At 38.7% G+C, this 144,179-nt stretch overlaps 3 protein-coding genes across 6 annotated transcripts; all 3 read left to right on the top strand.

Moving 5' to 3' along the window:
* The first annotated feature begins 29,399 nt into the window (after positions 1-29,399).
* On the top strand, positions 29,400-46,314 carry LOC104109605 (potassium transporter 7-like). 3 transcript variants are annotated; one of them, XM_009618951.4, is made up of 10 exons: positions 29,400-30,049; positions 36,073-36,301; positions 36,400-36,648; positions 36,801-36,851; positions 39,115-39,375; positions 41,144-41,196; positions 41,355-41,469; positions 41,662-41,916; positions 44,260-44,782; positions 45,259-46,314. In XM_009618951.4, exons 1-10 carry the CDS (start codon positions 29,759-29,761, stop codon positions 45,794-45,796), a joined length of 2,565 nt encoding a protein of 854 aa, XP_009617246.1. In that variant the 5' UTR covers positions 29,400-29,758; the 3' UTR covers positions 45,797-46,314. The 3 variants fall into 3 exon arrangements, with proteins under 3 accessions (XP_009617246.1, XP_033515440.1, XP_018630912.1); XM_018775396.3 differs by lacking the exon at positions 29,400-30,049 and adding an exon at positions 30,335-30,477; XM_033659549.2 differs by lacking the exon at positions 39,115-39,375.
* Positions 46,315-61,561: 15,247 nt separating this feature from the next.
* Positions 61,562-66,431, top strand: LOC104109606 (uncharacterized). Its single transcript, XM_009618953.4, has 8 exons — positions 61,562-61,716; positions 62,099-62,275; positions 62,370-62,611; positions 62,698-62,904; positions 62,982-63,074; positions 63,159-63,260; positions 63,354-63,719; positions 66,206-66,431. The coding sequence occupies exons 2-8, from the start codon at positions 62,101-62,103 to the stop codon at positions 66,293-66,295; spliced, it is 1,275 nt and encodes a 424-aa protein (XP_009617248.1). The 5' UTR covers positions 61,562-61,716; positions 62,099-62,100; the 3' UTR covers positions 66,296-66,431.
* A 1,230-nt stretch (positions 66,432-67,661) lies between these two features.
* Positions 67,662-72,023, top strand: LOC104109607 (probable protein phosphatase 2C 10). 2 transcript variants are annotated; one of them, XM_009618954.4, is made up of 6 exons: positions 67,662-67,897; positions 68,026-68,136; positions 69,144-69,377; positions 69,513-69,789; positions 71,335-71,489; positions 71,589-72,023. In XM_009618954.4, exons 2-6 carry the CDS (start codon positions 68,098-68,100, stop codon positions 71,727-71,729), a joined length of 846 nt encoding a protein of 281 aa, XP_009617249.1. In that variant the 5' UTR covers positions 67,662-67,897; positions 68,026-68,097; the 3' UTR covers positions 71,730-72,023. The 2 variants fall into 2 exon arrangements, with proteins under 2 accessions (XP_009617249.1, XP_009617250.1); XM_009618955.4 differs by having other exon boundaries at positions 71,335-71,512; positions 71,589-71,690.
* The last annotated feature ends 72,156 nt before the right edge of the window (positions 72,024-144,179 follow it).

The following is a 144,179-nucleotide window of genomic DNA, read 5'->3' as shown; positions in this document are numbered from 1 at the left end:
GTCGCTCGTGGGGCCCACGTATCGGAACCCGATAAAAGTTACAAAATCTGAAAGCCCATTCAACCACGAGTCTAACCATACTAATTTTACCAAAATCCGACCTCAACTCGACCTCCAAATATTCAAATCTTATTTTCAAATCCCTAAGTTCAAACCCCCGATTTATACCTCAAAAACATGTAACCTAGTCGGATTATTCGATGATAATTTAATATTATGGAGTAGAAATGATTACAAGTGACTTACCTCAAGTTTTCCTTGAATTCTCTCTCAAAATCGCCCCAAAAACCGTGCTTGAAGGTCCAAAAATGGCAAAACTTGGAACTACTCTATTTTTAACATTCTCTCTAGGATTTTCGCGCCCGCGATGATTTTTTTCGCACATGCGGTCTTCGCACCTGCGGCATAACTCTCACGCCTGTGGTGTCCGCACCTGCGATGGATTTCTTCGCACCTGCAGCTTTGTACCCGCGGCAAAAGTCTCGCGCCTGCGATGGATTTCTTCGCGCCTGTGGCTTTGCACCCGCGGCAAAAATTTTCACATCGTGGTGCCTGGCCAGCCCATGCATTTTTTGCTTCCGCGACTAATTCCTCGCATCCGCGAGCCACACCTGCGGCCCTTTTTAGAGCAGGTGCGATCACACCAGATGCCCAACTACTTCAGCTCCTCCTCCAAATCCAAATTCGATTCGTTAAGCATCCGAAACTCACCTGAGGTCCTCGGGACCCCGTCCGAACATACTAACAAGTTTCATAACATAACACGGACCTACTCAAGGCCTCAAATCATATCAAACAACATCAAAATGATGAATCGCACCTCAAATCAAAATCTATAAACTTTGAACTTTCAAATTCTATATCTTGTGCTGAAACATATCAAATCAATCTGGAATGACTTCAAATTTTGCGCACAAGTCATAAATGCCATAACGAAACTATTTCAATTTCCAGAATCAGATTTCGAGCCCGATATCAAAAATTCAACTCCCCGGTCAAACTTCCAAACTTAACTTTCTATTTTAGCCATTTAAAGCCAAATTCTACTACGGACTTCCAAACAATTTTTCAGACACACTCCTAAGTCCAAAAATACCATACGGAGCTATTGGAATCATCGGAATTCAATTCTGAGGTCGTTTACTCATAAGTTGACATCCGGTTACTATTTTAAATTAAGCTTTAAACCTTGGAACTAAGTGTTCCAATTCATTCCAAAACCTCACCGGACCCGAACTAATTAACCTGGTAAGTCACAAAATAATTGTAAAGCATAAATTGAGCAGTAAATGGGAAAACAGGGTCGTAATACTCAAAACGACCGGCCTGGTCGTTACATTCTCCCCCACTTAAACATACGTTCGTACTTGAACGTGCCAAGAGTTGTTTCCAAGCCACCAAATCCATTATTCTATCTTATCACGCACGTACCCGGGGGTGATCCTACGTCACCCTATTCCACATAGGCATGACAACACAATACAGCTGAAAATCCTTAATTTAACCTTACCCCAAAAACCTTGGAATTCAATTCCCAACCTTCAGAATTTCTTTTCAAGACACAAATCTTACATTTACACACTGTATGAGTCTGAACAAGCTGTATCAGCTATAACTATAATCACGAATATAATCACTTAACATACTACACAACTCGCAACCTTGTACCCAAAAATGAAAAAATATCTCAAAGTAGAGAACCGTATTGTAAGTTCAACAAGCACCACCACAGCTGTAATGCTATAAGCTCATTATATATAGTAGAACCAATACACACAAGTTTAATAACAGTAACCAACTCTTCTAGAGCTCACATTAACATCACTCGCACGGACAACTCACGTGCTACAATATCAATATCTGAACCTGCATGGACAACTCACGTGCCAATAATATCAATAATTTGAATATCAACAGTCTATCAACCAGGAGAGTACCGCAATACCAATGAACATATGTAAATCAAAACAAAATGCCTCTTTCAACCGCACACCCTTCTCATGGATTACCGAGCAACTATAACATTCATCTAAATGTATAACACTGACCATTCCATTCAGAATTTGTGATATTCCATTCAAGAATGAATTGCCATCTCGTACCTATAAATCTAAATCCCTCACAACACACCACATCTATCACGTGAAAAGCACGAGAATCTCATTATAAACTCTGAGTCACTAGCAAATTACCTACCCTATTAGTTGGAAACTTTTCTCTTGCTTCTTCCCAGGAGAAAATCACAATGCACAACACGTTTCCCACACCGGTAAAAAATATCCGGTCCAAACTATGGTAGAAACCATTACGACACTTTGGAATCCATTTACACATAACCAAGTTATCAGAACTGAATTCCTCTAACTCCACCAAACCACGTAGGTCACCAAAATCCAAGAATATTGCCACCAAAACATCTGTAGAGTCTTACCACATCATAATTACCCCTATAAATACCACAACCGAAACACACTCTGAAAATACCTTATTTGAGTCTAAGGCCATTCCATTCACCTTCCTGATACCAAAATATAAAATCCATAATGATATACAAAAATGCCACAAGTCTCGACACCATCCAACTTAAATCTCATATTTTAGCCATAAACAAATTCGCCAAAAATTCTCAATTGTTACATATTAATCTCGAATCCATTAAAATTTTCTCGAGAGTCACCCCCTTTGTTCAGATCCACATTACACCGCCCAAATGGGCCAAAAGACACGTGCCTCATTATAGCACAATAACACTCAAAGAAGTAACTCTACTTTAATACCACGTATCAAATTCATACTCCGTGCGCGCTACATCATTCACAAATAACAACTCACTCATCCCATAATTTTCATATACTCATAAAGTACAATATAACCCGTATCCAGAAATTTCCTTACTCGAGTCATTCTCGAACTCCACCTCTGCAAGTCATCATTGATTTCCAAGTATACTTCAGACCAAAACAAAAATTTGACACATAACCATGAATTGAATTGTCAATAGCAGGCTCCCCCACTTGGCTCAAAGCCATAGATTAAAATACTTGATAACTCACAATACCCATACTTTATTATTGCCTTAATACAGCAGTCAATTCAACGAAAATTCTTCTCAAGCTCAAGACACACCAACCAAAAAATACCTCAATCATCTGCTAGTCTCGCATTCATTCTCTTAACACTCAAGTAAACTTTCTCAACCAGATTCAATTTCAAGTCTCAACACATACACACCGCTGGCAGAAAAGAAACTCTCTATTCACATCATAAGGAACACACTTATATAAATTACTCCGCAGGAGATAACCCACCTGCTTAGTCTCAATTTGGCATCTTGTTATACCCTTTTGCAGCCACAATTACTATGAAATCACTTAATCTTTCTGAGTCCAAACTCATTAACCATACACGAGAATTAATTTGCCCCAAAATTTAACAACGTGAAGGATCTTTCAAAACATTCACACTCGAGATTGTACGTCACATTAAAATAAAAATAAAGCACCCAATGGCCTTTCTTTACATTTCAAGGAAATACTTTTCGTCACATTCAAATCATCTTAACATATCCCGCATTCACATCATATTCATCACAAAGCCATTCCACCGCTCATCGAGCCACAAATTCCACTCGTAGGGACATTACCGGACATAAGGGTCTAAATATATAGATTACAACTGAAGCTACCGAGCCTAAGCTGCGGTCTAAACCTGGCCTCAAGTCATCCAGACTGGCCCAACACTAAAACACAGAATACACATCTTGAACCTCGTTCATAGAATCACAAGCCGATGATGCACAGCTGATACCGAGCGCTCATAGCGCATACGGAATGCGTGGAAGGAATTCAAAGAGTTATGTTTCAAGGTGAATCAATTCCGAACGATAGAATACAGAAAGTGAAATTTTCCTAAGGGTTCTGCAACCTCTCGAAGATAAGTACAGACGTCTCCATACCGATCCACAAGACTCTACTAAACCTGCTCATGACTTGTAACACCTATGTTACCTAGGCTCTGATACCAACTTGTTACGACCCAAAATCTCATCTGTCGTGATGGCGCCTATCTCAATACTAGGAAAGCCGAAAATCTAAATAATCTACCATATCTTTTAAATTTAAAAACAAAATAATTAAATTCAGCGGAAGAAATCTCACAATTTCAAATATAACACTCCCAAAACCCGTGTCACTGAGTACATGAGCATCTAAATGAATACAAAGTCTGACTGATAAATATCACTGTCTAAAGTATAGAACGGTACAATAACTAAACAGGAAGGGAATCAAGTCTGCAGTCATCAAGCAGCTACCTTGATACTCTCCAACAGAAATAACTCTCAATTCTAGCAGTCGTCGTATCCGGGAGCACCTGGATCTGCACACGAGGTGCAGAGTGTAGTATGAGTACAACTAACTCAATAAGTAACAAGACTAACCTCTGGGCTAAAATAAATGATGAGCTCCACAGGTACAGTCCAGTAAAAATAATGGTACAGAAATGTAGGCATGCTTTCAAGTTCAACAGTTAAACTCAATACAAGTGAAATAGATCAATACTGCATGATATGAGGCATATGACATCTCAGTAGAAAGACCTCATATAAATACTGGTCACAAATTATCCGGTCACTTGGTACTGTTTATGGCCAATCCAGCCCAGGGGTGTTCCAACCCGTATATAAATACACATCGACTAACAGTCAGTCACTCAGTACCGTATAAGGCCAATCCAGCCCTGGATAATTTATCCCTAAATATAAATGATACAGACAAGATCCATCTCCAGACAACTCATTACAATACAAATAAGTAAGGCAAGTCCATGCCCTGGGAAAATCCATCCCAAGTGTGTGTGTGTGTGTGTGTATATATATATATATATATATATATATATAAAAGCAGTAAGTAAGGCAAGTCTATGCCCTGGGAAGTCCATCCCGAATATCAATGATCATCTACGCTCACTAGGGGTGTGTACAGACTCCGGAGGGGCTCCTTCAGCCCAAGCGTAATACAAAACCAATATGGCCTACTGCGAGCGCGCAGTCTCGATTTGTATAATTACAAAGCCTATAAGGCATGCTGCAAGCGGGCAACCCCGATCCATAAAATAGTAAAGCCTATAAGGCCTGCTGCAGGCGGGCAACCCCGATCCAGAACAATAATAATGTATAAAGCCATTTTATCCTGCTGCAGGTGGGCAACCCCGATCCATATAATAATAACATATATAAAGCCAAATGACATGTTGTGTTGCGCAGCTCAATCCCATAAATATCCTCACAATGAAAAATTATTACTTAGTGTGAAATGTATATTTTAGAATAATTAATTCAACAACATCACGACCCCATGGGTCCTGAAATATCGGCACATAACCTAAACATGATCTTTATTACTAGCCTCAGCTTAATTCCTCTAACACGTGCCTCATGTTCAGATAATAACATGATTCTTTAATTTTACTACTTCACATGATTTATTCAAGACACACTTTCTGTGGTGCACGTCTACATGTTCGTCACCTATCGTGTGTATCACCTCCAAACAATTCATATCATACCCAATTCGGAGATTCATACCCATAGAACCAAGTTTCGAAGTGTTATTTATCTCAAACCGTGTAATTCTTTACTCCGGTATGCCTTTGCCTCGTGAATTGGTCTCCAAATGCCTCGAATCTAGCCACAAATAATTCATTTCAGTCAATAAAAATGATAGGAATTAATTCCATAAGAAAATATAAATTTTCCATCAAAATCTGAAATTTCTCCCAAAAGTCGCTCGTGGGGTCCACATCTCGGAACCCGACAAAAGTTACAAAATCCAAAAGCCTATTCAACCACGAGTCTGACCATACTAATTTTACCAAAATCCGAGCTCAACTCGACCTCCAAATATTCAAATCTTATTTTCAAATCCCGAAGTTCAAACCCCCGATTTACCCCTCAAAAACATGTAACCTGGTCGGATTATTCGATGATAATTTAATATTATAGAGTAGAAATGATTACAAGTGACTTACCTCAAGTTTCCCTTGAATTCTCTCTCAAAATCGCCCCAAAAACCGTGCTTGAAGGCCCAAAAATGGCAAAACTCGGAACCACTCTATTTTTAACATTCTCTCTAGGATTTTCGCGCCCGCGATGATGTTTTACGCACCTGCGGTCTTCGCACCCGCGGCATAACTCTCGCGCCTGCGGTGTCCGCACCTGCGATGGATTTCTTCGTACCTGCGGCAAAAGTCTCGCGTCTGCGGTGTCCGCACCTGCGATGGATTTCTTCGCGCCTGCGGCTTCGCACCCGCGGCAAATTTTTTCGCACCCGCGGTGCCTGGCCAGCCCATGAATTTTCCGCTTCAACGACTAATTCCTCGCATCCGTGAGCTCGCACCTACTGCCCTTTTTCGCGCAGGTGCGATCACACCAGATGCCCAACTACTTCAGCTCCTCCTCCAAATCCAAATTCGATCCGTTAAGCATCCGAAACTCACTCGAGGTCCTCGGAACCCCGTCCAAACATACTAAAGAGTTCCATAACATAACACGGACCTACTCGAGGCCTCAAATCATATCAAACAATATCAAAACAACGAATCGCACCTCAAATCAAAATATATGGACTTTGAACTTTCAAATTCTATATCTTGTGCCTAAACATATCAAATCAATTTGGAATGACTTTAAATTTTGCACACAAGTCATAAATGACATAACGAAACTATTCCAATTTCCAGAATCAGATTTCGAGCCCGATATCAAAATGTTAACTCCCCGGTCAAACTTTCAAACTTAACTTTCTATTTTAGCCATTTCAAACCAAATTCTACTACGGACTTCCAAATAATTTTTCGGACACGCTCCTAAGTCCAAAATCACCATACGGAGCTATTGGAATCATCAGAATTCAATTTCGAGGTCATTTACTCATTAGTCGATATCCGGTCACTATTTTAAATTAAGCTTTAAACATTTGAACTAAGTGTTCCAATTCATTCCAAAACCTCACCGAACCCGAACCAATTAACCCGGTAAGTCATAAAACAACTGTAAAGCATAAATTTAACAGTAAATGGGGAAACGGGACCGTAATACTCAAAACAACCGGGCGGGTCATTACAGATATCAAATCTACAGATTGACCGAGTATATCTGACATAAGTTCACTATGAAAAGTTCAAAGGGAAACCTACTTATCCAGATGCGATTAATCCTTACATGAGAATTACACAAGTTTTTGCATGTTTTAAACATATTTCCATTCCCCATTCATATGGATAATTGTTGGATTCTTTCTAAAAGGTGTGAATGGAAAATGGAAGAGGCACCTCTGGGGTTGCACCTCTTCATCTCACCCTTTCATTGTCTATTAATTTAGAGGCTTGGCCTCATTTTTAAAATATGAAAAAAATCTGAAAACTTCTCTGATGTTGAGTTCACTGATGTTCTGTGATTTATAGTGCCGCTATCACAGAATAGTTATTTTGTTCTATCCTGGGAGGAATTAATCCATAACCTTGGGCAACAATGAGGGGATTAAATTCCTTAAGGATACACAAGAAACTTGTGCGCTCGGAATTTTCTGTTTTTGTTTTCTTAAACTAACATTTTCTGATCTTTTGGTTTCGAACACAAAATTATTAACAGCCAAATCCCAGTGAAAGTTGAATTCCATAAAAAATTAAATTCTTGGGGTACAAGCAAAATATTAGTTGGAGGAATTCATATTGGAAAATGATTCAATAAATGGAAGTGCTTGCATTAAAGGAAAATGTTTGAAGTGGGAAATAAATAAGAAACCAAATCCTTAAAGAATTCTTTTTCTTAACCGATTTCTTTTAGATTTTGGAGCATAAGTTGAAAAAGGATTTCGTCCAACCTCATGCATATACAAAGCATCAAGTTGTTGCTATTGAAGCTAATGTTATTCTGCACAATACAGAAAATCATCTAAAGAAAATAACATTTATAGGAAGAAGGTGGTTTCAAGGATTCAAACTGCTCAACTGAAGGACTAAGTCATGAAGACAAAACTACTAAAGTTATTTAGTTGTTTAGGGTGAGTCAATTATTCTTAAATTGTAACCTATTTTGCTTTTGAAGAAGTGTAAACATAGGAGAACAATTCTAAAGAGTTATGTTTCGCTTTCTAAGCTAGAGTTATTACAGAAAGGGATAGCTACAATTGTGTTAATTGTATGGGAAGGATACTAGAGTTAGTCTCCTTGGTTATAGAGTTGTAACCTAAAACTTAGCTACAATTGGGTTGATTGTAGGGGTACGGTACTAGAGTTAGTCCCCTTGGTTATTGAGTTGTAACCTAAATTTGCTCTTTGAAGTTAGTGAAGTTTTGAAGGCAAATCCTATGAGGGTAAGTTGTATTTTTTTACTCCCTTGAGCAAGTAGTTTTTCACGTAAAAATTATTGTGTTGTTTATATTTTCGCGTTTCACTTTCAGTTTTGTGTCAAAATAGTCCAGTCAAAGAACCAAGTTCTTTGGCAAGCAAAAATTATATGACACAATGCACCCCCTCCCCTCTTGTGTGTAGGTGCATGTCATGACCCAAAATTCATTAAAGGTCGTAATGGCGCCTAACACCGTTGTCAGGCAAGCCACAGCGATTTATCAATTTAATTACTCCTTTTAGTATTTTGAAATCATAATTTTTCTTAAATGAACAATATAAAACAAGATTTACAGAGTAAATAAAAATATTTATAAAAATCACAGTAATGAATAACCTGAAGGAACCCCCAAAACCCGGTGTCACAAGTGCATGAGCATCAACTAGGAAATATAATAAAATTCAACATTTGTCTGAAATACAAATTAGACAAGAGAATATAAATAACTCTGATAGAGACTCTGTAGACTGCAGATCGTAACATAAAAAGCAGCTCACGGTAAAATCCCTGCAGTAGCCACGCCTCTGCGCCCAAAAGACTACCAGACATATATGTACCTGCACAAAAAGTGCAGCAAGTGTGGCATGAGTATGTATGTCAGCGCGTACCCAGTAAGTATCTAGCCTAACCCCAGAGAAGTAGTGATGAGGGGTCGACATCAACATTACTAGTGGTCCAATAAGACAGATACAGTAGAAGTAAACAGGTGTGAGTCAGAGTAAATAAGAGAAATAACAAGTATAATACGTGCTACAATCCTCCTCTCAGCAATAACTCAAACTCTCAGCTAGTAGCTACCTCCTCTATCGGAGTATATATGTATAATGGACCTTAACAAATAGGCCGTCACAGTTCAATCAGGAAAAGCTCACGGATATGCTGGCTTCTTTCCAATTATTACGCACGATTTCATAAGAGTATTTTATAGAAATGCCGAAGCGTACGACCTGATCCATTATAACATTACCAAACCATAAATACATCTATTTTATGGCCGAGGCAAACAGCCCGCTCCCATGAGAGTGTGGTATATATAATGTGCGCATTGTCGAGGGTTGAACGGCACGAACTATAGATATATCTATCCTGCCAAGGTGAACGGCTCGATCCCATTAGAATAAGAAGCTTTGATGGGTCCTCGGCCCCACTCACGAATAGTTAGGTGGATTATAGATTTTTAAGGAACTTTTCGATGAGAACGCACAACGCGGGAGAATTTCGTAAGGAGAGTACAATTAATCTGCGGCTTATCATGAAGCCATCAAATCCCTACAATAGCAGGTCTATCACTTCACGCAAGCCTAGTCTCAAGTCGTAATGTAAAATAAATGAATTTAATAGGTTAGAGACAACTCAAATAGTATAGTTATAGCATGGCGGGAACCTAAATCTACCCGAACATAACATGAATCTAGCTACGTACGGACCATCATCACCTCGTGCGTACGTAGCCCCCACAACAAGTAGCACATAACAAATACATCACCTAGGGGTAGTTTCCCCCTCACAGAGTTAGACAGGAGACTTACCTCGCTCTGAAGTTCTATAACCGGCTCCAAATCCTCTCTAACACCTCAAATCAATGCCCGTCAATCCAAAACTATTCAAACAAAAGTGCAAACCAATCAAAATATATTCTAATACCCATAATTAATCATTTTAAACAACTCCCAACTCCGCTCGAAAAGTCGATAAAATCAACCCTCGGGCCCACGTGCCCGAATTCCGAAAACTTTCGAAGATAAACTTAACCCATAACACCACGAACTAAAATATATAACTTATTCCAAATTCCATATCCAATTTCGTGGTCAAAATCCAAAAATACCAAATTCTATGTTTTCTACCAAAAATCCCAAATTTCTACTAATTCACATGTTTAAATCAATATACAAACCATGTATTTAACTTGTAATAGGTGGGAATCACTTACCTTGTGTTGCTTGATCAAAATCTCCCCTTGAAGCTCTCCAAAATCGCCCCAACCAAGTGAAAATGGAAGAAAAGGAGCCAAACCCCGTTTTTATAAAACCTCACTGCCCAGCGACATCTCCTATCCGCGGAACCTTAGCCGCTTTTGCAGCTCCCTTCATGCCCCTCAATAATTGCATCCGTGACCCCTCCAGCGCTTCTGCGACTTCTCATGCGCAAGTGTGGTTCCCCTTCGCGGAACTTGACCGTATTTGCGGTCCCAGTCTTCCCTAGCCATTCCACTTCTGCGCTCAAGGACGCCGCATCTGCGTCATCGCAGATGCGGACATGGTCTCGCACCTGCTCCACTGCCCTGCTCGCCCAGGACCGCTTCTGCGACCCTCTTGGCCACTTCTGTGGCTTTGCACCTGCGGCCAAAACCTCGCAAGTGTGGTTATACCAGATATGCTGCCACCATCAATTTCATAAGGCCAAATTCAATCTATTAACCATACGAAATCCACACGAGGCCCTCGGGGCCTTAACCAATTATACCAACACGTCCCAAAATACAATACGAACTTAGTCGAAGCCTTAAACCGCGTCAAACAACATCAAAATCATGAATCGCGCCTCGAATCAAACTTATAAACTTATAAACTTAATCCGAAATGACTTCAAACTTTGCACACGAGTCACAAATGACATAAAAAAGCAATTCAAAGGCTCGGAACCCCGAACGGACATCGATAACCCCAAAACCCACTTCAAACCAAACTTAGAAAATTCTTAAACCTTCAAAATGCCAACCTTCCATAATAAGCGCTAAAATGCTCCCGGGTGATCCGATACTCAACCTGAACATACGCCCAAGTCCAAAATCATCATACGAACCTAATGGAACCTTAAAATCCTGATTCCGAGGTCGTTTACTCAAAAGTCATATCTTAGCCAATTCTTCCAACTTAAAGCTTCCGATATTAGAATTTTCTTTCCAAATCAATCCCGAATTTCCCGAAATTAAATTCCGACCACACGTACAAGTCATAATACCTGAAGTGAAGCTACTTAAGGCGTCAAACTGCCGAATGACATGCTAGATCTCAAAACGACCGGTCAGGTCGTTACATTCTCCTCCACTTTATCATATGTCTGTCCTCGAACGTGCTATGAACTGCTCCGGAGTTGTCCAAAACCACTGTGCAAAACCTTGTGTACCTCCCCGTGCCACCATAACCTAGTTGGGCACATTAGCTCGAGTCGGACTAAAGGTCCTCCCTTTTATTTAGTCAACAAACCTTAGAACCAAATTCCATCCTCTGAATTTCTCTACAAGACCTGATTCTAGCATACGAACACCTTACCGATCACCACACACCGTACCAAAATACGATTGTACACCTTTTGCTGAATTCACACTATGCTTTGCAAAATTCACATGCCCATAATAACATCCTCCGACCAACATAGCTGAAATTTCACAAATTTGATGCCCGCAATACATCTCATGGCATATATAAATCCTGTTCCAACTCTCACAATACTACCACGACGAAAGAGATGTGTAGAAACTAATAACCACCTTCCAAATTAATAATTCATGGAGTCTCTCCTCCTGACAAGAACCATTACCTCATTTAGAACTAAATAACGATATTTTCCCTTTAATGTACCTTGTATAAACCTGATTGCACAAATTTCAGGTCCAATAATCTCATCTGACCCAGTACAAGCTGCTCAGGCAACAAGCTATTTCAAACACTGAATCATATCTCATATGACATCATCAATGTGCTGACAAGATACAACTCGAATATGACTCGTAAGGAGAAACAAACTCTAGAAAAGAATTACCCAACCTGCGTAACGAAATAAATAGTCGAACAGATGTTATAAACCCTTATTAGAGGATGAGAAACAAAATATGCAGGAATAGATATAGGGAACCGTACCCAACATATCATTGTTGTAGCGTACAACCTGATTGAAACATGATATCGTTGCGGCTCGCAACCCGATCGAAACATGATACTGTTACGGCGTGCAACCCGATCCAAATAACGCACCCGTAGCAGCGTGCCACCCAATCCACTCATAACAATAAATAAGGACATACTAATCAAGACATAATGCTTCTACTTACAGAATACCGAATATCGGCCATAAGCACGCTAAGTGCAAAAATACAACTCTGGGGAGATGGATAGCGCAATATGCCACAAACCCAAGCACGTCTAAGGTGCGATAACGGATCAGCATCTCGAGAGCCATGTTGCTCATCTAATACCACAAGCTACACGGGACCACAATACATGTGCATCAAGCCGTCTCAATCCGCCACAACCCTCACAGTTCACAGCCAAAGGAATAGAGTGCCTTCCAGGCATAAACTCTTACATTAACGATAGTACAAAAAATCTCCGTACTTGGTTTTGATCTTTAACAATTAAGTGACTAGCATGTCACACTCATACAATTTCCCCGTATGGTATGCTCTAACAACCTTCCACCCAGGTAGCAAGGTCCGTACATCCATACCACCAACTATACTAATTCTGTAAAGCCGATCAAGAATCCGCAAATCAATACACAATGCTCCTTCCAAAGAACACCATTCCCAGGCGACACAAGGATAATGTCATCTTACTCTGAACATCAAATTCTTCCCGGCTCATCCAAGTTCGTGACATTCTTGTCAACACCGAACTGCAACCTTGGTCCTCAACTTTTAAATTCTCATACCGCTCACTGCACCTATCATGTCGCTACGCGAGATTACATGAATTCATCATAACCCCTGAACTACCAGTAGAATAACACTTCATTGGCTAGAAACCTTTCACTTAGCTCATTGCCGAAGAGCCCATGCAACACGCAACTGAAATCCCAAATCGCAGAAAATACAAACCTCAAGTCATGATCTAAACCGCCATGACTCCTCCGGAGTCCATTTACACCACAAGGCCACTTGAATCAAGTACCTCCTAAATCAATAAAGTTATGGTGGCTATCAAGCCCGCACGTGCAACCATAACCACATGTATAACTTCACACACTAAAGGAACTGATCTTTGTGTCACGCCCCAAACCTGGGGGGTGAGACCGGCACCCGGTGCCTCACCTAACCTTGCATACCCACTTGTGACTAAGGGACTCTGAACATATAATATCATACTTTGGCCATGGGGCCACATTGCAAGACAATTTGCGAAGCAAAATATAAAAGTGAACGGAAACTAACGCTAACTAAACATCAATATAATGCTGGGCCGATAGGGTCGTCATAACTACTACACCTGACAAACAAACAAAATATACATACAAGGCCTACAAGCCCAACATACTGCACTAACTGACAGGATATGTCTACAAGCCTCTACTGATGGATGTATTATGATTGGAACAGGGCCCCGACCTACCCATAACATATATATATATACATACATACAAAAGATGTACATGAAACCCTAGACCTGATAACTCCGAAGGACGTGGAGCTTACCGATCAGCTGAACTCGGGAAACACCTACTGAGGAGGTCTACCCGTCTGTCTATCTGAACCTGCACGCATAAAATGCAGCATCCGTGGTTAAAGGGACGCCAGTACGAAATAATGTACCGAGTATGTAAGGAAATAACATAACTGAAAACTGAAACTGAAATGATAATATAATAACTAAAAGTAACTGGGAGTCAAAGATGATCTGGAGATATATTTACCTGTTGATACTGACTCAACTCCTTCAATATAGTAAGTAAAATAAATGTCCGGCCCTATAAGGCTCGGTACGTGTAACTGCTCGGCCATAGTAGGCTCGCTCATAGGCGCTCGGCCATACTAGGCTCTGTATCTCGGCCATCCTGGGCTCGCTCATAGACACTCGGCCACAGTAGGCTCGGTATACAACTTACCATCTAATCAGAGGTTGCCTAATAGGGCCTGCCCACCGATTATAGCTCGATGGTGGTGAAAATACTGTAATACTGTATATATATATATAAAAAAACCCTCTGCTCTCTTGACTGAATAAAGACAATACTAAACTGAATATAAAGTCCCGATAAGGGAGAATACTGTAACTTATGAGACTAGGATAGTGTATATAAATTCTGGAGTATGAACTTCTCTTTATGCCTCATTATCAAACACATGTAATTACGAGATTATGCCAAAATGGAGGAAAGGCTTAGCCTTAACATACCTTATCACAATCTTTCCAATCACCAAGTCTAACTCGCCTCTTCGTACCTTAATCTATAATAACAATAATAATACTATCATTAAGTTACAAAAGGTACAACTATCGCACAATGAACGACAAGCTTATTTTGTATTAAAATGGGCAGCATCTCCCCTATAATCCTTACTTCCTCCAAATTCAAGATAACACCAACAACACAATAATACAACAATAACATGTATACATTATTTTCCAGCCTTATATACACCATCAAATACTACTAAACAGCCCAACACATCCCAATCTCTTCATACACAAAACGACCACCGTAGTAGTGTCAAACGACCCAGAAATGTTACGACGAACGAGGAGCCCACCACCCTACATTTATATGGTGTTTCTCCACCCCCTTCCTCCTCCAAAATCCCACAAAATAGTGGTAAAACACGCAGCCCAACAGCAACACAAAACAGTCTACAAAACAGTCCGCTATAAGTGAATAACTCGAACTCACGGCTTCCGATCACCGTCCCGTGAGTTCTTACAAGTATAGAATGACTAACCATGAATTTACAGCAGAAACAATAGATGAAAGAGATCAAAAAATGCACCTTATTTGTCGGATAACTCAGCTCCTATCTTGGTTCTTCAAACTCTAGGTTTTACCTCCAATTAGAACTTGAAAGGGAGAGAAAATCAATTAGGGTTTGTGGGAAACTTTTGGGAGGAGTTTTGCAGAGGTTATGTCTGGTTATTATTCCCTATTTTCAGTCTAATATATGAATAAAATAGGACTTTAAAATGCCTCTTTGGACGACCCGAAATGGCCCATTTTTGGGCTCTCATTTAAGCAAGTAGGTGACACACCTACTTGTCACCTAGCAGCCTGCGCAGTTTTGCAAAAGTGCTCATATCTCTCTACTCCAATGTCGTATTGATAAACGGTTTAATGCGTTAGAAAGTAGACTCATAGATATTTAATTTTATGGGTTGAACACCCCATACATCTAAGTATATTGGGAGAAAATTCCAGTTATATTTGACCCAATGTTTCAGTAAATTTTATGAACGTAACTTGTGATGACTTTCATCGAATTTTGTTCCACCACTCGCTTGACTTCAAAACATAACACACGACTACTATACGACTAACATAACTCATAAAATAACCTCATTATCATGTTAAACACCCTGATCTCACCCCAAAAGTACATGCTATAACATTCCCAACTTGTCGACTTTTGACGAAATATTATTTTCTTCAATTCCTTTAGCTTCTGAACCTTCCAACCCTATTTGTACTTGTTGTTCATTATCTTAAATATTTGTAACCTCTAAGGTAACATGATTAACTTACTTTATATATTTTCAAATATGATCTCATTTTTGATCCTACATTAGTATGCTCACAACATAGTTTACGTACGAAAATTTAGGGTGTAACATCATTCCCCCCTTGGGAATATTCGTCCTCGAATGTTTACTCTTAGAGACTTTGGAAATTTTTTGCTAGAGTATCCTCCATATACTAGACTATAACCAACCTGCACGCAACCAGAAAACATACTATGCATGCCACACATGGCCAATGTCTATAAATAGCAACACTTTTCCTCACACAATCGTAAATCATAAATACTAAAAGTCAGGAAATAAGAGCTTACCTGATGACCTACTAGCCTGAATAGAGTTATGATGTAGCATCCCATCTCGAGTCATATCTTCAGTTTGGAATAGGTGGGGGTATTTATACTTCATTTCTTCCACCGCTTTCCATGTCATCTCTTCCACATTCTTGCTTCTCCATAAAACCTTCATGGAGGCTATCTCCTTATTTCGTAGCTTGCGGATTTGTCGGTCTAGGATGGCAACTGGAATTTCCTTATATGACAAGTCCTCTGTAATCTGTACATCATCCGTGGGCACCACTCTGGTAGGATCACCAATGCACTTTCGTAGCATAGATACGTGAAAAACCGGATGGACTGACTCCATTTCTGAGGGCAATTCTAACTCATACGCTACTTAGCCCACTCTCCGAATGATCCTATAAGGCCCAATATACCGTGGGCTAAGCTTGACTTTCTTGCCAAACTTTATCACGCCCTTCATAGGGGATACCTTTAAGAATACCCAGTCATTAACCTCAAACTCTAAGTCTCATCGCCGCACGTCAGAATATGACTTCTGACGACTCTGAGCTGTCAACAGTCGCTCCCGGATAAGCTTTACTTTCTCTACGGCCTGCTGAACTAGGTCTGGCCCATGTAACCCAGATTCTCCAACATCAAACCACCCTATAGGAGATCTGCACTTACGCCCATACAAAGCCTCGTCCGGAGCCATCTGGATACTGGAGTGGTAACTGTTATTATATGCAAACTCGACAAGAGGTAGATGTTTATCCCAAATTCTTTTAAAATCCCACATACATGCTCGTAACATATCCTTGAGCGTCTGAATTGTGCGCTCGGCTTGTCCATCAGTCTGTGGATGAAAAGCTGTGCTGAGATTCACCTGAGTCCCTAGACCTCTCTGAAATGACCTCCAAAAATGTGTTGTAAACTGGGCCACACGGTCATATATAATAGATACTGGTACTCCGTGTAGCCACACTATCTCCTTAATATATAACTTTGCATAATCTTCTGTTGTATATGTAGATCTGACCGGTAGGAAATGAGCTGATTTCATGAGTCTATCAACTATCACTCATATAGAATTGAACTTACGATGAGAATGAGGTAAACCCGTGACAAAGTCCATGTTTGTCGCCTCCCATTTCCATGTCGGGATCTCTATAGTCTGCATTAGCCCTCCGGGCTTCTGATGCTCTATATTCACATGCTGGCAACTAGGACACTGGGCGACAAACTCAGCAATGTTCTTCTTCATATCGTTCTACCAGTACACATCCTTAATGTCATGATACATCTTCGTCGACCTAGGATGAATAGAGTACCACGAATAATGTGCCTTTGACATAATCCTGTCTCGTAGCCCTGCTACATCTGGAACACACAAACGACCCTTGTATCTGAGAACCCCATCTCTTTTGAGCTCTAACAACGACTTCTTCTACTGCGGAACTCGCTCTCTCAACTCGACCAACTCTGGGTCCTCGTACTGCCTTTCCTTGACTTCAGCTATGAGAGATAATTTTGCAGTGTTTTGGAGTACAAATCCACCATCATCGAAATCTACTAACCGAACCCCTAAACAAGCCAAATGATGAATCTCTCTAGTTAATTATCTTTTCTCGGCCTCTACATGTGCTAAGATACCCATCGATCGGCGACTTAAGGCATCTGCTACAACATTAGCTTTCCCTGGATGGTAGAGAATGTTAACATCGTAATCTTTCAATAACTCAAGCCATCGCCTATATACAAATTCAATTCTTTTTGCTTGAAGATATATTGCGGGCTTTTATGATCTGTAAATACATCAACATGAACACCATATAAATAATGTCTCCATATCTTAAGTGCATGGACAACTGCAGCTAACTCAAGGTCGTAGGTTGGATAATTCTTCTCGTGCTTCCTTAACTTCCTTGAAGCATATGCAATTACCTTCCCATGTTGCATCAGGACACATCCTAACCCGACACCTGAGGCATCACAATACACGGCATAACCCTCTGGACCCTCTGGAAGTGTTAGAACTGGCGTTGAGGTCAACCTATTCTTAATCTCTTGGAAACTCCGCTCGCAAGCCTCCGTCCATTGAAACTTAGTTGATTTCTGCGTCAACTTCGTCAATGGTGCGAAAGGGAAGAAAAACCCTCTACGAACCTCCGGTAGTATCTTGCTAAGCCTAGAAAGCTACGAACCTCTGTCGGAGTGGTAGGTCTAGGCCAAGATTTCACAGCCTCGATCTTCTGAGTGTCTACCTTTATACCTTTATTGGATACAATATGCCCTAAGAATGCTACAGACTTCAACCAAAACTCACATTTAGAAAACTTAGCATACAACTTACGATCATAGAGGGTTTGGAGTACCGCCTGCAGGTGGTCCATATGCTCATCCTTTGAATTTGAATAAACCAGAATATCATCAATAAATACTATCACAAACAGATCTAAAAATGGTCGGAATAGGTTATTCATCAAGTCCATAAATACGGCGGGTGCATTCGTCAACCCGAAGGACATGACAAGGAACTCGAAGTGGCCATATCGGGTCCTGAAGGCTGTCTTCAGAATATATTTTTCTCGAACTCTGACCTGGTGGTACCCCGACCTCAAATCTATCTTTGAAAAGCATCTAGCCCCTTGCAACTGATCAAACAAGTCATCGATCCTTGGAAGTGGATACGCATTCTTAATAGTTACCTTGTTCAGCTGCCTATAATCGATACACATCTCAGCGAGCTGTCTTTCTTCTGCACAAACAGTACTGGTGCACCCCAAGGTGAGGTACTAGGCCTGCTGAAACCTTTCTCCGGCAAATCTTTTAACTGCTCCTTCAACTCCTTCAATTCGGCAGGTGCCATTCTATATGTAGGGATGGATATTGGTTGAGTTCCTAGAAGCAAATCGATGCAAAAATTAATCTCTCACTCTGGAGGAATACCTGGAAGCTTATCAGGAAACACATCTACATACTCTTTGACTACAGGAATAGACTGAAGTGTAGGTATCTCAACATCTGTATCTCTAACTCGCACAATATGATAAATGCACCCTTTTGCGATTATTTTCCTTACCCTCAGATAGGAAATAAATCTATCTCTAGGTGTCGCTGTATTACCTACCCATTCAAGGACTGGCTCACCCGAAAAATAAAATTTGGATGCCTTTGCTCGGCAATCAACTGTGGCATGGCAAGCTGCCAATCAGTCCATGCCCATGATAGCATCAAAATCTATCATCTACTACAAACTGTCACCGTACAACTTCGGTAAACCTCTCTAGCAATAATCGATTCTCCGACCGGTGTAGATACCGCAAAAGGATCACTTAGTATTTCAGGCACTATACCAAACTTCCTCGCGACAAATGGGGTAATATATGATAAAGTAGATCCCGGGTCTATCAAGGCATAAGCATCGTGAGAGCAAATGGTCAATATACCTGTCACAATGTCTATAAGAGACTCATGGTCCTGTCAACCCGCTAAAGCATAGATACAGTTCTGATTAACACCTGAACTGGAACCTCTACCTCGACCTCGACCTCTACCAGCCGAAGAGTGAGACTTGCGCCCTGAAGGATGTACGGACATAGATGATCCCGTTGCTGAACTTGCTGGTTGTGCCATACCCCCAGAATCTCTATTTGGGCAATCTCGCTTCATATGCCCCGGACGCCTACATGTATAACAAGCATTAGAACCTGCTCAGCATTGGCCCAAGTGTCCTCTACTACAGATGCCACACCGCGGCGGAAATGACCCTATCTGCCTTTAACCTCGCTGTTAATGCAAACCTGATGCCTGTGAGCTCTCACCTGGTCCATGTATAACAAATATTAGAACCTGCTCGGCATTGGCCCAAGTGTCCTCTACCACAGATGCCACACAGTGGTGGAAATGACCATATCTGCCTTGAACCTTGCTGTTGATGCAAACCTGACGCCTGTGATCTCTCACCTGGTCCTGACTGAGTATAGCGGTCATACCTGTAACCCTCTAACTGAGGTGGCGGAGGCCTAGGTGGCCGTCCGAAGTACTGGGGCCTATAACTACCCTGAGACTGCTCCTGAGACCTGGGAAATCAAATCCGGGAGATATCCATACTATCCTGCAATGCAGCAGTGGCACATGCCTCGGTCAACTCTATGGCTAACCCTGCAATAAACCTGTGGATCCTGTCCCGCATAGTGGCAACTATGGATGGTGCATATCTAGCCAATGAGTCAAAACGGAGACTATACTCTCGAACACTCATATTTCCCTGCTTGAGGGCTAGAAACTGATAGACCCGAGCCTGTCGGATCTCCCGCGGTAAGTACTGGTCAAGGAAGGCATCTGAAAAATTCTCCCAACTAGCTGGAGGTGCATCACGTGCCCTGGACCTCTCCCATCCCTCGTACCAAAGGATGGCTATATCTCGGAGTCAAAAAGTTGCTAGCTCAACTGCCTCTTTCTCTATGGCATGCATAACCCGAAAAATCCTGTGAAGATGATCTATGAAATCCTATGGGTCCTCCCTCTGATTTGTCCCCGTGAACTCTGGGGAACTCAAAGCAATAAATTCTTGGACTCTTGAACTCCTAGACCCCTCAGAAGATCATGCACTAGTTTTGCCATAGCTTGTTACTGGGTAGCTACCAATTGTGTCAATAAATGCACCGCACTCCTCAAGTCCTGATCTGATGGAAGTGGAAGGGGAACTGGATGTGTAGTATCCGTAGGAATCTCCTCAGGTGGTGGAGGAGCCGATAATGGTTAAGTAGGGGTCTCGCCCTGGGCCTCAGACTGGGACCCATCTACTAGGGGTACCTGTTGGCGCCCCCAACTGCTGCTGTATCTCCCCTCTGGCTAGCCGTAATCTTTCTAGTCATCGTCATCTATGTATGCAAATACCAACACATAAGTTTAACTTAAATTTCCTATAACTCAGCTCTACAACACGATTTAGATTTGAAAGTAGGGTAAGCAACTCCTAAATGCCTTGTAGCTCTCTGCTTATATAATGTGGTGCACAACACATCTATAAACAAGACCCTACCAGACACGGCTTGTAGACTCCCTAGGACAGAACTGCTCTAATACCAAGTTTGTCACACCCCGAAACCTGGAGGGCGAGACCGGCACCCGGTGCCTCACCTAACCTTGCGTACCCACTTGCGACTAAGGGACTCTGAACATATAATGTCATACTTTGGCCATGGGGCCATATTGCAAGACAATTTGCGAAGCAAAAATATAAAACTGAACGGAAACTAACGCTGACTAAACATCAATATAATGCTAGGGTGAGAAGGTCGTCATAACAACTACAACCGACAAACCAACAAAATATACATACAAGGCCTACAAGCCCAACATACTGAACTAACTGACAGGATATGTCTACAAGCCTCTACTGATGGATGTATTATGATTGGAATAGGGCCCCGACCTACCCATAACATATATATATATATATATATATATATATATATATATATATATATATATATATATATATATATATATATATATGATTGGAATAGGGCCCCGACCTACCCATAACATATATATATATATATATATACATACAAAAGATGTACATGAAACCCTAGACCTGATAACTCTGAAGGACGTGGAGCTTACCGATCAGCTGAACTCGGGAAACACCTACTGAGGAGGTCTACCCGTCTGTCTATCTGAACCTGCACGCATAAAATGTAGCATCCGCGGTTAAAGGGACGCCAGTACGAAATAATGTACCGAGTATGTAAGGAAATAACATAACTGAAAACTGAAACTGAAATGATAATATAATAACTAAAAGTAACTGGGAGTCAAAGATGATCTGGAGATATATTTACCTGCTGATACTGACTCAACTCCTTCAATATAGTAAGTAAAATAAATGTCCGGCCCTATAAGGCTCGGTACGTGTAACTGCTCGGCCATAGTAGGCTCGCTCATAGGCGCTCGGCCATACTAGGCTCTGTATCTCGGCCATCCTGGGCTCGCTCATAGGCACTCGGCCACAGTAGGCTCGGTATACAACTTACCATCTAATCAGAGGTTGCCTAATAGGGCCTGCCCACCGATTATAGCTCGATGATGGTGAAAATACTGTAATACTCTATATATATATATATATATAAACCCTCTGCTCTCTTGACTGAATAAAGACAATACTAAACTGAATATAAAGTCCCGATAAGGGAGAATACTGTAACTTATGAGAGTAGGATAGTGTATATAAATTCTAGAGTATGAACTTCTCTTTATGCCTCGTTATCAAACACATGTAATTACGAGATTATGCCAAAATGGAGGAAAGGCTTAGCCTTAACATACCTTATCACAATCTTTCCAATCACCAAGTCTAACTCGCCTCTTCGCACCTTAATCTATAATAACAATAATAATACTATCATTAAGTTACAAAAGGTACAACTATCGCATAATGAACGACAAGCTTATTTTGTATTAAAATGGGTAGCATCTCCCCTATAATCCTTACTTCCTCCAAATTCAAGATAACACCAACAACACAATAACACAACAATAACATGTATACATTATTTTCCAACTTTATATACACCATCAAATACTACTAAACAGCCCAACACATCCCAATCTCTTCATACACAAAACGACCACCGTAGTAGTGTCAAACGACCCGGAAATATTATGACGAACGAGGAGCCCACCACCCTACATTTATATGGTGTTTCTCCACCCCCTTCCTCCTCCAAAATCCCACAAAATAGTGGTAAAACATGCAGCCCAACAGCAACACAAAACAGTCTGTTACAAGTGAATAACTCGAACTCACGACTTCCGATCACCGTCCCGTGAGTTCTTACAAGTATAAAATGACTTACCATGAATTTACAGTAGAAAAAATGGATGAAAGATAGCAGTAAACTCACCTTATTTGTTGGATAACTCAGCTCCTATCTTGGTTCTTCAAACTCTAGGTTTTACCTCCAATTAGAACTTAAAAGGGAGAGAAAATCAATTAGGGTTTGTGGGAAATTTTTGGGAGGAGTTTTGCAGAGGTTATGTCTGGTTATTATGCCTTATTTTCAGTCTAATATATGAAGAAAATAGGCCTTTAAAATGCCTCTTTGGATGACACGAAATGGCCTATTTTTGGGCTCTCATTTAAGCAAGTAGGTGACACATCTACTTGTCACGTAGCAGCCTGCGCAGTCTCGCAAAAATGCTCATATCTCTCTACTCCGATGTCGTATTGATAAACGGTTTAATAGTTAGAAAATAGACTCATAGATATTTAATTTTATGGGTGGAACACCCCATAATTCTAAGTATATTAGGAGAAAATCATAGTTACATTTGACCCAATGTTTCAGTAATTATGAACGTAACTTGTGATGACTTTCATCGACTTTTGTTCCACCACTCGCTTGACTTCAAAACATAATACACGACTACCATATGACTAACATAACTCATAACATAACCTCTTTATCATGTTAAACACCCTGATCTCACCCCAAAAGTACATGCTATAATATTCCCAACTTGTTAACTTTCGATGAAATATTATTTTTTTCAATTCCTTTAGCTTCTGAACCTTCCAACCCTCTTTGTACTTCTTGTTCATTATCTTCAATATTTGTAACCTCCGAGGTAACATGATTAACTTATTTATATATTTTCAAAGATGATCTCATTTTTTTCCTACATTAGTATGCTCACGACGCAGTTTACGTACGAAAATATAGGGTGTAACACTTTGCCACAATCATGTTGATTCAGCCATTACTAACTGACCCAACTTCTTTCAATTTACTCTTAACCTGTCTTAGAAATAATAGCTCCATTCATAACATAATCAACTCAATCAGCACTAGTCCCGAGTGACCCTCGTCATGAGACCACATCGTCTCAATACTCATGAACCATCTCATACCCTCTTTATGCGCACAATAGCATCTCCAACTGGTACACCCATTCTGCAAGACCTTCCGCGAATCCGATATTATTTCTTCCTTTCCCCTAATATTGTACCGCATACCCGATGATAACATAGAACATTCAAATCCCACTCATAATCCACTGTGAAAACTCGATCCTTAACCACAACACGGACCCGAAACCTTTAGGCATTGCACTTTAAATTCTTGAACCCACTAGGTCAGTTGTTGAGAGTCACCCACTCTGACTTGATTCCGAATATAACCAAGCTTCAACACTCTGCTATCACATAAACACCCTATCAAAGAAGCAATCGGTTGAATTCCTTTCCTTGTACATCACATCCACAAAGCATAAACTCGGAGTCTTCAAAATTCTGCACCTCAATCGATAAGGCGAGGTATAGCACACATTCATCAAGTTCCTTGCTCGAATTACCCCTGATGTTTTCTTTTCTTAGTCGTAAATAATCTACTAGCCCATTGATAACCAAAAACCGCACAAGCAGACAACCACGCTATCCAATCGTAGACGGTGCGGCTCTCCCACTTAGCTTTAAGCTACATTACATAAACCTGGAACCCACGAGGATTCCTCCTTCTCAGTTACCATGATATCGCACCTCTAACCCGTCAAATTTAACAAAATCTCTTGTTAAACCTTTCATGAACCTTCTGAATCATCAGTCACAATCACATATTCGGCCTCTTAGTGGCTAGTAGGTAACATTCTTCACATAAGCTTTATCAACATCACGCAACCACTTAACTACTCACAGGAGATAACCCACTTGTGGAATTCCTTACCCATATCTTCCAATGACTCCTTCCCTATTGACATCGATTGAAAGTTCAACAACACCTTCCGAACTCAAGTCATATTGCATCTGAAACGATAATCAAATTTTTACACCCTTCTTCATTTCAAGCAAACTCCTTTCTACCATATTCAATCTTTCTTCGTACAGTAACCACCATTCCAATTATAATCTGTGGGCCTAGTCACAATCCACCATGCCTCCCAAATCGCTCTAATCTTCCTCAAGGTACGTGACTATCCTACCACAGAATCCATGTGCTACTCTGCCACTCCAACTTCGGTCAAACCATCTCTTTTAAGCATCTTCTCGACCTCCGCTTCTCATGCTCGACTTGTTAGTAATTCATCTGCCACGATACACCTCTCGCCATGTTCTTCCTCATACTTCGCCGCCGAAATGTTGCCTCAAATCAAATCCATACATGTAGCACCCGAACTAAGGAATTGCTACCAACTCTAAACCTCATAGAAGATCATCTTCCTCGAGTAATCAACATTAGAAATACCAATTCGATTCTGAACCGCTGCACACCGCTATCTCTGACAACTGCCCAGAAGGCACCATTTCACAACACCCTGTCCCGAAGGAAAAATCCAAGAAGACCGTAACATTGGTGAACTGTAATGCATTCAAACAAGGACGGTGACACCGCATCACAATGAAAATCCCACCACGTGCGAAAATATCAAGTCTGGTTACTTCATCAACCAAACGTGGGCACCTATAGTCCGATTGCCTTTCCTCCGCTGGAATTAAATGTTGAACCCAAAATCCGCTAAAGGTCATGATGACGTCTAACACCGCCGTCTAGGAAGCCAACAGTGATTTACCAATTTAATTACTCATTTTAGTATTTTGAAATCATAATTTTCCTTAATTGAACAGTATAAAATATGATTTACAGAGTAAATGAAAATATTTATACAAACCACAGTAATGAATAACATGAAGGAACCCCCCAAACCTGGTGTCACAAGTGCATGAGCATCAACTAGGAAATGTAATAAAATGCATCATCTATTTGGAATATAAATTAGACTGGAAAATATAAATAACTCTGATGGAAACTCTGTAGGCTGCAGATCGTAACATGAAATGCAGCTCACAGTAAAGTCCCTGCAGTAGCCGTGCCTCTGCGCCCAAAAGACCACCAGACATATATGTACCTACACAAAAAGTGTAGCAAGTGTAGCATGAGTACGTAAGTCATCGCGTACCTTGTAAGTATCTAGCCTAACCCCCATAGAAGTAGTAATGAGGGGTCGACATCAACACTTACTAGTGGTCCAATAAGACAGATATAGTAGAAGTAAACAGGTGTGAGTCAGAGTAAATAAGCGAAATAACAAGTATAATACGTGGTACAATCCTCCTCTTAGAAATAACTCAAACTCTCAACTAGTAGCTACCACCTCTATTGGAGTATATATGTATAATGGACATTACCAGATAGATCGTCACAGTTCAATCAGGAAAAGCTCATGGATATGATGGCTTCTTGCCAATTATTACGCACGATTTCATAAGAGTATTTTATAAAAATGCCGAGGCGTACGACCTGATCCATCATAGCATTGTCGAACCATATATACATCTATTTTATTGCTGAGACGAACGCCCCGATCCCATTAGAATAAGAAGCTTTGACGGGCCCTCAACCCCACTCACGAATAGTCGGGTGAGTTATAAATTTTTTAAGGAACTTTTCAATAAGAACGCACAACGCAGGAGAATTTCGTAAGGAGAGTACAGTTAATCCGCGGCTTATCATGAAGCCGTCAAATCTCTACAATAGCAAGTCTATCACTTTACAAAAGCCTAGTCTCAAAACTTAATGAAAAATAAATGAATTTAATAGGCTAGATAAAACTTAAATATACCGTTATAGCATGGCGGGAACCTAAGTCTACCCGGACATAACATGAATCTAGCTACGTACGGACCATCGTCACCTCGTGCGTATGTAGCCCCCGCAACAAGTAGCACATAACAAATACATCACCTAGGGATAGTGTCCCCCTCACAAAGTTAGACAAGAGACTTACCTCGCTCCGAAGTTATAGCATGGCGGGTTTTTGTAAAGTGATAGAATCGCTAGGTAAGACATGAGACTTACCTAGCTCCAAAACCTCTCTAACACCTCAAATCAATGCCCATAGATCCAAAACTATTCAAATAATGGTGCAAACCAATCAAAATATATTCTAATACCCATAATTAATCATTTTAAACAACTCCCAACTCCACTCGAAAAGTCGATAAAATAAACCCTCGGGCCACGTGCCCGGATTCCAAAAACTTTCAAATATAAACTTAACCCATAACACCACGAACTAATATATATAACTTATTCCAAATTCCATGTCCACTTTCGTAGTCAAAATCCAAAAATACCAAATTTTATGTTTTCTACTAAAAATTTCAAATTTCTACTAATTTTCATGTTTAAATCCATATACAAAACATGTATTTAACTTGTAATAGATGGGAATCACTTATCTTGTGTTGCTTGATGAAAATCTCCCCTTGAAGCTCTCCAAAATCGCCCCAACTAAGTGAAAATTGAAGAAAAGGGGCCAAACCCCGTTTTTATAAAACCTCAATGCCCAGTGACATCTCGCATCTGCGGAACCTTAGCCGCTTCTATGGCTCCGAGTCCGCTTCTGCGGCTCCCTTCAGGCCCCTCATTCTCCGCATATGTGGCCCCTCCCGCGCTTCTGCGTCTTCGCTTCTGCGACTTCTCATGCACAGGTGCAGTTCTGCTTCTACGGAACTCGACTGCATCTGCGGTCCTAACCTTCCCTACACATTCTGCTTCTGCGTTCAAGGATGCCGCATCTGCGCAATCGTAGATGCGGAAATGGTCTCACACCTGCGCCACTGCCCCGCTCGCCCAGAACCGCTTCTGCGACCCTCTTGGCCGCTTCTGCGACTCCGCACCTGCGGCCAAAACCTCGTAGGTGCGGTTACACCAGATGTGCTTCCACAAGCAAATTCATAAGGCCAAATTCAATCTGTTAAGCATCTGGAATCCACCCGAGGCCCTCGGGACCTTAACTAGTTATACCAACACGTCCCAAAATACAATACGAACTTATTCGAAGTCTTAAACCACGTCAAACAACATCAAAATCATGAATCGCGCCTCGAATCAAACTTATAAATTTTCAAATTCTATATCTCGTGCCGAGACGTATTAAATTAATCCGGAATGAATTCAAACTTCGCACACGAGTCACAGATGACATAACAAAGCTATTCCAAGGCTCGAAACCCTCAACGGACATTGATAACCCCAAAGCCCACTTCAAACCAAACTTAGGAAATTCTTAAACCTTCAAAATGTCAACCTTCCATAATAAGTGCCGAAATGCTCTCGGGGTGATCCGATACTCAACCCGAACATACGCCTAAGTCCGAAATTATCATACAAACCTATTGAACTTTCAAATCCCGATTCCGAGGCCGTTTACTCAAAAGTCACATCTTAGCTAATTCTTCCAACTTAAAGCTTCCGAAATTAGAATTTTCTTTCCAAATCAATCCCGAACTTCCCGAAATTAAATTTCAACCACAAGTACAAGTCATAATACCTGAAATGAAGCTACTCAAGGCCTCAAACCGCCGAACGATGCGCTAGAGCTCAAAACGACCAGTCGGATCGTTGCCGTGCATCTTAAAATAACAAAAATATTTTAATTAAAACGTACGCACATTTTTGTGCTAACACCCATTTGATGAGTGTATGACATATGTTATTACTATATTATACTCTCTCTATTTTAATTATTTTGGACCTTTTCGGAGTACGAAGGTTAAATAGACTAATTTTCGGTATGAATCAAATGTAGATATTTCAAGATTCTTAATTAAAAAAATTACATATTTAAAATTTATAAAAGGTGTACTATAAGATATAATAGTAATTATTCAAAATATTTAAAAATTATTTGTAAAAAATATGATAAAAGAGAATTTTGTGTGACTCCCCAAATAGAAATACGTTCATTCTTTCTGAAAGGGAATAGTTAATTAATATATATTTACACCTTAATTTGTCATAATTAAATTTACTCACTTACTAAATTAATATTGTTTGAGGTACACATGTTTCACCCCCTGTGCATTGGCGAATATAGTACCAAATTAATAACCTCTTTGGTTAAGCTTCTAAAATTTAATTTTTTTGAGAATTATTTTTTCTTAAAAGTGCTTTTGAAAAATTACTTTTGATGAGAAATAGTTTGTGTTTGACTAATTAATTGAAAAAGTACTTCTGAGCAACAATTAATGTTTGTCCAACCTTTTAAAAAATATTTTTAAGTATATTTTTTTAAAAGTACTTTTTAAAAAAATACTTTTTAAAAAAAGTACTTTTGTAATAAGGTTTTCAAAACTACTTTTACTTCTACTCAACAATACTTTTTTTTTCCCTAAAAATTTGGCCAAACATTTCAACTTTAATTTCTTTTTTGAAAAGATGTGCTTCTCGCCAAACAGGCTATAAGAAAGGTTCATTTTCACTCCAGAAAACGCAGCGTTCGAATGTAAGAAAGGTCGTTGCTACCTCCACCCCTTTACCCCGAACCCCCAACAAACTGCTTGATCCGTTCAAAGCAGCTTATAATTAAACCCAAATCTCTGTTAAATCTCATCCAAATCCTTCACAAATTTATAGGGTTTCGATTTCAATCCACTCTCTCAGTTTTTACGCATTTTGATATACATAAATGCATACCTATACGTATACGTATACCTATACCTATAAGAAGACGCATAGTAAGAATTATTCAGTTGATTGATTTTGAATCGTACGAGGACCTGTGAAGAGGATTTGACTATAGTATCAAATCTACATGTAAATCTCTTGAACATTTATAACATGGTGAATGTGGGATTGGAGAAGGATAGGGAGAATAATGGCGGATTAGCCTCTATGGATTCGATTGAATCTCGGTGGGTGTTTCAGGATGAGTATGATTCGGATATTAATAGTGTTGACCATCATACTGTCAATGGAGATGATGGTTCGACGCCGCGCAATGTCTTGGATTTGGACTCTGAGGATGAGGATGATAATGCCGTGCGTAAGCTGATCCGCACTGGACCTCGGATTGATTCCTTTGATGTTGAAGCTCTTGAAGTCCCTGGTGCTCAGAAGAACGACTTTGATGTGAGTTTCTCTAGTTATGAATTTGCTGAATTGTGTGACCCAACTTTTATTTTCTTAATTATGCATAATTTAATTTGGTAAATTATTATATTTACATTCTAGAACCTCTTCGCCTGTTTCAAACCTCCCATATAAACAATTTTTTTTGGTTGAACTTTCTTGACGAAATTTGTGCATTGATTTCACTTGGTTACGTAATCAACATGTTATAGAATATGTCTACTGTTAGATAATATCTGCACTGTAAGGAAAGAATTGAAATGCAGAGGGTTGTGAAGCTTATTCGACCCCAAGAATGGTAACACTGATGGACAGAAAGGGAGAAAAAACAAAGAGGAGAGAGGGTAGTCAAGGTTAGAAGAAAGGAACAAGAAACTGAAGTATTTTTGAAGCAAAGAAGGAGGGTACAAACGAAGTTGTTTGAACAGGTGCCAAATTAGTGTGAATTTAAGTTTTCTGTAGGTAATGATAGAAGCAAAATACTCAACCAGGTTTTTACTTTTTTTTTTTGACAAGTAAAAGTTACATTAAACTCTATACAATATCTAATATAGGACGTATGTTATCTCTTTTCCTCAGTTCTATTTAGTACCATGTCCTCTGCCCAGTTTGTAAGCTAACATTTTCCTTAGCTTTTGAATTTCTGTTATCCTCCCAATAGTAGTTATTGCATCACTTTTTGATGTTTTAGGTCATCCTTGAATGCTTATGCATCTCCAATTATTGCTAATTGCCTTATCTTTGATGCTTGTAACTCTAACCATCTTAAAGAAAATGTGTTCATTTTCTTGTTTTGTCTTCGCATGTGGTTGTTGTACCAAGAATGAAGAATGAATGCTCTTCTATAGTTTGCCTTAGCCAATAATTTTTTTTCCTGATCAATAGTTCATCCTTGAATGCTTATGCATCTCCAATTATTGCTTATTGCCTCATCTTTGATACTTGTAACTCTAACCATCTTAAAGAAAATGTGTTCATTTTCTTGTTTTGTCTTCGCATGTGGTTGTTGTACCAAGAATGAAGAATGAATGCTCTTCTATAGTTTGCCTTAGCCAATATTTGTTTTTCCTGATCAATAGTTAATAATTTAGTTTTAGCTAACATTTTACTAAGAGGGAATTGCACTTGATAAAACTTAAAATTGGAAGAGAACTATAGCCAAATAGACTTCATCCTTAAAAAAGTGACAGGGTCACATGTAAAGACTGCAAGGTTATAGGTGGAGAAACACTAACCATTCAAGATGGACTGGTAAGCAGATATGAAGCAAAGAGAGGAGCGAAAAGAGAGAAAACTATCATGCAACTGAGATTCTATGGTGAACACTAAATGGCATAAAGCAAATAGCACTTAAGGACAATTTAATGAAGGAGGATCCGAGATTTAGAAGCTAATACAGATATCCAATTGAAGGAAATGACAAGTGCATTTAGAAAGTTGTAAGTGAAGTTCGTGTGTCTATGACTTAGGACCTTGACCACAAGTGTTCTATTGTTGAAATGAGGAGGTGCAAAAAGTTGTTAAAGCAAAAAAGAGTGGTACGGAAATTTGCTCATAACAGAAAATAGAGAAGCCTTTTAAGAGTGTATGAGCACAGTCCCATTATGTTCTTGCACGGGAAAATAACATGGACGTTATGGAATATGTTCCTTTAAATTTTTAAGATCAGCCGGGCCATCTCTGGGAAGTTGTTTCAAGAGTTGCACTGGAATGAAGCTACAGGAGACTCCCAAAAAACAATGGCAAACAATCTCATTATACATATTTTGGGTCATATGGAAGGAGAGGAATAGTGGATGCTTTGAAGGAATTGGTTATCCTGTACATCAATTGAAATATTTGTGTACCTCTTTTCTCGTATTGATCAAAGTACTAATCTATAAATACTCCATCCTTTTCTATTTTATATGAAACTCTTCCGATTGTAGTGTGTTCCAAAAAAGAATGACGCTTTTCTATACTTGAAAACTCTTTAAATTTGAATTTTAGTTACCCTTAATGACATGCTCTTATAGCTATAGAAATGTAATGATATGTTTAGGACCTAAAAGTTCAAAGGGTACTTTGTCAGCAGTCTCTCTTTCTTAAGCTTTGTGTCGAGTCAAGCACTACCTAAGAAAATGAAATGAAGGGAGTATCATAGGTCAAATGATAGATTTACTTAACTTTATGAGTTGCTGGTAGAATAGTATCATCATGATACTATCATGAACAATTTGTATATATTGTGATCACACACCTTTTTGGTGCTATCGTCATCAGTGAAATACCCTTACCTTTTCTCAGTAAAGTGTATAAACTATAAGGAGTGTAGTGAGAAGGTAAAAAGTTACTTAGTAGAGCTCGAGGTAAAGACTCTGATGACTTGTACTATAATGTAGGGACGCCAGGATGGAGAAAGAAATGCAGAAGCTAGCACGACTAAGAGAGAAAGGGGTAAAGACTCTTCTTTATAAGTGAAGAGAGGACTTGAACCAAATTAAGTGTATTAAAATGATTCTCAACCAGGTTTGATCAGGATATTGAGATCAAAGAGAGATGGCATGCTATTTCGATATCTTCATACATTTGTGACAAATAGCCTTAACTACACTTGTACAATCAAATCTACTAAAGTAGAGGATGTCATAAAAAGTAGGAGGGCTAGAAAAGCCTCTGGTTCAGTTCGTATCCATGTAGAAGTTGGGGTAGTATGACTAACCAAGCTATTCAATGTTGTATTTAGGACTGGAAAATGCCAAATGAGTGGAGAAACGATATTTTGTTTTGGAGAAGTGACAAGGTCACATGTAAGAGTTGCATCTTATGCTAGAATGAGCTCTAACTACCTAACATAGTCTGGTTGTCTTGGACATGAAGTGAGAGAGAAGCTAAAAAGGAGAAGAGTTATATATAGTCAAGGATTCGATGGTGGACACTAGAAAGGCACCTAACAACGTTTAAGGATAAATAATTGCAAGAGGAACATGAGAGTTAGAAGCTATTTAGGTATCCAAGGGAAGGAAATGACAAGTTGTATTAAAAAATGGCAATTGAAGTTTTCCTTTTTATAACTGTTGTTTCCAGGGCGGTTGCATGCACCTCGAGTAGTCCACCAGGTGCTTGCTATCTCTTGCCAGTACATGTACCAAGTAATGCTGCACGACAGTGCTCAAACAGATGCAGTGATATCTAAAGTTGTTGATTCGTTACTTAATGCGATAAGAAGCGAAGTGCTGTCACTTTATGGACGAGGCCGTGCACTTTACAAAAGCGTGCAATTCAAACAATGATGCGCAAATTGATCAGTTCTTTAAATCTCAACTTTGAGGAGTGAAATTAATATTGAAGTTTGGATTATAAATTTTTTTATTTTAATTATTCCTTTTTAATGACTATTTTTTTATATTATTATAGTACTAAATTCAATATTTGTTTTTTTTATAATTTTCATAATTTCGCGCTTCACTTCAAATGTTAGTTAGCTTCAAGTCCCATGAAACTTGTCATTTTTTTTGTGATCTTCACTTCTAATAGCTTGTTTGGCCAAGCTTCTTTTTGGCCAAAAGTGCTTTTGAGGGTGTTTGGCTAAGTTTATAAGTTGGTCAAACCAGCTTATAAGCACTTTTTGGCTTATTTACGTGTTTGGTAAAATTAAAAGTGCTTATAAGTTAAGTGCTTATAAGCCAAAAATAAGCTAAAAGCCATAAGTTGGTCGCCCCCAACGTATGATTTTTCAACATATAAGCACTTTTAGTTTGACCAAAATTTTTACTATTATATCCCTAAAATACTTTTATCTTTAAAAGAAAATTCCTAACCCATCAATTGTTCCGTCACCTTCTTACCATTAACAATAATCAAATTTTTCTTGGCATTATCTGGAGTGAGCAAGTTTGCATATTCTCATATAATGAATATTTGTTTCCTAGTAGAAATAAAGAAAATTTGAACACTTCTATTTTCTATATGAATATTTTGTGCACTATTTAAGTATATTTTATCTAGCAAACTTTAGTCAAGTTACAATTATTTATGTTAGTTTATTATCAAATAATTTATATTTATATAAAATAATCTTATCTAATAAAATTTAAACTAAAAAATAAAATGAGACATAAAATAATTTCTATTTGAAACAATGAATTTAAATCTTGCAATAATCAATTTCTAATTAGGGTAAATTGCTTTAAGGACATTTGAGTCATTTTAACAGAAAAAAGAGTTTTACAGCATTTTTTACCTAAAACTTCAGCTGCTTATTATTAGTGTCAGCACTCTTATCCAAACACGTAACTGTTTATTTATTAAATCAACTTCAACACTTAATGCTCATTAACTACTTTAAATCAGCTTAGCCAAACGAGTTCTTTTTTTGGTGTAAAATGCTTTTTTCCAAAGTTAACATGTTAGGCCAAGCTTTTAGAAGGAACAAAAAGTGCTTTTGACTAGAAGAAGAAGCAGAAAAACCAATTTCTTCCAAAAACACTTTTTGAAAAGCACTTTGGAGAAAAATGTAGTTAGAAGCACTTTTTAAAAGCTTGGTCAAGCACTAATTGTTGCTTAAAAGTGCTTTTCAAATTAATTAGCCAAACACAAACTGCTTCTCATAAAAAGTAGTTTTTTCAAAAGCACTTTTCAAAATAAGATGATTTTAGAAGCTTGGCCAAGCAGGCTATAAACATTGGAATGGAAAAGTATTCACCTGGTGTTGCCAATGCTAGGATTAGATCCACCCTTTTGGAGGCAATCTCAATTGACGTTTGGGCATACACAAGGCCTAGGACTTGGATGCAATTGCTTGGTGGTGGAATGAAGAGGTGTAAAGAGCTATTAAAATTAAAAGATTTTTTCATGGAAAGTTACCAATAACAGAAGATGGAGAAACCTTTGAAGAGTATAAGAGGGCAAAGAGAGAAGCTAAGAAGGCAATTAGCAAAGTTGGGGATAAAGCCTTAGACGACTTGTATGGTGTACCAAAAGTTAGGGATGCAGAAAGGGAGGGAAAAAATGCATAAGCTAGCAGGTCTACAAGAAAACATGGATAAAGACTTGAAATAAGTAATAGTAGATGGAAATGCTATTTCGATCAATTGCTCAACACAATTTACGAGGATAACATTTCAGATTTCCATACATCCACGACAAGAAAACTTAGCTAAAAATAACTACTATGCCTCAATCCAAAAAACGTTGGGGTCAATAGAAATGTCTGTGGTCCGTAGTATCCCTAAAAAGGTTTGGAAGTGTCTTCTAGAGGTTGAGCAATATAGATGGTCAAGTTAATCCATATCATATTAATGTATGAATAAATACAAAATGATTGAAGAAAGGGTATCTTAGATTCTTAGTTCTGATATACAAGAACAAAGCAGATATTGCAAAGTTTATATGAATTGTCATAGTATTGAACTTATAAGTCATATAATAAAACTTTTGGAAAGAGTAATAAACAATAGACTTGAGCTAGCTTGGGCTTATTCTTGACAGATCCACTGCAGATTTTGTTAAGAAGATTGAAGACTTTTTTTTGATGTTTCATCAATGGCATCAAGAAGATGCTAAAGGTTACAAAATAGAAGCAAATATAGTCGTGGCTGTTGGCTCCAGTACAGATGATTAGCTTAAGACTAGGGAGCTAACAAAGTTAAAAAACTATCAGGAGAATCTACAGGGATAGAAAATCTTTTAGGGATAGGAAGAAGGATATCCACACGATATTCATTGAGCTAGAGTTTACACAAATCAGAAATGTGCCTTGAGTCCATACTTGTTACACAAGGTATGCATGTGCTAATCAGATGTATAGCCAACTTAAGAAAACTCTGGCTACAATGTGGTTTTAGCTTTCTTGTTTTGCCAACCTTCATTTTATGGTTTCTCTTTTCTTTGACCTCATTTGGTGGAGGTCCTTTCCTGAGGGTGAATACTAAATGAACCTGTGTTCATAAGCTATCCTTAGACTTTTGTTTTGATTTGTTTTAGTAGGCATTCTTTTTAGAATACAGAATGAACTATTGACTAATTTTCAACTGTATTTGCAGGATGTCTCAGCAGGTAGGAAAATCCTATTGGCCTTTCAGACTCTTGGAGTTGTGTTTGGTGATGTGGGGACGAGTCCCTTATATACCTTCAGTGTGATGTTCAGCAAGGCCCCTGTCAATGGCAACGAAGATGTTCTTGGTGCATTATCCTTGGTTTTGTATACCTTAATCCTCATTCCTTTGGTTAAATATGTTCTTATTGTTCTCTGGGCCAATGATGATGGCGAAGGTGAGCTGACGTTTGAAATTTGGCGAGCTGTTTTACATCATTATGTTCTATACTTTGTATTTTCTGATTCCTTCAATGAGTTTGGTTAATAACTGCAGGTGGTACATTTGCTTTGTACTCATTGCTTTGTAGGCATGCAAAGGTTAATCTTCTTCCAAACCAACTTCCATCAGATGCTCGAATATCAGGCTTCAGACTGAAGGTGCCATCTCCAGAACTTGAGAGGTCTTTGAGAATAAAAGAAAGACTTGAAGCATCACTGACATTGAAAAAGCTTCTTCTGATGTTAGTTCTTGCTGGTACTGCTATGGTGATAGCTGATGGAGTCGTTACACCTGCTATGTCAGGTATCTATAGCCTTTCTTTACCTGTTAAATCTGTTGGTTGAGAGAAACAAGTCAGTACTGCCTTTTGGCCCTCTAAGGTCCTTTCTTTTTTTAATGAATAAGCTATTCTTTCCTATTTAAAGTCTTAAGTTCTTTCAACTATGCTGATGCAGTAATGTCTGCTGTTGGTGGTTTAAGAGTTGGAGTTTCTGGGATTAAGCAAGGTAATGTAATCTTACTTCTTCCTTTTCATTTCCTTTTTCTTTTTCTTCTCCTTTCGTTTCCTTGTTCTCCTTCTTCTTTTTATTCTCCCCCTTCTTATTTCTTTCTCTTCTTCACCTTCTATTGAGCCGAGGGTCTACCGAAAACAGCCTTTCTACCTTACTAGATAGGGGTAAGGTCTGCATACACACTACCCTCCCCAGACCCCACTTGTGGGATTAGACTGGGTCTGTTGTTGTTCTTGTTGTTGTAGTAATGTAATCTTACTTATTGGCTGGGGAACCTTTACAGAATTGTTCACTTCTTGGAGTATCTGTCATCTGCAAGTGTGTTGATCACTTAATTCTCTTCAACATGCCTCTCTGTAAACTGAAAACAGTATTCTGGTAACTCTTAATTTCTGTTATACCATTCGTTTGGGACATCCATTACAATTGGAATGACACAAGGATGATTAGTGTGATATGTTCACGGATGACATGCACAAACTGAGGAAATGGTCCGTGTTTTTCTTACGTAAAAGGTCCAAAAATGGCATTATACTATGGGAAATAGAGCAATAATACCCCTCGTTAATAGTAGGGTTAAAAAATGCCATTGCCCTGATTGAGTTGGCCCAAAAATGCCACTCGGGGCTAACGGACTCAGATTTGACTTAATTAAGCCTTTGAAATCTGATTTAAATGTAAAAATTTTACACCTATCATAATTAAATTCCCCTACCCTCTGTTTTCACATATCCCCTCCCCACCCCACCCCACCCCTTTTTTACCAAACCCCCACGTAATTAAGGACCCAAAGTCTCTACTTTTAATCACCCGCTCAAATCTCTTTCCCTTATCCCAATTGTGTCGGCTAGGTTTCCGGTGACCCTAAAAACTTTTTTGGCTTCTTCAATTCTGATTTAGTGTTAGAGTTTATTTTCTGATCATCTTTGTCAATTTCTTCTCTGAATTATTGCTGGTGCAGATTGGAACCACAAAAATGGAATGAAACTATTTGCCCAATTAACTTTTCACTCCTTCTTGTACTTGTCTGTTTTTCCAATGTATCTACTAGTTGTTTTGTATTTACATTTGTTGATTCGCTTGCCTTCAACAAATTAAGGCCAATTGAAAAGTTACTCTACCACGTACAAGAAAAGCAAGAGGAAATTTTTCAGCAAACAAGATAATTTTCATTCAACCAAGAAAATGCCTTTACATTGCATTACATATCCAACATGAACCAACGGTAAGTCCTAAGATAACTAAACAATAGTCTACAATTTGGTTCATTTCATCATAAATGCTACCATGAACACACCAAAGCAACCCAACAACAGAAAAATGATGACCAACTAAAGGAAAAATTTTGTCCTCAACTTTGCTACTCTTCCAGCATTAACAATAGCAACGTACAGTCTTCCTCGAAATATTCCTTCCAATCTGAAGAGCATCGTTTACTTTTTTAATTCAGAGAAGAAATGGAGAAATTGAGAAAGTTGATCGAAAAATAATTGAAACAATCAGATATTTTCTTGTTTAATTCAGAGAAGAAATTGAGAAAGATGATCAGAAAATAAGCTTTGAGTCTTTGAGATTGGGGTAAGGGAAAGAGATTTGAGCGGGTGATTAAAAATAGAGACTTTGGGTCCTTAATTACGTGGGGTTTGGTAAAAAAGGGGTGGGGTGGGGAGGGGGATATGTGAAAACAGAGGGTAGGGGGATTTAATTATGATAGGTGTAAATGTTTTACATTTAAATCAGATTTCAAAGGCTTAATAAGTCAAATCTGAGTCTGTTAGTGCCGAGTGGCATTTTTGGGCCAACTCAATCACGGCAATGACATTTTTGAGCCCTACTATTAACGAGGGGTATTATTGCTCTATTTCCCATAGTATAATGGCATTTTTGGACCTTTTCCGTTTTTCTTAAATGCAGTTTGCTTATGTGCATATGAGGTATAAACCTCATTACATTGCCTAGCTCAGTAATGAAAGGAATTTCTGGTTATATTACATTCTGTATCATTTTGGTCATTGAGAATTCGTACCATTTAATAGTTCTGCTGCTCAAAATTGCTAAGGAAGCTCAGTCGTGTGACCTGATAGTTTTAGCCTGACAAGACTGATTTGTTGATGCACCTTGTATGAGGTGTTAGGTTTAACCTATGAGAATCAGATGATAGGATGGATATGATATGCCCTTTCTACCATATGTGATATCATTATGCACTCGAAGTCCATTTAGTTGTAAGATTCTTATACTCTTATGTCTTTTGCAGATCAAGTTGTGATGATCTCAGTGGCATTTCTTGTAATTCTGTTCAGTGTACAGAAATATGGGACAAGCAAAGTGGGGCTTTTCGTGGGTCCTGCTTTGTTTATATGGTTCTGTTCCCTGGGTGGAATTGGCATCTACAACCTCATTAATTATGATTCCAGGGTTTGGAGGGCATTTAATCCAGTTCATATATACTATTACTTTAAGCGCAATCCAACGAAAGCGTGGTACTCGCTTGGGGGCTGTCTTCTTTGTGCAACAGGTAAACTGTTGACCATGGATGTTTTTGATAGTTGACACTGAGCTTTTAATTGGAATCACACAAAAAAATGCACTGTTATATGTTTCCTTTTTTCTTTTGTTTGTTCTTGGTTACTTGAGTGCACCGGGCTGCCCTTTTTGGTTACTTGCGTGAAACCAGGTGTTTTTTTTCCTTTAGTAAGCAGATTTTGAAACACAGGAAACCTGACTTTTATGTTTGGACTTCTCTATTTATGTGCATGTACTGTTACAACGTCAGATGCTTTTTCAACCTCACTTCACTAACTTCTTTCTACAAATTTATTCTCTTCTGCCGAAAAAAAAATTAAGTTATAGAACTGAATCATACCTATTGTGGCATCATCGGATAATCATTGAGTTGCTATTTATCCCTTGAAAATAGGGCTGTGAGATGAACTTGTTTCAGCTTTAAAAAGTGAACAAAGGACTTGAACTTACCCTGGATACCGCCTAAGTTGCTTCCTCTAAGAAAGATGGTTCTCAGTTGTAACGGCCCAGGTCCAACTGTCACAGTTTGTCCCCTTGGGCTTTGATAGAAAAGGTGCCTCAACAGTTGAATCTTGAACTCGCCCTTTTATGGCCCCTAACTTTTTCCTCCCATTTCGATGTGGGATTTATCTAAGACAAGCTTCATTGCAAACCCCCTTTTGAGTTCGACTACCAACGGTCTGTGGGCTGTACATCTGTTGCACATTTCAATAAAAAGGAAGTAATTGCGGTCTTTGAGTTGCCAATCATAAGGCAATATGGGAATTGATTTTTGTCAAAGAATTGTAGAGGAAAATTACGTTATGTACCATAAATTAAAACTATTCTTGAAAATATACCTTTGAAGCATGAATGTATGGAAACATCATTTGAACTAAATAGTCCTTTTGGATCCTCACTTTTCCAGCCTTTCTGAGTTCTGATCTTGAGCAATCAGGGCTTTTCGCATATACTTATTTTCTTCGTTCTTGTCCTAACCCAAGTTTCAAGTGCGCCTTTTATTTGTCCTCTATCTTTTGGAAGGTTAAATTCCATTAAAAGTCTTGAGTAGTTTTGATTCATTATATGCAACAGAAGGGGATTAAGCTTGTCTCTGAATCAGTGTGTTGTCATGGGTTACACCACAACTGAATGCTACTCTGCGTTTGTTCTTGCATTATCTGTTAGTGATTGTGTCCTGGTAAACTTGTTTATGTTTTAGGATTTTTATGTTTCAAGAACTTAGTTTTGGGGTTTGGTCTAACAAAGTTAGGTGCAGCTCTTCCATTTTCTTGGTTAAAACATGCACTTGAATTTTTTAGGACAAGTACTCAGATGAAATATATGTACAATAGGTTTGACGCTTCTCCTCTCTTTTGAGAGAGAAATATCAATGGCTTAAACATTTCCATTTGGTATAGATATCAGCCCATGGTAATTTCTTGATTGTTTTTTCCCACTTGAATGAAGACATCTTATCCTCACCTTCTATGTCACCTTTTTTTTTTTCTTTTTTTAACCGGATGTCCCCAAGGGGGCACCTGTTTTTCTCCACTGTTGACGTTTTCTTGGCCTTCTAAAGAAATATACTTCAGTGTGTGACTGTGTCTGTAAGCAGTTTTCTCTATTTTCTTATTCTTTTTTCTCCATTAATTCATTTAAGAAACTTATAACTCTTCAATCTTCTTCCTCTTTTTTTGGTAAAGTTTGTTGTTTTATATTTTTTTGTCTCTATTTTCTGGGATGTAGAGCTGATCATCATCATCATTTCTAAAACCCAGGTTCCGAGGCAATGTTTGCTGATCTTTGCTATTTTTCTGTGAGATCAGTCCAGGTATGCAGCAGCAGATCTGATCATAGGATTTGTGGCTAGGGGGGAGTGGGCTGGGGGAAGGTGTATAGATATAATTATACCTACCCCTTTTGTATTTTTGATAATTCTTTTTTCCGATTTCATAGACAATTATTGAGTATCAGCCTTCTTGTTTACAGCTTACCTTTGTGTTCCTTGTGCTGCCATGCCTTCTCTTGGGTTACCTTGGTCAAGCAGCTTATCTTATGGAGAACCATGCTGACACAACACAGGCTTTCTTCTCTTCAGTGCCAAGTAAATTTCTGCATCTGTTCTTTCCCTGATAATCCTTGTTTACTTAGTATGAAAATAAGGATGAGACATTTCAATATACTTTCTACTTGGAACTGATCTATAATCTTCTATGCTTTTGATGATAAAAGTTTATGAATCCAAAAGGAGCAAAAAACCAAGTCTTTTAGTTAAAAATTTCCAATCATGTTGCAGGTGGAGCTTTCTGGCCCGTCTTCTTGATTGCTAATGTAGCTGCATTGATTGCCAGTAGGGCAATGACTACAGCAACTTTCTCTTGCATTAAACAATCCACAGCCCTAGGCTGCTTCCCTCGCCTTAAAATTATTCACACGTCTCGAAAGTTCATGGGTCAGATATATATCCCAGTGATGAACTGGTTTCTTCTCGCATTGTCCTTGGTGATGGTCTGTTCTATCTCAAGCATATATGAGATTGGAAATGCTTATGGTAATGCCTGGTTCCTTGTTCTTTTAGAACTTATTTATGTCTTTGCTACTTCATTTGGTTCTTTTCTTTTGTTTCTTCCTATTACTGCTGGATGTATGCTCTCTGGTGCATATGGCGAATAGGGAAGGTCTTTTTTTTTTGAGAAGGTAACAATTTTGTATTATTAATATAAAGACTTCACTGAATTTGTGAAGTCACCCATAATTACAATGTAAGTGCCCATACAAAACTAAACAAAAAGGACACTATTCACCCTTGTTCTTCTTACAATGAATCTAGGGCATCTAAAATGGATTCATGATCCTCCAAAAGTTTTCCTTTACACCAAAAATAAAAAAGAGCTAAACATTTCATCTTTATCTTATGGATGTTGCTGAACTTTTCTTCAAAGCATCTTTGGTTTCTCTCTTCCCAGACTGTCCACCATATACAAGTTGGGACAATTCTCCATCTCTCTTTGTCTCTCGAAAGTGCACCCTCTTTATTCCAGCTAGCTAGAATATCAAGGATTCTTCCCGGCATTGCCCATGGAATTCCCCTTAGACTGATGAAAATCCTCCATATTTGTGTAGTGAATGTGCAGTGCAAAAAGAGATGGCTAATTGTCTCTGCCTTCTCTCCACATAAGTAACACCTAGAGCACAATTGGAACCCTCTTTTTGTTAGGTTGTCTTGTGTTAAAACTGCTTCTTTTGCCAATAACCATGTAAAGCAAGCAACCTTGTATGGAATTTTTACTTTCCATATCATCTTCCATGGCCAACATCCAATCTGATTGTTGGATAGGTTGTATTCCTTGTAAGCACAATAGGGAAGGTCTTGATATTTATTTTTCAGCAAGTGTTCAAGGTCGTCCAATACAAAATTTAAATTCCCTGTTCATCTAAGATCTTGTTCGACCTTTGATTTGACCAAACTAATGTGAGATATGTCAAATCTCTTGGAAAGCTTAGTTCCCTTACTTTTTGTTCTTCTCAGAGTAGGATTTTGCTCATATCATTTGGATTGACTCAGATCTTTTCATGTAGGAGAGGTTTTCGACGGGTTTTGAATTTGCATTGATCCAGGGGGCCGTCTGCATGCACTTGGGCTTGCTTATTTATAATCTTTTTTGACTTTTGATTAAAACTTAGAAATTATATTATTGATTGGTCTGGTGTTTGAAAATATAAACCCTCAAAATTGCAGCATGTTTTCTAATTATTCATGAATGCTACAGTTTGATCCCTTTAGTGGTTATTTTATTTTATTTTTTTCAGTTATTAATTTTTATCATCACCAAGTTTCAATTAGTTAGGATATCAGTGTTACGTAACTAGAAGCTGCCACGTAGATAAATCATTGGGGATCATTCCAAATCCAAGTAACTAATTGAAAGATTAAAGCTACTGCATCTTTTCAAGAAATAGAATTTTGTAGAGTGCATTTACCAGGACAGAAAGACCAGATGAATAGGTGTATCTTAGAAAAAGAAACATAACTTAACATCCAATTTCTTGTCCTTCATTATTTTTTGTAGTTTGAGTCTTGAAATGATAAAAGTATGCATTTGATCTTGATCAGTTTATGATCCATGTTCAGTCAAATGTTGTTATGTAAAATGGGATGAATTAGTATTCAATTTTGTAGTTCGTGACTCTATACTTTCCATTTTTTGACAGGCATCTAAATATAGCAAAGTGTATTGTACTAATCAGTTCCACAGGATGTAGCACATGTAATGACACTGATTTGTTCGTGATGAAACTGAATATATTTAAGATATTAGGCTTTTGGCCTGTTAGGCAAGATAGCAGAAGAATATTCATATGTTGCTTGGATAGTTGGATTTCAATTTAGAGGTCCTGATCAGTTTGACTAGGAAAACAGTGGGGTGCTTCCAATTTTAATTAACTGATTTCTAGGCTGCATTATTAAATGAAGGCTTATACTGGCTTGTTCCTGTGTTGTCAAAGGCGCGCTTAAGCCCTAAAGTGAGGCTCAAAACATGTTGAGCGTTTTACCTCGCTTAGCAGGCGCTTCAGTGTTGTCATCAAGGCTCTATGCCATACTTTTTCTTGTTAATGAGCGTAATCCTGAAGAGTTAAACCTAAACAATTGATATTTTACATAAGAAAAAATCCAATTTCTTTATCCATATATTTGTTATTAATGCTTATAATTATTAGTCTTGGACTACACATACATATTTGTATTTTTTCTCCATTTGCGCTTTTATTCATTAAAGCCCACGCTTTACTTGCGTTTTGCGCTTAAAGCCCCAATTTACCTTAGAGCTTTTTTGCGCTTTTCGCCGTTGATAACAGTGGTTTGTTCATGTCTGATGCATATCCTGTCTGACAGGAATAGCGGAGCTTGGTGTGATGATGATGACAACAATACTAGTCACTATTGTTATGCTTCTGATATGGCAGATCAACATCATTGTTGTGCTTAGTTTTGTCGTTATCTTCTTGGGGTTGGAATTAATGTTTTTCTCATCAGTTTTATGGAGTGTGGGAGATGGAAGTTGGATTATTCTGGTTTTTGCAGTAGTCTTGTTTTTTGTTATGTACATATGGAATTATGGAAGCAAGCTGAAGTATGAAACTGAAGTCAAGCAAAAGATGTCTATGGACTTGCTACGTGAACTTGGCCCCAACCTTGGAACAATCAGAGCTCCTGGAATTGGCTTGCTTTATAATGAACTGGCAAAGGGCATACCGGCTATATTTGGACATTTCCTCACCACTCTTCCTGCTGTTCATTCAATGATAATTTTTGTTTGTATAAAATACATTCCTGTTCCTGTAGTACCTCAGAATGAAAGGTTCCTGTTTCGGCGAGTCTGCCCGAGAAGCTACCACATATTTCGTTGTGTTGCCAGGTGATCATGCTAGCTTCTTTCATTTTCTGTTGGTACATTCTCTAGACTATCTGGTGTGATTTCTGTGGCCAAGGAGAACCTACTATAAATTTTACACTTGCATAGCTTTTGAATGACCTAATAAAGACTGCTGCATGACAGTTGAACTTGTAAAAGAATGACTGCTGAATGACAGGTGATATCTGTAAATAGTTGTGGCATTTGGACAGTAATTTCTGTGATAAACCGGGAACAGTTATGTCTTCAAGTGAACACCTACATTGTGATTCCTAATTCTTGTTTGCAAACAAAATTTGCTAAATTGCCTAACTCTATGGGTAGTTCTTCAGTCATGATTCTGTTGGACCCATGCTTTGGATACAGATGAATTTCGACAGTTTTTCTTGGATAGATGCTTTTTCTTTTCTGCATTTGCTATGTCTTTTTATGTGGAACCTGGCTACTAATATTTCAGCCCGAACTCTTTGAACTGACAGATATGGTTACAAGGATGTTCGCAAAGAAAACCACCAGATGTTCGAGCAGCTACTGATTGAAAGTCTCGAGAAGTTCATTCGCAGAGATGCTCAGGAGCGGTCACTTGAAAGTGATGGCAATGGTGAATCAGATTCTGAAGAAGAGCATGCCTTTTCAAGAGTCCTTGTTGCTCCCAATGGGAGTGTTTACTCACTTGGTGTTCCTCTCTTAGCTGATTTTAGGGACACTGGAAAGGCAGTTATGGAGGAAAGCACTTCAGAAGAGCTGAAGGCTGGCCCTTCCTCTGAGTCGCTCTTGTCCAATGCTGATCAGTCCTTTGAGAAGGAGCTCTCGTTCTTACGCAAGGCCAAAGAATCCGGTGTGGTTTACCTCCTCGGTCATGGAAATATTAGGGCAAGGAAAAGTTCCTGGTTCATCAAGAAGCTATTCATAAATTACTTCTATGCTTTCCTTAGAAAGAATTGCAGGAGGGAAATTGCCAGTCTGAGTGTACCGCACTCGCATTTAATGCAGGTTGGCATGACATATATGGTGTGAGAATTAGCTTTCTGGAAAAAGCCATACTGATATATTTTGGCAGAAAAAGGCAGTTTTAGTGTCAAATTGCTGTTATGTCCCCCATATCAACTTGATGAGTGCAGACAAGTGTCCATATGTCTTCCTTGCACACACCACAGCTGAATTTGAAGTCCCTCGTCTTATAGCTTGGAAGTCTTTGCGCTGATCCAGTTATAGTAACGAATTTCTCTCCATAGTCGTTTGGGTTTCATTCTAACACTGTCTCGACCCCTTGCCTTATTCAGTGCTTCTCCATCAATTGAAGCTAGAAGAGCAGGGAATAAGGGAAGAATGGACAGGCAGTGATCGCCAAGATAGATACAAACTCATAATATTGTACTCATTCTTTTCAGTTACCCCTTGCCTTTATAGTAACTATCCCCATAGTCGTTTGGGTTTCATTCTGACATTGTCATTCTTGTAATTTTCATGTCGAAACACCTTTTAAATATTGATGAAGTTTTCACTACATTGATAAGTTAATTCATCTTGTGGAATTGTTGCCTTGCTCTTTATTGCTCTCTTTTGTTTTGTTTTGTTTTGTTCTTTTATCTGTATGGATGGAATGTTAGCGTTTTTGATCATGCAACTAATGTGTCTGTATTGTCCTGGATGGACATGTGGGACTGGAAGTTAGATTTGAACAATCAGCCACAAATGGTTGAAATATTTGTGCCAAATGATACTTTGTATATATACTTCGTTTTCAAATATCCTTGTTGAGATTGCAAGCACGTTACAATATTATGCTTATAAAAAAAAGTACGTTACAATATTATCTGTGATTCTACGATGCAGAATGGTAATGCATACGCATAGCATAGGGCATGATTCTTAAGTTACAGAATGGTAATGCACACGCATATTCGTTTCAGGGAAAGCAAAGGAATACTAGGTTGATAATCCAACAAGCTGTGTGTAAAGGAAGCATGAAGACTAGTATCCAGTTTTTTTCACCTATATATGCATAACTCCCAGTTGGTATATAAAATTGTTTTTATTACCACCACACAAAAAAAAATGTCAAATAAGCTTAGATTAACTAGGAAGATAATTGACTCACCCAAATGCAAACGATGTGATGATGATGTGGAGGCCTCTTCACATATTATTAGGACATGTTCAAAGTCTAAACAAATCTGGAATTATTTCCTCACAAAATGAGATTGATGCCATGAACGCTAAGCCTATGCTTGAATGGATTGATGATATTATTAATGATGCCCCCCAACTCCTTGTAGTGTTACACTTGTATTTTCAATTATGTGGTATGTATATACGAAAAGAAGAAAATCGAATTTTGATTGAAAAGAAATGTCTACCTACGGAACTTATAAGCAAACATATTAGAGATTGTGCAAGGAAAGATTAAATTGAATAGTGATGGCAGTGTAAAGACCCTAACCGAAGATGCTACTTTTGGAGGATTTTTTGAGATGATCAAGAAAAGTGGTTATTGTGATATTTAGCTAAGTTGAGACCCACCTCAATCCTCACCACGTAACTGTAGGGCATCTAACAAGGACTATAATTAGCACCCAAAAAAGAAATTGTAAAGAGATATGTGAGAAGGCACGGAAAAAAATATGTTATTGATATTGGATGTTCAATATAATATAAGAGGTCCATATTTATTGCTATACTATACAAGGACATACTACTCCTATTCCAATGTGGGACAAGACTACACTATATACATAGCTGTAAACTAACGCTCCCCCTCAAGTCGGTGCATACAAATCATATGTACCGAGCTTGTTACATATATAACCAATACGAGGACCAGTGAGAGACTTGGTGAAAATATCTACAAGTTGATCATTTGACCTCACAAACTTTGTAGCAATCTCTCCTGAAAGTATCTTTTCTTTGACGAAGTAACAATCAATCTCAATGTGTTTAGTTCTCTCATGGAACTCCGGATTTGATGCAATATGAAGGGCAGCTTGATTATCGCACACAAGTTCCATCCGACTGATTTCACCAAATTTCAACTCCTTGAGCAATTATTTGGTCTAGACTAGCTCACATGTTGCCATAGCCATTGCTCGATATTCTGCTTCTACACTAGACCGAGCAACTACATTCTGTTTCTTGCTCTTCCAGGACACCAAATTGCCTCCTACTAAAATACAATATCCAGACGTAGAACGTCTATCAGAAGGTGATCCTGCCTAATCAGCATCTGAGTATCCAACGATCTGCTCATGACCTCGATCCTCAAACAGTAACCCTTTGCTTGGAGCCGATTTCATATACCGAATAATGCGGACAACTGCATCCCAATGACTATCACATGGAGAATTCATAAACTGACTTACAACACTCACAGGATAAGAAATATCGGGTCTAGTCACTGTGAGATAATTTAATTTTCCAACCAGTCGCTTATAGCTTGCAGGATCGCTAAGCGGCTCCCCCTGTCCTGGCAGAACTTTAGAATTCGGATCCATCGGAGTGTCAACAGGTCTGCAACCTATCATCCATGTCTCCTCAAGAATGTCTAAAGCATATTTTCTTTGAGAAATAATAATACCCGAGCTAGACTGGGCAACCTCAATGCCTAGAAAGTACTTCAATCTGCCTAGATCCTTAGTTTGGAAGTGCTGGAAAAATTGCTGCTTCAGATTGGTAATACCATCCTGATCATTACCAGTAATAACAATATCATCAACATAGACTACCAGATAAATACAGAGACTTGAAGCAGAGTGCCTATAAAACACAGAGTGATCAGCTTCACTACGAGTCATGCCAAACTCCTGGATAACCGTGCTGAACTTACCAAACTAGGCTCGAAGAGACTACTTTAGACTATAAAGTGACCGACGCAAGCGACATACAAGGCCACGAGACTCCCCCTAAGCAACAAAACCAGGTGGTTGCTCCATATAAACTTCATCCTTAAGATCACCGTGAAGAAAGGCATTCTTAATGTCCAGTTGATAGAGGGGCCAATGACGAACCGCAACCATGGATAGAAAAAGGTAGACTGAAGCCACTTTAGCCATGGGAGAGAAGGTATCACTGTAATCGAGCCCAAATATCTAAGTATATCCTTTGGCAACAAGACGGGCCTTAAGTCGATCAATATGGCCATCGGGACCAACTTTGACTACATAAATCCAATGATAACCAACAGTAACCCGAGGGAAGAGGAACAAGCTCCCAAGTACCACTTGTATGTAAAGCAGACATCTCGTCACTCATATCCTGTCGCCATCCTGGATGAGACAACGCTTTACCTGTAGACTTAGGGATGGAAACCGAGGACAAAGAACATATAAAAGCATAATGGGGAGATGACAGACGATGATAACTCAAACTGACATAATGAGAATTAGGGTTAAGTGTGGTCCGTATACCTTTCCAAAGTGCAATCGGTGTACTAGGAGCAGGGTCCGCAGCAGGAGCAGGGTCAGGTGCAGGATGAGAACCAGTTGGGCCTGATGTAGGGCGCGAATGACGATGATAAGTCAAGAGTGGTGTTCATGTGGTTGGGGAACTAGGAGGAACAACACTAGACTCCTCAACGGTTGGTATGGATGAAACCTCTGTGGTCGAAGGCAGAGGAGGAGCTATAGTAAACTCATCAAAGGTCGGCATAGGTAAGACCTCAGATATATCATGGTGGTCAGCAGAAGTAAAGAAAGGTTTAGTGTTAGAAGATGTGGCGTCAGCTGACATAAGGTACCTACGAAGATTTGGAGAATAACAACGATATCTCTTCTGAACACGAGAATAACCAAGGAAGACGCACTTGAGAGCACGGGGAGCTAACTTATTTTTCCCAGGGGTTAAGTTGTGAACAAAACACGTGCTCCCAAAAATACAGGGTGGAAGAGAGTATAAGGATGACTGGGGAAATAATACTGAATACGAAATCTGATCCTTGATGGGAGAAGAAGGCATTTGATTAATCAAATAACAAGCTGTGAGAACTGCATCACCCCAAAAATATAACGGAACACGAGATTCAATTAGAAGTGTGCGAGCAGTCTCAATAAGGTGCCCATTCTTTCTCTCAGCAACCCCATTTTGCTGAGGGGTATAAGGATAAGATGTATGATGAATAATTTCTTGAGAAGTCATAAACTGCTGAAACTGAGAAGATAAATATTCTAAGGCATTATCACTGCGAAAAATGCGAATAGAAACACCAAATTGGTTTTGATTTCAGCACAGAAACTCTAGAATATAGAAAATAACTTAGAACGATCTTTCATTAAGAAAAGCCAAGTACATCTTGAATAATCATCAATGAAACTAACAAAATAATGAAATCTCAAGGTTGAACTAACTCTACTAGGACCCCATATATCAGAATGAACTAAGGAGAAGACAGATTCTGCATGACTCTCAACATTACGTGAAAAGGAGGCTCGAGTATGTTTCCCAAGCTGACACGACTCATAATCTAATGTAGACAAACTAGATTAAGTAGGCACCATCTTCTGAAGTTTGGATAAACTCGGATGTCCTAAACGTCTGTGGATTAGATCTGGAGGATTTGTAACTAGACATGTTGTGGAAGGATTGAGTGAGTTAAGATAGTAAAGGCCTTCTGATTCACGTCATGTACCAATTATTTGTCCCGTACTGCGGTCCTGCATAATAAAAGAATCATCAATAAAATATATACCATAATGGAGGCCACGGGTCAAACGACTAACAGATACAAAACTAAAAGGACAGCCAGGGACATAAAGAACAGAATCTAGGGTGATAGAAAATAAGAGATTAGCTTGTCCAGCTTATTTTGCCTTAGTTTGACATCCATTAGCTAAAGTAACAGTGGTAAGAGACTGTGAATATACAATATTTAACAAAAGTGATATATTATCGGAGATGTAATCAGAAGCGCCTGAGTCCATGACCCATGGGCCAAGAATGCTAGACTGGGAAACACAAGCAAAAGAATTACCAGTAACAGAAGTATCAGTCTGAGCAACTGAGGCTACTTGTGGAGATGTCTGCTTACTTGCTCGATACTGAAGGAGCTCATTATATTCTTCTTTAGATAAAGAAAATCCCTGGTTACCTGTAGTCTCGGTCTGAGAAATGTAAGCATTTTTGGGTAGACGATCATGTAAGGAATAGCACATTTTATGAGTGTGTCCAAGTTTGTGACAATAAGAACACTTGGGTCTAGATCTTCCAAAATGACCTCCTCCTCGTCTATGCTCCATAGTTTGAGATTCCCGAACATCCACTGTATGGGATGCAAGAACAAAGGAATCAAGTATCTGTGATGAGATCACTGGGTGACTTGGTGCTGCAGCAAGGCGGAGTAATCGAGAGAATAATTCATCAACTGTCGGGACAGTCGGACTAGCCAAAATCTGGTCGCGTACTGAATCAAGATCATTAGGAAGTCCAGCAAGGGTAAGAACGAGAAACATCTTCTGTCACTGCTCTTGTTGTTTTTCAACACTAGCAGAAACTGGCATCAACTTCTCAAATTCCTCCATGACTGCCTGTACTTGACCCAAGTAAGTAGACATATCTAATTCCTGCTTCTTTAAGTTTGTCATCCGCGATATCACATCATAGAAGCGAGATATGTCATTAGTGTATAAGGTGCGTGCCTTTGCCCAAACCAAATAATATGTCTGGAATGGACGAAACAAGGGCATCAACTTGGAATCAATAGATTGCCACAAGATGCTACATAACTGAGCATCGATTTTTGCCCAAAGTGCTATTGCCTTTTCATCTCCTTCGCTAGGCTGTTTGATTAGATGATCTTGAACACCTTGGCCTCTACACCACAGCTCGACAGATGAAGCCCAAGCTAAGTAGTTTGAACCTCCCATTAAAGGTTCCGAGGTAATAATAGCACTAGAGCTTCCAGAACTCTTGTTTCTAGACCCAAAAGCATCAAATCCCAAAGACATTGTTGCAAATTATTACCAAATAAGAGAAAGAATCAACTATTATCCACTTAAATAGAGTAAGGAAACACAGAAATAGAATAATGAAATACTGTAGTTGCCGGAAAAAACTCAAAGTGGTCGGAATTAAATGAAAACAGTAGGGGTAGGATCGGAATTACCAGACGACCCAACTGTTCTGAAGGAAATTTTTCAAAAAATGGCCGGAAGTGGTCATACGCGCAGGCGCGTGGAGGCGCGTGAGGAGGCTGCTGCCAGAGATTTTCACTGGGGTTTGGTCGCCGGACAATGACGATTCTTGTGGTAGTGTTGGATTTTGCACAACACTGACGGAGACGAAGCAGACGCAAAACAACCTTAAAAAAGAGTCGCCGGAAAAAGACTTTTGCTGACTGATTTCTCTTCCCGGAATTGCTGAAATTTATGCACAGCGATAAATCTCTCACAATTGCTCTGATACCATATGAGAAGGCGCGGGAGAAAATATGTTATTGATATTGGATGTTCAATACAATACAAGAGGTCTTTATTTATAGCTATACTATACAAGGACATACTACTCCTATTCCATTGTGGGACAAGACTACACTATATACATAGTTGTAAACTAACAAGTTAGAAGTGGAAACAGACTGCTTACTTGTTGTCAAGCTCATCAAAGAAGACGACATACAATTTCATCTTTAAAGGTTATTATTGAATGTTGGAATACTAATTAAGTTGTAGTATGATACCAAAATTATTTAGGAATTGGTATTTGCTAGTTTATTTCATGTCTAAATAGGATTTGTAGTTAGAATTAATATAGGAATAGGCTTTCCTATTTTTAGTTTTAATATATTTCGTACTATTATATAGGGATATTAATAGCTTATTTTATTGTGTGGAGATTTGTGATAGTTGTAGAGAGCTTTTAGAGATTAATAATAAAATATTTTCCTTCATATTGGTATCAGAGCTTCTACGATCTTGGGAGAGAATCAAGTAGCTTCCGCTGCCGACGGACGGCGCTAGCCAATGTGTGCCACCTGTCAGGCCAAAAAATATGTTGTCAAAATCATAGTAGTTGTCAACAAAATTATATTATTCGATGAAAAGTTTCAAGACAGATTCAAGAAAAAAATAAGTTTAAAGAGGTACGAACAAATATAGCACAAGATGAAGAAACTCTTCTCTAAAAGTTGGAGAGAGGTTTAAAAAAGTTGGAAGTTGATTATGTGTTTCAACAAAATTGGATATTGGTGACAAAGTGCATCAACGGGAGTTGAAGACATGTGCTTCAACAAAAATAGGGTGTTGGTGACAAAGTACATCAGCGAGAGTTGAAGACATGTGCTTCAACAAAATTGAGTGTTGGTGACAAAGTACATTAACGAGAGTTAAAGACAAGTGCTTCAACAAAATTGGTTGTTGGTGGCACATCAACAAGGGAGTTGGAGACATGCGCTTCAATAAAAGTAGAAGTTGGAGAGAAGTGCCCCAACAAAACAACACAACGAACAAGAGAGACGGATACAACTTTGAATTATGGGAGAATGTTAGAAAACTAATTCAAAGTTGTAGTATGATACCAAAATTATTTAGGATTTGGTATTTGCTAGTTTATTTCATGTCTAAATAGAATTTGTAGTTAGAATTAATATAGGAATAGACTTTCCTGTTTCTAGTTGAAATATATTTCGTACTATTATAAATATGGATATTAATAACTTATTTTATTGTGTGGAGATTTTGTGATAGGTGTAGAGAGCTTTTAGAGATTAACAATAAAATATTTTCCTTCATATTGGAGGCTGTTGGAAATTAAATCAAGATTAATTAGTATTCCTACGTCGTCTAGAATTTGATATTTACTAGTTTATTTTATTTATGTCTAATTAGGATTCACAACCAAAATCATGTAGGAATAAGTTTTCTAGATAACAGATTCCTTATATGTGAGTTTTGTTAGATATGGTTGTTAGTATCTGTATTCAAAAATATATTCAAATATAAAATTAAAATAAAATTAGAAATATAGAAGAATAGAAATTAATCCGAGCCCACTAAATTCACAGTGTTTTCTTAAGGAATTTAATCCTCTCCTAGTACCCGAGGTTTAGGATTATTTTCTCCTAGGATAGAACGAATTACCCTCACTGGTGTAGCGGTACTTCAAACCCCAGTGACCAACGAACTCAAAGAACAGTAGCAAATCACACATACTGCTTTCTTTCTCTTAAAACAATGCAGAAGGAAGAAGGAGAAATAATTTTTTTATCAATCAATCAGATCATTTGACCGAATCTGAATTCGTCGTAGCCAAAGACGAAGCCAAGCGAACGACGACGACGACGGCGCGAGACTTGCCTTCTTCTCAACTCTTTAAGAGTTAGAAGAAGTGTAATCATATATATACTCAATAAATGAGCTTTCCTCCTCCAATATGGGACAATGTTTCTTTGTAGATGAGGGAAAATCAAATTATTATTTTTTCCTCCATTTCTCATTCACCCTCTTTTAAGCTAAACCAAGCTTAAAACCCCAACAATCTCCCATATGAATGGGGAATGTTTATATCACGGAAATATATACTTGGTCAATTGGTAGATTTGATTTCTTTGAACCGTCGAACTTTGGTGTATACCTAGACAACCATACATTATACAATCAACCCTTAACCATCTTTGGTTCTATTGTTGTGTTCGTTTCAGCCATGAATACCACTTGATTTCATAAGTGCGTAGAGAACTGGCCTTACAAAATTCTCCTTGAAGCGGCTAACACTTCACACTTACATAGGTGATTCCTAAACGTGTCATCCCGTAGATACACAATTTGATATACCCCGTATCAAATTTAGAAACCATTTAAAAGCTTTAATGCTTTATCCTTGGTATTGAACATTGTCTCATCACGAGAATGGACCAAAATATTGTAGTTGACAATGTTGAACCGTTATTAATGACTTTGTTTGATCTCCTTGAACCTAGATGTTGGGATCTCCAGTCTTCTAGGTAGAGTTACCGCCACAATGACTTGTTCACGGCCATAGTTCCATTCCCTTCGATGATTTCTCAACTACCTCTCTAGTTAGGCCTTTCGTAAGTGGATCCGACATATTATCGCTTGACTTTACGTAGTCAATCGTAATAATTCCTTTAGAGAGTAATTGCCTAACGGTTTTATGTCTTCGTCGTATATGAGGAGATTTACCGTTATACATAACGTTCCCAGCCTTTCTAATTGTCGCTTGACTATTGCAATGTATACATATTGGGGCCAATAGTTTGGGCCAAAATGGAATATCTTCCAAGAAATTTCGGAGCAATTTAACTTCTTCACGAGCTTTATCTAAGGCTATAAACTCAGCCTCCATTGTAGAGCGGGCAATACAAGTTTATTTGGACGACTTCCAAGATACCGCTCCTCTACCAATAGTGAATACATATCCACTTTTGGATTTAGAATCAGTTGAACCGGTAATCCAATTTGCATCACAGTACCCCTCAATCACCGTAGGGTAATTACTGTAGTGCAAATCAAAGTCTTGGGTATGTTTTAAATATCCCAAAACTTATTTCATCGCCATCCAATGAGATTGACCTGGATTACTCGTGTATCGACTCAATTTACTTATAACGCACGATATATCTGGTCGAGTACAATTCATGATATACATTAAATATCCCAACACATGAGCATAATCCAATTGTGATATGCTTTGGCCTTTGTTCTTTGCAAGTGCAAGATTCACGTCAATTGGAGTCTTTGCAACATTAAAATCTAAGTGCTTGAATTTTTCAAGTATTGTTTTAATGTAATGAGATGGCGACAATGCCAGACCTTGAGGAGTCTTATGGATCTTAATACCCAGAATTAAATCGGCAACTCCAAGTCTTTCATATCAAACTTGGTGGTTAGCATACGCTTAGTTGCATTTATGTTGGCAATGTCATTACTCATTTTCAGCATATCATCCACATATAAGCAAACAATGACTATGTGATTTAGAATATTTTTATTGTACACACATTTATCACATTCATTTATCTTAAAACTATTTGACAACATTATTTGGTCAAATTTCGCATGCCATTATTTGGGTGCTTGTGTTTAGTCCGTAAAGGGACTTAATAAGTCTACATACCTTCTTTTCTTTACTTGGAACAACAAACCCTTCGGGCTGTTCCATGTAGATTTCTTCCTCAAATCTCCATTTAAGAAGGCCGTCTTAACGTCCATTTGATGAATTTCAAGACCATATACCGTATCTAATGCTACTAAAGTTTATATGGACATAATTCTTGTAACTGGAGTGTATGTATCAAAATAGACAAGACCTTCTCGTTGTCTATACCATTTGACCACAAGTCTTGCCTTATATTTATCAATAGTGCCATCATCTTTCATTTTCCTCTTAAAAATCCATTTAGAACCCAACGATTTATTTTCAGGAGGAAGATCAACCAATTCTCATGTATGGTTGTTCAATATGGATTATATTTCACTATTGACTGCCTCTTTCCAAAATAATAATTCCGAAGAAGACATAGTTTCTTTAAATATCCGAGGCTCATTTTCCAATAAAAAAGTCACAAACTTTGGTCCAAATGAAGTAGACGTTCTTTGACGTTTACTACGTTTTGGATCCTCCTGATTAAACGTACTTTCTTTTGTTTCTTCCCGAGGTCGTTTAGATCCTTCACCAATCGACTCGCATTCCTTTTATACGGATATATATTTTCGAAGAATTCAGCATTATCTGATTCTATAACCGTATTATTATGAATGTCCGAATTTTCTGATTTATGAACCAGAAATCGATATGCTTTACTATTGGTCGCATATCCTATGAAAATACAATCAACAGTTTTCAATCCTATCTTTACCTTTTTGGGTTTAGGAACTTACACTTTTACCAAACACCCCCACACTTTAAAATAATTCAAGTTGGGCTTCCTTACTTTCTATTTTTCATATAGAATGGATTACGTTTTGCTATGGGGTACTCTATTTAGTATCCGATTAGTCGTAAGAATGGCTCCCCTCCCCCCCATAAGTTTTGTGGCAACCCAGAACTTATCAATAAAGCGTTCATCATCTCCTTTAATGAACAGTTCTTTCTTTCCGCAATCCCATTGGATTGGGTGTGTAAGGGGGCCGTTGTTTGATGAATAATTCCATATTCTAAACATATTTCTTCAAAAGGAGATTCGTATTCACTACCCCTATCACTTCTTATAATTTTGATTTTCTTGTTAAGTTACGTTTCAACTTCATTTTTGTATTGCTTGAATGCATCTATTGCTTCATCTTTACTATTAAGTAAGTAAACATAGTAATATCGAGTATTGTCATTAATAAAAGTTATGAAATACTTCTTTCCACCGCGAAATGGTATTGACTTCATGTCGCAAATATCTGTGTGAATTAAGTTTAAAGGATTTGAATTTCTTTCAACTGACTTATAAGGATGTTTAACATACTTAGAGCCTGTTTGGCCAAGTTTCTGGGAGGCCAAAAGTATTTTTTAGTTTAAAAAGTACTTTTCGAAAAATTTGAGGTGTTTGGCGAAGACGAAAAAAATACTTTTGAGCAACAGTAGAAGCAATTTTTCTGCTTTTGGAGAGAAGCTACAAATTTTAGCTTCTTCCAAAAAGCAGAAGCAGAAGTAGAAAATTAATTTGTCATAGACAAAAATAACTTTACAATAAATTGATATTTTTTAAATTATTCCTCATTAATTTAACATTTTTATTCCTTTTCCTTTTTATTTCTACCATACATTTCTTCTCTTTTTTATTTCAATCACATTTTTATTCTCTTTATCCTATTTCTAAGAGTAAATTTTTAATTTATATTAAATAATATATTTTGATATATTTAAATTATCATATAAATAATAATTAATACTAGATACTCAATGTTATTACTTTGGAATAACTATATTTTATATTGATTAGAGTTTCTAATTTAAAATTTTAATTTACGTTTTATATTTTAATTAATTATTTTATAAAAAATATTTAAATCATTTTAAAAAAAATAATACTAATTGCAAACCGAACATTTACTGTCCTTTTCATAATTTGATACTTAAAAGTACTTTTTAAAAATTGGCCAAACACAATGAGCTTGCAAAAAATACTACTCAAATGAATTGGCCAAATACAAAATGCTATTTTGTAAAAAGCACTTTTGAGCAAAAGCGTTTTTCAAAAGAAGTAGTTTTTGGTAGCTTGGCCAAACAGGCTCTTAGATTCCACACATATTTGACATTTTGATTGTCGCATTCAAACTTAGGTAATACTTTTAAATTAATCATTATTCGCAAGGTTTTATAATTGACATGTCCCAAACATATATGCCATAAATCATTTGACTCAAGTAAGTAAGAAGAAGCTGAGATTTTATTATTGTCAACAACCATTATATTAAGTTTGAAAAGGCCCTCAGTAAGGTAATATTTTCCTACGTACATCTCATTCTTACTTATTACAACTTTATTTGAAACAAACACACACTTAAACCCGTTCTTAACGAGAAGTGAAATAGAAACTAAGTTTTTCCTTATTTCAGGAACATGACAAACGTTGTTCAGAGTCACCACCTTGCCAGAGGTCATCTTTAGGAATATCTTTCCATAACTTTCAATTTTGGTCGTTGCAGAATTTTTCATAAAAATGGTCTCGTCGGGTCTAGCGGGAGCATATGAAGCAAATGCTTCTTTAACATCACAAACATGGCGGGTGGCTCCAGAATCAATTCACCACTCCTTAGGATTTTTCATTAAGTTGCATTCAGACAACATAACGCACAAGCCATCAATATCATCATTTGTTTCAACCATATTTGCTTGACCCTTTTTCTTCTCTTTCTTTGGAGCACGACATTCTACAACTTTGTGTCCAAGCTTGCCACAGTTGTGGCAGTTTTTCTTGAATTACTTCTTCCTAGGATAGTTCTTTGGTCCAGAAGACTTCTTCCTCTTTTTCGAATTAGTTGGATCAGTCTCAACAATATTTGCTCCCATAATTGTTGAGTTTCCACGTGTCTTCTTTTCTGCAGCTTTATTGTCCTCTTCGATCCTCAATTGAACGATGAGATTTTCGAGTTTCATCTCTATGCGCTTGTGTTTCAAGTAGTTCTTAAAGTCCCTCCATAAAGGAGGCAACTTCTCAATTATTGCTGTAACTTGAAATGCCTTATTGATAACCTAACCTTCAATAAAAAATTCATAATTAATAACAAAATTAATACTTTCAACAGAAGCATTAATTCAGATTATACCTTTAGCGAGAAGATCATGAATTATAACTTGCAACTCTTGAACTTGGGTAATGACATGCTTGCTGTCTACCATCTTATAGTCCAAAAATTTGGCTGCAACAAACTTCTTCAAACTGGCATCCTCAATTTTATTCTTCTTTTCTAACGCATCCCATAGTTCTTTCGAAATTTTCACATTACTATAGACATTGTAAAGATCATCCTCCAGTCCGCTAAGAATGTAATTCTTGCATAAGAAATTTGAGTGCTTCCATGCCTCAGTCACAATAAAACGTTCATTTCCAGGAGTTGATTCCGGCGGTACCGGAACGTCCTCCTTGAAGAACTTCTATAGACTCAAAGTAGGCAAATAGAAGAGCATCTTTTGTTTTCAAAGTTTGAAATCAATCCAGAAAATTTTTCCTAGCTTTTCCGCCGGAGCCGGTGGTGACACAGAACAACTGGAAGTAACAACATTACTCGTAGAACCAACCACGGGGGGATGGGGGGGAGGGGTTCTGTTTCTGTCATTTCTGTTAGTCATACAACATAAACAAAATTAATTAACGACGAAGTATTTAAAATCTTCGAACCGAATAAACTTTAACAGAAACAGATTAAATACTACAGTGAAGATTTTATATTTTCAAACCGAATACACAACAAGTAGAAAATCACAAAGATTTTAATCTCGTAATTGAGTAGAAAGTCCCAAGGACTTTAATCTCAACCAAGGAGTAGAAATTCCGAAGATTTTATTCTTCAAAATGAGAGTAGAAATCACTAGGATTTAGTCTCTCACAAACAGAGTATAAGATGAATACAGAAAAAAAAAACATTAAGTTCCTTAAGCTTGTTAGTATTCTATATTCAAAAAACATAAATGAATTCATAGTGTTTTCTTAAGGAACTTAATTACCTCCTAGTACCCGAGGTTTAGGATTATTTTCTCCCAGGATAGAATGGATTACCCTCACTGGTGTAGTGGTACTTCAAACCCCAGTGGCTAACGAACTCAAAGAACAGTAGCAAATCATACTTACTGTTTTCTTTTATGTTAAAAAAAATTATGCAGAAGGAAGAAGGAGAAATAAGAATTTTCATAAGGAAAATCTGAGGGAAAGTTCGTGTATTTATAGCCAAAACATTGGGTAATACCGAAGAGTTGCAACTCTTCATGTAAGGCTGCAACTCAAAATTAACATTACAGAAACAGTTAATTTGGATAAAGTAATATTGTGTTAATATCTTGATATTAACAAATGAATTTAGTCCAAAAAATTAATCAATCAATTGGCCGAACCCGAAGCCAAGCGACAACAACGGCGCAAGGCTTGCCTTCTTCTCAACTCTTTAAGAACTAGAAGAAGTGCAATTCTATATATACTCATCAAAACTCTTTTCCTCCTCCAATATGGGACAATGTCCCTTTGTCAAAGAGAAAAATTAAAAAAAAATTTATTTTTCCTTCCATTTCCCATTCGGTCTATTTTAAGGTATAACAAGCTTAAACCCAACACGATTGAGCCCAGCATGCTTGTATGCTAGAGTATAATTTGTACTAATTGTATCCTACACCATATGACAACGTTTTTGCCGTCCATAATGAGATTCTAGCTATATTTTTTGTTTATTAGGTGCTCAGACTGCAACAAGATGAGTTCTTTTGTAGATAGATATATACCAGTGTATTTGAAAGAAAGTTCACCACAAGAAAAATCCAAGTGTTGTAAGATCTTCTGTCTTTCACATTGTAGCATCCCACCAAAATACTGAACTCTTGCCTAAAATAGTATGCACAATTGAAGCATCTGAAAATTGGATGAAACAGTTGTGTTAGACAATTACTGCAGCTAAATCTCATTTGGCAAAGAGTAACAAATCATCTTCAAAGCTCAAATGAGTGATCTCAAATGTTGCAAATCTAGGATGAAACTTTAACTCTTTATCTGACTCAAGTTCATTCAAAAGTTTACCTAAATACTCCATGGCTAGTGCAAATAAAAAGGAAGACATTGGATCTTCTTGCCTAAAATAAAACGGCTTTTCATGAATGTCTCTTGTGATCGATATTTAAAAGTCAAAATTAGGTGAAATACAAAAAAAATTTAAGTGAGAAAGATAAAATACAAGAAAAAAGTGATAAAATCTTTTAGCCGTTATAGATATCAATTGGGGATCAAATAGTTGGAAAGTGAAATCAATATATGATATTATTATTATTTTTTTAAAATTTTTATTAAGCCATTCGCTTAAAAAAACCGAGTCGAAGTTTTAAATATTACTCCCTCCGTCCTAATTTATATAAAATTTATGTAAATGTGTTTGATTCGCCATAGAGTTTAAGAAAATTTTTTTTTTTGAAACTTACGGTCTAAAACAAGCAATATATATTTGTATGTTATAAATTATCTCATTAAAAAATAAGAAATTTAATATTAAATTATTTTTAAATGTGAAAGTATGATATTTTTCTAATATCGACTAAAAAGAATATGACACATAAATTGGGGCAGGGTAAGTTCAAAATAAAACGCATAAGAAAAACTTTGATTGATAAATACATTCATTTTTAGGACCTTTGATAATGTTTTTATTTAAAAATAATATTTTTTCTTCTCCATTTATGTCTCTCAACTAAAAAAAAAAAAAAAAAAAAGGAGAGAAAGAGAGGAACTCCCATCGATTCAAAAGCTGAAGCTGTGAAAAGGCACCAAGTCCACCGAAACTCTCCAATTTATTGTTCCATTCAAGGTAATTTCATGCCTCAAATCATAGATAATTTGTAGAATTTGTGATGAGTAAGATTTTGACCTAGGTATTGAAATTGGGGATTTAAAAAATTGCAGCAGTTTCTTATGTGTTTATTGACAGATTTTCCTTTGGGTTAGTGATTTTCAAGTTATTTTCTCTTCAGCGAACTTCCATTTGTTTGTTACATGCGAAGAAAATTTGTAAAAGGAAAATTTTAACGGAAATGCCGAATTCTTCCTACCTAAAATTTTATTCTCTCTACAGTCTCAAAAAAGTTTAGGCTGAAATCCTTTTACTGGACATACAGAAAACATCGAAAACATGTACTTAGAGAAATAAGACATTTGTTTGTAACAGCATTACTAAACTTGTGGTTTTACAGGTATGCCTAAGAGAAAGAGGTATCCTCCTAAGAGTCGATCTAGGCCAACTCAAATTCAACGTGATACTCAAAATCAATCTGAAGGACAAAGTCTTTCACAAACTCAGGATGAAGCCGAAAATCCTCTGTCCACTTACAAGAGAAAGTCCAATAAGTATTGGATAGTTGATGTGATTGGTATATAGTTTTAAATTTTAAAGTTTTGGTGTAATTGGTTTCATTGACTAATATATTGGATACTAATAATAGATTGATTGACTTTGCATGTTAGATGAGGAGGGAGTTGTAAAGGAAACAAATTTGCGGGTGCAAGACATGTTTGTACTTCCTATGGGAAAGAAGGTTGTCTTGGAGTGGAATAATCGCAACCAACCAGTTGGAGAGTCAGCTGGCCTTTTGGGAGGATTTCTAGGTTCAATTGCAAGCAACTTTGAATATTTTCCCATTGGTTTTGAGAAATGGCCTAAGATTCCAAAACCATACAAGGAACACGTTTGGACTAACACTATAAAGGTAGTATGAGATATAGTTAACTAACTAGATATGATTTATTATTTGTTTTATTTACTAACCTTTAATTTATTATGTTTGTCTTGAAGCCAAAATTTCAAGTAAATGATGAGATGAACAAGAAGTATATACTCGGAAATATTGGGAGGAAATGGAGGGACAAGCGGATTAAGTTATTTGATGAAAATTATGACCCATCACTTGGTAAGGATGCCAATATTGACTTGCCACCGGCTGGGATCAGTAAAGACCAATGGGCACTTTTCTTGAACTATAGATTGAATGAGAAAACTATGGTAATAAGCATACATTGAAAATGTTCTAGTAATAGGTACAACTTTTTTAAACTTTCTTGTTTTTGTTAATAATGCAGGAGATTTCTTGTAAAAATCGTGTAAATCGACAAAAACAAACTGTTCCTCATATTCTTGGGTCGAGGTCAATAGCTAGAACGATGCATGAACTGGTATAGTTAATCTATTCGTTGACCTTTGATAATTTTATAAAAAAAGTTATTTCATGATGTTACTAATTCGATACAAAATGCTAGGAAATTAAAGCCGGGAGACCTTATACTAGAGGGCAAATGTATTCTATTGCTCACAAGAAAAAAGATGGGTCTTTTGTTAATGATGAGGCTAGGCAAAGGAGTGTAAGTACAACATCTTATTTATGGGTTTGTATAGTCATTGGAATAATATTAGTTAATTTGCAAGGACGATTACATTATTAATGATATATGCAGGAACAATTAAATATGCAGGCAGATGGGACTTCTTCTGAAGCAGATACCTATATAAATGTCTTTGGGAAAGAACACCCAGGACGGGCTCGAGGTATGGGATTTGGTGTATGCCCATCTCAGCTCTTCAGATCCACTTGTAGTTCTGGAGGATCGCCAGTGTCTCCATCCAGTGGTGTCCCATCAAATACTGAATGGCAAGCAATGAAATTAGAGTTACAAGAGAGTAAATCAAAGGTTAAAGCGTTGGAGTCAGAATTGCAAAAGAGTAAATCAAGATTTAAAGTTTTGGAGGATCAAATGTCTTATCTTTATCAAAACTTTGCGGGTCAAAGGCCGCTTGGTTTTCCTAACTCTACTGCCAATCAGGTAAACTCATGTTTTGACTTGGTGGATGATTAAACTCTTTAAGTTATTCCTTATAAATGTTCACTACTTCTGCTTTACACTTTTGAGTTATGTGAACTTATGCTGTGTTGAAGTTTGTATTACAATGAACCCATTGGAAGAAGACTCTCAATTAATTGATCTTGAGAAATTATCAGCTCCAGTGAAACTACTAACTTAATTTCATCATCTTACAGAGTAAGACTAAGAAGATTTACTTCAGTATAAAAGAAGTTACTAGAGCAGATTAGTTATTGGCTATTCTCTCTTTTCTTTTTTTTCTTTTTTCTTTTTGTGTGTGTGGGGGGGAGGGCACACAACAATGGTGTCCGGACTAATTTTTGCACACTTCGACTATTCCACCGGGCACATTGTACTTCCCAACCAGCACAAGTACTAGGTAGGTCTGCCCACTAAGAGTTAGGTAGATGGGGAAAAAAATCACCTAACGTATTTTTTTTTCCTTTGTTGGGATTTGAATTACGATCTCCAAAGTTTGCAATCACTTCATTGACCACTAGGTCATACCCTTGGCTGCTTAGTTCTCGGCTGTTCTTCTTGAGTAATGAACAATTGATCAGTCTGGCTGCATTCGTGATTTACTGGATGCTATTAACTTTCTGCCGAAACTCCTTGTATATTTGTTCTGTCATGGGTTGATGAGATATGGAGTTTCCAGCCCTATGCGTACTGTAGCAGTGATTTTTGCTGATAGATACCAAATTGGTCTCTGACGAACAGGATTCTTGCTAAAGTTTAAATTTAATCTGAACCTTTTTTCTTTCAAACTCTTCTGTTTTATCTTTTCATAGCGGGGGAGGATTACCAAACTAGATTGAATATCCAGCAGAATGATGTTCTTTAGGTCTTGAGTACAATTTTCTTCCTCTTTTAAACGTCAACCTGAAGTTCCTGTCAACTGAATTGTCTTCTACCATTTTCAATCACATGAAACTCCAAAGGTGGCCGTCAAAATAGCATAGAGGTAAAATAACTTGAATAGAGCAATACGGGAATAAATTTTTGCTTAGTGTTTTCAAGGCATCTCTGGAAGAATTGTAGAAATTAGTCTGATCCTTATTTCTCTTGACATTGCTGAGAAGAGAAATAAGGTTGTGCATGGTTGTTTGTTGGCATCTTGGATTATGTACTAAATACTTTTATTCTTGTTGACAGTCTACAGACTGAGCTTACTTTTGATATTATTGATAGCTATAGAGATTTGATGCACTTGCTTTTTCAGTTTCAGTTTGCATTTGTGTTATTTTGAGATCTATTCGTTTTTTTGTGGGAGTGCATTAAGATTTAAGGGCATGTTCAATATCTGGTGCTTACATGATAAAATACATGTTTTGATCTGTGGAAGAAGTAATAGGAGAAAACAGAGGCGGATCCACAGTGTAAAATATGGTTCACGTGAACCCGTGGTCCTCGGGTTAAAGTATAGATATGATGTACATAATTTGGCAAAAATATATATATATATTGGAACCCATGGTCAAAAGAGACAAAGTAGTGCACTGGTTTTGGTCTCTTATTTCCAATAGCCTAAGGTCGGGATCAAATCCCCTACAAACCTTTTTGTTTAATTTTAAAAAAAAAAAGTTACGGTGCACCCATCCTCCGAAAATCCTAGATCCGCCTCTGGGAGAAAAGGTCTAGGCACCAAAGCGCACAGTGTTTACGTTAATAGAGACTTCATTTGATCTATTAAAGTTCCTTTGTGTAAACTGATCGAGGCTAGCTGCCTGAAATATTATCAGTGCCTCTTGTAAATGTAACTCGAATGAACAAAGGGGAAAGCTTCCAGGTTTGCGGGTAGCCCAATTTTATTTGATTGTCTCCCTTTCATGGTTTGTTCTTTCCCGTTTCTTCTGGCAGGTTATGCAATCTCGGTTTACGCAAGGTTTTCTTTTTACAAAAGTCAAAACATACTTGCTAAACTATTATGAAAGTTATTCAGGATGATGGGAATGACATTATTCTACGTGAATATTTAGTTATTCTATACATCAATTCTTTTGAACGCCGCCTTCATAGTTTTGCATCTTGCTTTGCTTGTGCATAGAGGACTCTCTTGAGGAGAATGTCGCTTGAGTGCGGAGCAGGGTATGCCAAATGATTCATTATATTAGCTAATTGGATAGTATATGTGCTCATCTTTCTTCATTTGGTAAGCGCATATATTTATTACCATTGGTCTCCATCATTGCTTTGTGTAAAGTTAAATCACTAGTCTTAAAACACTGTACCGTACATGGTTTAATTTGCTAGACACCTTCTCTGCTTAATTTCTCTGCAGAGCAAATTTGGCATGTCACAGTGACAGATTTTTTTGAACAAAAATCCAATTCCTTCCCATCATCTTTTTGTAGGGTCTAACTTGCCTAAGATTAAGGTACAATGTGTTGCTAATCATGATTAGTTCTTGCTGTGAATTTACTAGCTTTATTATTGTTTAATTTCAGGTTGCTGACTTAAGGTCACCAGTAGAAATACAACATTCATCATCTGCTAGTCACGAACCACAAGGTCGAGGCACTTCAGCTGCTGCCTAGTTCTCTGTTCAGGAACAAATGAATTGATACCTTAGTACTTTCTGGCAGGATTAGAATTACACTTTCTGTAATGATATTCGATAATGAATTTATGTTTGAACAAGATTTACATTTTAAAATTTAGAGTATTGATTGATCTGACTTTCAACAACAACAATATACCTAGTATATTCTCACAAGTGGGGTCCGGGGAGGGTAGTATGTAGGCAGACCTTACCCCTACCTTGTACAGATAGAGAGGCTGTTTCGGAAAGACCCTGGCTCAGGTAAGCACAATAATCATCGGTAACCAAAAGCAATATATGAAAAATAAAAAGGTTATGGGGGAAGGAAACAAAAGTAAAAGCGATAGTCAAACAAAACGAACCTAAAGCAAATTGATCTGACTTTGTTATTAATTATTATTAATGTTTGTGAATGTGTTGATGGATTAAAAAAAATTATATATGCTATTTCAATCAGGTATAAACTAGTCGTAATTATAAAATATTAAAAATAATTAAGAAATAGTAATAATTAGATTTTTTCAGCGGTTTGAAACAAATACAAGCAAAATAATAGAAAAAACTGAATATATTGCGGCGTTGGCATGATCAATGGGTGCCTTGTAATAACTCTTTAAAAGCTCGTGGCTGGAGGGGTTAGTTGAAATGATTGTCTTTAATTCTTCTATGTTGAGTGAAGCTGAGATTGTTAGAAGAGCGCTGTATATTTGTGTGAATGCTGTCTCATGGTTTGACACATTCGAGGCCTCTAAGTTGCTTTGTATATTTAACTGAATCTCTACTTTAATACTATAAGCTATGTTCGCTGTAAACAAATGTAATATATTTTAGCAGCAGTTGGTAATTGCCGCGACTTCGATGTATAAATTGCTTGCGGTGGTTATTCCGGCGATCAGTTGGAATCCTCGCCCAAATGATCTCTCAACTATTCTAATTGTCAAATTACCTTTTTTATAGCGATTTTAATTATCACTAAACTCTTTTTAAACAGTCACTAATCACCAAACTTTTATAGTGGATGTAGGGTTGGATGAGATTGTTTCATTATTGACCATAGGTAAATTTTTTTTAATAAAGCGCATTTGCTTATATTCTGTAAAGGGGTGGTGGGAGAGGTAGGAGACTAGAAGGTACAGTTAGGGTATGTCCAATTGTAAGGTTTTTTTTTTTTCATGTAAATATTTTTTCAAGGTAAATAAAATTTTTAATTATAAAAAAGAAAAGGATGCTAGGGATTAGTCGGGTTTTTTGGTTCTGAAATTTAAAAAGAAATTGATTATACCTATGTGAATTAGAGAAACAGTGATGTACGACCAAAAAAAAGTATATAGGACAAACATTAATAAAGAAACATACTCCACAAGACAAAGTCAAATTTGGGAAAGCCAAACCCAAACCCAAACCCAAACACAAAGCCTGTCGTCAGCCATTCTTGCCTGCACGGGGAATCCAATCCAGACATAAAAACACAACCTTACAAACTCCATAAATCCCCACAACAATTCATTTCTTTCTCTGTATAATCATAAAAGTTGGTCAACGCAAAAGTCAACTGGTAGGCATACCAACATTTATTATCATAATCCTTGGGCTCTTGGTAAGTACCATAAGTCGAAGTTTCTCCTAATTTTTTTATGATTCTTTGAAAAAAGACTGATTCTTTGGTATGTTTTGATTATTGGGTTTGCCTCTTTGATGATCAAGATTCTGTCTCTGATGCTGTAGGTTGTCAATTTCAAGAATTTAAAAGTAGATGTTTATTACTATAGGAGGCCTCTGAAGAGGGATAACTTTTATATGGATAGTTTATGCTGCTTCAATTCTGGAAACTCTCAGGTCAGGCTTTAAAAGCAGCTTCTTTTACCTTTTGTTTTTTATATACTTATCTTTTCTCCTATTGACTTTCATGCTTACTTTTCAGCTATATTTCAGGTTAGGCTGATGATCCTGTAGTTTTTTTTTAGATTGACTTCTTTTTATGTGCAAAATAATAATAGTTTTAGTACTAAATTTTGGGGCTTGTGCATTTCTATGATATTGTTTTATGGTTTTAGCTGAATTATGTGGGTTGAATGTTGTCGTTGACGAATAAGAAGATTTGTCAAAGGTTATATATGTGTATTCCTAGGATGGGGGGACAGTAGAAGTGATGATTATGTCACATACTCGGAGAAAGCCACTGCTTTCCTTTGGTTTCTATAGTTTTATTCAACTATGTTGCTTGGACTCGGGTGCGTGTGTCCGACACGGGTGCGGATCTAGAGGTTGGATCCTTCGTGATCTAAATTTTAAGATTCGATTACGAATACAGGTGTGGGGATTCGGCTTAAAAATGATTCAAATATCAAAGGGATGTTATAGGTTCGCCCAACTTTTGACATATACTTCCTTTAAACATTTGAATTGTAAGCGGCTGGATTTTCTAAATTTGTTGGACACCATTTGATTTTTTGAGGTAAATTATATGATTTTGATCATGCTGGTTAACATTGTTTAATAAACAATTAATAAAATAACCATTATAACTAAAATTATTAATATAATCTTTAGTTCAAATTATTTTTCAAATATTGAGTTAACTGAAATTAGTTTCAATCAAAAAGTCAGCAATTTTAACATCAAAAGGTCAATTTTGGTAGAGGGGAGGAAATCATTTTTAGTCAAGATGGTGAATATTTTTTGCTATTACCTCCCCTCCCTTGTAGGGATTACTGCTGATGTTTCTATACTGGCGTATTTTATAGTATAAGATTCTGTCGGTTCTTTCTAGGAATTTGAATGCACGATTTCTACAATTGTTGACTTCATATCAATAGGAGATTGAAGTTTCCTTTTGCCTTTAGCTTGCAGGAGGACGGTCATCATGTGGCAAAGGAAGAAGCCATCACGGGCCTGCAAAGTATGGGTTCAGCCTCCTTAAGGGGAAAGCAAATCATCCGATGGAGGATTATCATGTTGCTAAATTCACTCAGTTGCGCGGAGGGGAACTTGGACTTTTTGCTATTTATGATGGGCATTCTGGAGATAATGTGGCTTCCTATTTACAGAAGCATTTGTTTTCCAATATCATAAATGAGGTGATTTGTGGATTCAGAAAAGCTTTCTCAGCATATTTAACTGCTTATGACAGATGCTCGTGTTTTCTGTTTCTTCCATCGAACCTTTATTTGTTGCTTTTAGTTACTCTTACCACATATTTTTGAATTTTCCAGGAGGAATTTTGGACCGACCCTCATAGCTCAATCTTAAAAGCTTATGAGAGAACAGATGAGGCTATTCTTTCACATAATCCTGATCTTGGACAAGGAGGGTCAACTGCAGTGACTGCAATACTTATAAATGGACGAAAGCTATGGATAGCAAATGTTGGTGATTCCAGAGCAGTGCTTTCGAGGAGGGGGCAGGCGATGCAGATGAGTGTTGATCATGAACCACACACTGAGCGGAGCAGCATCGAAAACAAAGGTGGCTTTGTCACAAAAATGCCAGGTGCTTATCCCACATTTAATGACTTATTACTATTAATGTAGTACTTCTCTTTTTAGTTCGTTTTGTAACCGAATTGTGAATGGAAGACATGAATAGTTTCTTCAAGTCCTATATTTGGTTCATTCCATCATTTTCCCATCTCGTCTCATCTAACATCACAGGCCTGTATGTCCCCTCTTCAATCATTCTTAATATTGTCTGTTGACAAGACCCTTTGTTAGGGATATTATGTGCTCTGATTCTAATTAAATCTTGTGAGAATTACTTTAACTTCTCTCACCTGGCTAAATTATGCGATAGATTTGTCCCATGTCTCTTGGGGGCAACGAGGAGTCCAACGTGTCTTCATTGTTGTATTTATTTTGTGTAATTGTATCTTATGGAAAATATTTTTTTTTTAACTTTGTAGAACTTGTAAAGCTTTTTAGTTGGGATGGTGCTTTAGTCATTTACTTAGATCCTATATCTTTTAGAAGTCTTTTAGTCATGTCAGAGATTTATATGTTAGTAGAAAATATAGAGAACTTCTATTACTTTTTGTCTTGTATACTATTAGTTTGAGATGAGTTTAAATGGAGCAACATAGTCAATGAGGATTCATATAGCCTACCCCAACTTGTTTGAGATTGAGGCATAGTAGTATTATTGTTGTAAGTAAAGCTTTTTATGATCACAAACACCGGAAAAGCTTAACAGAGAAGAGTTCAACATTTCTGTTTGAAAAGCTAGGATCCATGTGTTGCGACCATCTTTTCCATTAACGATGAGATTGATTTTGGGCATGAACAAGTTGGAGGTTTGTTTATAACCAGCTTGGTTGGCTTACAACTGATACTACAGTTACGAGCCCATTAATGATATCTCTAGTTAGGTCAAGATATCCTGTTGGCAAGGACTCCACTTGTGGTATCTTGAAGCAGTCCTCAGCAGTAGGAAGTACTAGTTTATTGGGGAATTTGGAAAACAGTTGTGTTAATTATAGAAATGATTGATGAGTTTAACCAAGGTAAATTTAATTTTATGCGTCAAATCCTCACAAGCACATGTTTTCATGTCATTTTTCATTTAATAAGAGTTGTCAGTCTTACTAACAGCATGCTGCAAAGATGTGCTTCTTCTTGATATATAGTTTTACCTCCATTGCTACTGTGGTCTACCATACATTAAGCTAATTATACACACCATTTTTAGATAGTTGTTGACCGGCAATTCGACATTTAATATATAAGGTGTCTGAATGTGTTGTTGACTATTAGTACCTTACCATGAAATTAACCTTCATTTATCTCGGCAAGAATTTTATATTTGGTGGGGAAAAATTTATATAGAAAAATCTTTTTCCATGCAAGAAGTTGAGGGTCTTGTTGCAAATTTTACTTCCAGAAACAGTGAACTATTTTCATTCCAAAAAACCTATTATCTAGATTTAGAAGTTACATACCTGTCCTTGGGGTGCTAGATTATGCAGATGTGATGTAGACGTGGAGTGTGTCTTACCATTACCGTATGTTGGAGACATGCTCATTAAAATGCATATTATCTCAGGAGATGTTGCTAGAGTGAATGGTCAACTGGCTGTTTCTCGTGCTTTTGGAGACAAGAACCTGAAATCACACCTGCGTTCTGATCCTGATGTAAAAAACATCGATGTTGATGGAAATACAGATCTTCTCATCCTTGCAAGCGATGGTTTATGGAAGGTGTCATTTTGCTCCAACATTCAGTTTGGTCCCTTTTCCTTCTTGCACTCTGTACAGTGCACTTCGCCTTTTTCCTTTCTTTAATTGATGATTCTCCAGGTAATGTCTAATCAAGAGGCAGTTGACATCGCGAAGAAGGTTAAGGATCCACAGAAAGCGGCCAAGCAATTAGTCATCGAAGCGTTGACCAGAGAAAGTAAAGATGATATCTCATGCATTGTTGTCCGATTTAAGGCGTGAATCCACGACAAGTTATCGCAGTGTGCAGTATATACTGTCCGTGTACAAAAGTAAAACTCTATAGTAAATAGAGTGATATTTGTAAGATGAGATGCAACTCCTAGATTCACAGAAGCTTGAAATCTTAAGAATCCAGCATAACTATGTATACATGCCCTCTCCCCTGCCCCTTCTTTCTTTGTAATAGTTCTTTACTCGGGTTGTGTGATACTTCTGTTTAATTCTTTCCTACTTATAGATTCTCAGAGTGGATTTTTCTATAATTTGCATAAAGACTTGCTTTTGTTGGCAAAACATTGCTTCGTGTAATCATGCAAATGTCCAAGGGCTTGATTTAAGACAATTTGATTTTGAAGAGAGCCAAGTTTCTGAACCCAAGCTTTGTCCAAAGTCCAAACATACATAAGCTTGATGACTTCTTTTGCCGCAACTTTGGGAAAACCTGAACATTATTTTTAAATCAAACCAAATAATTTAACCTTGAGAGTTACAAGCTAAAGCACATATGTCTTTATTTATTGGTTTAATTGTAAACACCAGATGGTGAATATCTTCTGGTACTATGTTGAACTTCAGCGCAAAATTGTATTTGGGCATGAATTATATCTAAAATTTTGGAAAAATTGACATTCACAGTCAATAAATAAAAGAAAGGTTATGAAGGTAAATGAAACGTCTAAGAATTCTGCGTGGTTTACTTTTTCTCTAGTTTTAATTAAACGCATGATACCTAAAAGCAGTAAAATAAATTTCGAAAAGAAAAAGATAAACCAAAAAAATAAGGGAAAAGGAGACAGAAATAACAAGAACGGAAGTTTTGGACATAAGACTTTGTTGGAGTGGTAAGATAAGGTGCTAAATCATTGTTGGTTTTTTTGGTTTTATTTCTCTAAAAATTAAAGTGATTTGTTTATAAAATTTAATTGTCAAAAAGATGTGGCGGGGTAACTTTATCATTTGACAATTTGAACTTAAATCATCCATTATAGGAATAATTTCGTAAACTATGTAATTTATACGATTTTAAAAGTATCTTACCAAAAATCATATTTTGCCACATACATTGTAACAATCCGATCGGTCGTTTTATTTTTTAGAATCCCATTCTCCTATTTAAGACTTTTTGTATGTGTTTTTCTATTTTATGACTTGCGGGATGGTTGGTTCGGTATTAGAAGGGTTCGAGTTGCATTCAGAACACTTAATTCCATAAAAGTAGCCTTAGGTGGCAAAGTTTAACTTAAGTCAACACTTTGAGTAAATGACCTCGGAATCAGAATTTGAAGGTTCCAATAGGTTCGTATGGTAATTTTGGACTTGAGCGTATGTTCGGACCAAGTTTCGAGTGATCCGGAAGCGATTAAGTGCTTATTGTTGGAAGTTGGCATTTTGAAGATTTTATAGTTTGCTAAGTTTGACTGGAAGTGGACTTTGGTGATATTGGATCCCGTTGGGTATTCTATTCCGAGGTTCGTATTGTCATATTGGATTTGTATGTGAAATTTGGTTCCATTCCTAGTTGTCTAACTATGATTCGCCGCATTCAGAGTTAGTTGAAAGAAGACAGAAGTTCGGAAGATTGATTAGTTTGGTTTGGGGTGCAATTCTTGGTTGTGATGTTATTTTATGTATTTTGAGGCCTCGAGTAGGTCAGGATTATGTTTATGGACTTGTTGGTATGTTCGGACGGGGTCCCGGGTGACTCGGGTGAGTTTCGGACCACCCGAAGCATGTTCGAAATTGGCAGATTTTACTGGTGCTGGTGTGTTTCGCGAAGGAGGTCCCGCGATAGCGAAGAAGGAATTTTGTAAGGGCAACTGTTGCTCTTCACGAACGCGAAGGAGGCCCCACGAACGCGATTGGGGACTTGGCTCCTCTTCGCGAACGCGAGCGAGCCTACGCAAACGCGAAAGAGGAAAGGAGGGATGTTGGCAAGACTTGGCCTTCACGAACGTGGCAGGTGGGACCGAGAACGCAAAGGGTTGGGTAGCAGTGGACTTCAAAAACGTGGCTTGTGTCCGCGAGCGCGAAGAGGCAGGACTAGGCAGGGGCAGTGTGGCCTTCGCGATCGTGAGGGTGCTTCCGCGATCGCGATGAAGGAGGACTGAGCAGATTATAAGTTTTATTTCGGGACTTAGGCTCATTTTATCTCATTCTCTCTTGATTTGGGCGATATGGGGACTTCTTGAAGAGACATTTTCATCGAATATCACTAGGTAAGTGATTCCTACTTATTGTGAGCTAAGTACATAAATTATATGTGGATTTCAACATGGAAATTAGTACAAATCGTGGGGTATTGGTTGGAAACCTAGAATTAGTAAAAATGGGATTTGACCATGAAATTAGGCATGAAATTGAAAACAAATTATATATTTGAGTTCATAATGCTATTGGGTAATATTTATCTTAGAAAATTTCCGAAATCCAGGCGTGTGGGCCTAGGGTTGAGTTTTGTTGATTTTCCTAGTGGGGTTGAGAATTGATTCTAATAGTTAAATTGTGAGTTTTTGAGTATATTTTGATTAGTTTGCACATTCTTTTGGATAGTTTTGTGTTGCTCGACATCGATTTGAGGTGTTAGTGAGGTGTTGGGGCCGATTATTGAACCTGAAAGCAATGTTAGTCTCTTGTCTAATCTTGCAAGAGCAAATTTATCCCCGTAGATACTCCATTCTCTATGTGCTTCCGTGCGTAAGCTAGATTCTTGATGATGTCCCGGTAGACTTAGACTTACATCATGCCTCAACTGTACTACTTGAATTAAATCTTGCCTGTTTAAATACTTGGCTTCATGATTGAGACTGGAACTTACGTAGTTGACCGAGCCTTATTTCTCTAAGTTCTGGCGGGATACTTGATTATGGTAGAGTTATGCTTTCTCTTGCCTCCATATCCTCGTGTTGTGCTTATTTGATTGGTAGTTTCGTGATTACTTAAACTCACACGTATCTTCGCGAGTTGGGCTAGTGACCCGTTGAAACTTATTATATTCTTATGGGATCGGGCCGTTCGCCTCGATAGTATTATGAAATATTCTTATGGGAACGGGTCATTCACCTCTGTAGTATTATGAGATACACTTATGGATCGGGCAGCATGACCTCGACAATATCATGTAGTACTATTCTTATGGGATTGGGTTGTTCGCCTCGACAGAATCATGCATATTATTCGTTAGGGAGTCAGTACATATATGAATTTCCTGACTTGAGCTTTGACATTCGCACCTGATATTGGTCACACATATTCCATTTGAGGCACTGATTGGTATTTGATGATTTCATATTTATTATTTTGTTGAGAAACACATATTCCATTTGAGGCACTATTTTTATTCGTATTTATCTGTTTTGTTGCTACTTGCTATGATTCATACCTGTATACTTTTATGTACACTATTATTTGGACCACTAGTAAGTGTCGATGTCGATCCCTCGTCACTACTTCTTCGAGGTTAGACTAGATACTTACTAGGTACGCATTGATTTATGTACACATACTACACTTTTTCACTAATGGTGTAGGTACTAAGACAGGTACATCTGGTGGTCACTCAGACGCGTAGGCGTACTAGCTCGGAGACTTGGTGGTAAGATGCTTTCTATGGTTCGACCCCCAACACCCGTAGTCTCATTCCCCTATATTTATTGTATTCTGTCTACTTTCATTCCAGACAGTAGTTGTAGTAGTTTTGTATTTTTTATTATATGTTCGTGCACTTGTGACCCCGGGTTTTAAGAATTTTTAGCAGATTTTCATAGTTGTATTTGTTGTTATATCATTCAGCTTTATGTTTTGTTCATATTTCGTAACTCGGTGAAGATGATGGTATTTTACCATGGTTTCTAAATCTTTTTCCGCTTATTTATTTCCATTACTTGATTTAAAAAGTGTTATGAACAATCGATTATGATGATGATTTGTTGTTGGCTTGCCTAATAACAACATTGGACGCCATCACGGCCTAAGGTGGAAATTAAGCCGTGACAGCTTGGTATCAGAGCACTAGGTTCACATAGATTTCACGAGTCATGAGCAGACCTAATAGAGCCTTGCAGATCATTGCGGAGACGTCTGTACTTATCTTTGAGAAGCTATAGGATATTAGGAAACTTCTCTTTCTTCATTTTCTATTGTGTTGTCGATGTTGTTATAAGTCTAAATCTTTCTCTTATTCTCTCACAGATGGTGAGAATGCATGTGATGGCGTCAGCCAGTGGCAAAGGGGATGCACCCCCGGTCGTCAGAGGTAGAGGAAGAGGCCGAGGGAGGGCTAGAGCCCAAGTTGGGGGACGAGGGCATCCCAGAGTAGCCCCAGAATCACCACCAATGGATCCGGTGGTGGATCCTATTATTGAGGAGCAGTATGAGATACCTATAGTTGAGCAGGCCCCGACAGAGTTCATGACCACGTCAGGGTTCTAGGAGGTCATGGGCTGCATGTTGCACCTTATGGAATCTATGACTTGGACCAGACTATTTCCAGTAGACCTGACCATATCTCAGTATGGATGGGGAAATCAGACCCATACTGCTCATGCACCAAGGCATGCTGCTGCTACTTATCAGACCCCAAAGGTACTACCTGCAGGCGGAGTTCAGCCGATTGTAGTGGCTAGAGCAGAGACCAGACCGACTGCAACCATCGAGGAGCAGAAGCGACTGGACATGTTTACTAGGCTTCGTCCTCCCTACTTTAGTGGTGATTCGTCAGAGGACCCACATGATTTTATTGACCATTGCAAGCAAAGGGTGCATAATTTGGAACTAGTAGAGTCCAATGGGATAGACTTCACCACTTTTCAGCTAGAGGGGAAATCCCGTAGATGGTGGCGGTCTTATCTTCTGGGTAGGCCAGTAGGTTCACCTCCCTTGACTTGGGATCAGTTCACGCACCGCTTCTTGGAGAAGTATATTCCATTACCCCAAAGAATGGCATTATGGGATCAGTTCGAGCGACTCCAGCAGGGTCAAATGTCTGTGATCGATTATGAGGCTAGGTTCACTGAACTATCTTGTCATGTAGTCATATTACTTCTTACAGAGGCAACGAGGGTGCATAGGTTTATTGCGGGCCTATACTATGGGATATATGTTACTATGTCCCGAGTGGCAGAGTCGGGGACATATTTCCATCAGGTTGTGGAGATAGCTCGGAGGATCGAGCATATTCGAGGTCAGATTAGAGAGGCCACATCGAGGGACAAACGAACTCGGGATTTTGGAGGGTTCAGTGGCACCCATTATGGGGGTAGAGATCAATTCGGGAGGGGCCATCCTAGCAGGCCCATGTATTCAGCACCACAATCTGTTCGGGGTGCTCCAACACGACCTTACTTTAACGCCCTTTCAGAGAGTACCTATCGTTGACCTGTCATTAAGGGTTCCTCTAGTGGGCACTCAGGCTATCAAGACTAGATACAGAGTCACCACTTTACCATACCTAGAGGTTATTTCGAGTGTGGGGAGCTTGGTCACGTGAAGAGGTTTTGTCCCAGACTTCAGGGCAAAGCAATGCAGTAGGGCCATGATCCCATGATTACCGCACCAGGTGCTGCACCGCCTATCTGGCCGATCAAAGGCAGAGGGAAGGTGGGTATGGGTTTCCCTAGAGGTGGAGGTCGGTCAGGTGGCGCTCCAGTTAGATTCTATGCCTTTCCATCTAGGCTAGAGGCAGTAGCCTCTGATGCCGTGATCGTATGTATTATTTTCGTCTGTCGTAGAGATGCATTAGTGATATTTGATCTAGGGTCTAACTATTCCTATGTATCTTCTATTTTTTATCCTTATCTGGATGTATCTCAATGAGTCTTTGGGTGTTCCTGTGTATGTGTCCATGCCGATAGTTGATTATGTTATTGTGGATCAGGTTTACCGGTCTTGTGTGGTGACTTTCTATGTGTATGAGACTAGAGTTAATATTCTATTGCTCTATATGATTTACTTCGAGGTTATCCTTGGCATGGATTAGTTGTATCCACATCATGCCATACCAAGACTATTACCTTGGCGATGCCAAAGTTGTCTAGGTTGGAGTGGAGAAGTTCATCTAGTAGTGCATCCAGTCATGTTATTTCTTTTTTGAAGGCTCAACATATGATTGAGAAGGGTTTTTTGGCCTATTGTCCTTTGTTCGAGATAGTGGTGTGGAGACTCCCATGATTGATTCAGTGCCTGTGGTGTGGGAGTTTTTGGATGTATTTTCTGCTGACTAACCAGGTATGCAACCGGATCGTGATATTAATTTTGGCATTGATTTTGCGCAGACACCCAGCTTATATCTATTCCGCCTTATCATACGGCTCATGTGGAGTTAAGAGAGTTGAAGGAGCAGCTTCAAGAGTTTCTCGAGAAGGGATTTATCAGGCAAAGTGTGTTGCCTTGGGGCGCACCAGTGTTATTTAAGAAGAAGAATGATGAAGTATGAGGGTGTGCATTTATTACCGCCAGCTGAACAAGGTCACCATCAAGAACAAGTATCCATTGCCATATATTGATGACTTATTTGTTCATCTTGGGGGTGCTAGAGTGTTCTGGAAGATTGACTTGAGATCTGGATATCATCAGTTGAGGGTTTATGCTTCAGATGTTCAAAAGATGGCTTTTCGAACTAGGTATGAGCACTATGAGTTTCTAGTGATGTCATTCGGCTTGACTAATACCCTGGCAACATTTATGGATTTGATGAATTGGGTGTTCAGGACATAAATAGGATTATTTGTTATTATCTTCATTGATGACATATTATCTACTCGCGTAGCGTGGAGTAGCACAAGCAACATTTGAGGGTAGTGCGAGTTCTGATTAGATTATGTGGCTTTCTTGGGGCATATTGTATCAGGTGAGGGCATTAAGGTGGATCCTAGGAAGATTGAGGCAGTCCAGAGTTGGCCTCGTCCTACCACAACTACTGAGATCAGGAGTTTCTTGGGGCTAACAAGTTATTATCGACAGTTTGTTGAGGGCTTCTCATCTATTTCAGCTCATTTGACTAGATTGATCAGAAAGGTATTCATTTCAAGTGATCCGATGTTTGCGAGGCGAGCTTTTAGAAGCTCAAGACTGCATTAACTAAAACACCAGTATTGGTTTTGCCTTTTGGTTCAGCGATGTACACTGTGTATTATGACACTTCATGCATTGGGTTGGGTTGTGTATTAATGAAGGAGGGGTAAGTGATTGCTTATGCTTCTCATCGATTAAAGCCCCACAGGAAGAATTACCCTGTGCACAACTTGGAGTTGGCTGCGATAGTTTATGCTCTTAAGATTTGGAGGCATTATCTTTATGTAGTGTCGTGTGAGGTCTACACCGATCACCGCAGTTTGCAATATCTGTTATAGCATAAGGATCTTAATCTGAGGCAGCGCATGTGGCTTGATTTACTGAAGGACTATGATATCATTATTCTTTATCATCCGGGTAAGGTGAATATGGTCGCGGATTCCTTGAGTAGAAAGGCTGAAAGTATGGGTAGTTTGGCATTTATTCTAGTAAAGGAGAGGCCATTGACTTTGGACATTCAATCCTTAGCTAACCGACTTGTGAGGTTGGATGTTTTAGAGCCCAGCCTCGTTCTAGCATATGTTATGGCTCAATATTCTTTATTAGAGTGGATTAAGGCACATCAGTATGATGCGACTCTGGGGTTGCTTATGTTTTCCTAATGCTGATGTCTTGAGGGAGTTGATTCTAGAGGAGGAATACATTTCACATTATTCCATTCATCCAGGTGCCATGAAGATGTATTGTAAGCTGGGGCTGCATTACTAGTAGCGACAGATGAAGAAGGGCATAGTTGAGTATGTATCGAGGTGTATGAATTGCCAGCAGGTTAAGTATGAGCACCAGAGGACAGGTGATTTACTTCAGCAGATGGTTATACCAGAGTGAAAATGTGAGCGCGACACTATGGATTTCGTGGTTGGTTTGCCGCGGACGTTGAGGAAATTTGATGTTATTTGGGTCATTGCTGATAGACTAACCGAGTCTGCACACTTTATTCCGGTAATGACTGCATAAACTTTGGAGAGGTTGGCCCAGATTTATATTCAGGAGATCGTCTGGTTGCACATCGTGCCTATTTTTGTTATTTCATATCGATGCACTCAGCTCACTTCGCATTTTTGGAGAGTAGTACATAGTGAGTTGGGTACCTGGGTAGAGCTTAGTACAACCTTTCATCCGCAGACCGAAGGACAGTTGGAGCGGACAGTTCAAATTCTGAAGGATATGCTCAGGGCATGTATGATTAACTTCGGAGGGTAGTGGGACCAATTCTTGTCGTTGGCCGAGTTTGTATATAACAACAACTATCAGTCTAGTATTGAGATGGCTCTATTTGAGGCCTTGTACGACCAACGATATCGTTCCCTCATTGGTTGGTTTGATCCCGTTGAGGTTAGGTTGTATGGTACTGATATGGTAAAAGATACCTTGGATAAGGTAAAGCTGATTCAGGAGTGTCATTGCACAACAGAATCCAAACAGAGGAGTTATACGGATAAAAAAACACGTGATTTGTCATTAATGGTGGGCGATAAGGTACTTTTGAAGGTCCCGCCGATGAAAAGTATCATGAGATTCGGGAAGAGAATCAAGTTGAGTCCTAGGTTCCTCAGTCCTTTTGAGGTTTTGGAGCAAGTTGGTGAGGTTGCATATAGGCTTGCTTTGCCTCCTAGACTATCGGGAGTTCATGTAGTATTCCACATGTCTATGCTCCGAAAGTACCATATTGTCAGGTCCCAATTGTTAGATTATAGCACAGTTCAGATAGATGAGAGCTTGAGTTATGAGGAAGAGCATTTACCATTGTTGAGAGTCAGGTTCACAAGTTGAGGTCTATAGAGATTTTAGCATTGAAGGTTAAGTGGAGAGGTTAGCCAGTCGAGGAGACAACTTGGGAGACCGAGGAAGACATGCAGAGCAGATATCCACACTTATTCAGCATTTCATGTATGATTCTAAACCCGTTTGAGGACGAACATTTATTTAAAAGGTGGAGAATGTTACGATCCGATCGGTTGTTTTATTTTCTAGAACTCCATCCCCCTATTTAAGACATTCCTTATGTGCTTTTCTATTTTATGACTTGCAGGGTCGGTTGGTTCGATTTTAGAAGAGTTCGGGTTGCATTCGGAACACTTAGTTCCATAGAAGCGGCCTAAGGTGGCCAAGTTTGACTTAACTCAACCAAGTTTGACTTAAGTCAACACTTTGAGTAAGCAATCTTAGAATCAGAATTTGAAGGTTCCAACAGGTTCGTATGATGATTTTGGACTAGGGCGTTTGTTCAGATCAAATTTCGGGTAATCTGGGAGCGATTCAATGCTTATTGTTGGAAGTTGGCATTTTGAAGGTTTTAATTTTTGCTAAGTTTGACTAGGAGTGAAATATGGTGATATCGGATCCCGCTGGGTATTTCGAGCTAGAGTATAGGGTTGTATTGTCATATTGGACGTGTAAGTGAAATTTAGTTCCATTCCGAGTTGTCTAAGTATGATTCATCTCGTTCGGAGTTACTTGAAAGAACACAAAAGTTAGAAAGATTGATTAGTTTGGTTTGGGGTGCGATTCTTGGTTATAATGTTATTATATGCATTTCGAGGCCACAAGTAGGTACAGATTATGTCTATGGAATTGTTGGTATATTCGGACAGGGTACCGGGTGGCTCGGGTGAGTTTCAGATCACCCGAAGCATGTTCGAAATTGGCAGATTTTGCGGGTGCTGGTATGCTTCACGATCGCATAGGAGGTCCCGTGATTCCGAAGAAGACATTTTAGAATGGCAACTGTTGCTCTTCGCAAATACGAAGGAGTCCATGCAAAAGCGATGGAGGACATGATTCCTCTTTGCGAATGCGAGGGAGCCTACGCAATCGCGAAGGAGGAAAGGAGGAAGGTTAACAGGACTTGGCCTTTGCGAACGCGGTAGGTAGGACCGCGAACACGAAGGGTTTGGGGGTAGTGGACTTCGCGAACGCGGCTCGGTGTCCGCGAACGCGAAGAGGCAGGACATGGCAGTGGCAGTGTGGCCTTCACGATTGCGATGGTGCTTCCGCGATCACGATGAAGGTGGCCTGGGCAGATTATAGGTTTCATTTCGGAACTTAGGCTCATTTTATCTCATTCTCTCTTGGTTTGGGCGATTTGGGGGCTTCTTGAAGAGCCTTTCACCAAGTATCACAAGGTAAGTGATTCATACTTATTGTGAGCTAAATATATAGACTATATGTAGATGTTAATATGAAAATTAATAAAAATTGTAGGTTTTTGGTTGGAAAATCTAGAATTGGTAAAAATGCGAATTGGCCACAAAATTGGGCATGAAATTAAAAATAAATTATATATTTGAGTTCATGATGCTATGTGTAATATTTATCTTCAAAAATTTTCGGAATCCGAGTGTGTGGGCCCGGGGTTGAATTTTGTTGGCCTTCCGAGTGGGGTTGAGAATTGATTCTAATAGTTAAATTATCAGTTCTGGAGTATATTTTAATTAGTTTGAACGTTCTTTTGGCTAGTTTTGAGTTGTTCGGTATCGATTTGAAGTGTTAATGAGGTGTTGGGGCCGATTATTGGACTTAAAAGTAACATAAGTCTCTTTCCTAATCTTGTAAGAGGGAATTTATCCCCGTAGGTACTCTATTCACTATGTGTTGCTAGCTATGGGATCTAAGTACATACGAGGTGACAAGCGTCTGTGCGTAAGCTAGATTATTGATTATGTCCAGGTAGACTTAGACTTACATCATGACTTAACTATACTACTTGAATTAAATCTTGCCTGTTTAAATAATTGAATTCATGATTGAGCTTGAGACTAGAACTTACGTAGTCGATCGAGCCTTATTACTCGAAGTTCTGGCGGGATACTTGATTATCGGTATAGTTATGCTTTCTCTTGCTGCCATATTCTCGTGTTGTGTTTATTTGATTGGTAGTTTCGTGATTAATTAAACTCGTACATAGCTTTGCGAGTTGGGCTAGTAACCCGTTAAAAGTCTCATTATTCTTATAGGATCAGGTCGTTCACCTTAGAAGTATTATGAAATATTCTTATGGGAGCGGGTCGTTCCCCTCGGAAGCATTATGAGATACACTTATGGATCGGACCGTAAAACCTCGGCAGTATTATGTAGCACTATTCTTATGGGATCGGGTCATTCGCCTTGGTAGAATCGTGCTTAATATTCATTAGGGAGTCAATGCATATATGCATTTCGTGATTTGAACTTTGACATTCACACCTGATATTGGTCACATATATTCTATTTGAGGTAGTAATTAGTATTTCATGATTTCGTATTTATTCTTTGTCACGACCCAAAATCCAACTAGTCGCGATGACACCTAATCCAACCCGCTAGGTAAGCCAAGTAACATTTAACACAACTCATATGAGAATAGTAAGATTAAATGAGTAAAATAACTGAATTTCTATACAACTCCCAAGGAGTGGTAGTACAAGTCGTGAGCTTCTTAGACTTAGAATTTACAAAGTTGGTACGAAATAAATACATCATCTATTCAAAATATACATAAACATATTTGCAAATCTAAAGCTACCAAGGACAAGTGACAGCTATATCCGGAACGCAGGTACATCTTTAATGCCATCTCCTGCCATACACAGCAACATCAGCTCCAGCATCTGCACGCAAGGTGCAGAAGTGTAGTATGAGTACAACCGACCCAATGTACTCAATAAGTAATAAACCTAACCTTAGGTTGAAAGTAGTGACGAGAACGAAAGAAGGCCAGTGACCAATATCAATAGCCAATAACAGTTTATAAGAGTATACTGAAGACAATAAAGGTATATATAACTTAGGAGATGCAATGCTTAGCTCGTTCACAGATACGGGAAAGTAGACATGCTTTTCAAGTATAACAGTCCAAGTCTAAATCTTATCGCTGAAGTCAATTAAATATGAGTTTATCAAAAGAACTATGTTTTTCCCAATTTACAATATCAGATAAGACTTTTTATTTACCAGTTAGCATGAGAAAAATGCATCTCTATGCCTACATGTCAAATATACATGTCAAGTGATCAGATGTCATGTCACTGTCTAGCATGAGGAAGGCAAGTCTATATGCCTACATGTCAGATATGCATGTCAAGTAATCAATTGTCATGCCACTGTCTAGCATGAGGGAGGTACATATCTATGACTACATGTCAAGAACTCAGTTTCACAGAAAAATCATCAAGTACACACAATCTTAGCACACTCCAGGTGCCTGGCTCAAATTCCTCGCTTCATCACCATGGTTCCATAAAAAAAAATACACTTAGCACTGTACGGGTGCCTGACATAACTACCTATCATAGAGCACATGTATATAACACTGCGTCTGCACCCAAAGCTGGCATGTCAGACCCCGTAGGGGCGGATCCTACTCAAGCTCTAATCATAATCACATAGCCCAAATAGTGGGGCCTAGTGCATGCGTAACCTCAAATCAGTGCAGCTTAGCCCAATGTGGGGCCTGGCATACACGTCACCTTAATATCAATATAAATGTTGCGACGTGCAATCCGATATAAGTATCCATGTCAATGTGGCTCTATGACCCACATCAATCATCAATACGCTCAAGTCTCAAATATGCAGACATCTCACTGATCCACGTCCAATCCGTACTCAATAATGAGTGGAAACGGTCGTTAGAAGAATAATACCCAACAAGAGTCGGGGTCGATTTCCACACGGAGTTTAATATGGGTGTTTTGGGTATACACTTGACGAGATAAAATGGAACAACTAGATTGCACTTCCAAACAAAGGGTTTTGATTTCTACTTCTAAATTAACTCTAACAATTATATGCTAACGAGAAGAAACTAGAAAGCTAATGATTGTTTTTGTTGTTTTTCTAATTGATTAAAAAGCCTAGGGATGTGACCTTAACCTAGGTGTTTGCCTAATGAGTTAAGTACTTTAATACTTATTTTATTGATCGGGGTGTATTATAGCTCTCAACTCTAAGTTACCCACTAAATACCTCTTGATCATAGAGTGATTTTGCCCAATTTGGCTTTCTCGAGCCCAAATGGGTATCAAGCTAAATAGTTGATATGAGTTTATATGAGATCAACTCGGGTTCTTACTATCTCTAGTTCAAACCCTTTAATTAGGCTAATCAAACCCCTTAATTAGCCCAATTTCTTGTTAGTCAAGTTATTCTAGACTAGGTCCCTCTTTCTCAAGTAAAGACCAAGTCAAAAAGGCATGAATCAACGTTTGAAACCATTAATTCTAAAATTAAAGCATAAACAAGGCTAAATAATCAACACCCAATCATAAAAAAGTATTAAATTAAATGCCCATAAGGTTTACACACTAGGGTTGGGTTGCAACCCTAGTAAGAGTCTAGCTACTCATAGTGAAAAATGAAGAAAACAATGAAGAAATACGAATTAAACTCATAATCTAAGATTAAAATGATAAAATATGATGTTTAAATCCCAAAATAGTCAAAAACTTCCTAAAATAGCAAAATACAACGGCTACAACAACTCAAACTTCGAAACTTGACCTAAAAATGTGATTCTCATCTATTTATAGTGGCCCAAATTCGCTGACAAAAATGCTCCTCGGGAGGTTCTGCGGCTACACAATTTTATGTGCGGTCCGCAGATTGCTTCAGCTTGCAGGGACTAGGATTCTACAGCTGCATAATTTGATTTGCGGCTGCAATGCATCCTCTATGGCCGCACAATTCTTGTGCAGTCCGCTCTTCAGGCAAGGCTTCAAGTCTTGGTCAATTGCATACTCTCTGAACTTTGAATTCTTTGTCAGTGCAGACCTTGTTTTGTAGCCGTACAATTCATGTGCCGTCCCCACATCAGCTTAAAGTTTGCTGGCTTTTCCACTTGTTTTACGGCTGTAGAGGGAATTCTGCGGTCTGCACTTTCTTCTGCGGCCGCAGAAATACCTCTACGGACCACACTTCTTATGTCCTGTGCTCCTTCTTGCCTTGTGAGTCGGAACACTCCTTTTTGAGTCAAATTTCATCACGGGAGCCCAAATTTCCAACATTCCTGCAATTTGCACACTTTCATTAGTGTTGGGAACGTAAATCAATACTTTTGGACTAAAATAGAAGCAAAAACGTGCTAATAAGTGGTCAAAATCCATACTTATCAACTCCCCCAAACTTAAGATTTTTCTTGTCCTCAAGCAAATAAATTAGTTCCCACCTCCTCAAAGCTAAAGGTCATTTAAGCAAGTGAATGGTGAGCCATTTATACATCAGTTGGGGACCAATAATTACCCACACTACTGATGCATTATCAACAAGGTGATAAGTCAAATATTCATGCACATATAGTTTTAATGTGACATTTGAGCTTCAAGAATTGTCTTTACTCGTCATGGACTCTTGTTCTATCGTATAGGTCATGGTGGACGCCAAACTCTTCCTCCTCAACCTTCCATTTTCCAATCTCACTTAAAAAATAAGCACTCAATCTTAGGATTCATGAAAGGTTCACTCTTCTCTCACAAGAAAATGTCACAAGTACCGCTTCAAGTACCATAAGCTTTCCCCTCACGTAGATCACCACTAATGTAAGCTCACTCGGTTCGAAATCATGTAGGACTTCTTTCGGGTTGTAATGAAGGCTTTTGGATTAGGGTAGGATACCATATGAGTAAGTGGTTACCCCTTTCCTTAAGTACTCTACAATTTCATTTCTCAGCTCATAATTACCAACTCTTAGAGGCATTTTCTTTTCATTGAGGGCTAGAGAAACTTGACATCACTCTTTCTTGTTCATTTCATTCTTTTTCTCCCTTTTGATGCACATGTTAGGGATCATTACCTCTTTTTTAATCCATCAACCCTTCCACTTATTCTCTTTTTGCATTTTTCTTTTTGTTCTTTTCTTTTCTTGCCTTCTCTTTTTACAAAGATCATTTATTTTCTCTTTTTGTTCCTTGATACCTTTTTCAAATTCCTCATCTCTCCCCCAAATTCATGCTTTAAGCCATTTCTTTCACAAGAGTGTTAAGGAAAGTCCGGGTGCTAAGAGAGGGACACAACAAAATAGGTAAAGGCTTATAACATGGTTATCAAATGAGAAAATTTAGAGGCTCAAATGGGATGACTAGGGATAACGACATTGGTTGGCAATAAAAAGCTTAAACGGGCCAAGGAAAGCCTACAATCACTTCTCAAACCAAGCAAAACTTAGGAGTTCGCCTTGAAGCACATTCGGGGCAAGTTCTAGACCATTCGTATGGATACTTGGACTAGCAAAAATTTATGTCACCCCTCACGCAACTAGATTGTAAAGGAAGACAGAGTCAAGAGCCTACAACAACCACATTCAAGTTTAAAGATGACTGTGGTCCAATAAATCACTCGATGATCACCAAAGTCAACTCAAGAGTCACAAAATCACTAACTAGAGTTATTTCTTTCAGAAACCCTGTCTCTAACTATAAGCACGTAGTTAAGTGTGTTGGTACCAAATAAAGCATGATTAACTCTTCGAGAATGACTTGATTAGGCCTTTTTATTCATTACTACTACTACTACTACTACTACTACTACTACTACTACTACTACTACTACTACTACTACTACTACTACTACTACTACTGCTGCTGCTGCTACTGCTGCTACTACTACTTCTACTGCATTTATTACCTAAATACAAAAAACTGACTCATTCCCTTAAGAAGGTTGTCATGCCATCCATCATTGGGATGAGTCACCTGGTTCACACAAAAACTACCTTTGGAAAGAACTATGGTTTTAAGAAAACCAAAGGCTTATTATCTACGAAAGCATAAAAAAAAGAAGCTACTTAACAAAACAAGAACTAATATGGAAAAAATAAAGAAGCTAATGAGCAATAACTACTAAAGATAGATAAATATACATAAGAAAAGAGAGAGAAGATAGATAAATATAAATAAGAAAAGAGAGAGAATCATCAAATTATTACAGACCAAATGTATCCCAAGTGTGTCAATGTATCCAACGTGACTCCACCCCTCCCCCCTCCCCCCACCCCAAATAAAAGTAACCATTGTCCCTAATGCTTAGCAAAATAAGAGTAAAAGAAGAGAGGGTGAAGAAAACTCCCTAAGGATCCTTGGACATCTCAGTGTCCCCAGCAATATCATCTCCCTCAGGATCAGCCAAATGTATCTCATCATCATCAAATCTAGGCGTGGCTGGGTTGTCAAACATCGCACGTACTACCTCAGTAGTGTCATCAGCAAGGTCTGGCTCCTCAGACTAGCCAGCTGGTGTTACCGGTACAGATGGTACTGAAGGATCTGGGGTGGACTGGTGCGGGTCAAGCAACATATCAAAAGGCAGGTCTCCAGCTGTGGCAAGTCTAGTCACCTCCTTTCGGAGCTTGTCCACTGATTTATTGCTTGCTTGGGACTTTCTCATAATCTTCACTTCCTTTCCCAGCTCCTCAATAACTGACCTATGCTGTACTAAGATGTCCATGATCGTCTTCTGGTTCTCTAGAATCTTCTTCAGCATCTCATCAATGTCAGAAGGAGCATATGGTTCCTGAGTAGTGGACTACTCTACAACAGTACTAGACAAGTCGGATAGCTTAGAAGTAGCTATCTGCATCCAGTTGTTGAGATTCGCCAATGTCTAGTAGACTCGCAGAGCAGATAGTGGAATTGTGGGCACGGGCACTGGCTTTAGAGCTGCTCTAAGGGCTGTGGTAGGAGCTGAGGATGATGGCGGAGGCATAGAAGTGAGATTGGTAGAAGGCTCAACAGAGGTGGATGGAAGATCAGCTGTCTCAGAGGCTACCACTGTTGGCTCATCAGACTGGCATGTAGTGGTCGAAGGCTGGACTTTCTTCTTTAGGTTGCTCGCATCCATCAGTGAATACCAGTCGGATGGCTTCTTCGACTTCACCTTGGTGTCAAAATCTCTTAGCTCTACCTTTGCATTAGTGAGGTACTCTATGATAGTGTTGGGATAAGGGTATGCCGAGCTATCCTGCCGTGCAATCACGAAAATGTTGGCCGACATCACAGCACCCAAATTGATTGGGTACCCGGCCATGATGGAAGCCACAAGAACTTCCTGAGGAATAGGAAGGTGAGTCTCGCCCTGACATGGATCCAATCTGCTATAAACAAAAGTCTGTCACCCATTTGCCTCAAAACTCAAAGTGCTCCGCTGAATGGGAACCCTATCGATAATCCATGGTGGTGGTGGCTCTGGTGTTGCTAAGATCTCAGCCAGCCATGGTCAGACTTCTTCCTTTATTGTGCATTTTTCCAGATACTCCTTTGGCTCAACATCCTCGAAGCCCAAATATGCGTTTAGCGTATGCTGATCAAACCTCACCTTGAGGTTGCTCACTTTGGTCACCTTCGTCCCTTTATTTATATGGGCAACATTGGCATAGAACTCTCAGATGAGGTATTCTTTGGCATCCTCCACTCTCTCAGTGGAACACATCCAACCCTTTTGTGCTCTGAATTGCCTTAAGATCGCCAGGTTGTATGTCTCCAAATCTATCAAAAAAAACTGTCTCTCAAGGGTCAACGATCTCACTGGCCACCACATACGAAAACTAGTGAAGGCGGCCAAGCTAACAAATCTATCCTCTCAGACCTCCTTCTTCTTTGATCTCTCCAGACCTGTAGCTTTACCATCTCCATATCTACCATCATCAGGAATCTCATGTATAGGCTGTGCCTCTGGGACTGGTATAGCTTATGGTTCAGAAGCCTGGCTAGCACTCTCTGAGCCCTCGGAGGTGTTGTGAGATGAAGAAGGCTCACCCCTGAACTGGTATCTCCCATGTTGCCTCGACTATGTGGCTGTGTGCTCCTCCTGAACAGAGGCCGAGTTGCCCTCTGACACCTCCCTAGACGGGACATAAGAGCTAGACTCGGAGAGGTCTGCACCTCTCCCTGTATCGGCTGTGGTTTTCTTCCTGATTATCTTAGGCTGGCCAAGGGGTAAGGTATTTCTACCTCGACCCCGTTAAGATTCACCTCTTCCTTTTGAAGTGTCGTCTCGACCTCTTGATCGAACCATTATTTGTATCAAAGAAAAGAAGATTGTTAGTTGCAATCCATTGTTCAACACATTCAAGACTATTGTAGGCAAGGGAGCGACAATTAGACACAGTGGGGTTATGCATGCAATACATGTCTGCAGGTAAATGGATCTGCAGTACCACATTTTTGATGTGCGACCGCAGAAGAGAGTCGCGGTCCGCATAATTCTATTGTGCGGCCACAAAAAGGAAGTGCGGTTCGCATATTTTACCTTGCGGCCGCACTTTTGACTCTAAAATATGTTGACTCTCTGATGACAGAGAAGTGGCTAATCTTCGGCCATAGAGGGAAATCTGCGATCCAGACATTTTAACTTGCGACCGCAGATTCCTTCTTCACTGAGCTGCCAAAATTCAACATCTGCGGACCACACAAATTCAAGTGCGGACACAGATTTCAAAAGTTGTGAATAGACCAATCTTTTCTACTTAGGGTACAGATGGCCTAAATAGAACTAAAAATAAAAAAAATTATACTAACACAAAAATTTAACATGAAATTGAAGCATACCAGATAGAGTGAGTACAATGAGTGGATGATCAAGGTGGTTATGGGTGAGGCTAGTTAAAATCTTCCAAGAAAATCAACAGAGCAACAATATTTTTTTCAGAGAAGGAAACGTGTAAAATGAGGTCTACTATTCTATTTATACCAACTATTTGAGAAGGGGGAAAAAAGGCGAGTGCGGTCACACTCTTTCACCTGGGTGGCCTCGTCTCAAAACTCAATATGTGGTTCGCACATTTTCAGGTGCAGCAGCAGATTACACGTGCGGTCGCAGATCGACCTCCACATTGACAAGCTCAGACTTCAGAGAGTTGGTATTTTGACATTTCAAATCTGTGGTCCGCAAAATAAATGTGCGGCCGCAATGCTCTTCTGCTATGGCACATAGAAATGTGCGATCCGCACAAATAAAGTGTGGTCCGCACTATCTTGAACACTTAGCCATACTTTTGTCCACCTTTCTTGTAAGTCACACTCATTCCTATAGCACACTTCAAATCAAGTTAGAACACAAATAACACCTAACTACAAAAGAAAAAGGAAAAGAACATGGGTTGCCTCCCCAGAAGCGCCTGATTTAACGTCGCGGCACGATGCAAAATACCCTCAAGTGATATGAATGACTACCACCACGTGGCAATCTCTAACCTTACCCAAATAATTCTTGACCCGGTGATCATTGACTCAGAATACTTCATTGTTTTTGTTCTTTAAGTCTAATGCACCAAAAGGTGTCACACCAACAATTTCAAAAGGACCACTCCACTTGGATTTTAGCTTCCCGGGAAACATCCTCAACCTTGAGTTGAACAACAATACAAGATCACCCACCTTGAATTCTTTGTTCCAAATGTATTTGTCATGAGGATATTTCATCTTTTCTTTTTACAAGGACGAACTTGCATAAGCATGGTATCGGAACTCATCCAATTCATTCAAATGTGCAACCTTCAAGTTTGCGGCTACATCCCAATCAAAGTTCAAGTTCTTTAGAGCCCATATTACCTTGTTCTCTAGTTCCACCAGAAGATGAAAAGCTTTTCCGAACACTAACCATTATGGCGACATTCCGAAAGGTATTTTGTAACACGTCCGATAAGCCCATAATGCATCATCAAGCTTCTTGGACCAATCCATCCGATTAACATTCATTGTTTTGGACAAGATACTCTTTATCTCCCGGTTGGAGACTTCCACTTGCCCACTAGCTTGTGGGTGATAGGGAGTCGTGACTTTGTGAGTAACACTATACTTGCTAAGTAAAGTGTTAAAAGCCTTGTTGCAAAAATGTGACCCCTATCGCTTATAATTGCACGTGGAGTACCAAACCTTGTGAAAATATTCTTCTTCATGAAAGCCACTGCACTTCTCGCCTCATTGTTGGGTAAAGCGATAGCCTCAACCCATTTGGACACATAATCCACCGCGACCAAGATGTAGGTATTTCCATAGAACTCACAAAAGGGCCCATGATGTCAATGCCCACACATCAAAAATATCAATCTCCAAAATAGTCGTGAGAGGCATTTAATTTTTCTTTGAAATTCCACCGGCCCGTTGACATTCATCACATCTTTTGACTAACTCACTAGCATCCTAGTAAAGAGTGGGCTAATAGAAATCATAAATAAGCACTTTGGCCGCCGTTCTTGCTCCACTATGATGACCACCATATGGTGAAGAATGACAAGCTTCAAGAATATCACCTTACTCTTTTTCCGGTACACACCTCCTAATCACCCCATCCGTACAAATCCAGAAAAGGTATGGTTTATCCTAATAATAATCTTAACAATCCCTTTTGAGCTTCTTCTTTTGTCTTGAAGAGAACTCATCCGGAATGATCCCACACACAAGAAAATTTTCTAAGTCCGTGAATCATGGAACCTCTTTCATTAAAATTGCCTAGAGTTGCTCATCGGAGAAGGAGTCATTGATGTCAAGGCCATCATGCAGCCTCCCCTACTCCTCCAAACAAGATAAGTGGTCTGCCACTTGGGTTTCACTTCCTTTTCTATCTTGGATGTCAATATCAAATTCTTGTAACAAGAGCACCCATCTCATCAACCAAGCTTTGGAGTCCTTTTTTCTCATAAGATAACGAAGCGCCGCATGATCCGTGTGGACAATAACTTTTGTACCCATCAAGTACGGGCGAAACTTCTCAATTGCAAACACAATATCAGTGAGCTCTTTCTCCGTAATGGTATAGTTGACTTGGGAATTATTCATGGTCTTACTAGCATAGTAGACCGGATGGAAAATCTTGTTGATACGATTCCCCAAAATAGCCCCAACTGCTATGTCACTTGCATCTCTCATGCAATCATCATTGAAATTAATCTTTGCATCTTTATCAAGAAGCTTTCACAATGGGTTCACCACCTTAGAGAAATCTTTGATGAAGCGCCGGTAAAATCCCGCGTGGCCTAAGAAACTCCGCACACCCTCCACCGAAAATGGGGGTGGAAGCTTAGAAATTACCTCAATCTTTGCTTTGTCAACTTCAATTCCATTCCTTGAGATTTTATGGCCAAGGACAATACCTTCCTCGACCATGAAATGGAATTTCTCCCAATTGAGCACCAAATTTGTTTCTTCACATCTAGCCAACACTTTGTCCAAATTTGCAAAACAATCATCAAAAGAATCTCTAACCACCGAGAAGTCATCTATGAAAACTTCAAGGTAGTCCTCCATCGTGTCCATGGAAATAGCCATCATACACCTTTGAAAAGTTGCCGGTGCATCGCACAGACCAAATGGCATCCGTTTGAAAGCAAAAGTGCCATAGGGACATGTAAAGGTTATTTTCTCTTGATCTTCCGGAGCAATGAGAATTTAGTTGTAAACCGAGTACCCATCAAGAAAACAATACAAAGCACGATCGGCCAATCTATCGAGCATTTGATCTAAGAAAGGAAGTGGAAAATGTTCTTTCCTTGTGACTTTATTGAGTTTGCGATAGTCCATACACACCTTCCAACCGGTCACCGTTCTTGTAGGAATCAATTCTTTCTTGTCATTGGTGACCATCATCATGGCCTCTTCTTTGGGACACATTGAACCAGAGAAGTCCATGACTATCGGAGATGGGGTAGACAACCCCGATATCCAATCACTTGATAATCTCCTTCTTAACAACCTCTTGCATAGCCTCATTGAGTCTACTTTGATGTTTAATAGATGGCTTTACGCCATACTCCAACTTGATCTTATGCATGCAAACTGCGGGGCTTATACTCCGAATATTCTCCAAGGTCTACCCAATAACCTTCTTCATCTTTTGTAGCACTGCCAATGTGGAATCTACCTGCACGTTAATCAAACAAGAGAAAAGAATAACCGGTAAGGTAGAACAAGGGCCAAAAAATTCATACCGAAGATGTGGAGGTAATAGATAGTTGACTCTTCAATAGAAGGCTTTGTAGGAGGAGTCTTCCTATTTTCAAGATCCAAGGATAATTTCCGATTACAACCCCATTCCTTGCAAAGAGTTCACACATTCCATGAAGCCATCCATCTCGTCTTCATCAAAGTTGAGCAAAACGGCCTCCAACATTGATTGTAGCATTTGTATCATCAACAATGACATCGGTCACCAAATCCACAGAAGAACACATCTCATTGTTATTTGGTCGCCTCATGGACTTACACACATAGAATACCACTTTTTCATCACCAACCCAAAAATTGAGTTTTCCGGCTTCAACATCACAAAGAACCTTAGCCGTAGAAAGGAAAGGTCTCCCAAAAATATTTGGCACTTCATATTCAACCTCACAATCTAGAATGACAAAATCTGCCGGAAGAATGAATTTATCAACCCAGACCAAAACATCTTCAATCACACCTAACGGCCTTTTCATGGTACGATCGGCCAATTGTAATCTCATAGAGGTGGGTCTTGGTTCTCTAATTCCCAAAGTCTTGAAAACCGAATAGGGCATAAAATTTATACTTGCCCCAAGATCACAAAGAGCTTTAGCAAACTTAGCACTTCCAATTGTATAAGGAATCGTGAAAGCACCGGGATCCTCCAACTTAGGAGCCATTGAATGAACAATTTCACTCACTTGATGGGTGACTTTAATGGTCTCAAAATTCATTGACCGCTTCTTTGGCACAAGATCCATCATAAACTTTTCATAACCAGGCATCTTTTCCAAAGTTTTGACCAATGGCACATTTATTGAGAGACTCTTCATTATTTGAATGAACTTCTTGAATTGATTGTTACCATTTTGCTTGGCAAATCTTTGACGGTATGGAGGTGGAGGCTTAGGCAATGGTGCCTTAGCCTTTTTCACTACCGGCTTCGGTATGTAAATAATGTGTTCCCTAGACAGGTTCACCTTCTCTTGAGTCTCTTCCACACTATCATCAATATTAATCAGAACTTCCTCATTATGTTGCACAACATTGTTCGGGATCTCTTCTTCTTGCATCACTTGATCATCATCAACAAGTTGCCTTCCACTTGAGGTGGGTGCATTCCCGCCTCTTCCACTTCTTGTGATAACCGCCATGGAATACCCTGTATTGTTAACACCCTTTGGGTTTACCACTATGTCGCTTGGTAGTGCCCCCTTAGGATGAGAATTTAGAGCTTGAGAGATTTTTCCTATTTGAACTTCTAAGTTGCGGATTGATGTGTTGTGTGAGGCAAGTTGGGCATCTGGATCGGCATTCTTTTCCATCATTTTCTTGAACATACTTTCAATACATCCCATCTCATTGTTTGAAGAAGCTGAACCATGGAAAGGATAAAGAGGTGGGTTTCTCGGTTGTTGGTACATCGGGGGCCTTTGAAAACCCGACCCCAGTTGCCTTGATTGTTACTCCATCCACCTTAGTTGTTGCCTCCCCAATTTCCTTGATTTTTTCCACTCCAATTCCCTTGATTGTTGTTGTTATGCCAATTCCCTTGATTGTTAGAATTCCAATTGCCATGATTGTTTTATGGTCGCCATTGTTGTTGGTTTGGGCCTTGGAAATTATTTCTTTTCCCTTGAAAATTGTTCACATATTGCACCTCCTCGTCTTGTTCATTATAGGAATCATCTTGCTCAAAACTACCATCATCTTGCATATAATTCTCCACTCGAGTTTGTACTTGTGGACCCTTGGTCCTCCTCTTGTTCACCATTATGTTCACTCCCTATAAAACATTGACTTGCTTAGGAGCTTGCACTTGATTTAGTTGGGCCTTTGCTAGTTGAGTCATGGTAGTGGTCAATTTGGCAATGGCTTGCCCATGGTCTTGCAATTCTTTGTGAATGTGGATCATATTCGGATCACCTTGTGGAACATTGACCCGGGATTTCCAAGTCGACGACATTTCCGCCATCTCATCAAAGATTTCACACGCCTCTGCATAAGGCGTAGTCATAAAGTTCCCACTGGCTAGTTGATTCACTACACATTGGTTGGTTGTGTTTATCCCACGATAAAAGGTTTTTTGAATAATGTTTTCTGTCATATCGTTGTTGGCACATTCCTTAACCATTGTTCTATAGTGCTTCCATATTTCGTGTAGTGGTTCATTCGGCTCTTGCTTGAATGCCAAGATCTCATCTCGAAGTGTAGCCATTTGCCTAGGAGAGAAAAACTTAGCAATGAACTTTTCCACCAACTCATCCCAAGTGTGAATTGAATGGTTCAGTAATCGTTCCAACCAATATAAAGCTTTCCCCCGTAGAGAGACGGGGAAAAGCCTTATCCTCAATGCATCCTCAAAAACATTAGTTTGCTTGCTCCCCCAACATATATCCACGAAGCCCTTCAAATGCTTATAAGCATTTTGAGTTGGAGCACCAGTAAAGAAACCTCGTTTCTCAAGCAAAGTGAGCATCATATTGGTTATTTGGAAGTTGCCCGCCCTAATACGGGGAGGGACTATTGCACTAGCATAACCTTCATTTGGAAATATTTGGTGTGGAGCCGCTCGTGGTGGAGGTGGGGGTGGAACAGACACGTTGTCATGAGGTACTCGGCCTCTCTGGTTGGCTTGAGGCTCAAGAGGTACCTCTTCTACTTGCTCCTTCTTGCCATCCAATTCCACCAAAGGCAAATTTTCGAGATCATTGTTCGCCATGTTTGTACCTATAATTTCTCACACAAGTTAGTAACATGGAAGGGAAAGAAGATATTCCAAAAATAAACTCAAATATATAGCTAACACCATTTTGACTCCCCGACAACGGCGCCAAAAGTTGATCCACATCCAATCCGCACTCAATAGTGAGTGAAAAGTCGTTGGAAGAATAGTACCCAACAAGAATTGGGGTCGATTTTCACTGGGAGTTTAATATGGGTGTTAGGGGTATACACTTGACGAGAGCAAATGGAACAACTAGATTGCACTTCCAAACAAAGGGTTTTGATTTCTACTTCTAAATTAACTCTAACAATTATAAACTAAAGAGAAGAAACTGGAAAGCTAATGATTATTTTTGTTGTTTTTCCAATTGGTTAAAAATCCTAGGGATGTGACCTTAACCTAGGTGTTTTCCTAATGAGTTAAATACTTTAACACTTGTTTTATTGATCGGGGTGTACTATAGCTCTCAACTCTAAGTTACCAACTCAATACCTCTCGATCATAGAGTGATTTTGCCCAATTGGCTTTCGCAAGCCTTAATGGGTATCAAGCTAAATAGTTGATATGAGCTCAAGTCGGGTTCTCACTATCTCTAGTTTAAACCCTTTAATTAGGCTAATCAAACTCTTAATTAGCCTAATTTATTATTAGTCAAGTTATCCTAGACTAGGTCCCTCTTTCTCAAGTAAAGACCAAGTCAAAAAGGCATGAGTCAATGTTTGCAACCATTAATTGTAAAATTAAAGCATAAACAAGGCTAAATAATCAACACCCAATCATAAAAAAGCATTAAATTAAATATCCATAAGATTTACACACTAGGGTTAGGTCATAACCCTAGTAAGAGTCTAGCTACTCATAATGAAAAATGAAGAAAACAAAGAAGAAATACTAATTAAACTCATAATCTAAGATTAAAATAATAAAATATGATGTTTAAATCCCAAAATAGTCACAAACTTCCTAAAATAACAAAAAATCAACGTCTACAGCAGCTCAAACTTTGAAACTTGACCTAAAAATGTGATTCTCGTCTATTTATAATGGCCTAAAATTCGCTAACAAAATGCCCCGCGAGAGGTTCTACGGCCGCACAATTCCATATGCGGTCCGCAGATTGCTTCAGCTTGCAGGGACTAGGATTCTATAGCCGCATAATTTGATCTGTGGTTGCAATGCATCTTCTGCGGCCGCACATTCTTGTGCAGTCCGCACTTCAGGCAAGGCTTCATGTTTTGTTCATTTGTACACTCTCTGAACTTTGAATTCTTTGTCAGTGCGGACCTTGTTCTACGGCCGCACAATTCATGTGCGGTCCGCACATCAGCTTAAAGTCTGCTGGGCTTCTCCACTTGTTTTGCGGCCGCAGAGGGAATCTGTGGTCTGTACTTTCTTCACGGCCGCAGAAATACCTCTACGGGCCGCACTTCTTATGTCCTGCGCCCTTTCTTGCCTTGTGAGTTGGAACACTCTTTTTTGAGTCGAATTTCATCACGGGAGCCTTAATTTCCAACATTCTTGCAATTTGCATACTTTCATTAGTGTTGGGAATGCAAATCAGTCTTTTTGGACTAAAACAGAAGCAAAATGGTGCTAATAAGTGGTTAAAATCCACACTTATCACTCATAGGAACACAATCCAATTGTATAACACAGAATATCACAATATGTCTCAATTAGAGTTCAAACTCGTGTTACGTACAAGGACACCAATATCACATGAGACAACATATCAAAAGTGTATAGAGACAGAGATATAACATGCGGATATAACTATCATGAATGTACAATATGACTACAGCTAAGGCAAATAGCCCAACATGGCAAAAATAGCTCTATCATGTCTTATACAATTGAGCAGGTAGCCTAGGCATGGTTTCTAAAATGAATAATATCTCACGTAGTCACATAAATGGAGAACACATGATATCAAAGAAGTATGATAGCAAAACAAGGTATATAATAGCCTAACAAATGCCCGGATTATGAATACCTCGGTGCATGCACCCACGCCCGTCACCTAGCACGTGCATCACCCCCACCCCATCTCAACTATCATAGCTCTCAGGGATATTTACCCTCAAATCCAAGTTCAGATATGTTACATACCTCGAAACAAGCCAAATCGAATACCGAGCAAGCCAAACAATACTCTAGAAATGCGATCCCGCATAAATTAACCTCCGAACGACTCAAAAATATCAAATAATTCTATAGGAAATAAATCCAAGCGATAAAGGTCAAATCTTTAGTCAAATATCCAAAGTCAACCAAAAAGTCAAATCCGGGCTCACAGCTCGGAACCTGACAAAACACACAAATTCTGCAAGTCATTCAATTACGAGTCCAACCATACTAATTTCATTGAAATTCGATAACGAGTTAATGTTCAAAACTCAAGAATTCACTTTGGGAAAGTTTAGACAAAACCCCCCAATTTATTCTCTTCAAATCCTTAATTTAGGTGTAATAGTCCATGAAAAAATAAAATAAATAATCAAAACAAAGATAAAATTACTTACCCTCAAGATTTGGGTGTTTATCTCCTCCAAAATCGCCTTGTGCTCCAAAAACTCAAAAAGTGAAGAAAATGAACTCAAAATCTCAAAATTTGATATTTTAATGTACTGCCAGTGGTCCTTTGCGATTGCGGTTGCCAACCTCGCAATCGCGATTCAAAAAAATTCCAGCACAGTTTTTACCCTTCGCAATCGCGCCCATGTCCCCGCGATCGTGAACAAATTCAATTAATCCTTCCTAATTATTTCCAGATAGCCTATAGTATAATAACCATAAATATTTGTACAAAACTCTAAATAACAAATGGTTTGCTTTTCTCAAAACTAGACACAAAGAGCTACAACTTTTACTTTTGGATTATCTCAAAATTCCTTATGGATTGCAAGATATAAGCTCCCGAAGTTAGCTTAGTGAGCAGAAATTTCTTCTTTGCGAACGCGATCCTTCCTCCGCGAACGTGAAGCTTCCTCCGCGAACATGATTCACAGGTCCAATTTTCCATTTTACGCTTCCCGATCGTGGCCCATAGAACCTCGATCATGATGTGCACCCCTGTAGCCAAAAACCAACAGTTGAAAAGGGCTTAAAAATGGTCTAAAACCACTCCGAAACTCAATCGAACTCCTCGGGACCCCAGTCCGAATATACCAAGTCCCAAAACATAACACGGGCCTACTCGAGGCCTCAAATCACACATAATAACATCAAAACTACGAGTCGCACCTCAAATCAAACTTAATGAACTTTTGAATTTTCAACTTCCAAAACTAGTGTCGAACCATATTAAATCAACTCGGAATGACCTCAAATTTTGCACACAAGTTCCAAATGACATAACGAGCCTATTCCAACTCCTTGAACAACAATTCGAATCCGATATCATCAAAGTCAACTCCCGGTCAAACCTATAAACTTTTCAAACTTTCAAATTGCCAACTTTTGCCAATTAGCGCCAAAACCTTCTAGAAACATCCAAATGAAAATCCGGGCATACGCCCAAGTCAAAAATCACCATCTGGACCTAACGGAACCATCAAAACTCCAATCCGGATCAAATATACAAAAGTCAAACTTAGTCAACTCTTCTAACTTAAAACTTCTAAGATGAGAATCATTCTTTCAAATCAATCCCGAATCACCCAAAAATGAAGTTACATACAAGTCATAATACGTCACATGAAGCAACTCATGATCTCGAACCATGGAACAGAATGCAAATGCTCAAAACAAATAACATTCTGCCCCACTTAAACATACATTCATCCTCGAACATGCCAAGAGTCGCTACAAGGCCATTAAATCATTGTATAAAATCACCATGCACATACTCATGGGTGATCCCACGTTACCCTAATCCATATAAGTTCGTTATCACAACATAACTAAAGATTCTTCCTTCACCCTTAGTCCATAAATCTTGGAACCTTATTTCTAGCTTCCAAAATCCATTACAAGACCCGATTCTCATATATATACACTATATAAGTCTGAACAAACTTGTATCAAAGCCATAACCATAACCCAAGATGTAATCACATGATATACCACATAAAAAATACTCATAGCAATAACTTCCGACCACAATAGTTGTTCAACAACGAATCCAGTACTGGTAACAAACCTCATATCAAGCAAACCTTGTTCTAACCCTTCGGACACTGCCAATGATGAAGGAAACACACTGAGACTCATAACCACCCATCTTTTCAACAAGTCGTGGAGATCTCTTGCCCAACAAGAACCATAGACCAAATTCTAAGTTGACTTCCGATATTATTCTTCCAAACATACCGTAATTAAATCCGATAGCACATACTACAGGTCCAATGACCTCATCTCATCAAATACAGACTGCTCTACTAACATGACACACCAATACTATCTAGAGCCACAAATCGTGCAATCTGTGCACCAATAAGCAACCACTCAAATGTACCTAAAAATAGAAAGTGAAACAAATGAGAGAACCTTCTCGCAAGCTCAACATGTACCACCACAAGCGCAATGCTATGAACCCATCACTCATAGTAGAACCAAGACACACGAATCCAACACAAAGGATCATATCCCAACATAACTCCACCACAGTGTGTGACCCAATCCAAACACCGGTCCACATAAAATACCTCGAGCCCTAATGCTCAAAATTAACAACCATACGCAAATCAACACCAAACGCAAGAAGTGTGTGACCATAACCATGAAGAAATGGATATCACAATATACTTCAAATGGTAAAGACCATAACCAAGGCACAATCAACCATTCACACACCCAAGAACCATCTCGTTCGAATTTCTCCATAAGGCCCAAACATAAACGCATCTTGTGAGCAAATAACCAACAGATCACAACCCATTGTAACATAGCCGAATAGCACATGGAACCTATCAGAACAAGAACGAGATCACTCTAACCGAATGACACACTGCTCAACAATAGCAGTATTGAGTAAACAAATCCGACCCGATGTAGACTACATATCCTCAATAGGCCTACCTGTGGCTTCCAATCAATTCCGATCCTCCCGAAATAGATAGATAACCTTCCCAAAGATCTGCTGAAACCTATCCATAAAACATTCCATCAGCTGTCTAACTTTGGTCATATCTTTATAGTCCGCAACTAAGGAATAGTCCCCCTCTGAGACTCCAGTCTCCAAATCACGAGAATACAAAAATCACCATATCTGATCCCAAATCCATAACTTGATTGACTAACACCCCCTCACACACAATCATCTCATGAGAAATACTTCTATCATTCTCCGTGCCACATAGCAAAATATGAACATCAATAGTCGATCAACCAGGCGAGTACCATAATACCAATGAAGCATCCGTAAGTCAAAACACAAGGCGCCTTCTGAAAAGCGAACTCTTCTCAGGTGATACCAGATAGTGCAAGCATTCTTCTAAACATCATAAATCGTCCAGACTATTGAAGACTCATGACCTTCCCTTCAAAACTGCACCTCAACCTTGTACATAAAATTCTCAATTCCACATGTCGCACTACATCTATCATGCCATCATATCAAAACACGAGAATCCCATTATCAACTCCGAGTCACAAGCAAAATACACACTCAATCAGCCAGAAAAACTTGATCCCATCCAAGAGAAAATCACAATGCACAACAAACTCCCCATGCCAGTAAAAAATATCCATCTCAAGCTGTGACAGAAATCATCGAGAACTCTTCGAAACCCATTTGCACTTAACCAAGACATCAGAACTAAATCTCTCTAACTCAACCAAATCGCGTAGGTCACCATACCCAAGAGTATTGCCACAAAACACCGGTAAAGCCTCACCACATCATAAGAACGAAAAAAACCAATCATACCATTATAATACTGATCCAACCTACTACGAAGCTGCTCTATTTCTCCGATTTCCTTCAGGATTACCTTTAGGTTAACACTTCTACTTGCTAGTAGACTACGACTCTTAACCCAATGCTCACCACAAAAGATCCTAGCATGAAACCACATTTCCCTAAAGCCCATAAGCCGCTATATTCCCTCTTAAGCACCCCAAAGTGCCACAACCGAGATACCCACTATGAGGAGACGTTCTGTGAATCTAAAGATGTTTCTTAACCTCTTTAATACTAAAATGTAAAATTCATATTGATATAGAAATACCGCGAGTCCCGACACTATCCAATGCAAATCTCAGATTTTTTCCATTTACAAATACAGAAATTGCTCATATACCACATATGAATCTTGAACCCATTAGAACCTCCTCGAGAGTCATCCAACCTACTCTAATCTCGAATGCACCGCCCAAACAAGCCGAACGACATGTGCTCTATTAGCACACCAACACCAAAAGAAGTAACCCCACCTTAACGCAACCGAGTGACTCCTTTCTCTTAGCATATCACATCCATAACAAATAACAACCCAAATCATTCCAAGATTTCTTTATATCCATAGTTTAATACATCATGCATCCAAAAATCTCCTTGCTCAAGTCACCCTCAAAACCAACCTCTTCAAATCATAATTGATCCACAAACAAGCCTCAGGACAAATCTAACGTAACATGTAACCATGCAACCTGATCGTCAATAGCAGATTCCCCCACTTGGCTCAAAGCCATAGAACACAACATCCGATAACCCACGATATTACTCCATAACTGCCATGATCTTGCACCGTAATTCAGACAAATCCTTCATGAACTCATGTAGAACTAATCATAACATATCTCATATCATCTGCTAAACTCACATTCACCCTCGTGTCAGTCAAGCCAACTTACTTAAGCGATCCAAACTCTAATCGCAACACATATAACCCATTGGTAGAAAGAAACTCTCCACAAAACACCACAAGAATCGCACATAACATACCTCACATCATCTGCTAAACTCATATTCACCCTCGTGTCAGTCAAGCCAATTTACTCAAGAGATCCAAACTCTAATCACAACACATATAACCTATTGGTAGAAAGAAACTATCCACAAAACACCACAAGAATCACACATCCGTAGACTACCCCGCAGGTGATAACCCACCTACTTATCCTTAACTGCATTCTCTACGACCTCATCCTAGTCGCAACTACCATGCAATTGCTAAATCCTCCCGAGTCTGAACTCTTCATCAAGACATCAGAATCTACTTCACTCCACAATGAACAACATGAAATACCCCTAACAAACTCATAACTCAAGACTGTACAACACATCAAGTTAGAAATCAAGCACTCCATAGTCTTGCTCACATCCCAATCAAATTCTTCTCATCATATCCAAGCCATCTGGACACATCCTGCAGCCACATCATACTCATCATATAGCTATCCCACTACTCACCAAGCCATAAATCCCACTCCCAATGACACTACCAGACATATAAGTCCAAAAGCACATGCTTACATAACTGAAACTATCGAGCCCAAGTTGTAGTCTAAAACTTGGCCTCAAGTCCTCCAAACTTGCCCATCACGCAAACACAGTAAACACATCTTGCACCTTATCCATGGAATCACAAGTCGTCGATGCACAACTCATACTGAATGCTCAACATGACATACAAGTGAGTGGAAGGAATTCAATGAGATGCGCTTCAAGCTGAATTAATGTCACACGATAAGGAAAGAAAGAGGGGAAGTTTATCCTAGATGCCATGTAACCTCTCGAAGATAGGTATGGATGTCATCATACCGATCCGCAAGACTCTACTAGGAACTTTCTCATGACTCGTAGAACCTATGTACCTAGAGCTCTGATACCAACTAGTAACGACCCAAAATCCAACTAGTCGTGATGACACCTAACCCAACCCGCTAGGTAAGCCAAGTAACATTTAACACCACTCATATGAGAATAATAAGAGTAAATGAGTAAAATAATTGAATTTCTATACAACTCCAAAGGATTGGTAGTACAATTCATGAGCTTCTAAGACTTAAGATTTACAAAGCTAGTACAAAATAAATACATCATCTGTTCGAAATATACATGAACAAATTTGAAAATCTAAAGCTACCAAGGATAAGGGACAACTATATCTAGAACGCATGTGCATTTTTAATGCCAGCTCCCTCCATACACAACAATATCAACTCCAATATCTGCACGCAAGGTGTAGAAGTGTAGTATGAGTACAACCGACCCAATGTACTCAATAAGTAACAAATCTAACCTCAATTTGAAAGCAGTGACGAGCTCGAAAGAAGGTCAGTGACAAACATCAATAGCCAATAACAGTCCATAATAGTATAGGGAAGACAATAAAGGTATATATAACTCAAGAGATGCAATGCTCAGCTCGTTCACAGATACAAGAAAGTAGACATGCTTTTCAAGTATAACAGTCCAAGTCTAAATCTTACCACTGAAATTAATTAAACATGAGTTTATCAAAAGAATTGTGTTTTTTCCAATTTACAACATTAGATAAGACTTTTTATTTACCAGTTAACATGAGGAAAATGCATCTATATGCCTACATGTCAAATATACATGTCAAGTAATCAGATGTCATGTCACTGTCTAGCATGAGAAAGCTACTTCTCTATGCCTACATGTCAGATATGCATGTCAAGTAATCAAATGCCATGTCACTGTCTAGCATGATGGAGGTACATATCTATGCCTACATGTCAAATATAAATGTCAAGAACTCAATTTCACAGAGAACTCATCAAGTACACACAATCTTAGCACACTCCAGGTGCCTGGCTCAAATGCCCCGCTTCATCACTGTGGATCTATCAAAATAATCACACTTAAAAATATATGGGTTCCTGGCATAACTACCCATCATCGAGCACGTGTATATAACACTGTGCCTGCGCGCACTGCTGGCATGTCAGACTCTGGAGGGGTGGATCCTACCCAAGCGCTAATCATAATCACATAGCCCAAATAGTGGGGTCTGGTGCACGCATAGCCTCAAATCAGTGCAGCTTAGCCCAATGTGGGGCCTGGAATATGTGTCACCTCAATATCAATATAACCATTACGGTGTGCAACCCGATCCAAGTATCCATGTCAATACGACTCTATGACCCACATCAGTCATCAATCTGCTCAAGTATCAAATATGCAGACATCTCATAGAAACACAATCTAATTGTATAACACAGAATATCACAATATGTCTCAATTACAATTCAAACTCGTGTCACGTACAAGGACACAAATATCATAGGAGACAGCATATCAAAAGTGCATAGAGATTGAGATATAACACGCGGATGTAACTATCATGACCGTATAGTATGACTACGGCTAAGGCAAATAGCTCAACATGGCAAAAATAACTCTACCATGTCTCAAACAATTGAGCAGGTGGACTAGGCATGGTTTCTAGCATGAATAATATCCCACATAATCACATAAATGGAGAAGACATGATATCAAAGAAGCATGATAGCAAAAAAGGCATATAATAGCCTAAGAACTGATCGGATCATGAATACCTCGGTGCACGCACCCATGCCCATCACGTATCACGTGCGTCACCCCCAACCCATCTTAACTATCATAGTTCTCAAGGATATTTACTCTCAAATCCAAGTTTAGATATGTTACTTACCTCAAAACAAGCCAAATCAAATACCAAGAAAGCCAAACAATACTCTAAAAATGCCATCCCACGAAAAATCAACCTCCGAACGGCTCGAAACTAGCCAAAAGCAACTCAAAAATATCAAATAATGCTATAGAAAACAACCCCAAGCGATAAAGGTCGAATCTTTAGTCAAATACCCAAAGTCAACCAAAACGTTAAACCCGGGCCCGCACCTCAGAACCCAACAAAATTCATAAATTCTGACAACCCATTCAATTATGAGTTCAATAATACTAATTTCACTCAAATCCGGCTCTGAATAGATATTCAAAACTCAATAATTCACTTTGGAAAAGTTTAGACAAAACCCCCCAAATTTCTTCTCTTCAAATCCTTAATTTAGGTGTAATAATCCATGGAAAAATATATATATAATCAAAACAAAGATAAAATTACTTATTGTCATGCCCCGACCTTGGGGAGTGCGACCGGCGCTCAACCGAGATACCCCGGTCAAGAAAGCCTTTACAATACCTTCTACCCCACTCGCCCATGAATAAAGAGAAGATACATTTATATCATTAATTAAACATTGAGTGGATTCCATGAATAATGTCAATTCCATTACCATTAGTCACTTCATCTTATAGTCTCAAAATACATACACAATCATCGTTAAAGTGCAACAAGTGATTCAAATACTACAAGGCTAGTTTGACTTTCCCAACACCCATATACAACCCATACTGTATCTACGGAGCCTCTACGGATACAAAATACTATGATAACGCCGGCAACAAGGCCCCGGCTATACCTCAAAATATAATACACGTGGGACTAAAGTTACACGATCCTGAATGAAGTGGGGCTCACCAAATCTGCTGAGAAAAGGGTGTACTGCTATCAATGATCAATGCCACCTGCTGCGGAACCACCTGAATCCATTAAAGATGCAGCGCCCCCAGCAAAAGGAACGTTAGTATATATAGAATAGTACTAGTATGTAAGACTAAACACCCTCTCGTTAGAACAAATGATAACACAAGGAAGGACAATCATAAATCAATGGAAGCCTCAGACAATACTAAAACATCAAATTAGGAGCAAGATAAGTGTCAAGTAAATTTTCATTATTTTAGGTTGGGAGATCTTATCACCGATAAACAATCGTGATTTTAGCATGGAGTCGGATCTCGGTCCGATTGTCTAGGCCGTCTTACTCGAAGACTTCAACCACAATCACAATCACTATCACAATTCTAATCATTATCTTGATCATAATTTTCAACACAATCACCACCATGTGTGCGGCAGGGAGTCCGATCACGATCCGACCGGCTAGGCCGTCTCACCACAATGCCGTGTGGATTGACATCACTCTTTTCTAGCAATCATCTCATCCCAATAAAGGGGAATATTTTATCACATCAATCTCGCCTCAAATGAGGGGAATAATTACAATCCATTCCTACACCGGCATGTGTAGTTTCGGGGTTAGGCTATTTCTAGTTTTTCTAGTAATAACTTTCGCTTGAATCACGACTTGAAGTTATAGCATTTAGACATGCAACCCGTACTTTGAACACATTCAAATAGAATATAACATAACAAGAACATTGGAATACATATTGAACATATATCTTTCGACACAAAGTTTATTTGTAATAATCAATTCATAATGAACAACTCGGGACTTACAAGGATATTATGGGGTTCAATTCTAAGAGATGAGTTTAGCCAACGACCTCACTTTGAGCTTTTCTTAACTGATTACACGGTTCCAGAAATCCTAGCAATTTTGATCTATTTAGCGATATAGCAAAATTGAACATAAATTAGGAATGAGTTCATGTTTACAACTCATGTGAGCATTTTAGCAAACACTAGGCGTGCATTATGATTTCAAGGTCCTCCTATGGTTGATTTCTCCATTTCACTGCCCAAAGTCTACCCAATTGAGCTCAACAATCTTCCCACAACCCTAGATAGTACATGCATGCAAAATGATCAACTCCCACACCCAAGAATTGCTTGGCTTATTAATATTTTCAATTAAATCTCGAAATTGAAGGTTAGGGGATAGAATCTTACCTTTTTGGTTGAAGACCATGTGAGTTACCCTTGTGAAATCTTCAAGGCTTGAGCAAAGATTCATGAACAAATGACTTAGAAATTCCTTTCCTCACTCTAGACCACCTTTCTTTCTCTAAAATATAAGTTTGAACCTTCTAAAATGATCCCTAAGATAATTTTATAAGAATGGGGTTAGGTTTATAAAACCAGAAGAATGAAGCCCGATGCAGATCTGCAGTCACATATGCGACCGCATAACGCTTCTGCGGTTCGCAAAATGGGCCGCATAATGGCCCTCCGGAACTGGGCATTTCTACCTCACTCGGTGACTGGTCTGCAGTTCACAGACCTATTTTGCGGTCACATAATACAACGCAGAACTTTCCTCCGGAAATTTTCATGTTGGGTCTGCGATAGGTTGTGCGGCCCGCAAAATGATTATGTTGTCGCATAATGGACCGCATAATGGTCCAAAAATTTGCCCAGATTTCTGCTTCAATCTGCGACAGATCTGCGGTCCGCAGATCAGTTCTGCGACCGCAGAAACGCCCTGCACTTCCAAAAAATTTTCTTCAACTCCCCAATACACTGTTCAACCCATAAGTCTACTTCGGCACCATGAAACCCCGGGTTTTTAAGTAAATATTTACGGGGCCTTGAACTCAAAAAGGGAATAAAATGAACTCAAAATCCCAAAATTTGAAGTTTTAATGCACTGCTAGTGGTCCTTCTTCGCGATCGCAATTGCCAACCTCACGATCGCGATTGTAAACAATTACAGCATAATATTTACGCTTTGTGATCGCGCCCATGTCCCCGCGATCGCGATGAACAAATTCCATTAACCCTTCCAACTCCTTCCCGATAGCCTTTAGTGTAACGGCCATAACGTTTCGTACAAAACTCTAAATAATAAGCGGTTTGCTTTTCTCAAAACTAGACACAATGGGCTACAACTTTAATTTTGCATCACCTAAAAATTTCTTATAGATTGCAAGATATAAGCTCCCGAATTCAGCTTAGTAACAATAGAAATTTCTTTCTCACAAACACGAAGATTCCTCCGCGAACGTGATTCACAAGTCTAATTTTTCATTTTACTATTCGCGATCGCATCCCAGAGCTCTGCGATAGCGATGTACACCCCTGTAGCAAAAAACCAGTAGTTGAAAAGGGCCTAAAAATGGTCTGAAACTCACCCGAGCCCTCCCGGACGTCATTCGAACATACCAACAAGTACCAAAATATAAAACGGACCTACTCGAGGCCTCAAATCACACATAATAATATCAAAACCATGAGTCACACCTTAAATCAAACTTAATGAGCTTTTGAATTTTCAACTTCCAAAACTCGTAGCGAACTATATCAAATCAATTCTGAATGACCTCAAATTTTGCACACAAGTTATAAATAACATAACGATCCTATTCCAGTTCCCGGAACAACAATTCAAATCCGATATCATCAAAGTCAACTCCCAGTCAAACCTATAAACTTTCCAAACCTTCAAATTGCCAACTTTCACCAATTAGCGCCAAAACCTTCTAGAAATATCCAAATGCAAATCCGGGCATACATCCAAGTCCAAAATCACTATCCGGACTAACGAAACCATCAAAACTCCGATCTGGGGTCAAATACACAAAAGTCAAACTTGGTTAGGTCTTCTAACTTAAGGCTTGTAAGATGAGAATTATTCTTCCAAATCAATCCCGAATCACCCAAAAACTAAAGTCGACATTATACACAAGTCATAATATATCATATGAAGCTACTCATGACCTCGAACCATCAAACGGAATGGAAATACTCAAAACGACCAGTCGGGTCGTTACATTCTTCTGTTGAGAAACATGTTATTCGTATTTATCTTTTTGGTTTCTACTTACTATGCTTCACACCTATCTACTTTTATGTATATTGTTATTTGGAGCACTAGTAAGTGTCGATGTCGACCCCTTGCTACTACTTCTTCAAGGTTAGACTAGATACTTACTGGATACATATTGATTTACATACTCATACTACACTTCTGCACTAGTGGTACACGTACTGAGACAGGTACATCTAGTTGTCACTCAGGCGCGTAAGCGTATCAGTTGGGAGACTTGGTGGTGAGTTGTTTTCTATGCGTCGACTCGAAGAAACCAAAGTCTCATTCCCCTATATTTATTGTATTTGTCTACTTTTATCTAGACAGAAGTTGTAGTGGTGTTGTATATTCCATTAGATGCTCATGCACTTGTGACACTAAATTTTTGGAATTTTTAGTAGGTGTTTCATGGTTGTAATTGTTGTTATATCATTCAGGTTTATGTTTTGTTTATATTTTGTATATTGGTTAAGATGATAGTATTTTACCATGGTTTCTAAATCTACTTCCACTTATTTATTTTCATTAATTAATTTTAAAAGTGTTATGAGCGGTCGATTGTGGTGATGATCTATTATTGTCTTTCCTAACGGCAGTGTTGGGCGCTATCACAGCCTAAGGTGGGAATTGGGACGTGACATGCATAAGTGTAAAGGATTGCAGTTTGGTCTTTATACTTGAACCTTGACTTTGTATCCTTATGGATGAATTTGATTTTATAGAGCTAATTATGATTAAAAGAGCAAAATTACTCACTTAATTGATGCTTCAAAATATAAATGAATAACATGTGTCATCCTTTTAATTTAAACCTTTGTCACATAACTGTCATTCAATTAAATAAACGTACAAAAGATCTTAATATACAACACATTACAATTAAAATGTATAGATATAATTTGTAATCAAAGGAAGAAATTAAAAATAAAATAATTAATAAATCATAACTCATTTACATTTTAAATTATTTAAAATTATCCATAATATAATTTTCTTACATTATAATACTAACTTCTAGCATTAATTGGAAAAGAAAGTCAACAATCTTATGGTTGCTACAATCATTAGATGCGGAAAATGTTAGTAATCTGTATTCGAAAAATAAATTCTAGAAACCAAAACAACATAAGACAGAAATGTGGAAAAAGCAGAATTATATGTGAGCCCACTACAGTGTTTTCTTAAGGAACTTAATCCCCTCCTAGTACTCGAGGTTTAGGATTATTTCCTCATATGATAGACGGACAAACTCACTGGCGTAGCGGTTCTTCAAACCCTAATGACCAACAAATGCAAATATCGGGAGCAAATCATATCTAGAAGAACTTACTGTTTAATGCAGAAAGTCATGCAGAGAGAGAGAGAGAGAGAGAGAGAGAGAGAGAGAGAGAGAGAGAGAGAGAGAGAGAGAGAGAGAGAGAGAGAGAGAGAGAGAGAGAGAGAGAGAGAGCGCTTTCACATGAAACAAATTAGCACAAACGACTCATATCCTAAGGGGGAGTTCCCCCACACAAAGTTAGGCTAGATACTTACCTCAAAGAAGCCAAATCAATACACTAATATGACCCTCTCATTTGAAACAAATCTCTGGATGACTCAAATCTAACCATAATAACTTAATATCATAAATAAAACCCATAAGAAATAATTTTGGATAATAAAGCTTCGATCTTTAATGAAAACTAAAAAGGCAATCCAAAAAGTCAACCTCGGTCCTGCACCTCGGAACCCGACAAAATTCACAAAATTCGAACACCCATTATGATACGAGTCCAACCATACCAAAATTATCCTATCCCGACATTAAACCGGCCTTCAAATCCTCATTTTACATTTTTGAATGTTTTCACAAAAATTCTTATTTTCTCCAATTCAAATCACTAATTTAATGATAAAAACAAAGATGGAATCATAAAATATAATCAAATCCGGGTAAAGAACACTTACCCCAATCTAACGTGTGAAAATCCTCTCCAAAATGGCCCAAATCTGAGCTCTCTAACCCAAAAAGTGATAAAATATCAAAAGCCCTCGAAATAGAGTACTTTATATTCTGCCCAGTGATTTACTCATTGTGATCACAGAACATCACTCGCGATCGCGGAGACAAAATGATAACAGCTGACCAAACCTTCTTTGCAAACGCAACACACAAACTCCATCTCACTACGCGAACGTGGTTTCAACCACGCGAACGCGGTTTCAACCACGCGATCGCGGTTTCAACCATGCGATCGCGGATGACAAAGGCCTGATGCCCCTTCCAGCTCCCCTATACGTGATCGCATAACCCAGATCGCGAATACGACAACATAAGTCCCTCAAGCTTCGTGAACGCGGTCGCCTCTTCGCGAACACAGTCGCCTCTTCGCGACCGTGAAGAACAAGATACCTGAGTCCACCATAACACTACGCGAACGCGAAAGAACAGGCATGAACGCGGTGAAGAACACCGGGTAACAGAAATCAGCAGTCCAAAAATAGAAGGAAATGGCCCGTAGCCTATCCGGAATACACCAGAGGCCCCCAGGACCTAATGCAATCATACCAACCAGTTCTATAACACAACGCGAACCTGCTCTAGGCCTCAAATCATATCGAACAACATTAAAACTATGAATCGCACCTCAAATCGAACTTAATGAACTTATGAACTTTCAACTTCTACAACTCGCGCCGAATCATATCAAATCAACCCGAAATGACGTCAAATTTTGCATGCAAGTCCCAAATGACACAACAGAGATATACTAACTCCCAGAATCAAAACCCGAACCGATATTAACAAAGTCAACTCCCGGTCAAACCTCTTAACCTTCCAAACCTTCAACTTTCCAACTTTCGCCAAAATGCATCAAATCAACCTACAGGCCTCCAAATCTAAATCCAGGCGTACACTGAAGTCCAAAATCACCATACGAAGCTATTGGAATCATCAAAACACTATTCTGGAGTCGTCTTCACAAAAGTCAAACTCCAGTTAACTCTTTTTACTTAAGCTTCTAAAATAAGAATTATTCTTCCAAATCAATTCCGAATCATCCGAAAACCAAACTCGACCACACACGTAAGTCATAATACACAATACGAAGCTACTCGAGACCTTAAGCCACCAAACGGGATGCTAATTCTCAAAATGACCGGTTGGGTTGTTACAAAAATTAATCAATCAATCTGATCATTTGACCGAATTTGAATCTGAAACCGAAACCGAGCAAGCGACGACTATGGCGGAATGAGGCTTGACTTCTTCTCAAATCCTTTAGATATAGAAGTAGCGCATTCGTATATATACCCAACAAATGTCTTTTCCTCCTAAAAATGGAACAATATTCCTTTGCAGAGGAGAAAATTTCAATTTTTTTCATTCCCTCCATTTCCCTTTCAACCATTTTGAGCTACTTTTAAGCTTAAACCCCAACAATCCCCTACATGAATGGGAAATGTCTATATAATAGAAATAGGCATGAAAAGCTGTGTCATTCACAAGTAATGATTAATTACATCTGGATAAGTAGGTTTTTCTTTGAACATTTCATAGTGAACTTATATCGGTAGATTTGATATTTTTTGAACCGTCAAACTTTGATGTATATCTAGAAAATCGTAGGTCACTGATCCACATCCAATCCGCACTCAATAGTGAATGAAAACAGTCATTGGAAGAATAGTATCCAACAAAAGTCGAGATCAATTTCCACAGGGAATTTAATTACACTTGATGAGAGAAAATGAAATAACTAAATTGCGCTTCCAAACAAGGGATTTTGTTTTCTACTTCTAAATTAACACTAACAATTATAAACTAATGATAAGAAACTAGAAAGTGAGTGATTGTTTTTGTTGTTTTTACCAAATGGTTAAAAGGCCTAGGGATGTGACCTTCACCTAGGTGTTCGCCAAATGGGTCAAGTACATTAACACTTATTTTATTGATCGGGGTGTATTATAGCTCTCAACTCTAAGTCACCCACTTAATACCTCTCGATCATAGAGTGATTTCGCCCAAGTTGGCTTTCTCAAGCCCAAATGGGTATCAAGCTAAATAGTTGATATGAGCTCAAATCGGATTTTTCCTATCTCTAGTTCAAACCCTTTAATTAGGCTAATCAGATCCTTAATTATCCCAATTTCTTGTTAGCCATGTTTTTTCTAGACTAGATCCCACTTTCTCAAGTAAAGACCATGTCAAAAAGGCATGAATCAATGTTTGCAACCACTAATTCTAAAACTAAAGCATAAATAAAGCTAAATAATCAATACCCAATCATAAACAAGAGTTAAATTAAATACCCATAAGGTTTACACACTAGGGTATGGTCACAACCCTAGTAGAAATCTAGCTACTCATAGTAAAAAATAAAGAAAACAAAGAAGAAATACTAATTAAACTCATAATATAAAATTAAAATGATAAACTATGTTGTTTTTATCCTAAAATGATCACAAATTTCCCAAAATAGAAAATTACAACAGCTACAACTACTTGAACTTCAAAACTCCTAAAAATGTGATTCTCGTCTATTTATAGTGGCCCAAAATTCACTAACAAAAATGCCCCTCGGGAGGTTCTGCAGCCGCACAATTCTATGTACGGTCCGCACATTTCTTGGTCTTGCAAGGAACTGGATTCTACAGCTGCACAATTTAGCCTGCGGCTGCAATGCAGCTTCTGCGACGGCACAATTCTTGTGCGGTCCTCACTTCAGGCAAGGCTTCAGTCTTGGTCATTTGCACACTCTTTGAACTTTTTGTCAGTGCGGACCATGTTCCGTGGCTGCACAATTCATGTGCGATCTGTAGATCTGCTTAAAGTCTACTAGGATTCTTCACCAGTTCTGCGGCCGTAGAGGGGATTCTGCGGTCCGCACTTGCTTCTGCAGCCGCAGAAATACCTCTGCGGACCGCACTTCTTGTGTGTTGCGCCCCCTCTTGCCTTGTTAGTCAGAACACTCCTCTTTGAGTAGGATTTCTTCGTAAGAGCCCAAATTTCCAACATTCCTGCAATTTGCAGACTTTCATTAGTTTTGGGAGCATAAATCAATACTTTCGGACTAAAACAAAAGTAAAAAGGTACTAATAAGTGGTCAAAATCCACACTTATCAACTCCCCCAAACTTAAGTCTTTGCTTGTCCTCAAGCAAATAGATTAGTTCCCACCTCCTCAAAGGTAAAGGTCATTTCAGAGATTCAATGGCTATCCATTCATACTCAGTTAGGACCAACAATTACCCACACTACTCATGCATTATCAACAAGGTGACAAGTCAAATATTCGTACACATATAGTTCTAATGTGACATTTGAGCTTCAAGAATTGACTTTATTCATCAAGGACTCTTGTGGTATCATGTAGGTCATGGTGGACTCCAAATTTCCTCCTCTACCTTCCATTTGCCAAGCTCACTTAAAAATTTAGCACTCAATCTTAAGATTCATGAAAGGTTCACTCTTATCTCACAAGAGAATGTCACCAGTACGGCTTCAAGTACCATAGGCTTGCCCCTTATGTTGATCACCACTAATGTAAGCTCACTCGATTCGAAATCAAGTAGCACTTCTTTCGGTTTGTAATGAAGGCTTTTGGATTAGGGTAGGATACCGTATGGGTAAGTAGTTATACCTTTCCTTAAGCACTCCAAATTTTCATTTCACGGCTCACAATTACCAACTCTTAGAGGCATTTTCCTTTTTTGGGGGGCTAGAGAGACTTGACATCACTCTTTCTTGTTCATTTCATGATTTTTCTCCCTTTGATGGTCATGTTAGGGATAATTACCTCTTTTTGAATCCATCAACCCTTCCACTTTTTCTCTTTTTTGCATTTTTCTTTTTGTTCTTTTTCTTTTCTTGCCTTCTCTTTTCATAGAGATCATTTCTTTTCTCTTTTTGTGCCTTGATACCTTTTTCAAATTCCTCATCTCTCCCCAAACTTATTCTTTATACCACTTATTTCACAAGAGTGTTAAGGAAAGTCCAGGTGCCAAGAGAGGATCACAACAAAATAGGTAAAGGCTTATAACATGGTTATCAAATCAGAAAGCCTAGAGGCTCAAAGGGGGTTGACTAGGGATAATGACATTGGTTGGCAATAGAAATCTCAAACGGGCCAAGAAAAGCTTACATCATTTCTCAAACCAAGCAAAACTTAGAATTTCGCCTTGAAGTACATTCGGGGCAAGTTCTAAACCATTTGCATGGATACCTGGACTAGCAACAATTCACCTCACCCCTCACGCAACTAAGTCATAAAAGAGGAAAGACTCGAGATCCTACAATCACCACATTCAAGTTTAAAGACCACTATGGTCCAATAAACCACTTGATGATTGCCAAAGTCAACTCAAGAGTTTCAAAGTCACTAACTAGATCTATTTCTTTCAAAAACCTTGTCTCTAACCATAAGCACGTAGTTAAATATGTTGGTACCAAATGAAACATGATTAACTCTTCGAGAATGACTTGATTAGGCCTTTTTATTCATTACTACTACTATTGTTATTACCTAAACACAAAAAACGAACTCATTCCCTTAAGAAGGTTGTCACGCCATCCATCCTTGGGACGAGTCACCCGGTTCACACAAAAACTATCTTTGGAATGAATTGTGGCGTTAAGAAAACCAAAGGCTTATTATATACGAAAGCATAAAAAGAGGCTACTTAACAAAATAATAACTAAAGTGGAAAAACAAAGAAGCTAATGAATAATAACTACTAAAGATAGATAACTACAAATAAGAAAAGAAATAGAATCATCAAATTATTACTGTCCAAATGTATCCAAAATCAATGTATCAAATTAACTTCACCCACCCCCACCCCCACCCCCCGAATAAAAGTAAACATCGTCCCCAATGCTTAGCAAAATAAGAGTGAAAGAATAGAGGGTGAAGAAAACTCCCTAAGGATCCTTGGGCATCGCAGTGTCCCCAGCAATATCATCTCCCTCAGGATCAGCCTACTGTATCTCATCATCGTCAAATCTAGGCGTGGCGGGAGTGGTGAACATCTCACGCACTGCCTCAACAGTATCGGCAGCAAGGTCCGGCTCCTCAGACTGGCCAGTTGGTGCTATCGGAGTAGATGGTGCTGATAGATCTGGGGCGGACTGGTGCGGGTCAAGTAGCATATCAGAAGGTAGGTCACCGGCTGTAGCAAGTCTCACCACCTCCTCTTTGAGCTTGTCAACTGATTTATTTCTTGCCTGGGACATCCTCATCTTCTTCACTTCCTTTCCCAACTCCTCAATAACTGACCCGTGCTGCACCAAAGTGTCCATGATCGTCTTCTGGTTGTCCAGAATCTTCTTGAGCATCTCATCAATGTTAGAGGGGGGCTGTGGTGCCTGTGTAATGGATTGCGCTGCAACATTACTAGATAAGTTAGACAACTTTGAAGTAGCTATCTGCATCCAGTTATTGAGACTCGCCAATGTTTGGGAGACTCGCAGCGCAGATAATGGAGTTGTGGGCATGGGCACTGGCCTCAGAGCTAGAGCAAGGGCTGCCCTAGGGATTGTGGTAGGAGTTGAGGATGATGGAGGAGGCATAGCAGCAACACTGGAAGAGGGCTCAGCAGAGGTGGATGGAAGGTTCTCTGTCTCAGTAACTACCACTGCTGGCTTATCAGACTGGCATGTGGTGGTAGAAGGCTGAATTTTCTTCTTTCGATTGGTCTCATCCATCAGTGAATACCAGACAAATGGCTTCTTCGGCTTCACCTTGGTGTCAAAAGATCTCGACTCTACCTTTGCATCGGTGAGGTACTCTATGATAGTGTTGGGATAAGGGTAGGCCGAGCTAGCCTACCGTGCTATCAAGGAAATGTTGGCCGACATCACAACACCCATATTAATTGGGTACCTGGCCATGATGGAAGTCACAAGAACAACCTGAGGAATAGAAAGATGAGTCTCATTCTGGCTTGGATCCAGTCTGCTACAAATAAAGGTCTACCACCCCTTCGCCTCGAAGCTCAATGTGTTCCTATGAATGGGAACCCCAGTAGTAATCCATGGTGGTGGTGGCCCTGGTGGTGCTAATATCTCAGCCAGCCAAGTTCGGACTTCTTCCTTCATTCATATTTCTCCAGATACTCCTTTGGCTCCACGTCCTCAAATCCCAAGTACGTTTTTAGCGTATGCTGATCAAACCTCGCCCTGAGGTTGCGTACTTTGGTCACCTTCGTCCCCTTCTTTATGTGAGCAACATTAGCATAGAACTCTCGGATGAGGTATTCCTTGGCATCCTCAACTCTCTCAGTGAACCACATCCAACCCTTTCGTGCTCTGAACTGCCTCAAGATCGTCGAGTTGTATTTCTCCAAATCTTTCAATAGGAACTGTCTCTCAACAGTCAAAGACCCCACTGGCCACCACATACAAAAATCAGTGAAGGCCACCAAGCTGACAAACTGATCCTCCCAAACCTCCTTCTTCTTTGATCTCTCCACACATGTGGCTGTACCATCTCCCCCTCTACCATTATCGGGGATCTCTTATATAGTCTGTGCCTCTGTGTGTGGTGTAGCTGATGGCTCAGAGGCCTGGCTAGCACTCTCCAACCCCTCGGAGGAGCTGTGTGATGAAGAAGGCTCATCCCTGAGCTGGTATCTCCCATGTGGTCTCGACTGTGTTGATGTCTGCTCCTCCTGTACAGAGACTGAGTTTCCCTCTGACACTTCCCTAGACAAGACATAGGAACTAGACTCGGAGAGGTCTGCACCTCTCCCTCTGCTAGATGTGGCTTTCTTTCTGATGGTCTTAGACTGGCCAAGGGGCAAGGTACCTCAACCTTGACCCCTAGAAGATTCACCCCTTCCCTTTGTAGTGTCGCCTCGGCCTCTCGATCGAACCATTGTTTGTATCAAAGCAAAGGAAATTCTTAGTTCCAATTCATTATTCAACATATTCAGGACTTATACAGGAATGGGAGGAACAATTGGACACAGTGCGGTTGTGAGTATAACACAGGACTGCAGGTAATGGGTTCTGCGGTCCGCACATTTTTTATGTGCGGCCGCAGAAAGGTACTGCGGTCCGCAAAATTTGCAATTGTGGCCGCACTTCAGACTCTTAAGTTGCAGAGTCTTTGAAGACAATACGATGGTCGATCTGCGGATGCAAGAGAAATTTGCGATCCGCACATTTTAAACTGTGGCCGCAGATCACTGCTTCACTGAGTTGCCAAAATTCCTAATCTGCAGACCGCACAAATTCAAGTGCGGCCGCAGATTTCAAAAGTCACGTACAATCACTTTTTTTTTCTACTTAGATTTTTTAATTTTTTGCACAAATAGACATGGTAGCATGGTAAAAACATGAAATTTCACTAACCCAAACCCATTAGAGCATGTATTATGATTACCTAGTTCAGATCTACCCCACATGGACATATAGTTGAACTCTAATAGCATATGGCTTAAAAAGAACTAAAAATCTAAAATTAAACTAACACAAACATTTAACATGAAATTGAAGCATACCAGATAGAGTGAGTGCAATAGGTGAATAATCACAGGTGGTTATGCGTGAGGACAGTTAAAATCTCTCAAGAAAATCAATAGAGCAACAGTGTTTGTTCAGAGAGGGAAAAGTGTAAAATGATCTCTATTCCTCTATTTATACCAATTGTTTGAGAAGAGGGAAAAGGCAAGTGCGACCGTACATTTTCATGTGCAGTCCGCACTCTGTCACCTGAGTTGAAAGTTTTAGATCTCAATATGTGGTCTGCATAAGGTGCGGTCGTAGATCAGCCTCCGCATTGACAAGCTCAAATTTCAGAGAGTTAGCATTTTGACACTTTTTCAATATTCCAACTGTGCGGTCTGCATGAGAAATGTGCGGCCGCAATGCTCTTCTTCCGTGGCACATAGAAATATGCGACCCGCACAATTTTGAACACTTAGCCATATTTTTGTCCACCTTTCTTGTAAATCGCACTATCCCTGTAGCACACTTCAAATCAAGTTAGAACACAAATAACACCTAACTACAAAAGGAAAAGGAAAAGAACATGGGTTGTCTCCCAAGAAGCGCATGATTTAATGTCTCGGCACGACACAAAATATCCTCAAGTGAAGTGAATGACCGCCACCACATGGTTGTCTCCAACCTTGCCCAAGTAGTGCTTCATTTGGTGACCATTGACTCGGAATACTTCATTGTTATTGTTCTTCAAGTCCAATACACCAAACGGTGTCACACCAACAATTTCAAATGGACCACTCCACTTGGATTTTAGCTTCCCGGGAAACATTCTCAACCATGAGTTAAACAACAATACAAGATCGCCCACCTTGAACTCTTTGTTCCAAATGTATTTATCATGAAGATATTTCATATTTTCTTTGTACAAGGACAAACTCGCATAAGCATGGTACTGGAACTCATCCAATTCATTCGAATTTGCAACCCTGAGGTTAGCGGCTACATCCCAATCAAGGTTCAACTTCTTTAGAGCCCACATTGCCTTGTGCTCTAGTTCCACCGGAAGATGACAAGCTTTTATTAACACCAACCGGTATGGTGACATTCTAATAGGTGTTTTGTAAGCCGTCCGATAAGCCCATAATGCATCATCAAGCTTCTTGGACCAATCCGTCCGATTAGCATTCACCGTTTTAGACAAGATATTCTTTATCTCCCAGTTGGAGACTTCCACTTGCCCACTAGCTTGTGGGTGATAGGCAATCATGACTTTGTGAGTAACACCATACTTGCTAAGTAAAGTGTCAAAAGCCTTGTTGCAAAAGTTTGACCCCCATCGCTTATAATTGTACGTGGAGTACCAAACCTTGTGAAAATATTCTTCTTCAAGAAAGCCACTACACTTCTTGCCTCATTGTTGGGTAAAGTGATGGCCTTAACCCATTTGGACACATAATCCACTGCGACCAAGATGTAGGTGTTTCCATGAAAATAGCCATCATACACCTTTGAAAAGTCATCGGTGCATTGCACAAACCAAATGGCATCAGCTTGAAAGCAAAAGTACCATAGGGACATGTAAAGGTTGTTTTCTCTTGATCTTCCGGAGCAATGAGAATTTTGTTGTAGCCTGAGTACCCATCAAGAAAACAATAGAAAGAACGACCGGCCAATCTATTGAGCATTTGGTCTAAGAAAGGAAGTGGAAAGCAATACTTCCTTGTGACTTTGTTGAGCTTGCGATAATCCATACACACCCTCCAACCGGTCACTGTTCTTGTAGGAATTAGTTCATTCTTGTCATTGGTGACCACCGTCATGCCCCCCCCCCCTTCTTTGGGACACATTGAACCGGAGAAGACCATGAACTATTGAAGATAGGGTAGACAACCCCGGCATCCAACCACTTGATAATCTCTTTCTTGACAATTTCTTGCATAGCCTCAATGAGTCTTCTTTGATGTTCAATAGATGGTTTAGCGACATCCTCCAACTTGATCTTATGCATGAAAAAAGTGGGGCTTATACCCCGAATATCTGCCAAGGTCCACCCAATAGCCTTCTTGCTCTTTTGTAGCACCGCCAATGTGGAATCTACCTGCAAGTTAGTCAAACAACAACAACAACAACAACAACCCAGTATAATCCCACTAGTGGGGTCTGGGGAGAGTAGTGTGTACGCAGACCTTACCCCTACCCCGGGGTAGAGAGGCTATTTCTGATAGACCCTCAGCTCCCTCCCTCCAAGAACTCCCCCTTGCTCTTGGGGTGACTCGAACTCGCAACCTCTTGGTTGAAAGTGGAGGGTGCTCACCACTAGAGCAACTCACTCTTGTAAAGTTAGTCAAATCAGAGGAAAGAATAATCGGTAAAGTAGAACAAGGGCCAAGAAATTCATACCGAAGATGTGGAGGTAATGGCTTCAACTCCAAGGTAGGTAGATCTTCAATAGAAGGCTTTGTAGGAGGAGTCTTCCTATATTCAAGATCCAAGGACAATTTCCGGGGTATATAGTTGTACGACCCCATTCCATTCAAAGAGTTCACACACTGCATGAAGCCATCCATCTCGTCATCATCGAAATTGAGCAAGACGGCCTCCAACATATCATCAACATTAATTGTAGCACTTGTATCATCAACAATGACATCAGTTATCAAATCCACAAAAGAACACACCTCATTGCTATTTGGTTTCTGCATGGACTTACACACATGGAATACCACTTTTACATCACCTGCCCGGAAAGTGAGTTCTCTGGCTTCAGCATCACAAAGAGCCTTACCCGTAGTAAGGAATGGTCTCCCAAGAATAATTGGAACCTCATAATTAGCCTCACAGTCTAGAATGACAAAATTCACTAGAAGAATGAATTTATCAACCTGAACCAAAACATCTTCAATCATACCCATTGACCTTTTCATGGTACGATCGGCCATTTGCAATATCATAGAGGTGGGTCTTGGTTTCCCAATCCCCAAAGTCTTGAAAATTAAATAGGGTATCAAATTTATACTTTCCCCAAGGTCATAAAGAGCTTTTGCAAACTCGGCACTTCCAATTGTACAAGCAATCGTGAAAGAACCGGGATCCTCCAACTTTAGAGACATTTAATGAACAATTGCACTCACTTGATGAGTGACTTTGATGGTCTCACAATTCATTTACCACTTCTTTGTCACAAGATCTTTCATAAACTTTGCATAACCGGGCATTTGTTCCAAAGCTTCGACCAATGGCACATTGATTGAAAGACTCTTCGTCATTTAAATGAATTTCTTGAATTGATTCTCACTATTTTGCTTGGCAAGTCTTTGAGGGTATGGAGGTGGAGGCTTAGGCAATGGTGCCTTATACTTTTGCACTATCGGATCCAGTATGTCAATAATGTGTTCCCTAGATGAGTTCACCTCCTATTGAGTCTCTTCCACACCATCATCACTATCAATCCGAACTTCCCCATTAGGTTGAACAACATTGTTCGGGATCTCTTCTTCTTGCATCACTTGATCATCATTAATAAGTCTTCTTCCACTTGAGGTGGGTGCATTCTCCCCTCTTCCACTTCTTGTGATAACCAACATGGCATGCCCCATATTATTACCAGCCTTCGGGTTTACCACCGTATCACTTGGTAATGCCCCCTTAGGACCAGAATTTAAAGCTTGATAGATTTGCCCATTTGAACTTCTAGGTTACGGATTGATGTGTTGTGTGAGGCAAGTTGGGCATTCGAATCGGTATTCTTTTCCATTATTTGCTTGAACATACTTTCAATATGTCCCATCTCATTGTTTGAAGAACTTGAACCTTGGAAAGGATAAGGAGGTGGGTTGCTCGGTTGTTGATACATTGGGGGCCTTTGAAAGGCCGACCCCCGGTTGCCTTGATTGTTACTCCATCCACCTTGATTGTTGCCTCCCCAATTTCATTGGGTGTTTCCACTTCAATTTTTTTGATTGTTGTTGTTATTCCAATTCCCTTGATTGTTTAGAATTCCAATTGCCATGATTGTTTTGTGGTCTCCATTGTTGTTGGTTTGGGCCTTGGAGGTTGCTTATTTGCCCTTAAAAATTGTTCACATATTGCACTTCCTCCTCTTGTTCATTATAAGAATCTTCTTGCTCAAAACCACCATCATCTTCCACATAGTTCTCCACTTGAGTTTACACTTATGGACCCTTGGTCCTCCTCTTGTTCACCAACACATTCACTCCCTCCATAGAATTAACTTGCTTAGGAGCTTGCACTTGATTTAGTTGGGCCTTTGCTAGTTGAGTCATGGTAGTGGTCAATTCGGAAATGACTTGCCCATGGTCTTGCAATTATTTATGAAGGTGGATCATATTCCGATCATCTTGTGGAACATTGGCCCGGGACTGCCAAGCTGACGACGTTTCTGCCATCTCATCCAAGATTTCACACGCCTTCGCATAAGGCGTAGTCATAAAATTCTCACCGGCTAGTTGATTCACTACACATTGGTTGGTTGTGTTAATCCCAAGATAAAAGATTTGTTGAATCATGTTTTCCATCATATCGTTGTTGGGACATTCCTTAACCATTATTCTATAGTGCTACCATATCTCATGTAGAGGTTAATTCGGCTCTTGCTTGAATGCCAAGATCTCATCTCGAAGTGTAGCCATGTGCCCAAGATAGAAAACCTTAGCAATGAAATTTTCACCCAACTCATCCCAAGTGTGAATTTAATGGTTCGGCTATCGGTACAACCAATCTAAAGCTTTCCCCCATAGAGAGAACGGAAAAAGCCTTAGCATCATTGCATCCCCGGAAACATTAGTTTGCTTGCTCCCCAACATGTATCCACAAAGCCCTTAAAATGTTTATAAGCATTTTGAGTTGGAGCACCGATAAAGAAACCATGTTGTTTAAGCAAAGTGAGCATCACATTGGTGATTTGGAAGTTGCCCGCCCTAATACGGGGAGGGACTATTGCACTAGCATAACCTTTGTTGGGCAATATCCGGTGTGGAGACGCTCGTGGTGGAGGTGGTGATGGAACAGGCACGTTGTCATATGGTACTCGGCCTCTTCGATTAGCTTGAGGCTCAAGAGTTACCTCCTCTACTTGTTCCTCCTCGCCGTCCAATTTCCCTTAAGGCAAATTTTTGAGATCGTTATTCGTCATGTTTGTAACTAGAATTTCTTAAACAAGTTAGTAACACATAAGGAAAAGAAGATATTCCAAAAATACACTCAAATATATAGCTAACACCATTTTAACTCCCCATCAATTGTGCCAAAATTGTATCCACGTCCAATCCACACTAGTGAGTGGAAACGGTCGTTGGAAGAATAGTACCCAACAAGAGTCGGGGTCGATTTTCACAGGGAGTTTAATATGGGTGTTAGCGTATATACTTGATGAGAGCAAATAAAATAACTAAATTACGCTTCCAAACAAGGGATTTTGTTTTCTACTTCTAAATTAACACTAACAATTATAAACAAATGATAAGAAACTAGAAAGCGAGTGATTGTTTTTGTTATTTTTACCAAATGGTTAAAAGGCCTAGGGATGTGACCTTCACCTAGGTGTTCGCCTAATGGGTTAAGTACGTTAACACTTGTTTTATTGATCGGGGTGTATTATAGCTCTCAAATCTAAGTTACCTACTCAATACCTCTCGGTCATAAAGTGATTTTGTCCAATTTGGCTTTCTCAAGCCCAAATGGGTATCAAGCTAAATAGTTGATATGAGCTCAAGTCAGATTTCTCCTATCTCTAGTTCAAACCCTTTAGTTAGGCTAATCAAATCCTTAATTAGCCCAATTTCTTGTTAGCCAAGTTTTCCTAGGCTAGGTCCCTCTTTCTCAAGTAAAGACCAAGTCAAAAAGGCATGAATCAATGTTTGTAACCATTAATTCTAAAATTAAAGCATAAACAAGGCTAAATAATCAAACCCAATCATAAACAAGCATTAAATTAAATACCCATAAGGTTTACATACTAGGGTTGGGTCACAACCCTAGTAGAAATCTAGCTACTCGTAGTAGAAAATGAAGAAAACAAAGAAGAAATACTAATTAAACTCATAATATAAAATTAAAATGATAAACTATGATGTTTTTATCCCAAATTGATCAAAAATTTCCTAAAATGGAAAATTACAATGGCTATAGCTGCTTGAACTTGAAAACTTGACCTAAAAGTGTGATTATCGTCTATTTATAGTCACCCAAAATTTGCTGACTAAAATGCCCCTCGGGAGGTTCTGCAGCCGAACAATTCCTTGTGCGGTCCGCACATTTCTTGATCTTGCAAGGAACTTGATTCTGCAGCCGCATAATTTGGTCTGCGGCTGCACAATTCTTTTGCAGTCTGCACTTCAGGCAAGGCTTCAGTCTTGGTCATTTGCACACTCTCTGAACTTTTTGAATTCTTGTCAATGCAGACCATGTTCTGCGGCCGCACAATTCATGTGCGGTCCGCACATCTTCTTAAAGTTTGCTAGGCTTCCTCACTTGTTCTAACAAGGCTTAAAGTTTGTCGTCCGCACTTGCTTATGCGGCCGCAGAAATACCTCTGTGGACCACACTTCTTGTGTGATGTGCCCCTTCTTGCCTTGTGAGTCTGAATACTCCTTTTTGAGTCGGATTTCTTCATAAGAGCCCAAATTTCTAACATTCCTGCAATTTGCACACTTGCATTTGTTTTGGGAAAATAAATCAATACTTTCGGAATAAAACAAAAGTAAAAAGGTACCAATAAGTGGTCAAAATCTACACTTATCAGTCACATAATCAACTCTTAACTGTATTTGATTTTCATTGTTGTGTTCGTTTCAGCCATAAACACTACTTGGTTTCATAAGTGTATAGAAAACTGACCTTAAAAAATTCTCCTTGAAGTGGCTAACTTCACACTTGCATAGGTGATTCCAAAATATGCCATCCCATAGATACACTATTTGATATTCCTATATCAAACATAGAAACCATTAAAAATCCTTAACGCATTATCCTTAGTACTGAGCATTGTCTTAGCACGACAATAGACTAAATTATTGTATTCTATAATTTTAAAACATCATTAACGAATTTGTTTCATCTCCTTGAACCTAGATCTTGGGATCTCCAGTCTTCTAGACAGAGTTACCGCCACAATGACTTGTCCTCGGCCATAGCTCCATTCCCATCGATGATATTTCAACTACCTCTCTAGTTATGCCTTTTGTAAGTGAATCTGATATATTATCGCTTGACCTCATGTAGCTAATCGTGATAATTTCCCTAGAGAGTAGTTTTCTAACCGTTTTATGTCTTCATACTATAGGATGAGATTTTTTGTTATACATAACACTCCCAGCCCTTCTAATTACCACTTGAGTATCAGAATATATGCATATTGGTGCCAACGGTTTGGGCCTAAATGGAATATCTTCCAAAATATTTCTGAGCCATTCAGCTTCTTCACCGACTTTATCTAAGGCTATAAACTCAGCCTCCATTGTAGAGGGGGAAATACAAGTTTGTTTGGATGATTTTCAAGATACCACTCCTCCACCAATAGTGAATATATATATCCAATTGTGAATGTAGAATCAGTTGAACCGGTGATCCAATTTCCATCACAATATCCCTCAATCACCACGGAATACTTACTGTAGTTCAAAAGAAAGTCTTGGATATTGTTTTGAATATCTCAAAACTCGTTTCATTGCCATCCAATGAGATTGGCCTGGATTATTCTTGTATCGATTCAATTTAATTATAGCACAAGCTATATCTAGTCGTGTACAATTCATGATACACGTTAAACATCCCAACACATGAGCATAATGTAATTGCGGTATGCTTTGACCTTTATTCTTTGCCGTGCAAGATTCACATTAGTTGGAGTCTTTGCAACTTTAAAATCTAAGTGTTTGAACTTATCCAGTACCATTTTAATATAATGATATTGTGATAATGCCAAATGTTGAAGAGTCTTGTGGATCTTAATATCTAAAATTAAATCAGCAACTCCCAAGTTTTTCATATCAAACTTCCTAGTTAACATTCGCTTAGTCACATTTATGTTGGAAATGTCATTACTCATTATCCGCATATTATTCACTTATAAACAAACAATGACTATGTGATTTGGAGCATGCTTAGTATAGAAATTTATCACATTCATTAATCTTAAAATCATTTGGCAACATTGTATGGTCAAATTTCGTATGCCATTATTTGGGTGCTTATTTTAGTCCGCAAAGTGACTTAACAAGTCTACGTACCTTCTTCTCTTTGCCTGAAATCACAAACCCTTCGGACTGTTCCATATAAATTTCTTCCTCAAAATATTCATTTAAGAAGGTCGTCTTAATATTCATTTAATGGATTTTAACACGATATACTGCAGCTAATACTACTAACGTCAGTATGGATGTAATTTTTGTAACATGTGAGAATGTGTCAAAATAGTTAAGGCCTTCTCGATGTCTATAACTTTTGACAATAAGTCTTGTTTTATACTTGTCAATAGTGCCATAATCATTCATTTTCCTTTTAAAAATCTATTTAGAACCTAATGGTTTATTCTCGAGAGGAAGATCAACCAACTCTCATGTATGGTTGTTCAATTTGGATTTTATTTTACTATTGATTGCCTCTTTCAGAAAAGGTAATTCCGAATAAGATATATAGCATGTTTGGCCAAGCTTCTAAAATTTGCTTATTTGGAGAAGTGCTTTTTTCAAAAGTGCTTTTCAAAAAAGTATTTTTGGTGAGAATCGGTTTGTGTTTGGCTAATTAATTTGAAAAGCATTTTTGAGCAGTAATTAGTGTTTGGCCAAGCTTTTGAAAACTTCTTCTAAGTGTATTTTTCTCAAAAGTGCTTCTCAGAAAAGTGCTTTTGGAGAGAAGCTATATTTTTCTGCTTCTCAAAAATTGTTTCTGCTTCTCCTCAAAAATATTTTTTTTCCTTCTAAAAGCTTGGCCAAACACCTCAAATTTTGGCCAAAATCACTTTTGGCCCAAAACAAAAAGCACTTTTGGACCAAAAATAAGCTTGGCCAAACAGGTTAATAGCTTCTTTAAAATTTTCAGGCTCATTTTCCCATAAAAAAGTCACAAAATATGGTCCAAATAAAATAGACGCTATTTGTTGTTTACCGCGTCTTGGATCCTCCTCATTATATTTACTTTCTTTTGTTCCTTCCCGGTGTCGTTTGGATTCTTCACCAATCAACTCACATTCCTTTTTATAGGGACATATATTTTTAAATAATTCAGTATTATCTGATTCTGTCACCGTATTATTATGAATATCGAGATTTTCTGATTTATGAACAAGAAATTGATATGCTTTACTATTGGTTGCATATCCTATGAAAACAAAATCAACGACTTTCGATCCTACCTTTACCCTTTTGGGTTTAGGAATTTGTACTTTTGCCAAACGTTGTGATGACCCGATATGTTGTTTTGAACACTAGCTCCTTTTTCTATGTTTCGAGACCTCCCGTAGCTCTATTTGATGAGTTATGACTTGTGTGAATGGTCTGTGTCGCTTTTCAGAAAGTTGTTATGTGAAATTTTAAAGAAAATGTGATTTTTGACTTAAAATGAGGCTAGAGTTGACCACAGTCAATATTTTTGGTAAACGACCCCGGATCGGTATTTTGACGATTCCAGTAAGTTTGTAGGATATTTTTGGTCTTGTATGCATGTTCGGTAGGGACGCTTTTGCGATGTGACTGTCGCAAATGCGAGTATGTTTGGGCTGGGAAACCTACACAAATGCGAAGGAGGTATCGCTTTTGCGAGTTGGGGGCCTTTCGCAAATATGATGTTTTTGTCTCAAATGCGACTTCTACATGCTAGGACACTGATCGCATTGTGATCAGTGGTTCGCTTTTGTGATGGTCGCAATTGTGAACAAGACTGTAGCTGGGTAAACGTGGAGAATTTTGGGACTTAGCTCATTTTACATCATTTTCAACCCTAATCTCTCTAGAGACAAATTTTGAAGAGGATTTTCTTCCCAAATTTATTGGTACGAAACTTTAACTAGTTTTCAATCAATTTCAATTACTTTTCTAGGAATTTAATCCTCAAATTAATGAACTTCAAAGTAAAAATTAGGGATTTTAGGTAGAATTTAGGAATTTTATAAAATTGAGATTTAAACCTCGAACTGAGGTCGGATTTCGAAATAATCACATAGCCAGGCTCGGGGTGAATGGATAATCGGGATTTGGTTCAAATATCGAATTTCGACCACCTAGGCTAGGGGTTGAATTTTGTTGACCTTTTGAATATAGTTAAAGATTGAACCTTTTTTCATTCCTGGGTAGTTTCTAAAGCTTGTTTTGAATTATTTGAACGATAATTGGCTAGATTTGGTTTGTTTGGAGGCTTTTTTTAAAGGAAAAGTCATGGTTGATTGTTGATTTGATTCCAAAAAGAGGTAAGTATCGTGGTTAACCTTGACTTGAGGGAATTAAGACTTGATTGGTCTATGTGCTACACGATTTATGTGTAGGGACGATGTATATACAAGGTGACGAGTGTATATGTGTTGTCATAGGTATAAGCATGCGCGGTGGACTATTAATTATGTATTTCAATTATATGCAGTCCCTTCAGTTATTCTGTGTTATTATTCATGTCATGCCTTAATTGTTACATGCTTTTACTTGCTAAATTGTAATGATCTGGCCGGTTATTTTGAGCATTTGCATTTTGTTCGATGGTTAGAGGTCATGAGTAACTTCATATAATATATTATGACTTGCGTGTGTCATGAATTTTGGTTTTCGAGTGATTCGTGATTGATTTGGAAGAATAATTCTCATCTTAGAAGCTTTAAGTTGGAAGAGTTGACCAAGTTTGACTTTTATGTATTTGACCTCGGATCGGAGTTTTGATGGTTCTGTTAGGTCTGGATGGTGAGAATAATTCTCACATTCTAGCCATTTTTGTTTAGTTTTCCGAAAAACAAATTGTTTGTTATTTGGAGTTTTTTTACAAAATGTTATGGCCTCTATACTACAGGTTGTTTGGGAAGGGTTAATGGAATTAGTTCATCACGATTGCGGGTACATGGCCGTGATCGCGAAGAGTAAAAAACTGTGCTGGAGTTTTTTTGAATTGCGATCGTGAGATTGGTGACCGCGATCGCGAAGAAGGACCACTGGCAGTGCTTTAAAACATCAACTTTCGGGATTTTGATTTCATTTTCTTCACTTTTTGAGTTCTTATAGCACAAGTAACGCAAGTTTGGAGGAGATAAACACCCAAATCTTGAGGGTAAGTAATTTTATCTTTGTTTTGATTGTATATTTTGTTTTTCCATGGATTACTACACCTAAATTAAGGATTTGAAGAGAAGAAATTGGGGGGGGGGGGGGGGTTGTCAAAACTTTCCTAAAGTAAATTATTGAGTTTTGAACGACGATTTGGAGTCGAATTTGAGTGAAATTAGTATGGTTGGAGTCATAGTTGAGGGGTTGTCTGAATTTGTGAGTTTTGTCGGTTTCTGAGGTACGGGCTCGGGTTGACTTTTTAGTTGTCTTTGGGTATTTGATTAAAGATTCGACTTTTTCCGTTTGGGTTTGTTTCCCTTGACATTATTTGATGATTTTGAGTTGTTTTTGGCTAGTTTCGAGCCGTTCTGAGCTCGATTCATGCGAGATGGCATTTCTAGAGTATTGTTTGGCTTGCTCGATATTTGATTTGGCTTGTTCGAGGTAAGTAATATTTCTAAACTTGGAAATTGAGGGTGTTATCCCCGGGAACCATGTTATTTGTGATGTGTTGAGGTGACCCACATGCTAGGTGACGGGCGTGTGGGCGTGCACCATGGTAATCATGATTCAAGTTGACTTTTAGACTAGTACTAGACTTGTTTTGCTATCATATCCTGTTATATTCGTGTTTTTCCCTACTCGTTGATTTATTTTAGCTGTGATTCATGTTAGACATCATGTTTAGGCTATGTACTTATTTGGTTGAGACCTAATAAGGCTATCTGTTCTTTTGAGTTATCTAATTTAACTGTAATTATACACTCAGTCATGGTTCTTCATTTGCATATCATATCTCAGTCTCTGTTCATCATTCATTGTTACATCGCATGTTATCATTGTTTTTCCATATGTGGAGTTGTTGGGCTGAGTGTTATAACATTGTGATCCCTTGATACTTGAGAGGTTGATGACTGAGGTAGGCCTTAGAGTCGTGTTGAATGTGTTGTTGTAGATCGGGCTGCACGCATACCATGCCATATTGGCTTTATTATTAATATTACTGTGGATCGGACTGAATGCAACAGGCCTTATTGACTTTATTATTATTGTGAATCGGGTTGCAAGTCGTAGCAGGCCATACTGGATTTTGATTAGCGCTTGGGCAGGATCCGCCCCTCTAGAGTCTGACATGCCAGCAGTGAGCACAGGTACAACAATATATATACACGTGCTGTGGTGAGGGGCATTAATGCCAGGCACCCGTACAGTGCTGAGTGATTCTGTGTGTGTGACGAAGTGGGCAATAGAGACGGATAGCTTGATTATGTTGATAGTGAGTGTACCTGGGGATATCACCATGAAACCATTCATTTGACATGCATACTTGACATGTAGGCATAGAGATGCATTTTCCTAATGCTAGACGGTAATGTGACATTGATGATTTGACATGTATTTGACATGTAGGCATAGAGATGTATATTTCTCATTCTAGATGGTATGTGATAATTGATGACTTGACATGTAGGCATAGAGATGTACTTTCCTCATGCTAATTAGTAAACGAAAATTCTTATCTGGTGTTGTGAATTGGGAATACAGTTCTTTTGATAAACTCATGTTTAGTTGTTTTTCAATAGTGAGATTTGGAATTGACTATAATACTTGAAAAGCATGCCTACATTCCCGTAACTGTGAATGAGTTGAGCATATATATCTTGAGTTATTTACCTTTACTGTTATCATTATACTACTATGAATTGTTATTGGCTATTAGTGTTAGACAGTGACCTTTTTCCCGAGCTCGTCATTGCTTTCAACCTGAGGTTAGGTTTGTTACTTATTGAGTACATGGGGTTGGTTGTACTCATACTATACTTCTGTACCTTGAGTGCAGATCTTGGAGTTGATATTGTTGTGCATGGAGGGAGTTGGCATTGAAGATGTACCCATTGTCCGGATATGACTACCACTTGTTCTTGGTAGTTTTAGATTTGAGTTCTATTTATGTATATTCAAACAGATGTTGAAATTATTTTTCATACCAGTTTTGTAAATCTGAAGTCTTAGTAGCTCATGACTTGTATTACTAATCCTTGGGATTTTCGTGTAGAAGTTTAGTTATTTTACTCTTTAGCTTTTATTATTCTCATTTGAGTTGTGTTGACTATTATTTGGCTTACCTAACGGATTGGGTTAGGTGCCATCATGACTAGTTAGATTTTGGATCATGACAAGTTGGCATTAGAGCTCTAGGTTCATAGGTTCTAAAGTCATGAGCAAGTGTCTAGTAGAGTCTTGCGGATCAGTATGATGACGTCCATACCTATCTTCAAGAGGATACAGGGCATTGATTATCGTGTAGCATTGATTCAACTTGAAGCGTATCTATTGAATTCCTTCTACTCTCTCGTATGTTATGTGAGTGCTAGGTATTAGCTGTGCATCGACGGCTTGTGATTCCATGGATGAGGTGTGAGATGTGTTTTCTATGTTTTGGCGATGGGCCGGTCAATTCCATTTATCCAAGTGTCACAAAAATATACCCTCACTTGAAACAATAATATTGGTGGTGGAAGATGAAGAAAGATATAATGAGTCATGTCTCTCGGTGTTTGAATTGTCAATAGGTAAAGTACGAGCATCAGAAACCGAATGATTGACTCAAGTGGAAGTGGTAGCGCATTACTATGCATTTTGTGGTATTCTTACCATGGACCTTGAGGAAATATGATGCAGTTTGGGTTATGGTGGACCGGTTGACTAAGTCAGCATACTTTATTCCGGTGATAACGTCCTATTCTTCAGAGCGGTTTTCTAAGATTTACTTTTGGGAGATTATCCATCTGAATGGGGTGCCTATTTCCATCACTTCTGACCGAAGTACGCAGTTCACATCGATTCATAAGTACCATGAAGATAGGTCACATGTTTTAGACTGCAGCACAGTGCAGCTTGATCAAAATTTGACTTGTGAGGAACACCCGGTGGCTATTTTAGACTGGCAGGTTTGAAAGTTGAGGTCTAAGAGTTTTCCTTCTGTAAGAGTGCAATGGAGAGGTCAGCTAATTGAGGAGGCTACGTGGGAGTCCGAGCCCGATATGAGGAGTAGATACCCGCACCTTTTTATCAGTCCAAGTACATTTCTATGTCTGTTCGAGGATGAACATTTCTTTTAGAGGTGGAGAATATGACGACCCGATAGGTCATTTTGAACACTAGCTCCTATTTCTATGTTTCGAGACCTGCCGTAGCTCTATTTTATGAGTTATGACTTGCGTGTGTGGTCTGTGTTGCTTTTTGGAAAGCTATTATGTGAAATTTTAAAGAAAATATAATTTTTGATTTAAAATGAGGCTAGCGTTTACCATGGTCAATATTTTTGGTAAACAACCTCGGATCGGTATTTTGACGATTATGGTAGATTCGTAGGATATTTTTGGACTTATATGCATGTTTTTTTGGGGTCCCGGGTGACTCGAGCGCATTTCGGCCCGTTATGTGAAAATTGGAAAAAGTTCAGTTCAAGTGAAAAATCTTGAGTTTTGATGATTGATTTTTATTTGAGTTAGAGAGCGAGTTTGCATGATGTTATTACACTTGAGTGAATGTTCAAATTTGATCCCGATAACTCAGATGAGTTCCAGAGGTGTTTTGGTATATTTTTGGACTATTGAGAGAAAACTCATGCATCAGGTCTGCAGGTCTCGCAATTGCGAGTCCCGCTTTTATGAAGCTGGACTCACAAATACGATAGCTGGGGAGGGATATGATCCTTGCAAATGTGAGGAAACTATCTCAATTGTGAGTTGTGGGGCCAATTTTGCTATGTCACTGTCACAAATGCGACTAGGTTTGAGCTGGGCAACCTTCGCAAATGCGATGCTTTTGTTGAAAATATGACTTCTACATGTTGGGTTACTGATTGCATTTGCGATAAGTTGTTTGCTTTTGCGATGGTTGCAATTGCAAACAAGAGTTCGCAATTGACATCTGCAGCTGGGTAAAAGTGGGGAATTTTGGGACTTAGCTCATTTTACACCATTTTCAACCCTAATCTCTCTAGAGGAGATTTGTGAAGAGGATATTCTTTACAAATTAATTGATAGATAATTTTAACTAGTTTTCAATTAGTTTCAATTACTTTTCCATGAATTTAATCATCAAATCTATGAATTTCAAAGCAGAATTTAGGGGGTTTGGGTAGAATTTAGGAATTTTGTAAAATTGAGATTTAGACCTCGAATTGAGGTCGATTTTCGAAACAAATCGCATAACCGGACTCGGGGGTGAATGGGTAATCGGGATTTGGTCTGAATCTCGAATTTTGACCATATGGGCTCGGGTTTACTTTTGTTGACTTTTTCAATTTAGTTAAAGATTGAACCTTTTTCATTCGTGGGTAGTTTCTAAAGCTTGTTTTGAATTGTTTGAATGCTAATTGGCTAGATTCGGTTAGTTTGGTGGCTTGTTCTAAAGGAAATAGACGTGGTTGAATGTTGATTTGACTCCAAAAAGAGGTAAGTGTCATGGTTAACCTTGAACTGAGGGAATTAAAACTTGATTGGTCTATATGGTACGTGATTTATGTGTGGGGACAACGCATATGCAAGGTGACGAGTGTATATGCATTGTCATGGGTTTAAGCATACAGATGGACTATTAATAGTGTATTTCAATTATATCATGCCTTCTTTTATTCCGTGTTACTATTCGTGTCATACCTTAATTATTACATGTCTTCATTGCTACATGCCTCTATTTGCTTCATGTTCCATGTATCCATGTTTTTTTAATTGTCTGTCTTTGCTTGCTATATGCCCCATAATTACTAGGTAGAAGCTATTGCCTGTTCTATGTCCTTAATTGTCTATTTGTCTTCACTTCCTTTCTGTTTCACTTCGAATTGTCATATTGGGTTGCCTTAGAGTATTTATACGTTTTGGTTCCTTTTTTCATACGTTGTGAGATACAATGTAGTTGTTTGTAGCATTACTATGATGTTTGGGATCGGCTTGCATGCCGTAACGGTATTGATATAATATTTGGGATCAGGTTGCATGTGGCAACGGAATTGATATGATATTTGGGATCGGTTGCACGCTGCAACGATATTGATATGATATTTGGGATCGGGTTGCATGCTGCAACGGAGAAGTTATTTATATATATATATATATATATATATATATATATATATATATATATATATATATATATATATATATATATCCAGTGGCGCTTAGTGGAGATTTTCTCGGACTGTCATTATCAGGAGACTTGAGGTATAGTTGCACGGCGTTCGCAGTCCCTGGAGTCCCCTTCTTATATGCTATATTGTTTATTTTATTTCGAACAGTTTTATTTTTATTTCAGACCTTGTTTGTAGTATTTTTAGCAGCACATGTACTTGTGACACTAATTTTTGGGTTTAGACTAGACCGCGTTGGTTTCAGATTATTATATTGCAAAGTATTTAAAACGTATATTCTTAATCATTTGCTTTTAAATTGATAAAATGGATAATTGATTAGCTAATGTGGGCTTGCCTAGCAAGCGTATGTTAGGCGTCATCATGTCCCCGTGGTTAGGATTTTGGATCGTGACAAACGCCCCCCACACTTTGAAATAATTCAAGTTGGGCTTCCTTTCCAGCTTTTATAAGGAATAGATTGTGTTTTGTTATGGGTCACTCGGTTGGGTATTCGGTTAGCCGTAAGAATAGCTTCCCTTGCATAAGTTCTGTGATAAATCATAACTTATCAACAAAGCATTCATCATCTCTTTTAATGATTGATTATTTCCGCAATCCCATTGGATTGAGGCATGTAAAGGGTTGTTATTTAATGAATAATGTCATATTCTAAATATATTTCTTCAAAAGGAGATTTGTATTCACCATCCCTATCACTTCTTATTATTTTGATTTTCTTGTTAAGTTGCGTTTCAACTTCATTTTTGTATTTATTGAATGAATCTATTGTTTCATCTTTATTACTAAGTAAGCAAACCTCGCAATATCGAGTATTGTCATCAATAAATATTATGAAATACTTTTTTCCACCACGAGAGGATATTGACTTCATGTCGCAAATACTTGTGTGAAGTCTAAAGGATTTGAATTTCTTTCAACTGACTTATAAGGATATTTAACATATTTAGATTCCACAAATATTTGACATTTTGATTTTTCGCATTCAAACTTAAATAATGCTTCCAAATTAATTATTTTGCGCAGTAATAGACATATCCCAATTGTATATGCCATAAATTATTTGACTCAAATAAGTAAGTAAGAAGCTAGAATTTTATTATTGTCAACGACCATTATATTCAATTTGAAAAGGCCCTCAGTAAGGTAACATTTTCCTACAAATATCTCGTTCTCACTTATTACAACTTTATCAGATACAACGATGCACTTAAACTCGTTCTTAGCAAGAAGTGCAGTAGAGACTAAGTTTCCTTATTTCAGGAACATGAAGGATGTTGTTCAGACTCACCATCTTACCAGAGGTCATCTTCAAAACCATTTCCTTCAATCTTGGCCATTGCAGAATTTTCCATAGAGAGCGTCTCCTCGGATCCAGCAGGAGCATATGAGACAAACTCTTCTCTAACAACACAAATATGGGGGGTGGCTCCAAAATCAATCGACCACTCCGTAGGATTTTCAATCAAGTTGCACTCTGACAGCATTGCACACAAGTTATCCATATCGTTATTCTTTTCAACCATATTTGGTTGTCCCTTTTCTTGTCTTTCTTTAGGGTATAATAGTCTATAGACTTATGTCCAGCTTTTCCATAGTTGTAGCAATTTTTCTTTGAACCTCTTTTTACTCGGGTTACTCTTTGGCCCAGAAGGATTCTTTCTCTTCTTATTATTTTATGGAGCATCCTCAACAATATTTGCTCTCATATTGTTGAGTTACATGGACCTTCTTTTAGTCAACCTTGTCATCTTCTTTAATCCTCAACCAAACAATGAGATCTTGGAATGACATCTCCTTGCGTTTGTATTTCAAGTAATTTTTGAAGTCCTTCCATAGAGGAGGCAACCTCTCCATTAGTGCCGCAACTTGAAACGCTTCATTTATGAACAAATCTTCAATAAAAATATATTAATAATAACATGACTAATACTTTTAACAAAAGTATTAACTTGGATTATACCTTCAGTAAGGAGATCATGGATAATTACTTAAAATTCTTGGACTTAAGTAATAATAGACTTGTTATCTACCATTTTATAGTCTAGAAATTTTGCGGCTACAAACTTCTTCATCACGGCATCCTCAGCTATATATATTTTTAAGCACAGTCCATAGTTCTTTCGATGTCTCCACATTACTATAGACGTTATACAGATCGTCCTTCAGTCCGCTAAGAATTAATTCTTGTACAAAAAATTAGAATGCTTCCATGCCTCAGTCACAAGGAAGCATTCACTATCCGGAGTTCCACCTTGTAGAACATGAACGTCTTCCTTAATGAACTTTTGTAGACTTAGAGTCGTCAAATAAAAGAACATCTTCTGTTGCCATCACTTGAAATAAATCCCAAAAAACAAAAATTCGGGATTTTCTGTCGTGCCAACATTGGTATAGGCGTTGTGCGACTTGAAGAAGTATTGGCAGTCACCGACGAGGTATTGCTATTCACAACAGGAATCATTTGTTGTTCGGCATCCATTGTCATTTCTGTAAAATAAATGACGTAAATAAATTTTAAGATACACAAAGTTTTTATATCTTCAAATCGATAACACTAGAGTAAGAAATCACTCAGATTTTAGTCTCCCACGGAGTAGAAAATCATAGGATTTCAATCTCCAAAAACAATGATAAACGAAATAGAATAATTGTAAAAGTTAAAAGACAGAATAGAAACCCACAAAGGTTTTAATCTCCAGAATGGGAGCAGAAAACCATACAAGTTTTAATCTCCAAAACAGTGTATAAAATAGAAATACAGAATATTAAAGTTAAGTTCCTTAAGCTTGTCAATCTGTATTCGAAAAATAAATTCTGAAAACTTAAACTACGTAAAATTGTTTGTAGAAGAATAATAATTATATCCGAGCCCACTGAATTCACGGTATTTTCTTAAGGAACTTAATCCCCTCTTAGCTCCCGAGATTTAGGATTATTTTCTTCCAGGATAGAACGGACAATCTCGCTGGCGTAGCGGTACTTCAAACCCTAGTGACCAACAAACTCAAAGATCAGAAGCATATCACACTTTGAAGAATTTACTGTTTAATGCAGAAAGTAATGCAGAAAGAGAGATAGAACTTCAGAATTTTGGTAAAAATCTGAGGGAATGACCAGGTATTTATAGTCAAACACTTGGGTTGAACGAAGAGGTGCAACTCAAAAGTTGTAGCCTTTCAAGTGAACTTTTGCTAAATTGGGCATTACGTAAATGGCTATTTTCGCAAAAAATTAAACGGAAAATAAAATGAGAGAAGAAATAAATTACCGTTACATAAACTGTTGATTTGGATTTAAAATATTAATATAATCTTAATATTGGATAAATAAATTTGGTCCAAAAAATTAATCAATCAATCAGATCTTGACAAGAAAGATGTCACGACCCAAAATCTAACTAGTCGTGATGACACCTAACCCATCCCGTTAGGTAAGCCAATTACCAACTAACCAATTTCAATAATAATTATTAAAGCAATTTAAGTGAATAAAGATCCTGATCTTATACAATCCCCAAGAACTGGTAGTACAAATTATGGGTTTCTAAGAATAGAGTATACAAAGCGAAATGAAATAAATACATAGTCTATTTGAATAATACATAAACAGAGCTTTTATAAATCTAAGGCTACCCTAAACAAGAGGCAGCTACAATAGAAATGCAGGTACATCTTCAAATCCCGCAACCATCGAGCACAGCAACAACAACAGCCAATATCTGCACGCAATGTGCAAAAGTATAGTATCAGTACAAACGACCCCATGTATTGAGTAAGTAACAAACCTAGCCGTAGGTTGAAAGTAGTGACAAGCTTTCACCAAGGTCGGGTCCAAAACCAATAGTCCACAACAATCCATAACAACATAAAGCAAATAATACTAGAAGTAATTCAGGGATAAAATACTCAGCCAAATCATGATTTCAAAAAAATATAGTAGTTCTTTCTTTCAAATACATTAGTGAAAACCCAAATCGTTTGCTGAAGTTGCCAATTATATGAATAGTTTGAAAACAATAAATTTCTCCAAAAATCTTTTCGATAATAAATAGGATGTTTTATTTTCCTTCTGGATAATCCGTGTAAAACAAATGCATTATTATGCACATCTGTCAAAATGTGTGAGAAATCATGAATGATGTGATGTTGTACAGCATGAGGAAAAATACATCTCTATGCCTGTATATCATGTGTGCATGCCAATGCGATGCAACTCAGTGAAAAAATCATAAACAACCCCTCGGGCAGAACATCACTCATATACAGCCCCTCGGGCAAACCTCACAGTCACTCGTGCCACTCGTGCATACCTCACAATCACCCTTGCCACTCGGGTATACCTCACAGTCACTCTTGTCACTTGGTCATACCTCACAATCACTCATGCCTTCTAGTCACTCAGCACTTGGCACTCGCACTCATTAGGAACCTGCGCTCACTGGGGGTGTGTACAGACTCCGGAGGGGCTCCTACAGCCCAAGCGCTATAATCTGCACGGACAACTCACGTGCTATAATATCATATCAGAATCTGCACGGACAACTCATGTGCCATAATAAGCCAATAAGGCCTGCTGTAGGCGTGCAGCCTGATCCCATGATAATCCTCACAATCAGGCCCTCGGCCTCTCTCAGTCATCAATCTCTCCAGTCTCTCGGGCTCACAATGTCATGAAAATAGCCCAAAATGATGATATGATATATCAATAAATAACAACAGAGACGGAGATATGATATGCAATGAAATGAATATGACTGAGTATGAATTTTTAATTTAAAACAAATAATTCACAGGAATATGACCTCTGTGGGTCCCAATAATACTGGCAGATAGCCTCAACATAATTGTTAATATGCTTTTCTGCTTAATTTCTTTAACTCATAAAACGCATGGAAAATGCCAAGATCATTTAACTACAAAATTCCACAGAAATAATTATGTCACAATTTCTATAGTGCACGCCCACATGCCCGTCACCTAACATGTGCGTCACCTCCCAACAATTCACGAAATACATATATTCAGGGTTCATACCCTCAACTCCAAGATTAGAAGAGTTACTTACCTTGAACAAGCTGAATCCAATGTCGAGCAAGCTAAACAATGCTCCAGAAATTCCATTCTCCGCGTATCAACTTCCAAACGGCTCGAATCTAGTCACAATAATTTGACTCAGTCCACACAATTTATAAGAATTAATTCCATATCAAAATGCTAATATTTTCCATAAAATCTGAAATTACGCCCCAAAAATCACTCGTGGGGCCCACGTCTCGAAATCCGAAGAAACTCACAAAATACGACAACCCATCCAATTAAAGGTTCAACCATACTAATTTCACTCAAATCCGACTTCAAATCAGTATTCAAACTTGAAAAATTCATTTTGTGACATTATGGAAATTTCCTTCTATTGCTCTTTAAGATTCTTTAATCTTACACAAAAAATGAAGATTAATTCATGGAATATAATCACAAGGGAGTTAAGAACACTTACCCCAAGTTGTGTGGAAAATTTTCTCTCCAAAATCGCCCCACCCGAGCTCCAAAATCCGAAAAAAATGGGTGAAAATGTCGAACCCTCAAATTTAAGGTTCTGCCCCAGCAATTTCCGCATCTGCGGACAAGATTTGCGCACCTGCGCATCCGCTTGTGCGAGCAAAATGTCGCATTTGCGGACTCCACTCGCCTGCCCAATTTCTGCTTTTCCGCGCATCCGTCCGCATCTACGCTCACACAGGTGCGGAATTTTCCCTCGCACCTGCGACCAATGCCTCACAGCCCTCTGCCCGCATCTGTGCTCCTTCTCGCGCAGGTGCGATTCCGCACCTGCGAAGCATCTTCCGCACCTGCGCACCTCACTTCAGCGCACCCCTACTCGCACCTGCTACTACTTTTCCGCATGTGTCATTACACCAGAAGGCTTCAGTTCCAGCAGTCTTCCAAATTCACAAATCAATCTGTTAACCATTCGAAACTCACCTGAGGCCCTCAGGTCCCCGTTCGAACATACCAACAAGTTCCATAACATAACACGGACCTACTCGAGGCCTCAAATCATACCTAACAACCTCAAAAATACGAACTACATACGGATTCAAGCCTAATAAATTTCCAAATTCTACAAACGATGCCGAATCCTATCAAATCACGTCCGATTGACCTCAAATTTTGCACACAAGTAACATTTCACATTACAGACCTATTCAAATTTCTAGAATCGGATTCCGACCCCAATATCAAAAAGTCAAACCCTGGGTCAAACTTCCCAAAAATTTAACTTTCGACAATTCAAGCCAAATTCCACTACGGACCTCCAAATACTTTTTCGGACACGCTCCTAAGTCCAAAATCACCATACAGAGCTATTGGAATCATCAAAATTCGAATCCGAGGTCGTTTACACATAAGTCCGCATCTGGTCACTATTTTAACTTAAGCTTTAAACCTTGAAACTAAGTGTTCCAATTCCTTCCAAAACCTCACTGGACCCGAACCATTTACCCCGGCAATTCACACAAAAATTGTAAAGTACAATTTGAGAAGTAAATGGGGAAACGGGATTGTAATACTCAAAATGATCGGTCGGGTCGTTACATTCTCCCCCACTTAAACATACGTTCGTCCTCGAACGTGCCAAGAGTTGTTTCCAAGCCATCAAATCACTGTTCCATATTACTACACACGTACCCGGGGATGAACCCACGTCACCCTATCCCACATAGGCTTGACTACACAATGCAACTGAAAATCCTTAATTTAACCTTAGCACAAAAACCTTGGAATTCAATTCCCAACTTTCAGAATTTCGTTTCAAGACACGAATCTTACATTTAACCGTTGTATGAGTCTGAACAAGCTACATCGAGCCATAACTATAATCACGGATATAATTTACCCAGAATATTAGATAACTCGCCCTCTCGTAGCACCATTCATGATCACAGTTACTACTTCAAACCAACCAAGTACTAGCATCAAACCTCATCCGCACACCTTTGTACACTGTTGATAATAAAAAAATACGCAGAATCTCGTAACCCCTTATCAGATCAACAAGTCATGGAGATCACTCGCCCCAACCAGAACCATAATCACTTTCTGAGCTGACTTTCAATATTATACTCCCGAATATACCAAAATTAAACCTGATAGTACCCATTCCAGGTCCAATGACCTTATATTACTAAACATAACTGTTCCACAGACATACCGCACCAATATAACTCGAAGCCACAACCCGTGCCATCTGTGCACCAATACGCAACATTCAAATGTACCCAGTCATGGAAAATGACTCAAATGAGAGAACCGCCCCGCCAGGCTAACAAGTACCGCCACAATGAAACGCTGAAAATTCATCATACACCGTAGAACCAACACCCGATTCTAACACGAGGTTCATATTATATACCCTGAGCCACCCTGCTTCAAATTAATAATGACAGAGAGGTAAATGACAAAAATACCACACAAAACCTGAAAGGGCATGACCATTACGCTATCGATCATGCAATACCCAAATACTCATCACACTCAAATTCCGTTATAAAGCTCAAATAGAGCCGCACCATCTGTGCACATAACCAATGAATCACAACTCCTCGTAGCATAAAGGAGTAACTCACAGATCATTTGAGAACACAAATAATTTCAACATCAACTGAATGACACATCCCTCAATAATAGCAGTATGGAGCTAACCATTCCGGCTCGGTATAGAATACACATCTTAATTGGGCCTACCTATGGACCCCCAAATCAACTCGGGTTACCCACAAATAGATAAAAATCCCTCCAAAAATCCATAATGACTGAATCATAACATATTTTATCATCTGGCTAGCTCCGGCCACAACTTCACAGTCCACAACCATGAAACAATCTGCTCCTCAGAACTCCCAATCTCCAAATCCATAGAACACGCGAATCACCATATTTGATTCCATATCCACTGCCCGAATGCCTAATACCTCTCTCATACACGATCATCCCACGAGAAATACTTTAAAAGTTCTTCCGTGCCACTTGACAAAATTTGAATATCAGCAGTCTATCAACCATGTGAGTACCGCAATACTAATTTATACATCCATAAGTCAAAATACAAAGCACCTTCTGAAGTCCGCCCCTTTCTCATACAACACCAAGTAGTAATAGTATTCATCTAGTTATTTGAAACCATCCATGTTGTCCAACATTCGTTACCTTCTCTTCAAGACTGTACTGCCAACTTTTACATGAAAATCTAGCTTTCGTACAACACATAACATCTATATTGCCATCATGTGAAAAGCACAAGAATCTTATTATCAACTTTGAGTCACCAATAATTTACATACCATTTTAGTTAGAAACCTTTCTCTTGCTTCTTTCCAGGAAGAAATCACAAAACACAACACGTTCTCCACAC

This window comes from Nicotiana tomentosiformis, chromosome 7 (genome assembly GCF_000390325.3).
Source record: "Nicotiana tomentosiformis chromosome 7, ASM39032v3, whole genome shotgun sequence".
NCBI lineage: Eukaryota > Viridiplantae > Streptophyta > Magnoliopsida > Solanales > Solanaceae > Nicotiana > Nicotiana tomentosiformis.
Note: the sequence above shows the minus strand (reverse complement) of the source record. Positions and strands in the feature narration are given on the sequence as shown.

Bases quoted from the DNA above. Each gene is read 5' to 3' on its own strand.
- LOC104109605 (XM_009618951.4), top strand. From the start codon at position 29,759: ATGGTGAATGTGGGATTGGAGAAGGATAGGGAGAATAATGGCGGATTA. The intron at 36,852-39,114 runs GTAATGTAATCT...TGTCTTTTGCAG, and splicing joins AGTTTCTGGGATTAAGCAAG to ATCAAGTTGTGATGATCTCA. The intron at 41,197-41,354 runs GTATGCAGCAGC...TCTTGTTTACAG, and splicing joins TTTCTGTGAGATCAGTCCAG to CTTACCTTTGTGTTCCTTGT.
- LOC104109606 (XM_009618953.4), top strand. From the start codon at position 62,101: ATGCCTAAGAGAAAGAGGTATCCTCCTAAGAGTCGATCTAGGCCAACT. The intron at 62,276-62,369 runs GTATATAGTTTT...TTTGCATGTTAG, and splicing joins TTGGATAGTTGATGTGATTG to ATGAGGAGGGAGTTGTAAAG. The intron at 62,905-62,981 runs GTAATAAGCATA...TTAATAATGCAG, and splicing joins GATTGAATGAGAAAACTATG to GAGATTTCTTGTAAAAATCG.
- LOC104109607 (XM_009618954.4), top strand. From the start codon at position 68,098: ATGGATAGTTTATGCTGCTTCAATTCTGGAAACTCTCAG. The intron at 68,137-69,143 runs GTCAGGCTTTAA...TTTTGCCTTTAG, and splicing joins TCAATTCTGGAAACTCTCAG to CTTGCAGGAGGACGGTCATC. The intron at 69,378-69,512 runs GTGATTTGTGGA...TGAATTTTCCAG, and splicing joins TTTCCAATATCATAAATGAG to GAGGAATTTTGGACCGACCC.